The sequence below is a fragment of the Clinocottus analis genome, unplaced genomic scaffold (genome assembly GCF_023055335.1).
Source record: "Clinocottus analis isolate CAN_PGR_092001 unplaced genomic scaffold, fCliAna1.0.p SCAF_19, whole genome shotgun sequence".
Lineage (NCBI taxonomy): Eukaryota > Metazoa > Chordata > Actinopteri > Perciformes > Cottidae > Clinocottus > Clinocottus analis.
Window position 1 is genome coordinate 10,441,641 of NW_027175920.1, and position 144,179 is coordinate 10,585,819.

Below are 144,179 nucleotides of genomic sequence, written 5' to 3' on the forward strand. Positions count from 1 at the left end.
ACCATCGAAAACGATGGTCTTATTTCCACAAGTTTCACTGTGTATCGTTCCGCTGGTACTAGAATAATATATTTTGGCAAATAATTGGTTATAATTATAATTTTAAAATACTGAAAATAAATTGTATCACTTCGTTGCATATATATTTGTCAATAAAACATTATTACACTGTATTCTTAGATTCATAAATAAAAATATGATGCCCAATACGCGGAGGGATATCACACATCTTAGCTGGTCTCAAGCCCTGAGCAGCAGCGCGAGAGCGCCGGATACGGAGCGTATCGGCAGTTTCCTCTCTGTGGCACAAGGTGGGTACGAATGGTTAGCTTTTTCTAATAAACTTTGGCAAAATAGTAGGTGTTTTTCACATAATCCTATACACGAATTCCTTTACAACTGTTTGTTATTCTGGGAAAGAGTGCTTTCTCCCTGTGGCGTGTGTTTATTTTCTCTTCAAGTTTGTTCGGGGATTCGCGAGCGCTTTCTTTCTTTTTTGAAAGCTAGCTTATTAGCTAACGGTTGCTAATGTGTTCTGCAAATTACTGTTTAACGTGCCTTTTGTGGCGGCGTGAAGCGGATGCATGACCGTGCAACGCCTCTTCACTATATAATGGTTCCCACTTTGACGCCTGAAAACCCGCTTTTAATTCACAAATATTATTGCACGATACAAAAATTGGGCTAGCTGATTCTTGTTATGACGTCATCAATGTACGCCCAGCAAGAGGCATGTTCGTCGATCTGTTACCGGTCTGCATGTCAAAACTCTAATTTTCCGTAACAATGCTGATTATTGCCTCAATTTTAAGCAAATGATACCTTCATTTCTTCATTTGGATTAATGACAACGGCTCTTTTTCGTCCCGCATGTTTGCAGTGTACATGAAAGCACAGTGAGATCTGTGCAGACTGCTGTCTGCACCGATCTCGAGATCTGCTGCACCCCACAGCAGTCATGTCGGTCCCATCTGCCACTATGGCCTTCGTGCCTGCGCCCAGCCCCACGGTGGTCGACCAGACTACACTTATGAAGAAGTACCTGCAGTTTGTGGCAGCGCTCACAGACGCCAACACGCGTAAGTTCATAGACCTCGCAGTGTTTTGCTCGACATGAGTTAATCCAGAGGTATGACAATGGCAGAAGAAAGCCTCAAGAATGAGTTTCAGAAAACACATTTTTCATTTTAATCACATTTTAGCGCATATTTGCTTCAATCATTGGTTATTTTCCATGTCAGTAAATGGATGCACTTTATTGTGCGTTTGGTGTGACTCCAAAATGTTTTAAACTAACTTTACAAGTGATTTAGAGCTATTTCATAATGTTGTATTTAGCTTCCTTTATGCTACCTTTTGTGCTGGTATCATTCACTAGACTAGATCACAATCATGCGATCAGATTAAATATTGGTTAGTGTGAATGCAACATAACCTATTACTATAAATTAACTTTTAAAATGTTTGGATATTAAATGCATAAATAAATATTATGAAGAAGTTTTTGGAGGAGTTCATGTAATAAATAATGTAGATATTCCCATATAGAGAGAGGGGGTCTTATTACATTTATTGTTTGGAATTTTTATAATTAAAGTTGCAAATTCAAAGCACACCTTTATCATACACATTAATTACATTCATGAAATATACAATTTTTCTGCTTAGTGTTAGCTCAAGAAATGATGGTTTAACTTTTCGATGGCACTTGTGCAAAGCATGGGCAATGTGATGAGAGCGAAATGCTTTAGTCCAGTCAAAGGTACGTGTGCCTGACGGAGTGCCTGACCGTGTGAGTGTTTTGACTTGTGAGTGTGACTTGTGATGTACCTTTGATCAAGCTGGATGATGAAAGTAAAACTGATAAGATCTGAAAGTCCCTGCTGAGCACATGGAGGCAGCCATGAAAAGTGGAACTGTATCTTAAAGTTTGATTAATGGCATTCTGTCCTTCAACTTCTAGCTGATGAAACTAAGCTAAAGATGATGCAGGAGGTCAGCGAGAACTTTGAGGTAAGTGTGATGAATGCTGATGAATTGGTAGTTAGAGTAGATTATCATTTTCTCTTTTCATGTATTATGATAGATTTGAAGAAGTTTAATAGATTCTGCGAAGGTCTAATTTTCGACAGATTTTGTTGTTGTTGTAACACAACCAGGGAACATCGCTTGTTTTGGATGGAGGATAATAATCATGCATCTAGGAATAAAATATATTTTATGAAAATTGGCTCTGCGCTGAAACATGGCTGCAGGGTCCACTGAGTTACTTCCTACATGACATAACATGTCTTGGAATTTCAATTTCAGAATGTGACATCTTCGCCTCAGTACTCCACCTTCTTGGAACACATCATCCCTCGCTTCCTCACGTTTCTTCAGGATGGAGAAGTACAATTCCTGCAAGAAAAACCTACACAGGTATGTAGTTAAAGACTAAAGTCTGTGCTTTTTCCTCAGCTCACCAATTTCAATCTACCCATCAATGTTATAAAACTGTACAGACAGAAATCCAGTGAAGCATGAATACTGATTTGGTCACAGACACCAGTCTATAAGTAATCCATCGAAATGTTATGGTACATTAAGTAGCATGGCTGCTGTTGAAGACATGGTCCAACATCCTCAAACTGTTGTAATCTCATACACATACTTTTGATTGAATAACAAATGGTTTGATACCTTGCATTAACATATTATAATTTTTTTAGCAATTGAGAAAGCTGGTGCTGGAAATCATCCACCGCATTCCAACAAACGAACACCTTCGTCAACACACCAAGAACGTCCTGTCTGTGATGTTCAGATTCCTGGAGGTACGAGTCCTGTTCTCTCACAACAGAACGTTTTACGTTTTATTATTTTATTGTATCATTCAGTTGCTATATAACTTTTTTCACTTGTAGTTTATTGTCTTTACTTTCTAACAGCTCATTGGTTATCATAACCCAGTAAATGCTCATAAAGTACTGGAAAGTTAATTTTATCCACCTCTGCAACTTATGGCAAGAGTGTTTGTTTTTAAGTAGTTTAAGGGAATACATGTACAATATGCACTTTTAACTAGATATGAGAGTTATTGTGTGTCCGTTTCACATTTTGAGTTTTTTTTTCTTCTCGCAGATTGAAAATGAGGAAAATGTGCTGATATGTCTTCGCATCATTATTGAGCTGCACAAACAGTTTCGGCCTCCAATTTCTCAGGAGGTGAGTATCTCGCCTTTATTGAGAAATCATTTTGTAAAGTGATATAGATAGTTGGCTGTCATCCACTGAGTGCATTCCTTGTATTGTAAAAGTGTATGTGTCAATATTCCTGTGATGCCAGAAAGACATTCTTTATGAAAAAGAAAAGATATATTGGACCAATTTCTTGATCTCTGACAAATTTTCCATAATCTTCTCTTCTCAGATTCATCACTTTCTGGACTTTGTGAAACAGATTTACAAAGACCTTCCAAAAGTTGTTGTAAGTACAACCTTTATAGCAGGTAGCTTTGCTCCCATTTTCTCAAGTAACATGCCTTTCTTTTTGGTTTGCCTTTCTTCCTTTTCGCCTGTATTTGTGTTTCCTGTATTTCTTCTAACCACTGTCTCCTTCCGCTCCCACCAGGCCAGGTACTTTGAGAACCCGCAGGTGATAGCGGAGAACACGGTTCCCTCCCCGGAAATGGTCGGGATGATCACGTCAGTGTTGGTCAAGACGGCGCCTGAGAGGGAAGACAGCGAAACACGAACAGTAAGCTAACCAACCGTTTAAAGTAGTTCATAGCTGCCGTGTTTTAAATCCAGACTGCATACTTTCACAGTACTATCTGTCACCACAGGATGGTAGCAGTGCACCATGTTGGTACACTAACATAAACAACCACAAAACTGCCCTGAAATAGAAAATACATAAAGTGTATTTTAAGCTGTCTCTCGGCATTCATTTTCAACCGCACTCACTTATGTCACTTATGTTTTTTTTATGAAAGTTTCAATTTTTCAAAGAGTGTATTGAAACATAACTATTTAAGTAAACGTGTGACATTTACAAATGTACAAGTACTGACAATGATATAAATCAACAACCTTGTGGTCAGAAGTCCACTTCTCTAAACATGACGTTGTTTACCTCTTGCTTAATGGGCCTCAATATCTGTCTGAATCACTTCATCTGATAGGGCTTCAGCTGTAGGAAGGTGGAACTAATGTATAGCATTTTTGACGTCCAGTTATTTCAATCATCCTAATAGTGTTTCTCACTTTGTTTCTGCCTCTAGCACACCATCATCCCTCGGGGCTCCTTGTCTCTCAAGGTGCTTGCAGAGCTGCCCATCATAGTGGTGTTGATGTATCAGGTTAGTGACATCATCCATTGTCCTGAATAAGTGAAAGTAATTATTGCAAAATGTGTCTAATTAAATTTCAGCCCTAAAGCTTTGCAATTGTACATGTAAAGGAAACAAACATGTCAATATATTTAGAAATTATGGGGTGAAATAACTCTTTCCTCTTTGGGGTTAGCAATTAAGTGGCTATTTATAAAAAAATATGTTGACATTACTAATTGAATTAGTGCATCTATATTTTTAGATAATCAGTCATGGGAGTATATTAAAATTAATCTGATTTTTTTGTTTTTTTTGTTTGCTCCGTCCCCTCAGCTGTACAAACTGAATATTCACAATGTGGTGTCAGAGTTTGTGCCCCTCATCATGAACACCATCATGCTTCAGGTGTCTCCGCAGGCCAGGTGAGATCTGTGTCTGTGTGTCTTCATGGAAGTTGGCTGTTCAAGTGTGTGTCAGATAGGATTAGAATCTGTCCTTTAACAAAGTTAACTTGAGTTTTACACTCCTCAAAGTTTCTTGGGGTGAGTTTTAAGAGAATGGATTTTTCCCCCCCTCCCCATCTCTCTGTCTTGGGAAAGGATTGTTGATGCTGTTGCCCAACACTTTGCATGCCAAATTTGAAGCTAATATCCATTTTGGGAAAGTCAAACTGGTAGAAATTGGCTTAGCAGGAGGCAAACCCTCCCGGGGTTGGAAGAGGCGTGTGTTAAGCATTCGGAACAAGAAGGAAATGGAGCAGAGTTAATTTGGAGAAAATACCTCTGCAGTATCTGGCAGGTTTAAAGAGTGTCTTTCTTACGTGCAGTAACATCTGTGACACAAACAAACAAGCCACCCATGTTGAATTGAGTCCCACATGTAAACCCACAATTTATCTCAACCTCTATAATTGCCACTGATTGCAGGTATACGGCATCATTAATGTCCTTGATGGGACTAAATGGCTTTTATATGTAAATCATGCCGTTTCCTTTGCAGGCAACACAAGCTGTATAACAAGGAGCTGTATGCAGACTTCATTGCTGCACAGATCAAGACTCTGTCATTTCTAGCCTACATCATCCGAATCTACCAGGTACCCTTGTTTTGACTGTATTGCATCATTTTCTACTGTCAACGAATACAAGTCATTAAAGAAGGTTGTCATTGGTAGTTGAAGCCCTTTCACTTGCATCATTGTTTCTCTTACCACTATTTTGCGACATGTTGCGACTTGATTAATTTTAATATTGAATTGATTTGTTTTTTTAAATCCATCCTTTTGTTGAAGTTGCTTAATATTAACTACAAGCAAAGTTCCCCAGAATAGATGTAGATGTAGACGTAGTATATGAAGCAGACATGTTATGAAGGATGTGGCAGAAAGCAGAGTGTAACTTAATGTGCTCACTGATATGAAGACGCGAAAGTTGGAAAGAATAAAGATGAAGCCGATACTTTGAAAACTTAAATTAAGACTTTAATATTTACTTTACATTTATTTTGTCACACTGAATGAGAATGAATGGCACAAATAACTTCCTCTGTAGCTATCTGACTGTGCAGACATTAAAAGGAAGAAAACCTAGACAATTGGCACAAACACTGATAATGCCATAAAAAGGACTTCTAACCCACCTAGAATAATTCTATTAGGGGATTTATTAAACTGCTTTGTGTGCTGCTACACACTGGCCAAATTAAATGCAGAGATATCAAACTTAAATAGTGAATGCTTGCTCAAACATTAGGCTTGTATTGGTATTGACTTGGTAAATTCATTGTTTTGCGGAACATATCTTGCCTCAGTATACAGTAATTTAAAAAATGAATTGTGCTTTTAATCTAATGGTATGTGTGTGCGTCTACCTATCAGGACCTGGTGGGGAAGTATTCTCAGCAGATGGTGAAGGGCATGCTGCAGCTGCTGACCAACTGCCCCTCTGAGACGGCTCACCTCCGCAAGGAACTGCTCATTGCAGCCAAGCACATCCTCACAACTGAACTTCGGAGCCGTACGTGTACACACACACACACGCGCGCGCGCGCTACATATCAACTTGTCTGAAACTGGAAAATTCAATTTTTCTTTTATATTTATATATATATATATATATATATATATATATATATATATATATATATATATATATATATATATATTCTTTTTAATAGCTGTTCTGATCTTTGGGGAACCATAAAATACATTTTAGTTTAATGTCTCTCTTCCTGGTTATAGCCCACATTATTGCCAAGTCACACATACGTTTTCATATTTCACACTGACAGCCAATATATATATTATTATTTCAAACTGGCTGTCGAACCTCATTTTGATTTGGTGTCTGAGCAGTGAAAAGTGAGACTGAATGAAATGGACTAAAAGCTCAACAACCTATCTGTGAAATCTTGAGGCAAAGGTACACATTTTTGAGGATTTTCTGCTCTATACTTTGATGTGCTTCCATGGCTCAAACCATTTTTAGTGATTCAGCTCAATTTCTGTAAGAGATTTGACATTGTGAGGTTGAAGAAAACTGAGGGAACTATTGAGCCATAATTAAGTGTTTTAGTGACCGTTTCTCTTGCTGCTAGCGGGGGAAAGAACGTTGATACACTTATTAACTTATTATTACATTTAAAAAAACATTTGAATTATTCTATACATGTTTACGTATTTTTCTTGTTAAAACGTATTATGCAACACAATGTATTGCAATATGTGTTCCAGTTTTCCCCCTATTTAAACTTTTTAAAATGAACTTATTTTCTGGTATAAAATCATGCCATGCAAACATATTTTGTGTTTCAGAGTTCATACCGTGTATGGATAAACTTTTCGATGAATCCATCCTGATCGGTTCTGGTTACACCGCTCGGGAGACTCTCAGGTGAGTTTTCTGTGTGTTCATGTTCATTTGATCGCCCCGGTGTCAGAGCCCGCTCTCTCTCCTGTGGTTGATTGCTCAGCCAGGTGCACGTTCAGTGTCCTCGCATATTAATCAGGCAGCTCTAAGTGCTGCCGAAACTCTCCAACAGCTAAACTCACTTCAACACTGCAGCCTGGACCAGACTGTCAGATTGTCATGTACACCCGCATCTCCACAGGGCAGGTAGCCAGAACCCCCCCCCCCCCCCCCCCACCCCGTTCCTTTAGGTAGATTTCAAAACCTTGTTGACCCTCTTCAGATGCCAAACTGGCTCCCCTCATCAACAAAATAGCTGTCATTTCACATTAGTACTACATAGCAAACAAGGCAGTTGGCTGAGACCTGACAGGACTATCAGTGTTGCTCATTAGCGCGCTCACTCTCCCTTTCTCCTCCACATCTCCCTTGTACTGTCAGTTGCCTCCCTAAGCTACTTTCCATATCTGTCAAACTTTTGCTGAGTGCTCCTGATTACATGCTTTTTCCTGCCTTTTTTAAACTGTCAGTTTAAAGGACCACAACCTTTTCGATTTTCACTACTATTAAGTCATAAAATATGAGTATGATTCTACTTCAAATGTCTCAACTCCTTGTTTCCATTTCTTACCAGACCCTTGGCCTACAGCACACTAGCAGACCTGGTGCACCACGTTCGTCAGAACTTGCCCCTGACAGATCTATCCCTAGCTGTGCAGCTCTTCGCCAAAAACATTGATGACGAGTCACTTCCCAGTAACATCCAGACCATGTCCTGCAAGCTGCTGCTCAACCTGGTAGACTGCATTCGCTCAAAGTCAGAACAGGAGAACGGCAATGGACGAGACATCCTGATGAGGATGCTGGAGGTACAGCGCACATGTTGGATCTGTGGAAAAGACCCTGATGTATATTACCTACACATTGATACTGTGCTGACGACATGTTGAGTAATGTTTCCCTCTTTTTTTCCTATAAATCAGGTGTTTGTGCTGAAGTTTCACACCATTGCACGTTACCAGCTTGTCTCCATCTTCAAAAAGTGCAAGCCTCAGTCAGAGATGGGTGTAGTTGAACCAGGGGTGTTACCCGGGGTACCAGCCACACCCACTCCATCCACCACCCCTGCCATTCTACCGCCCGCTCCTCCCACACCCGTCACCGCGCCGGCTCCACCCTCGACAACAGCGTCCTTTGACCGAGCTAATGAGAAGGAAGACAAGCAGACTTTTCAGGTGTCGGACTGCCGCAGCTTAGTGAAGACTCTGGTGTGCGGCGTGAAGACGATTACTTGGGGCATCACCTCTTGCAAGGCCCCAGGAGGTGAGATGACAGATGCGCAACATTCATGCTCAACCCATCTTGCAATGATTTTTTTGAGGAATTTACAAACTTATTTGCATTACTTTTTCCAGAAGCTCAATTCATACCGAACAAGCAACTTCAGCCAAAAGAGACACAAATCTACATTAAGCTGGTAAAATATGCCATGCAGGCCTTGGACATCTACCAGGTACAGACAAAGTTCTTGATGTTAATATCACTATGTTATATTTGTGCACTGAAAAGAATAAGATGAAGCTGGCCCCTACGAAATTCTTTAACAATCAATGTCAACCAGGTTAAAATTAGGATGTAAATGCACCAACGGCCCAACGTAACGGCTCATGTCTCTTCTGACCAGGTTCAGGTTGCCAATAACCAGCAGACGTACATCAGGGTGGCCAACTGTCAGACTGTACGTATGAAAGAGGAGAAAGAAGTTCTGGAGCACTTTGCTGGGGTCTTCACCATGATGAACCCCCTCACGTTCAAGGAGATTTTTCAGACAACTGTGCCATACATGGTGGAAAGGATCTCCAAGAACTACGCACTGCAGGTACAGTGCATACTTTCTCATATATAAAAAGTCACATGTGAGAAGTAGTTTTGTATCATGGGTCACATGTTTCTTTTAAGTTAATACACAACAATTCAGATAATAATGTCTTTCAGTTCATTCATTACGAGATAGAATACAATTTCTTGTTTTCTGCCGTTTCCCAGATTGTGGCAAATTCTTTCTTGGCCAACTTGTCGACGTCGGCACTATTTGCCACCATCCTAGTGGAGTATCTTCTGGAGAGACTACCGGAGATGGGCTCCAATGTTGAGCTCTCAAACCTTTACCTCAAGCTCTTCAAACTGGTATTTGGCTCAGTGTCGCTATTTGCTGCTGAAAACGAACAGATGCTCAAGGTGACAGATGCTCTTGTGTCTTTTTCATCAGGCTAGTTTTTCTTTGTTTGACTTAAGCCCTTATTAACTAATATAACTGTTTCTTCAGCCGCACCTGCACAAGATTGTGAACAGCTCCATGGAGCTGGCCCAATCGGCTAAGGAACCCTACAACTACTTCCTGCTTCTCCGAGCACTCTTCCGTTCCATTGGTGGAGGCAGTCATGACCTGCTCTACCAGGAGTTCCTGCCCCTTCTACCAAACCTGCTTCAAGGTATAGCCTCACACACATTTCTTCCGAATGGGTAAATTTGTATATGACAAGTGGGGGGGAAAAGTATACCGTAACTCCTCCCCTAATACTTTCTTCTTCCCTTCTGATGCTACAAGGTCTCAACATGCTGCAGAGTGGCCTTCACAAGCAGCACATGAAGGATCTATTTGTGGAGTTGTGTTTGACGGTGCCGGTGCGTTTGAGCTCCTTGCTACCCTACTTACCCATGCTCATGGATCCACTGGTGTCTGCCCTCAATGGCTCTCAAACTCTGGTCAGCCAAGGTCTTCGCACTCTGGAGCTGTGCGTGGACAACCTACAGCCCGACTTCCTCTATGACCACATTCAGCCTGTTAGGGCCGAGCTCATGCAGGTGGGTTTTTTCCTTATTATCACGCCCAATGCAATATTTACTGAGCTGCCTAGCAAGACACTGTGAGATCTAAAAGTAACTGAATTTCTATTCACTAATTGGATAATTCTCTCAATATTACTTAGCATATCTGCCCTCTAGTGGTCAACAGTAGGATACCTTCAACACTTCTTCACCACAATACTGCTGCACCGTGTAGGGTCATTCATGTCCAACGCCATGTCCTTGTTTTTTATTGCACTAGCTCATTAGTGAAATTAAAAAAAATTGAATAGATGGATTTGATTATTTGGACTTGTATGACATTATTCGGTCGCCTTTTGTAAAGATTTATCAGTAAAGATTGTAATCTGTCATCACATTTTTGACAGTGATCAACTCTTTTAAAGGGAAACTTTAAAGATTTTCAACCAGCTTTTTATGACCATAATTTAGGTAATAAATGCAAATAAACAACGTTTAACCTCTGTCCACAATGCACCCAGAGCCAGTTGAAAATCTGCAAAGTTTCCCTCCAACTGTTTAATGCCCTCCTTCTCTTATATCTCATAAACACTGGAGCTTATAATAGTTCTTCCTGTGTCGCAGGCCTTGTGGCGTACCCTCCGTAACCCAGCTGAGAGCATCTCTCACGTAGCGTACCGGGTGTTGGGAAAGTTTGGTGGCAGCAACAGGAAGATGCTGAAGGAGTCTCAGAGGCTGCATTATGTGGTGACTGAGGTCCAGGGGCCGAGCATCAAAGCCGAATTCACTGACTGCAAGGCGTCGATACAGCTACCCATGGAGAAGGTAAGACCACACTGCTCCACTTTGTTAAATTGTTTGCAGACGTCAGAGGAGGAACGATTTTACTTTGTTTCATTCCCTGACATCCATCTGGAGACCCTTTCTCTCCCTTCTTACCTTTTTCTATTTTGTTTTAGAGGGAGAGAATTAATCGTAAAAGAGCTTGATATTCCTCATTATTGTGCTTCATTGAGAGCAATATATCATTGTCAGGGGGTTGTGTGTGAGTGAGAGTGAGTGAGAGTGAGTGAGGAGATGTGTGTGTCCTCCAGGTAATTAAATTCATCTCCTGTTTCTCCTCCTCATCCCCAGTCAGTAATCATCAATCTCGTGTGGGCCACCATGACGGCATTATTTACTCTCGCTAATGGCTGCTCCTTCTTTCTGGCTATCCATCTGTGTGTTTGCCATCATCATGGGCACACAGACTCCCACACGCTACGTGCTGCACACCCACATGCTCGGGCTGAAGGCATGAATCTCTAGCAGGCTCACGACGCAGCCTTATGTATAGTTGGCAGATTGAGGGAGGGAGCGTTTATAGGGCTGTTATGTAAACGGAGAGATCAAATAACAGCGATTTGGAAAAACTTGAATCTGGGATGGGATTTGAGTAACATATTTCTGAATTTCTTTTTTTTGTGCCTTTTTCCAATTCTATTTTACTTCTAGAAGTCTGTTCTCTTAAAAGACTCGAGTAGGAAGCTTTGTTTTCTTAGACGTTTACTTTTTAAATGTATTTATTTTTTTAAATTTTATATCTGACTAGTACTCAAGAACCTTACAAGAGTCTCAGTCCTGGTAGACACATCCTGATATCCTAATTCACTGACTTTGCTTTAATCTCTCCTCTCACCTTCCCTTCATTCTTGCATCATCCTCCTCTTCTCCTCCCCTCTGTTCTGAGTGGCATTAATTAGTTCATTTTCAACATTTTTAAGTGAGCGGCTGCTGTGGCTTGTCAGCCCATAATGTAGAAATCATAATGACCTTTGCTTGGCCAGATGGTGCCCTGTGTTACTTCCTCCAAATGTATCACATTTATAATTGTATATTGCAATTTAATCCCCATGTTTATAATATGGTATGTTGGCATTTTGCAATATTAACTTATCTATTCAGAATTTAATATGGTGAAAGATTTAAAAGTGAAAGATTCATCTGGTGTATGTTCCTTTCAAGGCGATAGAGACGGCTCTTGACTGTCTGAAGAGTGCCAACACAGAGCCCTACTACAGACGACAGGCCTGGGAGGTCATTAAGTGTTTCCTGGTGGCCATGACCAGTCTGGATGACAACAAGCACGCTCTCTACCAGCTCCTGTCTCATCCCAAGTAAGTGAACACGCCGGTATTATGGGATTTATTTACGATTAATAAACATTCTTGTTATAGTTGTAATTCAGTATAATAAAACATTTATACTTGAAGGAATGTTATTGAGCGTTTATATATATCTACAAACCTTCAGTGGACAGTCTGCTTAAGTCGACATGAATGACAGGAGGTGATAAAATCTCTTTAACCTTTACTTGACCTTGACCGCTACCTCTGCCCGCTGCTTAACCCAACCCTTCATCTTCCCTCCCTCAAGCCCACCCACCACACCAGCTTTGTGTGTATCGTCTAACCTCCACCACTATCCCGCCACCTGCTGACATGCCTTGCTTTCAGTCTCCCCCGTCACGTCTTCACCTCTCTCCCCTCCACAAACTGCCTCATCAATTCCTTCTCAAGAGCGGCGTGTTGCTAATAACACTCTCACAGCCCCTTCCCCCACGCCCTACCCCCTGTGGCGGGCTTCACACTGCGATGCAGAGACACATACATGAACAGACAAATAGGAAGGGGGGTCGGATGTAGGCTGGGTTAGTCACATTACCATCATTGATCCCCGGGCAGGAGCTAATTGACTTTCCCCTGTCTGTTTATGCTAGACCATGCCCCTTACACTCTCCTGTCATTATGCACTAACACAGGCATCCACATGAATACATCTGTCAGCACATTTCTGTGGGGATAATGAAGTGTGTCGGTTATGATCAGTGGGCGTGCATCTGCCCCTCCTCATGTAAGATGTCTCGATTTGTCGTGTCCTCTCTCAAAAGATTGTCTCCCTTTTTTTCTTTGTGCTCCCCCCCTACATATTCTTTCACATATTTCTCTGCCTGAGCATTCGGTCACTGTAAAAGTAAATAAATAAAAGAGGGAGCAAGTTAGGAAATACCATCTAGGGAACACAGTAGTGTTGGAGTGGCAGGCCCCTGCATGAGTGAATTACAATCTATCTGACAGTCTGTCAGCCACGCCACCCCCTACTTTCTCCACCAGCCATGTTCCTCACAAGCGCTATTCTTTCTTCTCCACCCCTCTCCCCCCTCCACTTCTCTCTTTTAAAAGGCAATAATGAAATGAAGCGATCCATCAGGTCTGCCCCCGGCGTGTGGCATTATAAAACACAAGCTCAAGCATGGAGAAAACAGCTGCTCAATCACACCAAGGCCCAGTTGCCTTCAGCTGCAGTAAATAACAAAAATACCAAAAGGGGACAAATAGGGAGGCAGAGAAATAGAAAGGCAGAAGGAGCTGAGAGGAGAGAGAAAATTTGGGCATGGATCTTTATTTTGAAACGGACCGTTAAATGATTTTTGGGCTTTTAGCTAAAGTTCCATTGTCCTCGTTAATATGTAATCATCTGATTTATTGTGTGGTTTTCTCCCCCCTTAGCTTCGCTGAGAAGTGGATCCCCAATGTCATCATCTCTCACCGCTACAAAGCACAAGACACACCTGCCCGCAGAACTTTTGAGCAGGCCCTGACTGGGGCTTTCATGTCTGCAGTGATAAAGGACCTGAGGCCCAGCGCGCTGCCCTTCGTTGCCAGCCTGATTCGCCATTACACCATGGTCGCTGTGGCTCAGCAGTGTGGTGAGGGACTGGTGCTCTTACAACTAATATTAGCTTTCTGTTTTGCCCCAGAATTGGCATCGATTCCCAGCTGCACAACAAAATCCGTCACTTTCCAATTTTGTCCATTCTCAGATTTTTTTATTAAGAATCTGTTTCTCTATTAAAATGTTCGATTTGACACAAACAAAGATTAATAGACATCAAAAGTGTTTCCCAAACTTTATCTGTGGACCAACTTTTTAATAATTAACAATCATCACGAGCCCATTCACAACAGGCCCCTACAATCTACAAATCCTTAGTAGAGCGACTTTGTGCTCATACAAAAGTTCTTGAGCATTTTTACTGCCATTTCCGCATCACTTTATTTTGTCTTGAAGACGTAAACTAGACATTTAAAAGAGATACTTGTTTTATAAATCACAGCTTTGTTTTATGCATGTGTTCTAAAAACATACAAATGTTAAATACTCCCCCAAATCAATATATTTAAACAATTAACATTATACTGAGTCGAAAGGCTCGTTTATTTTCTCTTTACGGGTAAAGCAAACCGAATGTCAGCAGTTCTATTATCAGAACAAAGCAAGCCTTCAGGATCCCTCATGTGGCTCAACGTGTACAGCAGACACAAACCTTTAGTAGACGACTAGGGAAGAAATTCTGCAAGTTTTTCCAGCAACTAATCTTTGAAAATGATTGCCGTGACACATCGGTAGACTTGAAACATCGTTCAATCTTCCTTAAGATCCATATATTTCACGTTAAACATAAATCCTTTCCACTTGTTCTTCCCCGTCATCCCAGGTCCGTTCCTGCTGCCGAGCTACCAGCTGGGCAGCCAGCCGAGCACAGCCATGTTCCACAGTGAGGAGAACGGCTCAAAGGGAATGGACCCGCTGGTTCTGATCGATGCCATCGCTATCTGCATGGCGTACGAGGAGAAGGAGCTGTGTAAGATTGGGGAAGTGGCCCTGGCGGTCATCTTCGACGTCGCCAGCATCATCCTTGGCTCCAAGGAGAGGGTAAGTCTCTGGGAGGAGGATAATGGAGCTTTCAGTTATTTTATGATGTCATAAAGACATTATACTAATTGTGCCAATTGTTTTATTTCTCTGGTAAACCGTGTTATGCTATCTATCTAGCTATCTAGCTATCTATCTATCTCAACCCTCTGAAAAGAATTATATTGACAAATTATTTACCTACATTTACATAATTATGTTTAAAATCATCTCATACACATTTGATCAAATTCAAAGGATTTTGACATTTAATAATCATTTTTCCTCATGTTTGATTCATGTTTTGATATGTGATAGTGATGCCGTAGGGATAAGTTAATCGTCCTCTTTCTCTTCATCTTCAGGCATGTCAGCTGCCCTTGTTCTCCTACATTGTCGAGCGTCTGTGCGCCTGCTGCTATGAGCAGGCCTGGTATGCCAAGCTTGGTGGTGTGGTGTCCATCAAGTTCCTCATGGAGAGGCTGCCTCTGATCTGGGTGCTACAGAACCAGCTCACCTTTCTCAAGGCCCTTCTCTTTGTGATGATGGACCTCACAGGAGAGGTGAGAGAACATTACCTATAATCTCTCATTCAGTACTTCATTTCAAAGGGAGTAGAAGTGACGTTACAAAGATTTACCTGCATCTAGTAGTCGTCAACTTGCGTTCACATGATGTTTTGCAAAGGCTTGCAGGAGGTCCAACGTCGCAACTTGTGACTGTCCTCTTTTGTTGCACCTCTCGCTGCAGTAGCAGTCTACTTACTAGCTTATTGATTTTCACCATAAGGTGTCAAATGGAGCGGTCGCCATGGCTAAGACCACCCTGGAGCAGTTACTTGTGCGCTGTGCTACTCCACTGAAAGATGAAGAAAAGACTGATGAGCTGCTGGCTGCGCAGGACAAGTCTTTCCATATGGTCACGCACGACCTGGTGCGAGAGGTCACCTCCCCCAACTCAACCGTCAGGAAGCAGGCCATGCACTCCCTGCAGGTGCTCGCCCAGGTCACCGGCAAGAGTGTTACTGTCATCATGGAACCACACAAAGAGGTGAATCCAAGGACTGAAGTTTTCTCCAACTGCATATAAATATTGTATAAATATAATTTCAGCTTAAACTCAAGATGGGCTACAATGACAAATGCAGTCTGTCTGATCGCTGTGGACTGATCTTTCTATTTTCAAACCAGACAAAGAGAACTTTTCAAATTGTTTTGATCTTTCGTTTTTAGGTTTTGCAAGATATGGTTCCTCCCAAGAAACACCTTCTCCGCCACCAGCCGGCCAACGCCCAGATCGGCCTGATGGAGGGCAACACCTTCTGCACCACCCTGCAGCCCCGTCTCTTCACAATGGACCTTAATGTCATGGAGCACAAGGTCTTCTACACAGAGGTATGCAAGATGCAGAGGGCACTGAGGTTAAACATTTCTTAATTTGTTTGAATCGTATATCTGCAATATTTAGCAGTGTTGACCTGTGACCTTTGTGCCCCCCCTCCTTCTAGCTGTTGAACCTGTGCGAGACCGAGGACGCTGCTCTGATGAAGCTGCCTTGTTACAAGAGCCTTCCCTCCCTGGTTCCCCTCCGCATCGCTGCTCTCAGTGAGTTGCTGAACTTAATATTAGTATTGTTGTCTTTTGTGTTAATTGCTAATTATCCTGAATGAAGTCCAATTCCTGAATTTGCAAACTATTCATAAATCATGGAAATGTTTTGAATGAATATCTATCTCACAAAACATATTTAAGTATGTAAATAGTCCTGATTTGCTATGTTTGGATCATTTAAAAGATTTAATCATCGTTGTGTCTCTTTTTTTATCTGACATAAGTTGTCTAATGTTTCTTTCTTGTTGTTTAGATGCCCTCGCAGCTTGTAACTACTTGCCACAGTCCAGAGAAAAGATCATTGCTGCCCTGTTTAAAGCCCTCAACTCCACCAACAATGAACTGCAAGAAGCAGGCGAGGCATGCATGAGGAAGGTCAGTGCAACATCTCTTAGCCTTTTTTTGTTTTGTTGTTATTACTTTATGATTTGCAGGAAATGTTTAAGCAGGCTGCATTTATACATGTTTGTAGTCCACAATCTCTACTACCGACATCTTACATCACCCCTATTTAAAAAAAAGAGTGATTTTAAATTTATTTCAAGAAGTTATTGATTACTTGGAAAGCTTAGACTTGTGTTACATCGCTCACTTCAACAGCAATTCCCTTTGAGCAAGCCGGAGACCCACAGACATGACCTTTCTAAATCTGGATTAAAGACTGTGCCTTAAGCTATGAAGCGATCTACCCAAGATCCAACTAGTGAATTTGGTGGCACCCTTTAAATCTTTTCTACGATCACATTTTCTACACCTTTGTCACCTTTTGCTTTCCTCTCAATGTATCTATTTGTTGCATTTATGCTGTTTTTAAGTGCTTCTTGTTTTGTTATTGTTTTGTTTTCTAAGTATAGGTTTTTATTATCTTGTTTTCACGCTCCGCTTCTTTCCTGCTGTCTTTTATCTGTACCACTCATGTCATTTTCCATCTTAGAGGTCCTTTGTTAATCCTCCCCTCGTACCATTTACCCACCAAATTATATTCATAGGGACCTCCCTCTGCTTTATCACACTCTCCATGAACCATTCCTGCCTCTATTCATCAAAGCATCCATACCATCTTCACCTCTATCCATCTACCTCAAGCGCTTTGTCTTCTTTTCCTTCCATTTCTGTGTCCTTCATTTTCTTTCTTTACCACCATCACTCCTTTTCACTATCCTTTTGATTTTTTTATTTATTTTTCTGCCGCGCCATTCTCTGCTGTCTCCATTCTTTCATCTCTGCCCTGCTAGCACTAATGAGCGTTGCCATGGCCCGATCGATACAGGATGGAGTGTTTTGTTCTCTGCACTGAGAGGCAAATGAATGTGGCTGCCATGCATCATTCCCCCCCGTCTGTGTGAGGATGAGTGTGTGTGTGTGTGTGAAGCTTGTGTGTGCGTGCGCGCGCGTCATCAGGGTTTGGTGTTGGCATGTGTGCTTGTTTATGGCTGGTCATGGCCTCATTTGAGTGGCCTTAGTTCCATAATAGAGACACAAAGGGTAGCATATAGTTCACGGGGCTGAAAAAGCTGCCGCGGCCAGTTCTAATGTAGATATAAAAAATAGTGGAAGGGAAGTTAAATTGATTTGGTACAACGCATTGGGGGCAAAATAAATCTGGTCACATATCCTAATAATACTTAATAATAAGAATAAAAATATATTTTTGACAACATTGGGGCAAAACAAACCTCAAACTTAATACAAATTTGTTTTGTATATTTACAAATTCTCCCTTTTTTTTCTTTTTTAGATTTTTCAACATTACTGTCTTGTTTCCATTACAATATTTATTTTAAGAATTCTATTTAAACATTTTCAGATTTGAGAAATGATGTTTCCCTGTACTTCGTTGCAGTTCCTGGAAGGCGCGACCATTGAGGTGGACCAGATCCACACTCACATGCGGCCCCTGCTGATGATGCTGGGCGACTACCGCAGCCTGACCCTCAACGTGGTGAACCGCCTGACCTCGGTCACTCGTCTTTTCCCCAACTCCTTCAACGACAAGTTCTGTGACCAGATGATGGTGAGAAGCTGCCTCTTCATTTGAAAACAAATTTCAACACAGTTTCTGATGGCATCAACATGACGGCAAAACCTTTTAACTGTGGCAGTGTTGGTGCTCAACTTAAAACTAAATCAAGCTATTTTAGAGTCTCAAAATATTCAAACTTAAAACATTATCAGATATTTAGAGTATTCTTTAGTTTTGATCAAATAGATTTCTAAGTATTTTGTATTGTATACGTATGAAATTACATATGCCATTTCTCTTTAAAATCACTAATTAATAGTACTATTTTTTTTAAAATTACAACCACTTTTGTTAGTCTTAAACATTATAACATCATCAAGAAAACATAACCTACAAGAATGCAGTTCGAGACTCATATTGCCACCAACATCATTTGAGTATTGTTTGTGTGATTCATGCGAGTGAGTATTTTCTAATAATGTAATTATTGTCCTCAGGTTAATAGTTTTTGGATAGCAATGTCAACAGTGCTCTCATGTTAATACAAAGTGTCATGTCATGCTCCAACAATGATTATTGTCTGTCCACTTTGCTGTGTAGTAGCTTCACTATAAAGAAATTCATTATTTTTATTAGGTGAAATATTTAAATTCATCTTATCTTCCTGTCTGTCTCTCTCAGCAACACCTTAGGAAGTGGATGGAGGTGGTTGTAATAACACACAAAGGAGGCCAGCGAAGTGACGGCAGTGTAAGTATACACACAAGAGACCTTACAGCACGGAGACATTTATTACAAATGAGAATACATCACTCATGACATGTAGATGTTTTAATTCTTTGTGCTTTGACCACTTACTTGCCGTAGTTATAGGGTCAATACAGCCGTCTACGGGCAGGTTTCTGTATTCAATGATCCGCCTTGCCTTAACCAAACGGCACACGGGGAAAAAAGTGCAGGGAATGTAGTCAACACCTCCTCAATGTGGCTTTCTCCCAGATGAGTTGTGAGTGGCCATATTACAATCAATGATTAATTAGGCGCCAGGCAGGCGGTGATGGCCCAGCGCTGCGTCTCCTCATTATCTCCCCGACAGATAACCTTGTAAAGGCAGAGAAAAGGTGAGAGAGAAAGAGGGAGAAAAAAAACCAGCTGCCTCTCCCCCACAGAAATAAAACCCTTCTTCTTCTGGCTTCCCTTTATGCGGGTTCATCCTGCCCCATCTCAAAATGGTGTGTTTAATTAGATGCAAATTGGCCCTCTGTCTTTCCCTCCCTCCAACCAGCGGTCTTTGTGCGTGTTGACAGCACAGCTAGCAGTGACAATAAAGACAGGGTCAGGGGTCAATTAGACGAGCCTCGTTAAGTCAAAAACTGTTTAAAAAAAAGGAGGATGAGGAGGAGGCAGGACTGAGGTTGATGGTCTGAAGACATGTAGGCATGAAAGCTGAGTTTGACAGAGTATTGAGCGGAGTAACGGAGTGTGAGGAGTAGTGAAGATCTCATATGAAAGAAAAAGCAGAAAGGGCTTAACAAATGTCAGTCTCTGAATTGATGACCTGATATGTCAGAGGAGTGTTTCTCCTCAAAATGTCACAGGTTCTGTGTTGCTCGACTGACGATCCATTATGGCCCCGGCCCCGTTATTCACGAAAATCTGCGAAAAGTTGTTCCTGAGGTCAATTATAAAGGTTGCTGCTGTCTGCCCATTTATTTCATTATCAGCCTGTCTTATCTGCTCACCTTCCACACTGAACAAAGACAGACAACACACAAAATTGCACACGTACTGCTTTGCTGACTCTGATCATTGTCTCCCGTTCCGGTACAGCCTGCGTTGGAGGGCGTTGAGGTGAGATGTGACCTGGTGCTGCGCCCTCTGTTGGTGACTCTCTGTGATTGCAGCTTAGTAGAACTAATGTTGTGCTGGTGACTTGGACCAATGTCGTTGTAGTGGTGGAGTTTCCCCGTATTTTTCTGTGTCCGTCTTTATGATCGTTTTCCGAAGCGTGACTGTGGTCTCAACCTTGCTCTAACATCACATTTTGACTGTTTTAGAACTGTCCAATCCTTCCCCATCCCCTTTGACCTTTTCACCTCTTAAGATATTGATAATACAAGGTCCATGAAATTGATCATGCATACTGTCCTTCTGTTGTTGTTTGTACCCTGCGCAAATGTCATCCAAGAACTAATGCAAGTGCACGCTCTGCACCTTAACTCCGCACAGATTGCATTTTTCAGTCGTTTGACTAAGATTTGTCTTCGTCTTTCTGCAGTGGCTGTAAGAAATGTTTGCCTAGTTCCATCTTTCTCCAAAAAAAAAAAAATCAACTCCCTTCTTCCCTCCGCTCTTTTTCTCTGACTCTTTCTCCAGGAGATGAAGATCTGTTCTGCCATCATCAATCTTTTCCACCTGATCCCAGCTGCCCCTCAGACTCTGGTCAAACCTCTGCTGGAGGTGGTCATGAAGACGGAGAGGGCCATGCTCATAGAGGTAGGACACCAACTCCACTCCAACCTTTCTGGTTATTCACTGTAGTGTTCATTGGAATTACGAGGACAAAGTTTTCAAGATACAAATTAAGTATAGTTATGCTTCAGGATGTTACAGCTTGAAAAAGATTCATTGGCTTTACTTAATGCAAGTAGGCGATGCATCTTCATTTGAATTTTTAAAATCCTGCAATGCGTATTTCTACATTTAGCCTTCTGATCCTTTTTGATCAACTACTGATGTGTAATATGAAAGGTACATTTGACTTGGAGAGAGCTTGGCTTATTAGCACAGATTTTCACAAGAACTGGCATTTGCATTCATACAATCCTGACCATCTTTCTCATTTCCGATTTCTCCTTTGCTGCTTTACTCTTCCCTCCTGTGCCAGGCCGGCAGTCCTTTCAGGGAGCCTTTGATCAAGTTCCTGACGCGTCACCCGTCTCAGACAGTGGAGCTGTTCATGATGGAGGCGACGCTGAACGACCCCCAGTGGAGTCGCATGTTCATGGTCAGACACTGGCAGCTCTAAGTAGCAGTCCCTTCAGGCTTTTTATTGACACATTTGCCATTAAAACGAGATTTTGCTGCTGCAGTAATCTGCTTTAATGGGTGTTTCGAGGCTCAGTGGTCCTGTTACGACCAAATTGAGACAGATCACTCCCAGTAAAAAATCATGCATTTCCTGTGTCACGTTTCTTTAAATGTGTTATAGTTACAGTATGCATGTGTATTTGTATACAGAGTTTTCTGAAACACAAAGATGCCAAGCCACTAAGAGACGTGCTGGCTTCTAACCCCAACCGCTTCGTCCCTCTGCTGGTTCCTGCTGGCACTGCAGCAACTGTTCGACCGGGATCTCCCTCCACCACCACAGCCAGATTAGACCTGCAGTTTCAGGCTATCAAGGTATACATACATCATTTCCTTTTCAGATCATATATATATATATATATATATATATATATATATATATATATATATATACTGTACAATGTTATTATCAGGTCAGATGAATATATGTGTATAAATGATGCTGAATCCTAATCTGGATTAGGGCTTTCTATTGGCAATGACTTTACAAATTGTATCTCGACACACGTGTCACGATGTGATATATTACGATACGATTCTATACATATATAGCATTTTTTTCTTTTTGAAGCTGTAAAGACATCTTGCTGTAAACCACCTGTATATAGTCTACGTTACTCTAACAGTTTACAAAAAAGTTTGCAAAAGTATGATAGTATTTTTGCAAAGCCGTTATCTGAATACTATATAACTCTTGGTAATTGCACCATATGACCTGTGGCCCGTTCCTCCTATGACCTCTCTGCTCAGATTATCAGCATCATAGTGAAAAATGATGAGGGTTGGCTGGCAGGGCAGCACTCCCTGGTCAGTCAGCTTCGGCGAGTCTGGGTCAGTGAAGCCTTCCAGGAGAGACATCGCAAAGACAACATGGCTGCCACCAACTGGAAGGAGCCCAAGCTGCTGGCTTACTGCCTGCTTAGCTACTGCAAGTAAGTACACTTATTCTAACTCTAATGGGGATGGACATTCCCTAAACACTGGACAAAGTTGTCATACAATCTGAAAATTGACATTTCATATGAAAATCTGAGTTAAAAAGTGAAAAGTAACACAACCTCTCAACAACTACTGTTGACTACTGTTAATCTGAAATGAACAACGCTACCAGTAGAGCCTCATACTTGATGGCTTAAGTGACCCTTTAAGTGGCGTATTAGCTAGACTTGTTTAAGGACTACAAGCCAATGATCCAGATTTTTAAACATAGTGCAGTTTTTTTTACTTTAATTAACTTAATGGTATACCAATTAGGAATGACACTCTTCCCCCTTGTTTCTGTCAGAGCACAAAGAAAGTGTTAAATCACCTGCCACATTTATTTCAGTCCCTGCCATTAACCTCATTGAATAAAAAAAGAAACAGAGGTTTTGTATCCAAGTCACATTGGTATCAAAGATTCTTTCAAACTTCTGTCATTAGTTAATCTCTGTCATATCTTCTGTACACTAAACGTATTGACACCGCTGTCTCCTCAATAGGCGTAACTACTCCGAGATCGAGCTGTTGTTCCAACTGCTGCGCGCCTTCACAGGCCGCTTCTTATGCAACATGACCTTCCTGAAGGAGTACATGGAGGAGGAGATTCCCAAGAACTACTCCATTGCCCAAAAACGAGCCCTGTTCTTCCGCTTCGTTGAGTTCAATGACCCACACTTCAACGATGAGCTTAAAGCTAAGGTATGTCGATATGTTTAAAATTATGAGGCACTTGTCGGCTTTAATTGCAAAAAATGGTACGTTTTGGACTTTTTTGCGTGCGAAAAATTAATACAAATCTTGGATCGGTCATTTTCTTGCAAAATAATCCTAGACTTACTAATGAGTTATAAATGATGCTTTGAGCGTCGCCTCAGCTTACTTACTTTGCTTCCTCGGTGTGGGACCTGATCTGTGTGACTTTTATGGTTGGTGTGTTTTGCACCAGAAGTTCTTTGATAGAATCAGGAAGGTCATTGTCTGGTTGTAGACCCTCAGAGGCTCACAGATGAATGCTTCTGTCCTCTCTACCTGACCTGCTGCGACAACCAGTACAATCATTCGGGCTGCTTTTTAATTAAGATCAGTCTCCCGTATGCATGCTCACAAGCATACACACACAGACCGAGGCACACATACACATTTTGCACAGCTGTAATAGGCCCACAACCTGGCACAGAAGAGCAACAGCACTGCTGTTAAGTACAAACGGGTCAGTGGGGAAGGCCTGCCCTGGCTGGCACACTACAGCACATAGCCAAATGACTGTGTGGCAAGAAACGCAGACTCCCAAATTCAAGGACATACCCTTGTGTTTATGATGCTGCTCACACCACCATGCTCTTTTTTTAAAATTGCAGTGTGTATTGCCTCAGCGTCATATGGATGGGGGAAGTGCCAAAATATAGGCAGGGGAAAGAGTTCAGCCAACTCACTGTCTTTCCAGGCTCAAATGCGGCATATTAATATTTAGCGGAACGGATTTTGGCCTTTCAGAAAACGAAGCACCCCCCCATCTCCCATTCATCATTTTGCTCATATTGTTGTTTTTCCATAATTGTCGTCCTCTGGTGCACAGCAGCTGCTAGCTGTGCATGTGAGCCGGAGAGACACATACAGAAAAGAAAGCATGCGTTTGTGTGTCAATGTTTATGTTTATGGGGGTACAAGTCATGAACAAGGGAATGAGTGTGGCAGTTTGACATTTAAATAATCCCCGTTAGCATTTTGTGTGCACGTGAGTGTGTGTGTGTGTTCATTCTCAGTATATTTTGAAGTTAGACAGAGAGGCGCAGGTTCATGCATCACAGGGGTCTCAGAGAATATTTCACTCTGAGCGAGACACAAAGGATGTGTAAAAGAGAAAGGAGGAGTGAGAGACTGTGTGGGACAGCAGCAATGAATCATCTATGATGGCACAGACTGATCTCATGCCGCTCCGGTATTGTTTCTTTTGTTAAATCCAAGCGGTTCTGACAGAAAACTGCTTTTGTGCGGTTTCTTTTCTGTTCAAAAGTGTTTGATTATTCATGCAATAGATTTCAAGCAGACAAGCAAACAAACAATGTGAAATTTATGAAGCACAGCTTGTCTGTTTCACATTCCTTTAATGTGTCCGACATGACATACGGAAAAGCAGAATTTTATCCATGTCAGCGTGTGTCTACAAGCTGCGTCGGTATTGTTTCCCCAGTGGAGATTGAAATGAAACTGTAGTGTTAAATTAAAATAATAACTAGATATTTGTGTTAGTTTTGTTTCACACCTCTTCTGGCATGGGTGTGTGAGAACAACAAGGTAGATAAAGATAACTCGAGGAATACAAATTTACAAGCGAAAAACGTTTCTAGTCTAACAGCTGGTGTGTTGTGTGGGGAAAAGAGGCAGACATGCACCACATTTTAAAGAGGTTTCCACTTTCATATCCACAAATGAAATGATTACAAACTTTTTAAAGCATGTTTTAATACAGCAGCAGTTTCAAAAGAGAAATGCCTGAGTGCAGTTATAAACAAATACAGATTAAATATCTTTTAGTTGTCTTGTCAAACGATTTAGACGACTAACAAAACCAGTTGGAGTTGAATCATATTATTGATGCTGGGCTCTTAAAATCAGCTATGCACCTTGATTGTTTGAGGTTTACCCAGAGTTAACTTAGATCCTTTAGCTTCTTCACCTAACTGTGTAAAACTAACCAAAACGTAACAATAAAGGCTGAAGATGTCTAAATGACTAACTTATAACAAATGGTGGTGGTTATTATGCAAGTCATCCTGTGGCTACTTCACAATAGATTCTACATATAATTCCTAATTCTTGATGCGTATGGGGCATTTTCTAGCTCCCATTTTTCACCAGCTTCCTTTTTGTTTCTGGAGAGGAACACATGTGCATACATTAAAACTATTTGTTTAATGGTATTGAAATGGGATTCAAGTTAATTAAGACTCCTGCAAAAGGAGGTCTCGGCTACTCTTCACCACAAACACACGCAGACTTTTAATGGCAATGTAGAAATAAGTACAGTGATTGACGTCCCAGGAGGTTAGGAACAGATGAGACTGGAGAACAGACTTGTGCTGCGTGCCTTTTCCTTGCGTCTTCATTGAAGGGTGTGTGCATGTTTCTGCATGCACATTGTGTCGAGCGTGTGTGAATAATGCTCTACTGGAGGAGTTTGAACATATGCTGCCACAGCTCGTTCTCCACTGAGCGATGCCCTGTCCTCCCCAATGATGGATTGAATTGGGAGGGTTCATTAACAGATAGCAGCTTCTTTAATAAATGCAGTCGTTAGCTGTATTGTGTTTGGGATATTCTGCACCTTGCCAGCTAATCAAGCCTTTGTCTTCATTCACAGATCCCTGCTAACACTCCCTGCCGGTTTCAGGGTGTTTTGTAATTAACTTTTGCTTCCAATGTTTATGAATTAATTTAGAGAACATGTTAAGAGTGTTTTCTTCTTCAATTTTTGAAATGTCACATAGTTTATTACCCTAGTTTTATGTCACATTTAGTGTTGCTGCGCCTCGAGCCTGCCTCCAAGCTCTGAAATCATTTCTGCCGTTTCGAAATAATCCACATTTTATTTCCGGATTTTAATCAACCTGTAAAGGACTTGTGGCCCCCTGACTTAGAATACATTTTAGAGTAGATGACTATTGCATGACCTCAGCATGTGTCAGAGTGTGCAATTGTTTCGTTTATGCAGATTTCAAAAGATCACACAAGATACTTTTCGCCCTTTTGATGACTGTGCAGTCTTGGTTGATGCATGTTCTCCTCAGTGAATGGAATAATAAAAAAAGTAAAACCAGATTGTGTTTTTTTCTTCTTCTGTTTCTTAGGTGTTGCAGCACATCCTCAATCTAGCCTTCCTGCACAGCTTTGAGAAAGGGGAAGGTGAGCAGCTGCTTGGACCGCCCAACCCTGAAGGAGACAATCCTGAAAGCATTACCAGTGTCTTCATCACGAAGGTACACATGCACACACACACGCTTGCAGCTATTCTTTCCTCTCAACATCTTTCTTCACAGCCAATCTGCTCACTTGTCTCCCACTTCTTTTTTTGTTCATTACTCACCAGCTTTGTCTCGCCATCAGTCTCCCTGATTTCATTACCTGCTGCATTTCCTCTAATAATGTCTTATCAGTGCAGCACATTTCAATACTCTGTCATCATCCATTGCATCCTACTTAGTCTGATTCCTCTTCTCCCATGGTCTCCACACATTTTCTCTCTCTTCCGTCTGATTTTGTTTTTCTCCCTCCATCCCTTTTTCCATTACGTTTTATTCATCAGGCCAGACTATAATTTCTGCTGTAAATGCCACGATGTGACCATGCTAAAGGTCAGCATGTTTGTGCTGTGGCAGATCTCATCACTGACTAACACCAGTCCTAATGGCCACTAATGGCTCCTTTTTACGGTTAAAACTAATCTCCTCACTTACCCCTCTCTCCCTGAATGTTCTCTGCTCCGTTCCCCTCTCCGGGGAAGTCAGATGGTGATGATCGTTCTGAATGGGGAACTGTCTTTTTGCAAGAGCGTTTCGATATGTAAAAAAAAAGTATATCGTCGATGTGGTTTGACTTCATTTAAATGTAATTTTTGCAAAGGGAACATTTGTCTGAACTGCAGCATACTCAGAAAAACAATATATCAAATAGAATTATTTGCTTTACTTAGTTTTGCACATGAAGTTATTTTAGTAATCTAAGACTTCTATTGACCTCTGTTGGCACTTGATGAGAATTACAGCCACACCAAAAGCTCTCAGGCATTTTGGTTCTTTACTCAGAAATTTTCTGAGATGTTTTCTGTATATTACAACGCCAAAACATTTGTAATTGTTTTTGTCTTTGTGGATATATGTGCTAACTTTGTGATATGACCAGTAAACGTAGGTCCTTGCCCAACAACCTTTAACCCCACATCTCTCCCAATCCTCTCAGGTACTGGACCCAGAGAAGCAGGCTGACCTGCTGGACTCGCTGCGAATCTGCCTGCTCCAGTTTTCCACCCTGCTGGTGGAGCATGCACCCCACCACATTCATGACAACAACAAGTCACGCAACAGCAAACTGCGGCGCCTCATGACCTTTGCCTGGCCCTGCCTCCTGCCCAAAGCCTGCGTGGACCCTGCCTGCAAATACAGTGGTCACTTACTTCTGGCCCACATCATTGCAAAGTTTGCCATCCACAAGAAGATTGTGCTGCAGGTGAGGAAGAATGAGAAGAGAAACTCAGTGGAGCGGGGATTTAACTTGACACAGAGCTTAAGACTGATAATAGAGATAAAACATGGTTAAACTTGTGTAGCAGGTGTAAAGAAATCCCTCAATGACCTTGTAAAACGCAAAAAAATGACAAAACATCAGGATTCAATTAAAATGATGTATACAAAAAAAGAAAACAAGGCACTTAGAAGAACAATAAATGTGTGAGAGTGGAGTCTGTGCTTGTTAAAGAGCGTACACGTCTTCGTCCCATGTTCCTCATACTCTATAATATGAATGTATTGGAAAAGAAAAACAGTGGTGATACAAATAAAAAATAAATGAAGTTCAGCATCAGTGGTCCAGGAAATGGTACAATTTCTAATGTGCATTACCTTCTTTTTGCACAGGTCTTCCACAGCCTGCTGAAGGCCCACACGATGGAGGCCCGGGCCATCGTAAGGCAGGCCATGGCCATCCTGACCCCGGCTGTGCCGGCCCGCATGGAGGACGGGCACCAGATGTTGACTCACTGGACTCGCAAAATCATCGTGGAGGAGGGACACACTGTACCGCAGCTGGTCCACATACTGCATCTCATTGTGCAGCACTTCAGGGTGAGCAGATATATTAAAGGGCGCAAACACACAGAAGTTACAGTTTGTCAATAGAGCACCACCTTCTTCCATTCGGCCCATTACTAATGTATTGATTTTCAGTTTATTCATTCGGGCACGGTGGGGCAGACAGAACAGATAAAACTAAACTGCTTTTCTGTCCCAGTAAAACTCATAAGGCACTTTGGGGTAATGTACATGCCGTGGTGCTCATCCCAATTTAGACCACCTGTTTAAGGATGACTATTATCAAATATCACTATCTTGTACTTGACATTTTATGGTGAGACAGGGTAAGCTGCCACCACATGGAGTGAGATGGCAACTGCCACGTTACATCCTCGGGCATTTGTTGCTGCAGCTCAGCACTCCTCAGTGTGGCGTCGGCAATTGCAGTGAACCACATGGGGGAAGCGCAGTCGAGAAGCTATTTTTGTTGATTTTCTAAGTGCCCTGAATTAAATGATGCCTCTTAACCAGTCCTGATGGGTATGGAGCACCATCATTAAAAGTTGGATTATCTCGTATGGCCCATTTAATAGTTTTTATGATACTGGTTCACAAAATTTGAGTTTTCATAGCGACGGTAAACGTGACAGCGGTGTTGCGGTCTGTTGCCTCCTTGTCAAAAGCGTCATCATTCATCACTAGGCAGTGGAGCTAATGGTTACCGCCTGCTGCCTTTAATCGCCTTAATGCAGATGCAATGTCCCAAGCACACTCTTGGTGACCAGAAGAGTCCGAGAGCGTCTATTCTGTTCACAAGTCAACACCAGCAACGGATCATTGGGCTTTATGTTTGCCTTCCTCCTTAAATTTCAAAAGACACTTTCTGCCCTCTTGCTCCTTCAGCTGATGTTCTCCGCCTCGGCGGTCAGAGAGCCACAGTCTTTTAGCAGAAGACTGACATTTTCCTCAGCGCCGCTCTCTATTTCACTGACAGGCTGCTCTCACTGGGCCAGATGACTAATCTAATGTAATCACATCAGCATAATTACGCCAGGGAGGAGATAATGACAGACAGATGAGAGTGTGTGTGTGTGTGCGTTAAAGATATGGAGAGATTGTGTGCGTGTTTGTCTGTGTGCACACGTGATGGACAGGGCTTAGCCACTCTGTCATTAAGGGTCTGTGAAGCCCTGCTCTATCGACTATAATTACCCGCAAAGTGAGAAGCTTTAATATTCTTTGACACTGGCAACAGCCCTCAGATAGACATCTAATCTCTTGCTCTTTTGTCTGCGTGTGTCTGCGAGTCCCAGTTCAGTTTGCGATGAAACTAAGTGACTCTTGAGTGTGACGCTTGAGGGTGTGAATTCTCGTGGCTAAGTGTGTGTCATCACGTCCTTGAGACTAAGTGAGAATACCACTTCAGAGTTTGACTCTTCTGACTCTGTCTCAAAGTGATTGAACACCCTCTTAAACTTTGCATGCATTATTGTTCCAAAATCTGGAGCGAAGTATTGGCAGCCTTTTTGTTTTTTTTCTGTTACCATTCACGATAATGAGGCTCTGCAGGGAGGCTGACTGGATCTCTCGCTTTAAGACAAAGCGGACACAACCCGGAATCGTAGGCACTTCAAAGGACTCTCAATTGCCCGGAGAGCGGAGACCTCTGATTTTTTGGCATTGAGACAAACTTTTAAGTTTGGTTTTAGGGAAAGAATCGGACAATAACTTGCTCTCATAATTGCGTTTGGATGGCTACAAAGGCAGTTGAAGCCAGCCTCATTTATATGGAAAGATACTGACAAGGAAGTCTATTTTTAAAATGAAGCGGTTCTCCTCATTTGTCGTGGATGCTTTGAAAACAAGTTTGCCAAACCAGTAATAGACTAGATATCAAAAGCAATGTAAATTAATATTGCAACACTTTCATGTTTAATAGTGTAATTGTATAATCCATGTCATACATTTGAATCTTACTGAAACGTATGCAGCATCTTTCAGTCTGTGTTTGATTGGTAGGCATGCAGGTGGGAAGGAGGAGCATTTTTGTGTGAGGAATCATTTTGATGGGCTCACAAATTGGGGTTTTTCCACTCATGCAAAAGAGGATCGTTTGTAAGCTTCTAATCTTGCAAAATGTATCATTCGTTTCCCACTTCCATACTTGGTGTATGTGAGCGTAGTTAAAAAAAAAAGAGGAAAAAACAGGCCTCAAGCTACAGTGGCATTTTATTTTAAAGTTTGGTTTCTTTAAGCATTGCTCTGTCATCTGTTCAGCCTGGCTGTCATTTGCTCATGTTTACTAACTCTGCCATTGGCATCAGTGACCATCTGCAGTTGGTGCTTTAGGAAAGAGAAATTTAGCCAATTTCTACCTAACGCTTTGTGTTTTGAATAGCAAATATGGAAGCTTTCGCAAAGATAGATAATCATTCTATATTACAATATTTGATTTGTTTTACATGTTATTTGATGCCGTCTCTCTCCAGGTGTACTACCCTGTGCGCCACCACCTGGTGCAGCACATGATAAGTGCAATGCAGCGTCTAGGCTTCACCCCCAGTGTGACCATAGAGCAAAGGAAGCTAGCTGTGGACCTAGCCGAGGTGGTCATCAAATGGGAGTTGCAGAGGATCAAAGACCAGCAGGTGTGTTCATGCATTTCCATAAATGTGCAATCGCAACAGAAATCCAGGCAAAGGCATGTCTGAATATCACAGGAGCGTTGTCCTCATGTAAGGCGCCTTGTAAACGGGACTCTGCCACCTCATACACTGTTTTTTTTTTTCAATCTGCTAATGCATCATAGCAGACTGTTTATTTGTATTTATTCACAAGAAAAGTTAATTTATCATAGTAATTAACACACTTTCTTAGTGATACTCGTGATGTTGTCCGAAACCTTGACGTACATGTCCGTTTCATTCTGTAAATACGTTAACTGATGGACTCATCTTGACGCCGATCCTCTCCCGGTCTCTGTTCGGGGTGGCAGCCGGAGTCCGAGGCTGAAGTAGTTGCTGGCGGTGAAGGGACGAGCGGCGGTGCTGTGAAAAGAGGGCTGTCCCTGGAGTCTGCTGCTACTGCTGCTGCTGCAACCACTGCTGCCGGGCAAGACGTCAAGAGGTTCCGCACGGCAACTGGAGCCGCCTCCACGGTGAGCTCAGTGGTGTGTGGCCAGTCACTTCAGCCAGGAAATGGCTCTGTTTCCCAGATAATTATTCTCCTGTATTATTTCTGCTTCTAAAATTTCACAAGATCTTTAATGTTCTCTTTTTCTATCGTGTTTCAACGAGTGCAAGGCTTAGTCTCTCCACACACAAAGCGCAGGAGAGACCGGTGAAGGCAAGATAGCGTTGTTCGTACCGGTTACAAACACGCTCAGTACTGAAAGAAATGCTAACACGCTAACTGATTTGATGTTTTTGTGTTTCTAGCTAAGCAGAGAATATTTGGTTAAAACAGATCGGTGATGCTGTTTTACCCTAATCGTTCCCTTGCTGGAAATGATGAGCCCTGGTGTGTTTTATGTTGAGGGAACACTTCCTTTTAAATGCTACATTGCTTGTCAGTGACCATATGCCATTTCTTAAAGCAACTTAGCATTGTGTGCTAAAAACCCCCCAACATATTTCTTTATTAAAGGCAATATGGCCAAAATAGTAGCATGCTGATTGCCACTGTATGTATATAACATCCTGCAAAGCGACTCAAATCGCAGCTGCATTTTTGAGTTTTAACATGATGTGGGAAAAATCTTTTTAAAGCTGTTGTACTTTCGGTAAACACCAGCACAAGTCAGCAGTTGTAGTCATAAGTTTCAGTGTAATTCCTTACTTCTTTGACCCACTGTCAGGAGAAAAATGCAATATCAGCATTTGTTACTGCTTGAGATGAGGAAATGTAAACTCTCAGAAGGTGGAAAGGAAAATGTTTAGTTGCACCCTACTTTTTGCTTTTTCACAGAAAAACCTGACTTTGTGCGGGCTTTGATTTCCGTCTCTAACTAAAAGCTCTGTGCATTTGCAATGCTGTCAGAGTTTTATAATGAAATTGGTTTAGTTTCTTAGCTTCTAAAAGTTCATCCGGTGCCTCGGTTAGAGGCTCTGCATTCAAACAAAACAGATCTGAAATATGAATATTTACGATGTTTGTATGCGTGTCTTTTATAGGCGTTTGCCCGCAGCCAGTCCGTGCCAGGTACAGAGACCATGCTCACCAAGCCTGTCGAGAAACAACATACCGACACCGTGGTCAACTTCCTCATCAGGATTGCGTGCCAGGTAACACAAACCACACACTCGGTACAGTTCTGCCAAACATAGCTAGCGCTTGCCAGGTAGGATACTGCTGCCCCGACCCAACCGTGGTGAAGGCAAGCCACACCTGGTGGCTGTCCTGAACACATCTCTACACACACATCCTCACAGCTGTCCCTCAGTCTTGTGTCAGTGATGACCTTGGTCACAAGCTTGAAATAGTGTTTTGGGATTTAACTTCTAAATAAACATAAACATAGTTTTTTTTTTGTATTCTACTCGATAACGGTGCATTGTGATACTAAATTGATCCCTGTAGAAACATGTTCTCAGTTCACTGGCCACTAGGGATAACCATCAATCAAAGAATGTCACACATGAAGCAGATGACGGTTCACCGTCTTGCTAAAGGATGCTTTCGCAGGCCGAATGCTTGTCAGCATGAGGGCTTCTGCAGAGCTCTCTGATTGAAGGATTGTCACCTTCCTGACTGTGCCACAATTGAACTCTAGCTGCATGAATGAAATTACAATATATGGTGACAGTCCTTGTCTCTTCTTGCCCTGTGTGATTTCTCACCTCGTCGGGGAATTATTGTGAAATTGAAGATGAGACCCGTTGTTATTGATAATGATACCAACCTTCTCCCTCCCCCCTCTCCTGTCTAGGTGAACGACAGCACCAACGTGGCTGGATCTCCTGGGGAGCTGCTGTCCCGTCGCTGTGTTAGCCTCATGAAGTCTGCCCTCAGGCCTGACATGTGGCCTCGCGCCGAGCTCAAGCTGCAGTGGTTTGACAAGCTGCTCATGACAGTGGTAAGATGGCATATGTCTTCAGAGTGAGGCTGCCTTTATGTTTCTCAAAGCCACCTTCATGCTCGTGTTGGTGACATAATTGGTTCTAAACTGTCGTTACGGCTGTCTCCACTGCATTTTCCCAGACATCACTTGTCAATCATTACATACAGACGTGTAATGGGTTTTCCCTTTGATTTTTCCATTGATGAAAATGTTCTTTCTAAAAGTGTCTGGCTCATCTTTTCTACTTTGTCATGGGGGCCCATTGCTGTTCTTCGGATAAATCCAAAAAACTGTATTTGTTTACATGAGCATATCACAGATTTTTGGAAGTTGCAAGTGCATGTCATCAACAGTGTTTTATTCAAGTCTGAATAAAATGTAAAATATTGTTGTTACAGCTCAAAGCAATAATCAACAAACGGGAAAGTATAACTAATGCGTCTTAGTTATCCTTTCTGCTGTTCACTTTCCCAGAGACTGCAGAAGTTACCCTGTCCCTGCTTAAGCTCTGTCTTAGTGTTTGCTCCAACGCCTCTGAGTCCTTTGTCTGTTATCAGTAATACATGAAGTGAGGCGCCAACCACCATAATGACAAAATAATGACAGTGGTGAGATAACAGGAGTCTATCCGGTTTGCCCTGTGCCTTCTCGTTCAACCCCCACCCTACATCCTCGACTCCTCATCCTTCTGTATCGCCCCAGTGTGCCTTCTGTGCCGCTCCTCTCCTTTCCCGCTGTCTCTTGCCCTCGCTTCCTCCTCTCATCTCTTCTTTTCTTTTCAGCCTCTTATCTCAGCCTCTCTTCTTGCTCTCTATTTTTATCCATTGCTCCTCTCCTTCTCCCCTCATCTCTCTGGTCTGATTCAGCGACACTGCTCAGACAAGGTTATCGCCATGCGCCGGCAATTGTCACGTACTTCCCTTGTTCCCTTTTGGGGATCACTGCATCGGTCGCGCCTTTCTTTCCGACACACACACAGTCACACGCACACACACGCACAAACCCAATCAGCCCCTCCAGATCCCATGGGGATGGTCTGACAAACAAGGCTTTCTGTAGGTCTTATGCAGATGCGAAGACACGGGCCCTTTCCCCTTGGGAGCATGCTCTACCTGCCTAGCCGTCTTACTCAGACTAATGAACAATGCTCTAAATCGGATTACCTTTTATCATCTCATTGTACTGGCATGGCAGTGATTAAGAGTTGAGAGGAGTGGCGTGAGAGGGCAAATGAGGCGGGGCAGGAGACACACACCAAAACATGCATATTCCCTATTCTGCATGGCTCCAGAGACATGGTCCCATTCTGTTAATACAGTGCCAAATCAATACTCCCCTAATATCTACCAGGAGCCTTATCACAAGAGTCACCTTGTTCATTAGCCAAGATTAGTGCTATGGATCTGTCCCAGATTATCCTCTTGGCCTTGCAATTGCTCTAAACCTTGATTGCAATTTAGACTAAATTAGGACCCAATGTTGGCCATTGATCTTTGGTTTAGCAGCAATCACACTGCCGTGGTTCTTTTGTGCGCACAATACCTCTGTGTGTAGGATATTGATTTCTGAGTTGTCTGTCTGTATAATAAAAAACTTGGATGATTAATGCATCTAGCGATGAATTTGCGCAATAGTTTGAGACTTAGGTCCAAAAAAGATAAGCCTTAATATTTTTCTTAATATTGAGGTCGGTTTTATTAAGATGCATCACAAGTAGGGTTAGGCATTATTAAAATTCCCCTACTGACGATATTGCTTTAAGAAAAACATCAACATATGAAATTATTCTTTGAAAAATGTGAAGAGAGGGACACACACACACACACACACACACACACACACACACACACACATATATATATATATATATGTATGTATGTATGTATGTATGTATGTATGTATGTATGTATGTATGTATGTATGTATGTATGTATGTGTATATATATATATACATATATATATATATACATATATATATATATATATCTCACAGTTAATTATCTATGGACTAGAGACTCATTTCTTACAATGCCCATAAGTGGCCACGATGTATAGATAGTCTGTGCTATTTTACACAAGAGCATGCTGAGATCAATTATTCAGATCAATTAACTGGTAGTAACTGACTTTGTATAGTCTGGCCATCGCTGATTGCCGTTGCTTATCTCCACACTTCTTTTACTCCACTGACTTGCTGTCACTGTTCTCTATGTCCTCTCAGGAGCAGCCAGCCCAGGCTAACATCTCCAACATCTGCACCGGACTGGAGATCCTCTGCTTCCTGCTGACGGTGCTGCAGTCCCCTGCCATCTTGGCCCATTTTAAGCCTCTCCAGCGGGGCATCGCTGCATGCATGACTTGCGGGAACACCAAAGTCCTGCGGGCTGTCCACTCCCTCCTCTCTCGCCTCATGAGCATCTTCCCCACTGAGCCGAGTAAGTTGCCGCTGCTTAATGCCTAAATTGCAACAGGCCTGCTGTCCTCAGGAATATACTGCGGGTCTAAGAAATTGTAAACTTTCATTGGAAATCTGACTAATACTCTGTTGGCCAATTTTTAAGTTTGCTATTATCATGCCAGGTGGTAAAAGCCAGGCATTTATTTAGATTCTCGGCTTCTCTTTGTTTGAAGTAAACACTGCTCTCTCCCTCTAGGCACATCAACTGTGGCATCTAAGTATGAGGAATTGGAGTGTCTGTATGCTGCTGTGGGCAAGGTCATCTACGAGGGACTTACCAACTATGAAAAAGCCACAAGCAACACTAACCCCACACAGCTCTTCGGTAAGACCTCCCCACTGCTCCCTTTTTTCTCCTCCTCCATTCCTTTCTACCTCCTTGTGCTCCGTTACTCTCACTTGGTTGCTGATAAACCCGTTGGGTGTGTTGTTGGTGTTGTTGTTTAGTTTTAGTTTTTAACCATTTTTCACACTCCCTCTCCATCCCTACAAAACCAAGGCACTTTAGTCACTTTTAGCAATTAAGCCAGTGAGTAGGTCGTTAAAATGCAAGCCGATGAGCCCTGCTGCTTGGGCTAACATCTGGTCTGTTTAAACAGAGGCCACAGTCCAGCGGTTTGGGAAAGGTTGTTTCTGGAAGAATTGCTGCTTTCGGCCACCCTCCCTGTACGAACATTACTGTTCTTCCAGATGTCAGAGCGTAGTTATCGAAAAAACGTACATTAAAGCTTGTTCAAAGGAGATGGTTATTAGATTTTCTTCCCTTTCTTTTTCTTCTTTGTACTATGCAGTAGCAAAAACGGGGCCCTTAAGGTGACAAATGACTATTGGGGAACAGACTAAAAGTAATAGTATTTTGTACGGGTTCCCAAAATGGCATTTGTGGACAATAAAAAGCATTTGGTATCCTGCTGTCAAAGAGAGGAACTGCTGATGTGATGGAGGGTTACATTTGAACATTTGTCTCCCCTCCAGGGAGAAGCCACAGAGGGGGGCATTTCTCATACCAATCCCTGCCTTTTTGACAAACTTAAGTTGTAAAATGTGTATATTCTGACTGGAGGTGTGTGTCTGTTACTTTGCCCCACAGACGTTGAGGTTCTTGTCATTATGTTGTATTTCTCACTCGCTCTTCCCCATCTTTTGTCTTCCAGGAACACTGATGATCCTGAAGTCAGCCTGCAGTTACAATGCCAGCTACATCGACCGCCTCATCTCGGTGTTCATGCGCTCGCTGCAGAAGATGGTGCGCGAACACCTGAGCCCCCAGCAGGCCAACCCCGGGGTCACTGAAACTAGCACAGGTACGTGGATGTGAATTCAGTGGAAAAATACAAGGAAGCCAAGCGCAGACTTCACAGACAGATGCATTACACCTTATTGACAACATCAATAATCATCATCGTCATACACATATACATGGCTTTACAAAGGGGTTTTATTAAATACAAGTTGCTAAGAGGTCCGAAATAGATTCTGGCCATCCTTCCAGTTCTTGAGTTCACAGCACATGAGTCACCATCAAAGCTCAGAGATCCACACAATTGTGCACCAGACTTAAATTACCATTTCAATTGAACACATTTTTCAGTACTGCAGTTACAGCTGGCTGACATGATCATGAATGCTACTGTGCCTACTTATCCCCAACTCTGGTCCAACGAGGGGTGTGTGAGGTCACTCGTAAACTTCACACACTTGTTGACCTTCGGTTAAAGTGCAGATATCTCAGCAGTGCCTGGCTCCTGACAAATGCTGGATCAAAAGTCCTATATCAATGACCCCAGCTGTGTTCTCAATAGCTTTTGTAGTCCGGTGAGATCCACGCTACAGATCTGGTCTCCAGGCCTGGTTTCATAGAGAATCTCTGGTTGCCGCCCTGTATTGTCTGATAGCCTCTCTGCGGATGAAACAAACGGATGGTAACCTTGTGATGTTTCTCTATGGCTTTGAAAGGGTAGATACTAGTTGACATTGACAACTTGCCTCATTCGTCAGGCAGCAAGGCTAAAGAGAAGAGTTTTGTGTGTTGTTCAAGCGCTTTAGGTTGTTTAGATTTCTCATGACTACTACAAAATTAATTGACGTTCCCTTTCTTCTCTGAGCTTGGCTTCACCAGATTTATAGAAGACAGGCACTACATAATTCCTGTTGCTACTTCTCAGAAGGAAGGTAATGGCTGTAAGATGCTATCCGGGCTTTAAATTGCCCCCTAATGACTATATCGGGAAACACAGACATTTACCCTCTACTAGGCACCGTGAGAGTCACTAAGACCAAAAGGCTATCTGACCAACAAGGCCTTTGTCTCTTAGGATTGTTCATGCCTCACTACTCTAATGAACTTCATTTAAAGTAGTTCCAACCCGATTGTATTGATACTGTTTAGTTGTATTTTGGCTGCTAAAACTGTTAAAAATGTTAAAGTGCACGACTCCCATAGCCAGCTTGATTCTTGACAAAATAAGACACACATTTTGACTTTTCTTTTGCAGCTTTTAACTTCAGAACAGCAATAAAAGAAGAAAAAAAAAAACATTTTGGTTGCGTACGTGATATTGAAGACGCACTTAACTCAGCTGGTGTTTTTTATATATACTGTGGATAATACTTTATCCACAACTGGCAACAGGTACTTTCTATCAGCATTTATAACGCATTAAATAGCTTTTTTTTGTCTTTGTTACCCGTTCTTTTAGTGACCAGTGAGCTGGTGATGCTGAGTCTCGACCTGGTGAAGACTCGACTCTCAGTCATGAGCATGGAAATGAGGAAGAACTTCATCCAGGTCATCCTCACTTCGCTGATTGAGAAGTCACCTGACCCCAAAATCCTCCGTGCTGTCGTCAAAATAGTTGAAGAATGGGTGAAAAACAATTCTCCAATGGCTGCAAATCAGGTAAGAAGCTCAGAGTGTCAGACTGAAACATAATTGAGTCACACAAATATAATGTGTGGAAACAAAAAGCGTGATTTAGCAAATCATCGCATTATTTCTTTGATAATAGCAGGTGTGAATCAGCACTGAATCAGCAATGTACATTTTAAAAAGGTGTGAAACCTTTTGGACAAACTACAAGCTAAGCACATTTCTAAACCCGGTGAGGTTAACATTAGCATTATACCCACAGAGGTGTCTTTCGTCTTTATTTCCTTTTAAGCTGTAGAAGGGCCGCAGCAGAAAAAGGCTGAGCTGGACAGAGAAACGCAGCTACAAGAACAAAACTGAATAGATTATCTGTGTTTTTAAATTTTCTCCTCCCTTCCTGCCATCCTTTTCCTCTCTCGTTGATTTTCAAAGCCACTATCTCTCCTTTTTAACCAACATCCTTCTTTTCCACCTATCTCCAGATGCCCAACCTACGGGAGAAGTCCATCTTGCTGGTGAAGATGATGACCTACATAGAGAAGCGTTTCCCCGATGAACTTGAGTTAAACGCCCAGTTCCTGGACCTCGTTAATTACGTCTACAGGTAATTACCGCCATTCATCACATGGCCAAATGGCCGTGCCGCTGGTGCTACGCCGCCCTTGCATCCATCTTAAAAGGAGGGATGAAGGTCGGGGGGTGCGGGTCCGGGAAAGACACGGGAGGTTGGGTCAAGGAGCGAAGGAAAATGGAGATGAGGAGGATGGGGTTGGAAGCATGTGTGGTGTACCATTCATCTTTCTTTTTCTTTGGATCATGCTAAATAGAAGCAAGTGATTAGTCAGTTGGTGGTACATGAAATCAGAGGAATTAATTCATAATTATTGAAGCAGAAGAAAATCAAAAAGGTGGAAAACAGCAGTGCAGAAAGGATCAACGAGACAGCAGGTACCAACGCAGATAGATAAGGTGCCAGAGTCTTTACAAGGCTACAGTGGTGTCAGGAACAAGCAAACTCTGTCAGGACACCCAGCAGGTGGGGGCCAGAGGGAAGAGGATGCCTTACTGCCCGCTATTCATCAAACCTGGCTCTTTGTCTTTCCGTCTTCCACACATACACATTTAATCACCAAATGTACCCTGTATTCCTCCAGCCCATCTGCTCTTCATGTCAAAAGACTTACAATGAGCAGTAAAGCCATGATGGACAGCAAGTAATGATAATGGAATGATAAAGCAGCTGTGCCAGAACAATGTGTGATTAAGAGAATGGCGCAAATAGGGGCAATATGCATCTGTGGCAGCCTTGCCTTTGTTGTTTTTATACCAACCTCCCTCTCTCCTTCTGTTCTGTGAATCATACCCATGAGGCCCATTTAGTGCAGCAGGATGATGTAGAAATGATGACATTTGTTATTTAAGTGTTAAATGCATGACGGTTGGTGCTTTACTAACTGTGGCGTAGCCACATCAGAGATACTTAATTTCACAGAATATTCAGTGTTAACTGCCATCTCCTCGCAATTCTGTGATCGTCAGTGTTGCTGTACGGCTGTTTAAACATGCTGGCGCCTCACGTTTGAATGTCGCTCCGAGATTACACTCTGTGCTGTTAATATGTTTGGAGTCTTGGCTGCCATATTTACATAAAAATAAGACATTGTATTCTTCTAATTAGTAGTATGCACACTTATGTCAAAAGTTGCACAGAAATGAAACAAATATCTGTAATATAACTCGCATGATATTCTTTGTATTATTTAAACAATTAATTGTAGTGTTTCTTTGCTTGCGTGACTCTTAATTGCCCGTGGGTGTCAACGTGAGCGTGATTGGTTGTCAACTCTGTGATAATATGGCGACTTGTCCAGGGTTGTAATGTTCGGATGATATTCAGTAATATAATTAATTTACAAATGCACGTAACAAAAAACGAAGACTAAATCTCAAGCCTCATTAAATTGCCTCAACATGTCTGAGTGTTGTTTCAGTGGCATATGTCATACATCACTGCTGTTCTGAAGCCCTCAGTGTCACATTGATTATTGTCAGTGCAGTTGCATAAAAGTTGCATAACACAATTAAGCTCAGGGGCAAATCTTTTTATTTATTACTTTAATTACTCAATGAAGACGAGTAATTAACAGAATATCAATCCATCATCAGCTCTGACGATGTCTTTGAAACTGATATTAGAGTTCAATCAGCACATCTCTAATGTGCTCAACAAAAACTTTATTGATGCAGGCTACGAGCGCTCCCATTTTCTGTTATTTCTGTTTGTAGTTGGTGAATTGTTTTGTCCCAATTGTCTTACTGTAGTTCTGGCTCTTTCATCAACGCTGTGACTACTCTCAGTTAAAGCAGACGCTCTACATGGATTCAATATTTTAATATCAAACGGTGTTCTGCCTTTACAAATCATGCAAGTTAAAAGGGTAAAAGCTGACATGCAAGCTCCGTCAAATAAATGTTTTGTCCATTACATTATTCAGGGATGAGAGCCTTTCAGGAAGTGACATCACATCCAAGTTGGAGCCAGCCTTCCTCTCGGGGCTTCGGTGCACTCAGCCGCTGATCAGAGCCAAGTTCTTTGAGGTGTTCGACACCTCCATGAAGCGCCGCGTGTATGAGAGGCTGCTCTACATCGGCTGCTCTCAGAACTGGGAGGCCATGGGCAGCCACTTCTGGATCAAACAGTGCATAGAGGTAAGCCGAGGGCTGTCTCTGGTCTTTCACGAGGCCTTTCAAGCCTTTTATCCAACATTAAAAATAGTGCATTTTTGATTCAGAAGTAGTTTGATTTGAGCTACCCTCGTCACGCTGAGCCACTGTCTTGTAATTCGCTGTCACTGACCTTTTTTTGTGTGCGTGTGTGCGCATATTAGCTGCTGCTGGCAGTGTGTGAACGAAACACCATCATCGGCACCAGCTGCCAGGGATCCATGCTGCCGTCTATCACCAACGTCATCAACCTGGCTGACAGCCATGACCGCGCTGCCTTCGCCATGGCAACTCATGTCAAGCAGGAGCCACGTGAGAGTCAGACCAGCGAGACCAAAGAGGAGGTGGGACACTCACACACACACACACACACACACACACACACACATACACACACATACTCACACAATGCTTCAAGCAAACATTGTCCTATTAGGTGTGTGTTGCCTGCTGTGGTCCTGAGAACAGATTATGGCTCCTTGGCTGGCAAAGCTCTCCCAAAAGATGTTTGTTTTCCTCTCTTCTCTGGCAGGATGTGGAGATAGACATAGAGTTAGCGCCAGGTGACCAGACTGCCATCCCCAAGACGAAGGAGCAGGCTGAGAGAGATGCAGGCAACCAACTGCACATGCTGACAAACCGCCACGACAAGTTTCTTGACTCCTTACGGGAGGTCAAGGTAAGACTGGCCGCACTCTGTCCAACAGAACGGAGGGGCTGAGGAAACGGCAATTTTGTTAGAACCGGTCGTTTGGTGGGAAGGGATGATATAGTTAACGTCTATGAAGGGGATTTTTTTTTGTATTATCCTAATTACCCAGGGCCACTTCTAGCAGACAATCCAGTATTTGAGATATGTAATTTAATCATATTTTTAAATATTTTCCCTAATCTTTATATTACAGAAGTTTTTGTGATCCAGCCCCCTGCTGATTTTCATTCGAGCTATAAAACGCCGACGTGTTTTTTTACGTCGAACATCAGTTGAATACAATTACCGGCTCACTAGGATAGTAAATCAGCAGTACTCTTGAGTCCCGAAGACAGGGACCCACTGCCTTGCCGAGTCAGCAGCTGTCATCTTTTCTCTGCTCCGGGTTAGACGGGGGCCCTTCTGAACGCTCTGGTCCAGCTCTGTCACATCTCCACGCCGCTGGCTGAGAGGACCTGGGTTCAGCTCTTCCCTCGCCTCTGGAAGATCCTCTCTGACCGGCAGCAGCATGTGAGTAGAAATCGCGGACTTCTATCTAGTTACAACCAGATCACAGAAGCAAGTAGTTTGGTAACTTCTGTTTTTTTGCACATAGGACATATTAGTATGTGTAAATATGCTGATGGTTAAGGTAATGTGTGTGACCAAGTCATCACATTTTCAAATAGTGTAAAGATTCAATAAAAAACAAAAGAAATGCATGCTTCTTTGTCATGCACCTAATGTTTTTAGTGTCAACAACCAGCTCTGTGGGGAAATATTTGATGTGATTTTGCTTATTCAGTGTTGCGATAATACTTTGACAGCTTTCATACTATGAGCCACACAGAATGCAATTACTGAAACTACTTTTTAAAATCCACAATGACAATTCAGTCTCTTTCAGAATCTGAATCACAAAGACACCCTCAAGTATTTTTGCGCATTGCCTTTTTGTTCTTAATATAATACACTCATCCTCTCTCCATATCCTTTTATGCATCTTATCGATGACGCAAGCAGACAGCAACTCTGACCTTGGCCATCACGTTCCTGTCTCAAAACATGCAATTCTAATTAATGAGGATTCATTTCTGCTTAATATGGAAACGAGAAAGCAGAGGGAGGAATGCTGTAATGAGTTTAACGAACCAGATGCATGTCGAGTATTTTGAGACTCGTTGAAAGGCCTTGATTTGAAGTGATTGAGCTCTTAAATATCTGAAAGATGCAGTCATTAGAGAGATTGCTTTAAAGTGATGATATTTTCTTGTGACAGGCATGATGTCACAAACATGTCACATGTTTGTTCTGATGCCTGACCCAGCTCTCATACCACTATAGCACCGTATCAATTTATGGTGAAAATAGAATAATTACGGCGACTCAGGCTTCATTTCTTTGGGGGCGTTATTCCATGGGAATTATGGAAGAGCATGTTATTCTTCGGAAGGAATTTGATAAATTTGACGTACTGGCCTTTTCCACCACCAGCCCAATTAAAGTGACCATCAACGCATTAATTATTCTATGCTGTCAACGGGCAGTGGAAATTACATTCATTACCAATACATCATTTATTTCTGAGTGCGTGTGTGTCAGTCATGATTATCGGATCGCTAACTCAGCGGTTTTACTCAAAGTCTGTTTGGGCCGAATGTGGCTGTTCTTGTTGCCTGTATACAAATAGGTTACAAAATAATCATAAACATTAAATATCAGAGAAAATAAACAGCATTAAACTTTTTTTTTTATTAAGTTTATTTATATTTTGTGTTTCTAATCTAAATCTGCAAAGTAACTAGTAACTTGTAGTGTTTCTGTTAGGTGGTTACACACCACATGACCGACAACTTGATGCACATCCCAGGGCCTTTATTCTCCAACGCTTTCACGCATGGAGACATTATAACCCGTCTTCCTGCTCGCCCATGTCGTGCGTACCTGTAATCGCCAGGTGGCGTAGTGCTCACTGTGAACATCACATTACATATAGTAAATAGAGTTACATGGAGCAAAAAAAAAGTACAATATTTTCCTGTGAAATGTAGTGAAGTAGACTAACGTACAATGGAAATCAACTTTAAATTGTATTAAATTTGGTTATCCGGTAAACGTACTGTATGTTACGTTACATCACTGAAGAGCCGGCAGTTGTAATACAGTATGTAATAAATTATGTACAGCATACAGACACACTCCGTCCTTACACTCTTGGCTCGGATAATAAAAAGTAACTTTAATAGTGTTGCCCCCAGCTTGTTGGTTTGACTTTATTTTATTGTATTTGGCTGTTATGTACAATTATTGAAGAAGAAAAAAAGAGCATCTGGCTTGGGGGGGAAATACTATTCATAGAGACTTATGCTATATTCTATGCAGTATGGCAGATAGGACAAATTAAAAAATGTCCCATATATATTACCTGTTGTGAATTGTATTTGGCTGGTGGGAGGAAACCAAAGATTTACGTACTCGGAGAAACCCACACTACACGGGGAGATCAATGCTAACTCGCACATGCGGGGGCGGAGGGGGGGGGGGGGGTGTTCAACTCTCACAACTCAGCTCCAGGAGACAGAGGAGTCAGTGCACCAAGTGATATATCAAATAATATTGGTCTTCACTTGGTGCACAAAGTGCTGGGTGAGGGCCGGGACTTGATGCTCACTCAGTGTCCAGTGGGCGTGGGAGTCGATCTCGAGACAGAGTGTAGACCAGGCCTAGTGTCCAACCACGAAGCCACCGTGCAGCCGGATCGAACAGAACATGAAAAACATATTTCACAAGGGGTTCATCGTTGGAAAAAAGTCCAAAACCACTGGCCCTGAGTGGCCCTTTGTAGTTTAAACAAGCAAATAATACCATTACCTGAAATACAAGTTCTTAATAGTCTGCATTAATTGGGTCATGTTTTTGGAATACACAAACGGGCTGCAGATGTCCCTTCCCAGTAACTGTACTTTTTCTTAAAGCTCTTTTCCTTTTTCTCAACAGCTCTCTGTTACTGGAAGAAAGCATCATGTTGCATGTATAGGAGGCAACACGATGCCTTTATCAATAAGATATATCAGTTCACGGCTGCTTAAGTAAAACTCAGTAGTTAATCTCTCTCTCTCTCTCTCTCTCTCTCTCTCTCTCTCTCTCTCTTTTTCTTTCTTTCTTTCTTTCTTTCTGTCCCTCCATTCTACAGGCTTTGTCAGGAGAAATGAGTCCTTTCCTGTGCAGTGGCAGCCACCAGGCCCAGAGGGACTGTCAGCCCAGTGCCCTAAACTGCTTTGTAGAGGCCATGTCCCAGTGTGTGCCTCCTATTCCCATCCGCCCTTGTGTGCTGAAGTACTTGGGCAAAACACACAACCTCTGGCTGCGCTCCACTTTAATGCTGGAGCAGCAGGCCTTTGAAAAGGGCCTCAGCCTGCACAACAAACCCAAACAGAGCACAGAGTTCTACGAGCAGGAGAGCATCACACCACCTCAACAAGTAATGCATGTTAATATACCTTTTAAGCTGGCAGATCACATTCGTAATGTTTTGGGGCTCATTACCTATATGCATTAACTTAAAATTATTGATACAATGACGTGTTTCTTCCAGGACTTTTATTTTGTCAGAAAAAGAAAGTCTCAAAAAACAAAACGGCTCATACCGTGACACTCTGGCCGAACAGACAGAGACAAATCTTTGCGGGTAACTTCTTAAAAGTGCCTCTCTTCTTTTTCTCATGAACCTTCTCTTCCACGGTGGTGGATCTGAAAATATATCTGTCACGTGCGTCATGTATTTTTGTGTCACAGCCTCATGTTTAAAGGTGGCAATCTGCCTCTTGTTTGGATTAGACTCATCAGCAAAGCTGCTTTTGTTCATTTATAGTGCGATCACTGCAAATGTTTAAGTTTGTTCTTCTAAATCACACAATTGTTCTACTTCTCTCTAGGAGATTTTGGACTCTTTAGCCGAGCTCTACTCTCTACTCCAAGAGGAGGACATGTGGGCCGGCCTGTGGCAGAAGAGGTGCAAGTTTCCCGAGACTGCCACAGCCATCGCCTACGAGCAGCATGGTTTCTTTGAGCAGGTGAGCGAAAGCTTAAAAGGAAGCCATCGGCCACTTTAAAATAAATGTACGATCCTACTTACTATACACTGTTGCCGCTTTATTGGGTTCACCGTCCTGCAAATAAATCCTACCTCCATGATGGTGTTATTTAATTTTATGGGCTGTAATTTGTGGTGCCGTTAAATTATATTGCATTTCACTGAGGGATCTTTCATATCTATTTATATTGATGAGGATTAAAAAAATAATGTCACATCAAGGTGGGCAGGCTTTACCGATAATCATTTTAATAGCCTCAACAAAAGCTTTTAACATTTTTTCATGTGTCTGTTTAGGCCCAAGAAAGCTACGAGAAAGCGATGGAGAAGGCGAGAAAAGACCATGAAAGGAGCAACGTCTCGCCAGCCATCTTCCCAGAGTACCAGCTCTGGGAGGATCACTGGATACGGTAAGATGTCTGGATCCCAGAGGGCAGTCTTGTGTTACACATCAAGAGAGCCAGCACAGCACAAACCCAGTGTGGATTTTTACTTTAATACCTTCATATATATACTGTGCACCATTGATTGTTTAAACCAGATAACGTCTATTTCATTCTTGACACAAACTATCCAGCAAGGCACCCAGAAACCATAATATAAGAAACAAAATAAGGTTCTGCATGGAATGTATATTTTTCTTCTATAATTGTAGCATGTCGTTTTCTTTGCGGGCAAAAAATATAATTGTTGCTCATACGTGGGTGTGTCATAGGTGCTGCTCTTAGGAAAAAATGGATCTGCCAGGAGGGATATTTACATAAAGTCCACTTTGGTTGTGATGTATCTGAATTAAAGGACTTCTTAATCACTGGCCACAGTCTAGGATGACCACCATACCTCCTGGTCGTTTCCCTGCCCGTTAAAAAGCAATTATTGTTATTTTACATAAGGTTCAAATGTATTTGACCCCCAACATTTTGTATATTTCACTATTCCAACCATTTATAGCATTAAAGGAGACACACATATATGGCCTACGCAAATGTAAAAAACCCTGACAGTATTTAAAAAATCCAAATTGATAACCAGTGATTTTCTTACCAGGCAAACCTCCCACAGTGACGGCTGCAAATGACCCACTGTGAATTGGGCAAATAAAAAAATAGATTAAATTCATTGCTAAAATGTTGTTCAGCGCAGCTGTTGCACATTTAAAAGCATAGACTATAAAGTTGCCTCAACTTTCCCTCTCCCTTGTCTCCTTGTCCAGCTGTTCTAAGGAACTGAACCAGTGGGAACCTTTGACCGAATACGGCCAATCTAAAGGCCACTCAAACCCTTACCTCATGCTCGAGTGTGCTTGGAGGGTTTCCAATTGGGCTGCCATGAAGGAGGCTCTGGTACAGGTGAGTGGGGTGCAGTCACAATGTAAACATGTATTACTACATGTATTTATACACATGCAAACACATCTGCCCACAGGAGCGCTCTCAAAGTCTCCCAAAGGTTACAAAAAACAACAGTTAGACAGAAAATAGAAATTACAACCACACGTTCTCACGGACACGATCCCAGACTCAGTGGCACCACAAGGCTTGAACCCAGTGAACCAGAGCCGTGACTCGACTTTTTCTTTTTACTCCTGCTTTCAGGTACAGTGCGGTATATTAAGCGCAGGCCTCTTGTCACTGTGAAGTATAGCTACTTGATATTAAAACAATCCACAACCCCACGCTCCCCGTGGATAATGAGAGAGCTGGCTGTAAAGCTGTGGAAATGCAGTTCAGCTTTTTGCTCTGTTAATTTATTGGCCTTGTGTTTCCTAAAACAAAGTGTAGACGGGTGGCAAGCTCGTGATAGTACTTGACATATAACAAATACTCCTGCTTTGCTCTTTCAAGGAGACTTGGAACCAATCCATTGAGCCGCTCTGTCCTAAGGTGACACCTAATTAAATTGTCTGGATGGCGGCACCAACGCCGCTATATCCCTTCCTCTGCATTTCATTCCTTCATTCCTTCCTCCCCCTTTGTTCCTGTTTCCTTTTATTTTCTCCTACTTCTCCAACTTCTCTTCACTTGGGTTTTCTTTTTGTCATCACTACCCTCTTGACTTCCACCTCCATCTCTTCATCCTGCCCTCTGCAGCTCTGCTTTTAGCGGCTAATATTTACGACATTTGCGTGCGTGAATAATTACCCCAGCATCTGCTGCCGGGTGATTTGTTTTATGGTGGCGGAGAGGAGCAAGGCTTTCAGTCGCCTCTCTGCCGACTGCTCACCAGCTCCGAGGCGAAGTCCAAATGTCCCCGCTTTCGATTAAAGCTGGCTCTTGATAAGGGCGGCCCTGTCTCCAGGATATTCATCAAGCGTCGCCCCTGATAAGTGCGACTAACCGGTCACTATAATTTTCTCCGACATTGCAAGAGCTTACACAAATAAACACCTATGCTTCCTCTTTCTCTTGCTCTTTTCCTTTTTTTGGTCTTCTTACAACGTGTCTTTCTCTCACTCTCTTATAAACACAGCAGCAGACCACGGGTTTGACGAAGCGGGCTCCCCTGGGCTATTGTTTGTTTAGTGTTAATGCACTCAGCGATTTAATCAATAGCAGGGCCTTTTCCTCTCCTCCGCCTCTGTGTCAAACCCGCCAGGTTGATTAGTCATTAGTACAAAAGTCCTGCTGAAACCATTCAGAAAATTAATTTGAAACAGTATTGTGTGTTTGTGTTAAATTGTGCAAGGAAAGTGTCATAGGTCTTTTCCCCTCGGATGTTTTCATTTAATTAAAACTGCCACACTGCCAACGCTGTGAAGAGTGCGCGCTATGCTGCTTGACATCATATGGCCAAACAAGCACAAGAAGATACACCAACTGTGTTTCCTTTTCAAGAGAATATGTCACCAATTTCACGTTCATCCTTGTCTTTATTCTTAAATTAATCTTTCTTTATTTGCAAATAGTAGATATTGTCTGTTAGTGACTCAGTCAGCTGTTGCCAAAAGTATACATTTTCGATGTACACTTGTGTGTCATGACACACAATAGTTACAGAACTTAATATCACACATCTTATTACCTTAAACAACATATTTGTTGAGGAGATTATCTGTGCTGACGGTATGGATTTAACTGAAAAACGGGTGGATTTCTTCCCAACATAAAATAGCAAGATTTAATGCAAACACAAGTAAAGCTGGATTTTCTGGAGATGGCAGAATAAGTAAAAGAGTGATTAATGAAATGAATAACAAAACATGTATGCCCTTCAGATGAATGCAAACTATCAAAACTCAGTGTTCTTCTCAGTCATCTCGATATGGGACAGTACTTTTCAGAACGTCAGATATAAAAGCCTATGCTGTACTTAAAATAAAGTTCTGGATAATTCAGTTTCGTACCCGCAGTCTTTTGCTCCTATACAGTTGTGTTGAGACATGGAAATTGACCGTCTGTGCGACATTTCCAGGTGGAGCTGAGCTGTCCGAAGGAGATGGCGTGGAAGGTGAACATGCACCGTGGCTATCTGGCCATCTGCCACCCAGAGGAGCAACAGCTCAACTTCATAGAGCGGCTGGTGGAGATGGCCTCCAGCCTGGCCATCCGGGAGTGGAGGAGGTTACCTCACATCGTCTCCCATGTTCACACACCGCTGCTGCAGGTCAGTGTACAAAATGCATGAGAGATGCATGTCAAGAGAGCATCGGTGGCCTTGAAGCGGTGTTGAGTAACTCTGATTACAGCCTCCATCTCTTCTCCAACTCCATTTTGGAAAATTGAGATGGATGATTAAAACAAAAAAGAAAAAAACTAAAAACGTTCAAGCCTTTTTGATTCCACCATTAGAGATTGCAATAGACAGGGGCAAAGATGAAAAAGGAGAAAATTGAAAAAGGTAGAGTGAACAGAATGAGGGGACAGAGAAGAAGAGAGGGACAGAAGGAAGAGAGTTAGTTTAGAATAGCTGTAATTACTTCCCTGCCATCAGATACCATTTGATTAAATACCTGCAGTAGAATTACATTCACATGATGAATGGGACAGTCTGAATGAAGGTTAGAAATGGGCCATCAGCTGATATTAGCAGATAATTGTGAAAAATATTGCGTTGCCTAATTTATTTTGTTTTGGGAGATGCAAGAGGGGAGGGGTGGTGGTGAGGGGGGGGGGGGGGTTTAAGTCTTCAGTAAAGCTCTGATTCACTACATTTATCTTTTCAAAATGGGTATTTGAATTGGGTGAATAAGTTCTTTGTTATTGTGCTTGTGTGTTTTCGTGTGCGTGTGCTCGCATATGTGCAGTCCAATTATTTACCCTAGCCGAGGGAAAACAAGCTATTTATTCCTCTACCCAGCGAAGCGGCCGGTTGTAAATCTCCATTCCAAACTCTATATCTCACATTCACGACTCCATGAGCTCAGAGAGTAAGAAGCCCAGACTGTGCAAATACAGAAGGGTTCAAATACAATTCAAATCAAGTTATCATCAAATCCCAGCTCTTAGCAGTGACTGACGATCAATGGATTATCACCCACACTATCGATTATGAGGGTTGGCATTAATATTGATTGATGAGTAGTTATAATGGAATGATTGATGATATGTTCACAAAGCGGCTTTGGGCCAATCAATGGGGCTTTTTTCACAGAGTGAGATAGAAACCCTCTATTATCATTTTCCCTTCTCCTAGTTCTTTTCTTCTTTGCCATATTGGAGCAGGTTAGCCATTGAAGTAATGGAGGCAGACCGTATGATTTTCTCCACAAGATCATTTTAATGGCATAAAAGAAAAACTGCTGGACGGTATTGCTAATGCCAAAATGCTGTTAGAAAATATTGCTTTAGAAGTTTCTTCTTCTTAAATATTGGCCTCTGACGAGAACGTTGTGGCAAAAAACAACAACAATAACGTGTTACAAGAGGCAATGAGAAGGCATTGCTTTTTCTGAGGGTTATGTGACAGATCTTCAGGTATGGCAGTCTGTAGAGGTTAATGTGTGCGGTCACTTGGATCCATCTGGTTTGTGCAGGCTTTCGGCCCTGTGATTGTTGAGTACAAGTCTTAAGCCAGTGGCCTCCAGGAGGTCAGACCCAGCATTGTCGTTTGTCTTACTCTCTGTCAATACCCTTCCCGATAATTTCATTCTCTACCTTTCACCTCATCTTTTATGTTTTTCCCTCTCTAAAATGTTACCTTTGTATAGTACTGTTTCCATTAATGCAGCAGCCTCACATGTTGTTCTTGCCATCGCCTTTCTTCTTGTTCAATCCAAAAGCTGATCACTAAAAACCTTCTAACTATATTACTATCCAAACTTTACTTCTACCTCCTCCTCTTTTATCTATTTTTCTTTCATTAAATGCATTTACATTATTTTAGGGAAGATCTTTATTGTTTGTTACACCACACACTAAAGAAACCAAGAAAAAAGGGAATAGAGATAAGGCGGCACAATCTTTAATGACTCACTCTGCACTGATTTAGCATGCATGTCAAAACACCCTGAAGCAAGCGCAACATGAAGAGAACACACACAGAAAACAAACAATTGACTTTTCAATATAATGAGATGACCAGCCACTGGTTGACAGCGATTGGACACATTCTGTGTGTAATTTAGTGCAAACTAAACAGGGCATTTGGCCTGTAGCATTCATTTCTGGAGCTGTGTAGACACAATATCAACAAGATTAAGGGCAGCTGGTGGAGCTGTGTGCAGACCAAATCTTTGAAGCAGGCGAGGAAACACGGAACGTTAACTGTAAATAAATCAGTTATGCATTGCTAGCATGAGAAGCAGTTGCCATTTGGCTGCTTCTTCAGGTCATCCACCGTGCATGCATCATACAAGTTTAAAGTTAGAGTCTAAGAGTCAAGCGAGTGTGGTCAAGATACTGTATTAAATATACAGAAAGGTCGAGAGCAGATTCTCACTCCTAATTTCCCTCCAGGCGGCACAGCAGATCATTGAGCTGCAAGAAGCGGCCCAGATTAATTCAGGGCTTCAGCCAGCGAACCTGGGCCGCAACACCAGCCTCCACGACATGAAGACTGTGGTGAAAACCTGGAGGAACCGCCTGCCCATTGTTTCTGACGACCTGTCCCACTGGAGCAGCATCTTCATGTGGCGCCAGCACCACTATCAAGGTGTGACACACACTAACGGATCCAGTGCTGCTCCTAAGCTTGAGACCAGGGATACTGTAACACACATTCATGTCCACATGCATGACTTTTTGCACATTGTATGGTACTAAAGGTTGCCCTTCCTATGCAGACACACACTCCGTGTGCTGCTCGGGTATTTGTTAGTTCTAGGAAGGGGTCTTCTTTAAACGGACGCGAGTTGCAGAATACCCCCCCCCCCCCTCGGGGTCTCTGCACATTTCCAAATGTCAGCTAGCTAATACTCTCTCGCTGCAGGACATCTCTCACACACACACACACACACACACACACACACACACTTAATACTCACACACCACACACATATATTTAACTTGCTCTCACCTGCAGTGACTTTAAAACCATTCTGAGAGGCAGCCACTGCAAAATGTGATGTCTCAAGCAACTTGAGCTCCAACTCACAGTGTGAGGCCCTGAAATAATGATAGATATGATTCTGCAGCACCATGCCAATAAAATCCACTTCATTTATACCTGACAGCCTTCAAACCTATGTTAAAGTGAAATGGAATTTTCGTGATGAAATTCATCGCCATGGCCCATTTACTGTTCAATACGTTTAGTGTCCCCAGTGCCCTCCTCTGCATTATGACAGCAGAGCTTTCAGAGTGCTAGACGACCCCCGATGTTCATATCGCTTTCAGCTTCACTCTTTTTCCTTACGTCTTCAAGTATCATTATAAAGACAAGAGTACTGTATCAGGACAAAATATTATATTGTTTTGTCTTTGTCCACAGCCATAGTGACGGCATATGAGGCGAACACGCAGCATGATCCAAACAACAACAATGCCATGTTGGGAGTTCATGCCTCGGCTTCTGCTATCATTCAGTACGGCAAGATAGGACGCAAACAGGTACTGGTTTAGTCTCATGAGACATTTTTAGTCACGTAAAGTCAAAATAAGTGTGACTCAATAAGCAATTGTCAATATTTTTTCTCTCTCTTGTGTTTACAAAACCATGTCCCGCCTGTCTCCCCAGGGTTTGGTGAATGTGGCTCTGGACATTCTGAGTCGTATCCATACCATCCCCACAGTGCCCATTGTTGACTGCTTCCAGAAGATCAGACAGCAGGTCAAATGCTATTTGCAGCTGGCTGGCGTCATGGGCAAGAATGAGTGCATGCAGGTAAGATGCCCATAATTCTGTAAATGTAACTGATGGAAACACTTTCAGTGATCGAGCATCACCACAAACAATAGTTGCAAGTAACAAGTGTCATTTCAAAACATTTCATCCCCAAGACCATAATTAGTAATATATTACAATTGTGAGTGTTAGTCACGTTCAAAATCCCTCTTGGTTATATTAGCTTGTAAGTAACTCATGCAATATTTTATTAGCAAAATCAGTCTCCAGAAAGGGCACACATCATTTATTCTGTACAGGCTAATTATGTGTGATCAAAACATGATAAATATATCGCACCATGTGACACCTGCACCATAATGCAGCACAGCTGCAAGGCATTTGGACCGTGGTGATGCATGCTCCAATTTGAAATAGAGCAGCTCCTACTGAAGAATAAAACGTTTGATGCATTTCGTGTGATTTAAGTACATGGGTTGATTTCCGTTTGCAGTAGCTGAAGATATAGTTAGTGGTTGAGTGGGGGAAAATGTTAAGAGCAAGTGTTTGGGGTGACTCTAGGTGACGCGTTATATCAGGAAGACTTATAACAGAACGTAACTCAGGAGCTTGCTCTTAAGCCCATGGAGTACTCTGATTAATAGAAGCAGTTCACAGCACCACAAGTCATTAAAAGTGCCAGTAGACTCTTCTCTCTCTCTCTCTCTTCTATCTCACCTCCTCTGTCTCTCTCTCCCGCCACACATCGTTTGTCACAGCAGTACGTAGGGGACACCTAATCAGAGGCTCACCATAATGGAAGTTTAGTTCCCTTAACACCTTCTTTCTTACTTCTTAATGAACACCGAGCAGTTTGTTTGTTTTTCACCTGTGATTATGGCCCTGTCTAAAACAGAATGTCGTGGTATCTTTTTCGCGATTCTTCTCCCAATGCGACGGCGAAAGTTTCTTAACTGCAGTTCGGTATGAAATTTAAAACTCTGTTTCCCACTTCCTTGTCTGTTAGGGTTTGGAGGTGATCGAGTCGACCAACCTGAAGTACTTCACCAAGGAGATGACGGCTGAGTTCTACGCTCTGAAGGGCATGTTCCTGGCTCAAATCAACAAGTAAGTCCATCAGCGCTCCGCTTGTCATCAACTAGCTTTCAGCTTTGCACAAGCATTGTCACAGTTTAGGCAAATTTAGATTCAGGTTTCTTTTCCCTTTTTGTTTATTACAATCTGAATCTACCATTCAGACAATGTCTTTCCTTTGTTCTTTACCACATTGTCTCTTAACCCTGTGTGGGTTTTTTTTTATTCTGTCTGGACGTGGAAGTTATATTTAATCTGCTCTTCTGACATACTTATGAGATTTTGTCACTAGTATCCCTGTGACGTGGCATAGACGTTAATGCATTTTAATCTATGTCATCAGTTTGTGACGGTGTCAGTAATGTGTTTTTGGCTGCAGGGGTTGCCTGCGTTGCAATCGACTGCTCTCTCCGTGCTTTGCTGGGTCGTGCAGTCTTTAACACCCTCTCTCCCCTTCAGCAACCCCCTTTTCGCCCGTCATCTTTGACGTGACATGGCGTCCTCAGGGGTGAAAGACAAATTGAGGAAGGCTTATTAAATGTATATGCAGCTCAATAATTAACTAGAGGCAATTTGCAGGAATCTCTGGGATCAGCAGAACTTGCCTCCACCTCAGCAGGGTTTATTGCAATCATTATGTTTCCCCTACACCGGGGGGTAGGGTGGATGGGGGAGGGGGAGAATTAACAGCAGAGTTGTGTGTGTGTGTGTGCGTGCTAAGGATTTTGGGATCATTCAATTAAACGGGTGTCAGAGATTTGACAGTCTGTTGGGTGCCAGTGCTCCTGTTGAGCCGGGTAGTAGAAACTGTTAATGTACTTTTACACTGGCAAAGTGACTGAGGCAACCCCATTAAGTATTACTGGTGGGTCTTCGACTCCGACTCCCACAGCAATCAAGCTCCCATTTCTTAATCACATGCCAAAATGCCTTTTATAATAACACATTTAATTGATTGGCTTGGGAGACATGTCAATGAAAGTAAGCGGGAGAGTAGTTTTTGGAAGCACTCCTAAAATGGAGGCCCATTTACCAACTTTGGCTCCGTAAGGTTTTTTCATTGAGAGGCCTGTCTGTCTCCTTCGGGTAGTGCGTCTCAGGGTGCCGCTTGCATCTTATTTGTTAATCAATGGTGTCTAACAATTATTCAGAGTGTGCCAACGTGAGGTTTGAAACCACTCGCCGTGGTGAAAACGGCTGATTCAGAATATATTTTCTTGTCAGCATAAATAGTGCAGTCTAAACTTGGGTCTCCTGCCAGATTTCCCCTGTCTATTTCTTTGCCCGCTATTTAACAGTTTCTGAATTGAATACTCAAGTGAGTTGTACCAGGATAAAAAGTGTATCAGCCTGCAGATTTCTCTAAGACGTAGCAATGCTCTTCAGTCAGTGGTTTGTATATAGATGAATAAAGCCATTACACAGATGTTTTTTTTCCTACCTTGCCGCTCTGTCATTTTTGATGAAATAGGAAGATGTTAAGCTCATATGTCACCCAGTATTACATTGATTGATCTGCACAGTATGAGGAGGTTGGGTTCAACTCATATTACAATATAACAAAGTGCCTAAACCCTTGGTGACATTAATTCATACTGGGTTAAATACTTGCTCTGTAATGCTGATGGGGAAGGCCTTGGAATATTACAGCAAATGAATAATGGTGCTTATTGATGTGTAGTACATAATTCAGAATGTGATCATCATAATCTATTTCTCGCCCACTCCATCCTTCTATTTTTCTTTCGCTCCTTCAACTCTGCTCTTCATCCATCTCTTCAACCCTCCCGCCTCTCTTCTGTGTCTCTCCCTACTTTTGCATCTATTTTTTTCTCTCCTACTTCCCTTTAACACAATCCTAATTCCTCCTTTCACCACGGCCGGCCACCCTTTGCTCACTTGCCCTTCACTTGTCTGTCCACCACGCCAACGCTTTTCACCTTCCCTCTGTTTTTTTGTTACAGGTCAGAGGAGGCAAATAAGGCCTTTTCAGCTGCCGTGCAGATGCACGATGTCCTGGTGAAGGCCTGGGCCATGTGGGGTGACTACCTGGAGAACATCTTCGTCAAGGACCGCCAGCTCCACTTGGGAGTCTCCGCCATTACCTGCTACCTCCACGCCTGCCGCCACCAAAACGAGAGCAAGTCCCGCAAATACCTTGCAAAGGTGAGAAGGGGTCTGAGAAAAGGGCTTTTTGTGTGATTCCCCCCGTTCAATATGGGAGGCAAAAATGTATTGAGAAATGCTAATACTGACATCATAGTAACTGTTGTGTGTTTATCTATTGCCCTCAGTTGTTATGAGGACGATAGAGGATGGTACTGTTTTTTTGTTTGTTGTTGCTTTGAAACTAGTATGTCAACAACCACTACTGCCCGCTTCCTTAAGACCAGTAGCTTCAGTGCTTTTGTCAGATAGTCACTTTGATGTCCATAGTTTCTTGACTCAGTCCAGTCTCAACACTATTGTTGCTGATAAGGAGAAAGGCTTTACCCCTCTGCCAAGTGTACAAGCAGCGAAAGCAATTTGATTGATTACAGTCCAGCGATGGACGGTGTGGATGAGTTCCCACACTCGTGGAGTGAAGGCCATCCTCCAGCACGGGGGTGTTAACGGACTAATGGCCTCCCCTGATACTCCAACCTCATGACCCTCGACACGGACGGACCGTTCAGATCGATGTTACCATACTTAACAGTTCAGTAAGCCCTGTGGAGGTATTAAAGAGGTGGACTCCTCGCTAACAAGCATCCCACCTCCTTACGCAGACCAACTTGTTTACTTCAGCCGTTTGCTCTGAGTTGAGGTAAAGCACTGAGACCGCTGTGCTCTGCATTCTGTTCTCAGGTGAGGTCGTTCTCAACGTTAAATAAAGTGATCACAGCATGAGATGAAAGAAAATTGCAAATTGTTAAAAAGGTTTGTTAGAAGACGAACAAATGGGATCTTTCATTATTTATTAATCAGCTGGAGGGGGGCCGAGAAGTAGAAATAAAAGGTACAAAACTGCCAGCTGGGTCTCTGCTCTTAAAGAGCCACGTGAGAGTCACATTCGTGAAATTCATCCTGAGAGGAAAAGACCAGCTATGTGTCAGGCTGAATACATAATAAACATGGTCTTGCCACGTCCAGCGTTGGCATTCGGCATCGCTGTCATTATCTGTTCTTATGTCGGCGGCTACCGGCTTCACCCTCCAATTAGATGTGTTTCTTGTGACCCCCACCCAGCCTCTGGTATTGTGCTGCCAAGCCCGGTTGGCAGTGCTTCGTCCTGATGGGTGAAGTGAGATGACCAGTCATTATCAGTAATTATACACAATCTGTGTTCCCCGGGGTGGCTCGCCGAAGAGAGCCCGGGGGTGTTGAGTGGGGTTAATGTCTTCATCATAATGTAGATGCACACACAGGCACACCGGGGGAGGAGAGATCACCTCCATCCACTTTGGCTCAGCTTTGATCAAAGTAACGGTTGCCAAGATGTACTCGTTCTTTGCTCTGCAGCCCTCCTCCCGCTGTGAGCAGAGCCAGGGAAGCAGCACGGGTCTGATTGATGATAGAGACCTTACCTCTTGCTACTTGGTGTCTAAATATAGTTTATGGGACATTTTATTTTGGCTGTCTTTAAGTGTTGCATTTGTTTGTTTGCTCCTCCTTTTCTTACCAGTCTCTCCATCTGCCTCCTGATGTGTTTAATGTAGCTGCTTCCTATCAGCTAGGTCCTTCAGCGCCACGCTTTCTCCCACCGGTGTTATGCGGACCATATATTTTCCTTTCCAGTACAGTAACACCAGCAGCTTAGCTAACCTTTTGTTAACCGGTTGTATGAAAGTGTATGAGGAAATGGCCGTGCTTCTCACTTGGTTAATTACCACAGTAAATATTGTAAACTCAAGTTGATGATGTCAATCATTAATTTAAAGTTTTCTTCAATACAGCCATTTAGTAAATTATGGTCAAGTTTAGAGTAAATTAGACCGTACAGCAGGCTATGGGCTAGGGCGGGGCTACCTTGTGATTGACAGGTCGTTTCTACAACATTGTCCGGTCTTGTTTTTTGTCTTACAACTTTAACTTTTATAAATATTGAATATGTTGCCGGGTTTTTATCATCCCTCATTCGCCATTTAATTTTAACTTTATTTCATCCTTGGCTATTCTGTTTTTATGATGCATCTGTTTGTATTTTATTCTTTTGTTGTATTGTTGTTTCTGTTTTTTATCTGCTGTTTTTTCTGGAAAGCACAACGTAACCTTGATGATAATAAGATTTATTTATAAAACACTTTCCATCGCATGAATCACCTTCCTCACATGTTTCTGTTCTTGTTTCATCTGCAGGTGCTGTGGCTGCTCAGCTTCGATGACAAGAACACTTTGGCGGACGCGGTCGACAAATACTGCATCGGAGTCCCGCCCATCCAGTGGTTGGCATGGATACCGCAGCTCCTGACCTGCCTGGTTGGCTCAGAAGGAAAACCTCTGCTCAACCTGATCAGCCAGGTGAGGCCTTTACCAAACTCCCTGTTCCCCATTGGGCTCCAGCCCAAAAGCTCTTGGTCTCCGTTCCCAACTCTGTAAATGAAGCCATGTGTCAAACGGCTGCGTCTAATCATACTAACGTTTAGTAAATGCATGTCTCTCCCCTTGTTGCTTTTCCATGTTGTCGTCTTCAGTTTCATGTCTGGATGTCTGCGCCACCCGTCAGTCAGTTTTTTTTTTTTGGGCTTTTGGCTTCTTTCAACCATTTGGGGCAGCACATCTGGCTTGTGTGCGCGCATTAGTGCTCATGCACGTCTTTCTAATCGAGATAAATTAACTGCATTCACGCCAAAGTGGCCTCTCTCCTGCTTCCTATTTACCAAATTAAGCATTCAAATTCTTTTACTGTCCCTTTTACAGCAATTTATTGGCTTTCACCAGTCCCTGGTGAATTGGTTTTTAAATTATTTGTTCAAGAAATGATTATAAAGCTAATATCGTACGCATCCGCACTGCGGGAACAGAGCTCGTAATTAAACCGAAGACTAATTTGCTTTGCTTAATGGAGTATTATTTCCGCACAATTTGAAGAGGGTGATCTTCAAAGAGTAGTCTGCTATAACAAACAGCCCTCCTCTCAGCAGAGCAGCCATGGTGTATATATAGAGAATATATAGAAAAGGATAAAGAGAAGTGAGGGGAAAGATATGGTTTCAGAATACAAGTGGGCGGCGTAAGACATTGATGTAGTGTCAAGAAAAGACGAAGTGTTTGATGAGGTGTTGATTACTTTGGGAATCCTCTCCTTTTTTAACATACAGATAGAGAGGAAGCATCGCTCTGATAGTCGGTTGTTGAGCTCATTAACAAGCTGGCTCAATGCAAGTTAGCCATTCAATAAATAAAAAAAGTATGTTTTCTATTACACCGCAATATAAACATACTGGATTATTTGCAATTATGTTATGTGGGAATTGTATTCATTAATCTTGTGAGTTGCTTCATCTAAATAAAGGAGTGCTTCTCAAATGATGGTACTAGTACCGCTGTGGGCTTTCCCCGGTGTGCATATCTACTATAAAATATGCACATTTGACTTGAAACGGTTCAGGTGGTTGTTACAAGGCTCAAAGTTGTGACCTCTTAGTTACAGTTGAGTCACATAAAGCAGCACCTGCCGTTTGCATGTATATGATTAGCTGTCAATGAGGGACTGATAGAGATTTTCCAACGATGAAGATCCAGTCCTCCCTTTGGTCCGCCTCACCACCCCGTAATGACTGAAGGGCAAAAGGTTAACACCTTTCCTTCACCCCCCTTTGTATGGAGAGAGAAAACCGCATTTTAATGCATGGCAGTCTTTGTCTCTGCCGAACACCTGAATTATTTAGTTTCTTCGCAGCGGCGGGATGTTTAAAAAACGTATGTTGAAATATTGATGAAGGTGAGGAGAAGAGTGCCTGGGGGCAGGCGGGAAGATGAATCAGAAGTTAACAGAGCAGCTCGACACCCCACCCCGGACCGGCTCCCACCCTCTCCCGCTGCCTCCTCCTCGTCTCCCACTCACACTCTTCCCCTCGGCCCACCTCGGCCTCGCCAAATGTGACATTTCTTATCTTCCCATTAGCAAGCTGATCTCTGGTCCCTCCTCTTCCTCCTCTGCTTCCCTTCCTCTCATCTTCAATGCTGCGGTTAGCTGCCACTTAGATCTTCCAGTAAGAGTCTCTTCTTCGTTTCTCATCTCAGTATTTTTCACTTCTAAATCTCTCTCTCTTTCCTCTGTTTTTAAGCACTGTGAAAAGGAGGATCAGAAAAAAATACGCATTTGCTGTAAATTCAATATAGAAAATATCAGCGATAAAGAGAAGGCAGTGTGCAGAATACTGCGTATATATAGGGTGATGCAAATGTGCCTATATTTAACTTAAAATATCTGCAGTGCACAGTTTCCATATTTGTATTTACGTAACAACTGGGTAGTTTAAACATTTCTACATATTCGCAAAAGAGGAGTTTTTCTTCACTGTGTCCGTTGGCATTGAAAGCATCGTATAGATGCCCTTCAGCCACAAAAGCGCAGCTAAAACCTTTTGGTGGTGGCTGAAGATGCTCCACAGCTGCATCAGCTCACCACTGAGGAAGTGGTGAGTGTTTTCCAGGATGTTCAATTTGATAATAGTAGTCGCTCTTCCCTTTTGAAACTTCTCCAGGCTTAAACCTGCGACAGCCTCTTTCTCCAGTTGGTTAATTAGATCGGTCTCACTTGCCTTTGCAGCTGAGTCTCTTGAAGACTTTTAGACATGTCCAGCTCAGAGTCAGCTTGTTTTATTTTCTCTTGTAGTATTTCACTGCAGCATGTTCTAGATATTTGCAGGCCGACCCATTCTGTCTCTCGGCGGCTTTTAACCTGGGCTAGCTCTTGCCTAAACTTGATTTGTGCTCTTTGAAAATCCTTCTGAAGACCTGAGCAAGATGTCAAAGGAGCGTGGATAGATAGAGTCCGAGAAAGATTACCGGTTCTCAAATCCATTTAGCCTGAGGCTGAAGTATGGAAAAAAATCTTTTTGCTTTCTCTATCTCTCTTGTATCCCTCTCCACCACCACGATCCATCTTAGTCCCAGTATTAGTCATACTGAAGGTATGTTGTTGAGATGTGGAGGTATCCCTTTCTGCCCTCTAGGCATGTAGAGGGTCTGGAGGGATCAAGTAGCTTTGTAATTGCAGCCTATGAAATTCTGCACCGAGACCTGAGAGAACTTTGTCGTTTGGTCTTTCACCAATATCCTAAAGTCGCAGATAAAAAATAAATAAAAATACAATCTGCTTATTGTTCTTGTACTAATAATAAGTAATAGTTTTTTTAAATCACTTTTGAGAACAGGGTGTGGCAAAGCAGAGAGGAACATGAGTTATCAGTTCTCACATTATACACAAACCTGGCCATATTTTCTAAAACATGCATTTAAAGATGAGACTTAGCTGCAGATCACTATTCTCAGCTTTCTCAAATTTTAGGGAGCTTTGTCACAGCTCATTTTGTACCTTTTAGGCACTCGCTTTGCAGTCACGCTGACTGAGGGAGCTAGACTATTTGTATGTCATTTGACTCTTAAAGTGTCATTCCTTTTCAGTATCTGTGCGTGATGCGCTCTTACGTATTAAAATGTCCTTTTGGTGACCAGTGCTGAATTGATATTGTGGCCACATAAAGGGGCGTCTGAGAATCTGTTCAGAGCCTCGACTGCCTGTTCAAGACGATTAACATATTGGCATCTGAGCTTGCAGCACTGCATGGAGGGATGGGGAATGAAAGAAACCTCCAGCTGGGTGACTTGGCCTTGCTTTCGATGTGTGCATTATGTTTAAAAGGAAGATTGACCCGTCGTGTCCCGTCACATTACAAAGTGAACTGCGGAAACCACGTTTTGTGTCCCGTGTAACATTAACCACCTGTTCAGATCAAACCATGATAAACTGAAGAAGGGAACATGTGCTGGCAGAGTGGCTATTTTCTTTTCGAAACATTGATTCTCAGTTTATTATTCAAAGAGATTTAGCTTTGATGCTGTACAACAGACTACACAGCGAACTAACCCCATCTCTTCAAATGAACCGTGTGACCTGAAGCAGACGCATGAATTATACACCACACTGAATACACCCGCTACATCCTTATCAAAGCAACTTTACTCCACCAAGTTTGAGGTGATTTTGCAACTTCAAATCTCTTCTGTCCTTACTTCAACCATTTAAGCTTTCCAATGTTGTCAGTGACTTTTCTTGAAAGTCTTGAGGGCAATTTCATCATCAATCACATGCAGTTTTGTAATTCAGCCATGACGCGTTTTTAACTTCTCTAACTCCCCTGACTCGAAGCTTCAAACACTCCCTCTGTTACAGCAGAGGTCTCCGGCTGTATCAGTATGATCTCACTCTCTCTTACACACATGCTCAAACAGTATCTCTCCCCTCCCTCCATCTCTTCCTTCTCCTCCTCTGTCTACGTATGCTCACTTTCTCTCTCTCTCTCTCTTTCTCTCTCTCCCCCCCTTTCTCCCTTTGCGGTCCTGAGGGGGAGTCTTTGAAATGTAATCTGTGACCCTCTTTTATCTGCTAGGTGGGACGAGTGTACCCCCAGGCTGTCTACTTCCCTATCCGCACCCTTTACCTGACACTCAAGATCGAGCAGAGGGAGCGCTACAAAAGTGGTAAGTAAATATGGCCGTCTTTAGTGTGTTGCGTCTTTATCATACTCTGACCATTCACAGCTTGTTTCTACTTCTACAATGTGTGGACATATAGGGGAAGACAATGTGTTATAGTATATGGAGGCTGCTCTTGAACATGAAGCTTCTCTTCATTTTTACTCTGGACTGTGTATCTGTTCATCTTTTCTTAAAGACACCTTTTTTCCTCCTCTTTCTTTCTTCTTTTCTCCGTATTCCCTCTTTTACATCGCCTCCACCACTCCTTTCCTCATCTTACCCACTCTTTTTGCCCAGATGCATCTGGACAACAGCAGCCCAGTTCAGTGGGGGCCCAGCCTCACTCAGGGGCCTCCGACCCGGGACCCATCAGGGCGACAGCCCCAATGTGGCGCTGCAGCCGGATCATGCACATGCAGCGTGAACTACACCCCACCCTGCTCTCCTCCCTGGAGGGCATCGTGGACCAGATGGTGTGGTTCAGGGAGAACTGGCATGAAGAGGTGAGACGAACAAAGACGCTGGTTTACTGTGTGTCTGACTTTGTCGACATGTTTTCTGTGGATCAGATGGTGAGAAAATAATCCAGCTGGTGGTGAGGATTTTTCATGCATCTGTACAAATGTGTGAAAGCGAGTTGGAGTGCACATCTTGTGTATACGTGTGTCACGCCACCTGGTCACCCAGATGACCCCAGTCCCTCTGAAGTTCTGACACATCTGTTTAGTCTGAAGTGTTATTGTCTGTCTTTGACTCGGTCCTCCTTGTTTCCCATCCCCTGACTGAACTAGTGTTTAGCCATGAACATATGCAGGATATGTTGGAGCCTGTGTACATTTCAGATAAAAGATTCTGATTTTTTTTGCCTGGTATTTCGAATGATTTAGCTCATTCAGCCGGCAGCTTTTCCCCCTAATTTCACAAATTGTGCTGATGTCAGTGCGGGAGGTGGGCCTGACACGGTCGTCTACACTGAGCTTGGTGCTGCTGCAAATTGTTTTCGCAATGCTCGGCAGAATCCACGCAGGGTAGCTGTTCTCTGGATGGAGGGGAAGACTGGGAGAAAGAGGCAGCGGGAGAGAAGACTGAGACAGTTGATGGATGGGTGCGCTGAGCGTGTAGGATGGGGAAAGGGATTAGGGGCCGGAAGTTTGTTGGTGTGTGTATGTATCTGTGTGATTATCTTTGAGGGTTTGGGGCACTCGGCAGCAGCTGCAGGCTCTCTGCTTCGTTCCACTGGGCACACAAGGGGCACGCTATGCCATCATCACCATCCCTCTCTCCCTTTCTTCGGTTACTGTATGGCATCACATCGCCGCACCTTTGTTCCTCAAGGAATGTGTACTGGGCTGTACATTCACTTTCTTTTCTTTCTTTTTTTTGCGCGTAGCACTGGTGCGACAGAGGTGGAAAGTTTTGTAGCACAGGTCACAAATTATAGCACGACGATCGTGTCAGATCCAGCCACGCTACGTGTCGGGAAGAGAACTGCACGTTGAAAACAAGCTGTGGAGGAACAAACTTTCAAACATTCGGAACAACTAACCTGATCAGACTGCTATATTGTAATTCAGTCCCATACATGCCGCTTGGAGAAATCTCAGTGACAGGCTCATCTGCTCACACCACGTAGCTAAACTGCTAATGTTAAGCTCCTGTGTTCATCAGGGACTTTTCCTCACTATTTCTTTCCCTTCCTCCTCTCCCTCTGCAGGTCTTGAGGCAGCTCCAGCAGGGCCTGGCTAAGTGCTACTCCGTGGCCTTTGAGAAAAGTGGTGCCGTGTCCGACGCCAAGATCACACCGCACACACTAAACTTTGTCAAGAAGCTTGTTAGCACCTTTGGTGTTGGCTTGGAGAACGTCTCCAATGTTTCCACCATGTTCTCCAGTGCTGCCTCTGAGTCGCTGGCCCGCCGGGCCCAGGCCACAGCCCAGGACCCTGTTTTCCAGAAGATGAAGGGACAGTTCACAACAGGTTGGTTGGCTTTTAAAATAAGCTCACACCTGGCTTTATAGACATGGAGCCACACAGAAGAGACAGAATGAAAAACAAGTGCCTGAGGGCACTTTTATTTTGAGGTCATTCTTTGCAAACACCTGCCCTCCGTTTCCTGTGTTTACTTTTTGAACTTTGTTGTTTGTTTGCTTTATTTCCACGACTTTCAGCCATGTTAACTTTTTTAACACTGCTGCTTTACCTCTTTGCAACTGTGTCATAACACTTGGCAACTTGAAAAGACATAAAGAAATGAAGCATTTCAGACAACCACAAAAAAACAAAAAAACACTTCTATTTTTGACAAGGTGTGACAATTGCCCAGGTAGCAAGACATGCAGCACCATTTGACATCAGAGATCCACTACCTGTCAGCTAACAAGAGGAGCATTTGTGTTACTGTGTGTATACACTGGTTAAAATTATGAGACGGGGGCCCAACTGGCCTCTGTTGTGATATATTGAACCGTTAACACTATATCTGCGTGGACACTTGTGATACTCGTATCAGCGCAGTCGGGACACACAGCACTGTCACTTGGAGCAGCGAGAGCATTGGTGCTCTGCAATGTAATTAAGGTTTCCAACCATATGATTTGATTTAGGGAGGGGTTGGAGGTGGTAAATGGTTAGGTGTGTGTGTGCGTGTGTCAGTTTGTGTGTGTGTCAGTTTGTGTGTTTGTGTGTGTCAGTTTGTGTCTTTATTATACTGTGTGCACACACGCCCACAATGGTTTTGATTATACACCAGTCAGCTGCATTTCTAATCTCGGCTGGTGCAGCACTGCGGTGATGATCTCAACGGGCACAAAGCCTGTCACCGGTTTGATGAAATGGAGGAGAAGACTCTCAGGTCTCTTGCCTCAGCTGAAACCATGAAACAATGCACTCTGTTGTAAAAATTCAGTATTTAGGCAAGGCAAGTTTATTTGTAGAGCACATTTCAACAAGGCGATTCAAAGGGCTTCACATAAAACCATCAAAAGCATCAAAACTAAATGCAGAAGAAAACAAGATTTCAAAACAATTAAGAACATTTCTAAACAGTCAAAAAGCAAATAAAGAATAAAAGTTTCAGTTTAAGAAATAAAATTCAGTAGAGAGATGCAGAAATAAGTAGGGTTTAAATGTCTGTAAAGCTTTATTTGTTGCAGTACATCTCGACACTACCCTAACTATTAACCCTAACCCTGCCAAGCATGGTTCATGGGTTGCTTGCTGGAGGAAAAGTGAATATGGTTAAAATATAACATTGGAACATTGGGGGAGAGTATACTGCTACTAAAGCTAGCGTGGCAATGAGATGAAACCTTAAACCCTCATTCCCTGTTATGTTTGTTCAAAACCTTTGCAGGCTAGCTATTATGTTCTCATTGTGAGAACATCACTCGTAGAAGAGTAGAATTAGCAATGAAATGCCAAAATTAACATCCGTTGCTGGTGTTCATCAAAATAGGATGACCTACAATAGTATCAAGAAAATGGTCCATTGGGGTTTTTTAATGTTGGACAAACATCTACTGGACTTTCCCTTGATGTTGGACTACACCTTCCGACTTCAGACTAGCCTCCAGTGTTGGCCGGCATGTTTAGATTCATATGCAAGCTGAGGTATCCAACGGGACAGGTGCAGTTCTAGTGTAGCCAGCCCTCTGAGACATTTTTCTCTAAACAATCATTCCCCTGTTTTTGGAAGCTGCATGTCTGTTTCCCTGCGATTACATAAGGGAGTTGAACCACAGTTCACTGGACCCGGTTTAAACAAGAATCGCTGCAGCTTCCCCAGCTTTCTGTGTTCAAATAAACCTCTTTGCTGACTTCTTTTCACTCCTACAGACTGACTGCACACATACATGTTCGCTGAATTACCCTCACAGTAAACGGCCCACTCTCCCTTTTGCCGTGCATTTCCACATGCCACTCCTCCCTCCCTCCGCTCTTCAGTCTCTCCTGTGCTTTTCCCCTCCGCTGGTCTTGAGAGTGGCCAATAGAGCTAATGTGTTTGGCCCTGGGATAGTGGAGGACAAGGACTGTGAGTGAATGAAAAGCAGCTAGGGAGAAAAAAATTATCACCTGACGCGGAGGGGAAAAAAGCCATAATAAAGTTGAGCCAGTGCTGACGAGCCTATAAAGCCACAGAGATGAGCATAAAAGATAGAAGAGGGCAGATTAGCAACAAGGAAATAATGGGGATGAGAAAACATGAAGACAGGTGTGATGGCGTTAGCGAGCAAAATCATGGGACTGACTGAATGAACAACACAAACAAGAGAGAGAGCGAGCGCTGTGCTGATGAATCTTGAAACCAGATGTTGCAGTGCCAGCTGTGCTCACGCAGCCGGGCATCACCGGGGCTTCTGCGTCGCAGAGTGCCTGCCGACCCTCACTACCCAGCTGTCCCCACAGCGACGTGGGAGCACGGCCGACAGAGACTGAAACCACACAAGCCTTGCAGAGCGGAACAAACAGGGTTTACAGAGCTGCTGAGCAGCCAAGCTCCCATTCCCCGAACCACGTTAGTGGCTCACTCGCTTTCACAGGGTTTGTGGGCCGGAAAATATGGGTTTATGTGTGCACATATAACATTTGGCAGCAGGGAGGCATTCAAATCCAATTACGGCGAATGCTATTTGCATGAGTTACTGTTTTAGCAGTGGATCTGTTCCAGAGACTTTTGTCAGAAGAGCTTTTTTGAAAAAGAAATGCACAAGTTTCCTTGCTTTTTAATTCTGTGCCTATTAAAGAGTCATTTATCATTCTGAAATGAAATTAACCATAGTTAAATGGAACTCTGTGTAGCAATTTGGCTTTGGCTTAGCACCTACCTACCGTCAATTGGTTGTCAGTCATAGCTTTAAATGTGAACTTCTATTGCCAGAAACCCCTTTAATACCCTCCATACACACTGCTGTGATGACCTCTGATGCGTTCAAGACTTCAGCTCACCAATCTGACACAATACAGTTGAGTTTACTTCATCCCACCACACACATACACACAATCCCACCCTGAGAGAGGAGCAGGGCAGTGAGACTTGAGGGAATGGTGCTTCTATATATACAGAGGTGGCTCACCTCCTCAGTCTGGATCCATATTTTGGTGCAGAAGTGCAGATCCTCTGCTGTGGTCTGTCAGGTAGAGCAGACTACCAGCGCTGGTTTCTACACACAGGTCAGAGGGCAGCCTGGCTACTTTCCACACCACACTCCGTCTCTCAGCATACTATTCCCCTAGCGAGCTGACGGAGCAAGGGTCAAAGATGAGTTCATTGGGGTTGAACACAACTCTCCTCTGCTCTCTCTGGCGGCATTGCACTTGCCACACAGGACCCCTGTATTTCCTCCCAGAAACTGGCTGCAGGTTTATTATTGTCCTGCTATATTAACTCAAAACCAGGTGAATCGCTGGTTACGAATACTTCAAATATTCAGACATTTTTATGGTTTGTAAAAACACATTGCCTGCCTCTTACGTGCAGCCGTCTCCAGATTTAAACAGGTGAAATGTTTTATATCTGATAAAGATGGAATGACATTACTAGAGTGCGTTATGGTCTCGGAAGGAGTGGAGCATGTCCCGCCTTTTCTATTTGTAAGCATTATACACTTATAGGGTGCTGCATTGTTGTTGGGTTGCAAATCTTCAGGACTGTTTCAATTTTACCTCTGCTATCGAGGCAGGTGAATTGCAGGCAGACGGATGGAAAAATGGGGCCACTACGAAAAGAACATTGGCTGTTTTAAAGGGCTTATTTAAAGTATTAGGAGGTCTCACTCTGGGAGAGATTGAACAGGTTTGAAATGGCAATGCCTTGCAGTTGTGTGTGTGTGCGTGTGTGTGTGTGTGTGTGTGTGTGTGTGTGTGTGTGTGTGTGTGTGTGTGTGTGTGTGTGTGTGTGTGTGTGTGTGTGTGTGTGTGTGTGTGTGTGTGTGTGTGTGTGTGTGTGTGTGTGTGTGTGTGTGTGTGTGACAGATGTCCTGCGGGCTTTTTTTGTAAAATGGAAAACCTGCCTGGCTCACTTCCCCTCCTTCCGTTGTTATGTCTGCAGCTCATCACAATATGTTATGTGCAATATGAGTTGTGACTTGAAACAGGAATTTAATACTTTAAGACTCATTTTTATAGCTCTAATTTAATCAGCTCCCAGCCTCCACTTGGGAGTTTTAAGTCGATAGAGCAGTTCTCCTTGTGCTGCCAGCCTGCAATGAATAACTTACCCTGGAAGTTCCCTTAAGCAAGGCACTTCACCACACTGCTGGAGTGAGGTGGCCAACAGTGCAACACAATATTTAGAATGGACATTTCCCAGATGTGCGTTTCTGTAACCACTTTCTGCCTCTAGGCCATCACTGTGAAAAACAAGGTGTTCTTAGTCCATGTTGCTGTGTAAATAATGTTAAAGCAAATACCCACATCTCGCTTCAATTAATCTTAACCGTTTCTGGTCTCAAACCGGCCTTGTAGTGTTTGGATTTGAAATGTCATCTGACCGATACGCCTTAAACGTCTCTTTGATTATATTTATTTCTGGTCTATTTTCTTTCATTATATTTGACTCTACTCACCGTCCCCTGTGCGTTTGCTGCTTGTATGTGTTTTAACCCCTGCTAGTATTTCATTTAGCAATGTAAACACATTGGTATTCATAGCGCGGCTCTCTGAGCTTATTGCTGCGGGCGAGGTGAAAGGTCAAACGCACACAAAAGCACACCTGGGAGCTGCGCACTGCTGTTACAGTCTTGTAATGTTGGCGGCTGAGAGCAGCTCCACTGGAACAGTTATGGGGGTCAGTGTCTTGCTGAAGGGCATTTTGAGGGTAGTTGATTAAGTACCACACTTTCTCAGCTAGCTGTAGGATTTCATCACGCCACATCCAAATCACTGGCGGCCTGCATCTGCTTTTAAGCTGTTGTTTTTCTTTTTTTAGATATTAATATCACATTCCGCTTTCTGCCATTGATACTAAACTATTAATTCCACCAGGCCACTGTTAGTTAATAAGCATTTGATGCACAGCTCACATGTTGTATTGCTTGCTGTCTTCTTAGAATTATGGGAAACAATTGGAGATTTAAAGTGATGCAGAGATGAAAATGCCGTTGCTGTAAAGAGATTCTTGACTGTTTCCTTTGCCCCTACCAGACTTTGACTTCAGCGTGCCGGGCTCCATGAAGCTTCACAATTTGATCTCCAAGCTGAAGAAGTGGATCAAGATCCTGGAGGCCAAGACCAAGCAGCTGCCCAAGTTCTTCCTCATTGAGGAGAAGTGTCGCTTCCTCAGCAACTTCTCTGCACAGACGGCCGAGGTGGAGATCCCCGGGGAATTCCTCATGCCCAAACCAACACACTATTACATTAAGATAGCGAGGTAAAGGACCCTGACACACAAGAGCCCTCTATTATAAAAAAAAAACACTTGTTGATTATGTTGGACATGGCTGATGGATGCAAGATGCATCTACTTCTGCTGCCTGTGGATAAAATAGAAAACTGGCAACAAACGCATGTGGAACATGGCATCCCTCCCATATCGTTAATCATTTCACTCTGTCTCTCTGCTCCTCTCTCCAGGTTCATGCCCAGAGTGGAGATTGTTCAGAAACACAACACAGCCGCACGTCGTCTCTACATCCGCGGCCACAATGGCAAAATCTACCCTTACCTGGTGATGAACGACGCTTGCCTGACCGAGTCGCGCCGGGAGGAGAGGGTTCTGCAGCTTCTCCGGCTCCTCAACCCGTGTCTGGAGAAGAGGAAGGAGACCACCAAGAGACACCTCTTCTTCACCGGTAGGACGAGAGATGAGAGAGAGAAGCACACAGGCACTAGGGAGGATCTTTCTCTTGGGTTATGTTGCTTTTGCCTCATTTGCTTCTTTTAAGTTGTCGCTTGATCCAAGAAAATAGGATTGTCTCCTTTTTTTAATTTGTTTGCACATTTGTTCATCACGGATCTGATCAGAGCTTTTCGTCTTTGGTGATCAGAAACACACGGTCACCTCTGGCAATGGCCTTCTCCTTTTTAATTTGTCTACTCTTTCTGTGGCCGTCTCACTCACAAACACAATTTAAATTTGCTTTCAAGTGCTATTTCCTGTCCGGTCATCCCCCTTGTGGTTTGCCTCCCAGATGTTTGCCCACTCTCCATTTATGCACTAGATTGGTCTGCTTAAGGGGGAAATGTGTGTCGGGAATTCAACAGTCCCTTCCAACCCATTTCCTCGCAACTGGAATGGCTGGTATTGATTTGATTTGGTGTGCTATAGTATGTAAATGTTTTGACTGGCTTCTCTGGACAACCCATGCACAGCCTTTCACCTCCTTTCACCCTGCTTGGTGTTGAGCGACGGCACGCCTTCAGGGTGGCCGTTTCCCAACTCTGGAGTATTTTAGACGTAGATTTAGATCTGGGGTTTACACTGTGGTGAAACAGGGGCCGTTTCTTAGGAAGTGCAGCCGGATGTTTACAGTTTGCCTGTCATTGACTTGGTATTTTTTCCCTCTTCTTACCTCTCTCCCATCTCTCCAGTGCCCAGAGTGGTGGCAGTGTCGCCTCAGATGCGGCTGGTAGAGGACAACCCTTCATCTCTGTCATTGGTGGAAATCTACAAACAACGCTGCGCCAAGAAGGGCATCGAACATGACAACCCCATTTCCAGATATTACGATCGTCTGGCCACTGTGCAGGCCAGAGGCACGCAAGCCAGCCACCAGGTATGGATACAGACTGGAGTCTCACACACAGTGACTTGAGACTCATCCTCAAAAGACTTTGAGGATGAGTCTGGAACTCATGAACGATCATTCATCATTAAGGCCTTTTTATTACACACGCCCTCACACACCGCTGCATCGCCTGCATAGCCCCGCCTCCTCTCACTCACTCACAGTCTTCTCCCCACTCGTCTCAATCGCACATCTGTGTAAACTGCTGCAATTGTGACCTCCTCTAATGGTATGCCTTTACTCCCACCTCAGGTCTTGAGGGACATCCTGAAGGAGGTGCAGGGGAACATGGTGCCTCGCAGCATGCTGAAGGAGTGGGCCCTCCACACCTTCCCGAATGCTACTGATTACTGGACCTTCAGGAAGATGTTCACCATCCAGCTGGCCCTCATAGGACTGGCGGAGTTCATGCTCCACCTCAACAGGCTCAACCCTGAGATGCTGCAGATAGCACAGGTAGGAGGAGAATTCAAACATACACAAGCAGAAACATGTCCAACTCTCTGTCAAGGGCGAGTGGCATTCGTGTGACGGGAGCTAATTCAATAGATATACACTCTCACAGATGCATTAAGAGATCACCATTACCGTCTCCCTATCTGGCCGTATGAATTACCATTCTCCCCCGTGACATTCACGCTAGGCCTATCAGTCAGCCAGCCGCTGTCAAAGCGAACCATGTTTTGACAGAACGTTAGATTCAGTCCCTCTGCTCTACAGCTATCAAAGACGTTTCAATTTGAAGAGGCCGTGTTTGTGTGTGTGTGCATCTGCCTCTCAGTCCGCACGCATCCGTCTGCCGCTCGTGTCCGCGGACGGCTTTCTAAAAGTCATTATTAAAGATGATTGTGTCAGTCGGCCACCCCACCCTTCTGATCCTAATCGGCCTTTGCTGACAGGCGTTCCTCCGGGCAGCTAAGCGCTAGTATTAAGCCCCCTCTCTGCCTGTTCCACTCCGCAGATCCCATTAGACACAGCAGGATTACGGTACGGAGAGCATACACACACACACACACAAACATTACACACAAACAGAGAGCAAGTGCAAGGACAGGACATCGCAGCCAGAGCATTGTGCCCCACCCTGCCTCAATGGAGACCTCATGTTCCTCCAAGTTGGCACTTATAGAGCTCAATGATGCTTCGAGGCATCAGTCATGAAGGCACTTCTTTGTGGCATTCACCAGGCTGTAATTCAGTCATACATTTAATTTTCTCACGACCTGTCATTACATGGCATCGTCTCCTCAGAATACGCTACATTTCCTTTCTCCATCTCCTTTGATACCGTTGCCACTTGCTCTGAAAATGACTCTGTATCTATTTCCCACAGTCAAGTTCACAGCTCCAAGACACTGCATCTTACACATTAATGTTGCGTCACCCCATTCACACAACCTACAAAATGAAGCCGTCGCTGGCCGCTCGTGTGGTGATTTAGCATTCTGCGCGCTGCTTCTAGAGCCAACTGTCTGCAGGCTTATCTGAGCCTCTTGGGGGTTGCTGGTGTCTCAGCCCACTGCCTTGAGGTCCTCCGCTGAGGCCTGGAGAAGCAAATGACAGTAGGATAGAGAGAGAGGCGGGGGGGGGGGAATTAAGAAGAAGGGGGAAGCCAGGGAAAGAGGCGAAACAGGAGGAGAGGGAGCAGGAGCGGGAATGAAATGCTCTGCTATAAAGCTGTCAGATGCACTCACCTTTTCATATAAGGGAGCTTATCTTCCCCGGAATGGCTGCTTGTGTAGCGGTCCTCCCGCACATAAATGCAGGCTTAAAGATGAAAACTTGCCTGTATATATTTAAGTCAGCAGGGAGCGACAGGGGCGAGAGGAGTGGGAGTGAATTGAGGATTATAGATGTTCTGCTGCCGATAGTTTGACGTGTGACGGCGTCCGGGGCATGCAGATCAATAACAGTAGCCGTTTTGTTGGCGTGCGCTTGTTTTGTAAGTCCCCTAGCCTTTCTGAAGAAGGGTTATTTTCTTGCAGGGCTCATGTGGTTTAAGGACTGCGGAGAATACATCAGAAAGGAATACATTAGATCATTTTTCTTAAATTGTTTGTGGTTATGAGTGCGTAACCCTGAAGAATGCTTTACTTACAATGTCTTTTCTTACGCAAACTTCTCACTCATACTTTTCTGAATTGTCTGTTTTTAGGACACAGGAAAGCTGAACGTCTCCTACTTCCGCTTCGACATCAACGACGCCTCAGGCGACCTGGACGCCAACCGACCCGTTCCCTTCCGTCTGACGCCGAACATCTCAGAGTTCCTGACCACCATCGGCGTCTCAGGCCCGCTCACTGCCTCCATGATTGCTGTGGCACGATGCTTTGCACAGCCAAACTTTAAGGTAACTTGTCTGCTCTAAAAAAATTGTTACACAATTGTTACATTCTTATGTTTCCAAATAAACTACAAATCAGAATAATAATAAAGAAATGAATTTAGATTAATAGAATACATCACATATAAATACATCATAATAACATTTTATTTACCTTTGCCCAATGCTAATTTTCCTTGAGCAGAGCCTGAACGCATCATAATGTAACCGCGCTGCCACGTTTAGCAGCTCTCCTATCAGTTTGAACGCAGACTGTGTTTTACTACCAGGGATCTGCAGCTAGAGAAGCATAATGTTGATGTCCTGATCGCATATTTTACTGATTATTGTTGGATAACGATCAACAGTAAAACTTTATTTGCTTAAACTGTGTAATGAATCAGCGCGATGAAATGCGAGGGGGGGGATGCGAACAGATTACGGATTGAGAGCGGTCCGTTACACCACCAGTGCTGTTATTATTACACTTAAATGTTAAAATAAGTACATTTGCACAATTACACTTGCTCAACGTGACCCAGATGGCACGAGTCTTAGCAGGGTTTAAGGAGGAGTGTATTTTAAAATGAGAGGTTCAAGTCAGCTGGCAGTATCGGCGAGGATATACTTCATTCTGTCACGAGGACGCAGAGGTCTGTTGTGGAGTTTAAGCTCCCGCTGAGTTCTCCAGATTCTGTATAGCACTTAAACTTAGATAAACCCAGAGAGGAAGTTCAACTCAAAACAAAACAATGCAATGAAAGCCCGCGCAGGCCCAGGGTTGCATAACGAACCTGCAGCAGGGCAGTAATGACAGGCGTGTGGTGTCTACGTCTAGGTCTAGCTCGTACTTAAAGCCTGACTCATGTGGACGGAGCCGGAGCGCTTAAGCTGTAAATGAACACAACACTTGACGATGTGAACTCGTTAAGCTCCAGACGTACGGTCAAAGTAAACAGACTTTTCTCGGGAACGCCACAGAAACGTAACAATCATCCACTCAAATATATTAAAGTCTGGAGCCATTTAAACACTTTACGTACGTTTGGGGAACACTGTGCTCCGCGCTGGGTGATCATTGCTGGTGTTGTGGTCATGTATTTTAGTTCTGTGGCCCCATAATGAGCTGCTCACAACACGGAGAGATTTCCTTCAGGATGATTGACACGACCTCAATTTAACTTTACAGCTTTGTTTTATATGTCTGAGATTGGCACTGGCTTTATTTAACCTGAGGTTTTATCAGGTTTCATTGCTCTTGTTCCCACGACGGACACTTTCAACACACGGCTTAGAAAAGTCTGTCCAGAAGATGGAAAAATGCTTCCTTTGACACTTAATTGAGACTTTACTTGGATGCATTGGACAGTACTGAGAACCGATCCACTTAATACAATTAATGAATAAAGCAAATTAAGTTAGTTAAGTATTGTTTTTTTCTAGAATGTTATTACAAGTAAAAAAACATTTAACATTTTTGCGATCACAAATAATGATTAATTTCACCTTTTGCATTAACTTTTTTGCTCTGAATCAAAGCTAATATGATACTTTTAGTTTATTCCTGCAAAGCTACTTTGGTAAATTCGGGCTCACAAGAAACTTCTCCACGAAGTTATCTAAAATATAAAAGTCTCTCTGAACATTAGTTGCGTGAGGTTTCAGTGATTATTGTACACATTGCAACTGATTCTTTATGATTTACGTCTCATGTTCGTCTGACAGGTGGACGGCATCCTTAAGGCGGTCCTCCGCGATGAGATCATTGCGTGGCACAAGAAGACGCAGGAGGACACGTCCATGCCTCTGTCCCCGGCCGGCCAACCAGAGAACATGGACTCCCAGCAGTTGGTCTCATTGGTCCAGAAGGCCGTCACGGCCATCATGTCCCGCCTCCACAACCTGGCTCTGTTCGAGGGAGGAGAGAGCAAGGTCAACACACTGGTGGCTGCAGCAAACAGCCTGGACAATCTGTGTCGCATGGACCCCGCCTGGCACCCCTGGCTCTGAGAAAACCAGAGAGGAAAAAGGGGGATGGAGCAGAACAAGAAGGACGAGATGCAGGGAAAGAAAATGTCTTTTTGTTTATTTTTAATACGGATCTGACGACTGTGAAGTGTAAGTTGGTCTTCACTGTAACAAAAGCCAGATGGACATGTTGGACTCTTTCTATCTATCAAAGGGCACTGAAATAGTTGAAGCAGGAATCAAGTGGAACAAAAGGCCCTGTCTGTCACATTGATAGTCTTAACAGGACCTGCCAGTATACATAATAGTTATATCTGGGCTGATTCTGGATCTTTTTTTATCCAAACACAATTTCTCCGTCAACTTGTATTTATTTTTATAACTAAATGACAGGGAGTGCGTGTGATGACGGTACAAATGCTTGTGCAGGTAAAATGAGCCACTCACTCGAGCTCACGGGGGATTGTTTTTTTAATTTAAAAGATGGGGGAATATTCTGTTAGCGTTAGCTGTGTCTGTGCTGTATCCTCCTGCATCAAGAGCTTACCATTTTTACACTTTGATCATATGTCCTCTCAAATTTCTATTTGTATTTAAACTGAAGAGCGTGCAGTTTATTTTCTTTCTATTCCTCCAGAATGAGGAAAGTTGTGTCCTGTGAGGACAACAAACGGATAAAGCTCTTTCTTTTTTTTAACCCACTGCCTGAAATTAATTTAGTCTCTCCATCAGCCGTGTTGTAATGTAACAAAGTCAAACTTCAGGGCGGGCTGACACTGTAATAAGCTACAATGCAAAAATGTCATTCCCATGCTGGTTGTGTATGTGAATGCTCCCCTTTTTTGTAAAGGCGCGTTGCTTTTTTTCCAGCAAAAGGATTCTCGCTTGACTTGTAAATGAGCATCTTGTTTTAATAAAAGGCCATTTTTTTAATACGGATGCTGATGTTGGCTTTTTTCTTTTTTAAAGTGACCTGCACTGTCTTTCTTCAAGCTGTGTATTAGGATAATTTCAACCAATGAATCTAAAAAAGAAGTTTCAACTCTGCTCACAATTACCATAAAGCAAAACTCACAATTAGTTATCTTCATGAGTTGCTTATTCTTCTTCTCCCCTAGTTGTAAAACAACAATAATGACCAGTAATCCCCATCTGTGCCTCACTTCCCTGCATCGCTGTCACCGCCATAATCATAAAGGCTGCACTCTTGGGTATTATGGCGATAATAACTCATGCTGTGAAATGACTCCAGACGAATCATTCTCCGACGTTAAAACGTCTAATGCCGCCATCCTCGCCGTTTTCGCTCGGCAGACGTGTCTGGAGAGGCATTTCAGCGCAGCGGCGTTGAATCCAGGTGCCGCTCTGTACAATAACCTTGTGGTCATTCCCTCCCTGTGGTTAGGAAGTCCTGTGGAGGTGTGCTGGGGCGTTTCTCTCCTCCCCCCGGTGTTTGATTAATGCGTGCCAGTAGATCTCAGAGTGGGCTGGCCTCGCTTGACTTATACACGCTGTCGGCCGGCCCGCCTGCACTCGTAAACAAAGGTTATATCTCTGTTCGCCTCTGTACCAGCCACACACACGACTATGCCTCTCGGTATGTTTACACCGTCTAACAGTGCTCTTCCTCTCCCGATACACACAAGAAAAAGCAACAATGTTTTTGTCTTTTCAGTAGTTTCCAACATTGAACTCCTAATTTCATGAATTTCCTACACTACAGTTGTATTTATACATTATGTGTTTGTGATTGCCTAAAAAGGCTGCAGTGTTTTTAGTAGGTGCTCAAATGAAATACTCATGACACTGCACTGCTTGACTTGTTGTTTTGCTTTCCATCTCACATTTCTCTGTCGTTTTTGAGCATTATCTAGTACCGCACATATACAAGTTTGAACTGATGATAGTATCAAATGAAAAGTTGATAAAATCCCCCAAATTCATAGCAATCGTATCCTCCTGCATCTGATATCGATATCAGACTGGTTATGCACAACTACCTTTCTAAATCTACAAAAGACAACCGTTAGGGCTCCTCTCTGAGACAATATTTACTTAAATGAAGAACTTTGTGTCCGAATAAAACGCTTTATTTCCTCATTTCTAACATCTTCTAACACTTATAACACAATGAAGTTGATAAGAGTCGACCACGGAGTCGACTCTTATCGTTTCACTGACTCTGGCTGACCAGCTTAGTCCTGGATGCAATCACTTCCCCACCAGAATCCCTCTGGTATCAACAGAAGCCCGGCCGACCCCAAGAGCTGGGCCCAATACCTCTTCAGAAACAAGCAATGATGGGCATGTCATGTCTCGGACCCGAAGCATGATTGAGGGATTTAGTTTCTCTGTGAATGGAGACTCATCCGGTGCGTTTTGTTCCGACTCCTTTTTGAATGACTGTGTTTGAAGTTCTGGGTGCCCTCTGTTGGGACAGGCATCCATTTCACGCCTCAGGTGTCCGTTCCAATCCGATAGAGATTAGGTGAAATATGAAATCCACAACACACACACGTATGCCCTCACCGTATGATATGTCATAGTTTGCCTTCGGGGGCCTTTTCTTGGCATCCTGTGACTGCCGATATAACAGAAGCAGAGGCTGCAGCGACCCCCACGCCTCCTTTTCTTTCCTTTTCTCTCTGCTTGAGATGAGCGAAGTGGAAGCGAAGGCTTAACCGCCCCTCACATACCTCCACCTCTCTCCAGTAGCGTGAGGGGAGTGGAGGTGATTGATGTGCTCCGGTGGGAGTGGAGGTGTGGAGCCTGGATCATCATCAGCCGTGGCACAGAGCAGAGATCTCTGAGGACACACCAAAGCAAGAATAGATCCTGGCAGGACCAGATGATGAAATCTTCCCCCTCCAATGATCCTCATCCCTGCGGAGGATAGCTGAGGAGGAGGAAAGGGCTTAAGGGAGGAGCAGAGGATGGACGCTTTTTCAGGAAATGTCTGTTTGGTTTATTTGGCGACTAAGCCGTCATATTTCTCAAGAGTCGAACTCGGATAGAGTGTAATGAAATAGACGAGCGAGTACACAGACGAGTGGTTGTGGCATTAAGTCTGTTGAATCACAGAGACATCGATGGCGCTGTTGTAAAAAGAACAAAGGTGGAAAAAAAATCTCTTTACCAAAACCTTAATCCACTTCTCTTCACAAGACATCATTCAATACCCGAAACTCTTGTTTTGTTTTCACCAGCGAGCGTCCAATTATACATCACATTGTATCCGTCCTATAGCGCAGTAGGGGAGACGCTTCTTTGTATCCTCATGGAAACAAACAATATTAATCAAATAACGATTGTGTGTGGATCTCCTGGAAGCAGCACATCTCATATCTAGCAGCTGAAGATTTGTTTTGTTACCCAGCAAAGGAGTCCCATTAGGACTTCTAATGGCGTTTCCACTCAGAGGAGTTGAGCTCATTAGTTTGGTGTCTAAAATCTGCCATTATGATTTTAATTGCACAAGCTGTACACAGCAGTACGGGAAGCAATCAAAGTCACTCTTTTTTCTTTCTTGGTTGACAGTGATGCAGAGGCACATCAACAAATCACATGCTGGTATAAATGTGTACTGATACACTTCGTATCGACACACATGCAGCACAGCGGTTTAGAGTGAAAAGGCCTAAAGTGACAATTTAACATTTTAATAATTTGATATTCAGTTGAAGTTGTGACAGAATCCTTCTCCCTTTTTCTGTATGTTCATGAGGTTCTGTAAAACTATTGGTATGTAATCAATAGAGCTTGTGATTAAACATACAAACATATTTCCAGAATATTAACTATCAACCAAGCCATGACATAACGATATTTCCTCCTGGACTGTGGTGCTCAGGTATACTGGAGAAAACTTTGCGTTCAAAGCTTTGACTTATATAACTGGATAATTCAACGTTTTGGGAATTACACCTATTTGCCTTTTAGCATAGCGTCGGATAAGAAAATAAAAAGCCACAGCTAGCAGCTGGTTAGCTTAGCATACAGACTGGAAACAGGGGAAGCAGCTAGCCTAGCTGTGTTTAAAAAACATCACGGAGACCCCAGTGGTTCCTTGATAACTTACCTACTAACTATTGAGTGTATTGGAATCATTTAAACACTTCTCACACTTTATGCTTTTCAATTGATGATGTCATCACATGATTAAACTGAACAGACAAAGATATCATTGTTCCTCGTTGTTTCTTTATTGCCAGTTGGCAACATCAGCCGTACTGAAGTGTGGAGCAGTGGGGCGTGATTAATTATGAAGTACTCTTGGCACTGAATACCATGCTGAAGTGGTATTAGTGTGAAAGTGTTGGTTGAGGGTATTTCAGATTGGCATTTTTTAAATTAGGGACACACACTCGCTGTAAATACATTGTTTTCAGCCCTTCTTGTCCGAAAATTGACAAACATGTGTACTTGTATTTATTCACATTACTGTAAGCCGAGTCTTAAACATATTGTCAATGCAATATACTGAATGTAAGCAGGGGGAAGAGTCCAGCTTTAGAAAAGAACATTAAAGTGAGCTTACTTGTACAGAAATACATGAATTATGAATGGCTGGAATTCAGTTTCAGTCCTGTGTAGCAGTACTTTTCTCTTTGTTAGTACTTGCTGCACTGTAACATCATCCTCTTGTTCTTTTTGTATTCTTCAGTTTGTTTTTTTCCTACTCAAATCAAACTTTGTTCTAATCACACGAGCAGCTGGCTGAGTGGTGTTCACATGATTCCTGATGTCGAACAGTATTTAGCACATCACAGCTCTTCAGAAATCAATGCTTGTGCGGTAGGGCTCGTGAGAACCTTTCAGCTCCTGCTGCACACATTGATTAAGTGCTACGTACCTGGAAATGTGCTGGCTGTTGTCAATGGTACTGCAGGAGGAGATCAAGGAGGGTCTGCAGCCAGAACGTCAATTCCCGATGATGGATTTTGGATTTGAATGAACAAGCAGGTCTGTCAGGTTATCTAATGGTGTTTCAGCCTGAAATGACCTCTGGGACCATTGAGGAGGTGTGGCTTCAAAGTGAAAATAAACACAAGTATGATATTCATACACAGTTCTGCTGCAAAAGAACAGAGCAGAACATTTTCTTCCTGCGGTTCCTCCTTTCTGAACCATTGCTGCAGTTGTAGATGGAAACGTTAGCAAGCTCACATGGTCACGATGAGAATGCTAACATGGCAATCTTTAGCAGATGTATGTCCACCATGTTCACCATCTTGGTTAAAGCTGTTAGCACGCTGATGTTTGCTAATCAGCACAAAGCTGAGGCAGATGGGAATGTCATTGATTTTGCAGGTGTTTGGTCATAAATCAAAGTGTTTTTGACCCGCTGATGGCTCCGGATGAGAAACCATCAGAGGGATTCATCCTGAGGGCATCATGAATGATGTCACCAAATGGCATGACTATCTATCCATTCATTGTCAAGCTGTTTCAATTAAAACCTCAAATGTAGAAACAAGAGTAAAGATCCTGTGCACAATGAAGTCATGAGGATTTAACCTCTGGAGACCAAACATCCGTATTTCATTTGGTGGGAAAGTATAAAATAGTCTTCATAGAGTCAAATCCAGATCCGTGTCTTTCTCCAGGATATATCTGACTCATCTATCTGACCACGTTCATATTATATTTTTCCCCATTAGCAATGAGCAGTGTTCTAATAAGATTTAAACTTCACTCGCAGTGGGTTAAAGTCAGATATATTTCCCAAGTGATGAGATAAATTCTGTCATTTTTTAAGTTAAGTGGAGAAGTTATACAAAGACTATAACGTACGGCAGCAGGAATAAGTCAGCTAACCAGTTTTATTTGAAGAAAAAAATACCCTCGATACCCTTGCTGTTATGATCAATCCATTCCAGGAGGTATGTGATGAAGTGCTGTAATACACTTTACGGTGTGCCAATTTCCCCACAGCCTTATCTGCTTCTACTGAAGTTAGAGATTTCACCACCTCTCCCAGAATCACTTTCAACAGAATACCTGAACTTGTTGCATTGAGACGGCAAAAGCAGCGGCGCTGTGTGATAAGAGCAAAGGAGCATATTGTTTCGTCCAAAAAAATTTGGTTGCACCATTCAAAATGCAGCAATGCTGTGGCTAGCACTGTGACATGTTGCTTCCCAACTTTAGTCTTTTAACAAGTTGCTGTATTCACTCGGTGTCCAAATCATTCCTTATTATAAGAGACAAATGAAAAAGTCAGGAGACTCTGCTCCGGTCAATTGAAGACACTGTGGTCTCTGTTTCTTGGGTCGTAGATTTCTCCCCATATGATTAAGTGTCTGCAAGAAAAGAACGTCATCATACGGGTATGAGATACGGGTGTGAGGCCTTGATGCCGAAAGCTACGTCGTATCATTGAGACATTTAATTCGAAACTGATCACTCACGTTTAGCTCGTACTCTGGTTTACGATACCGGCAAACCTTCAGCTGCATTTTGTGTTTAGTGCTAATTAGCGAACATTAGCACGCTAACAAGGTAAACTCAGATGACCAGTATGGTAAACATAACACCTGCATTGTCACCGTGAGCATGTCAGCATACTACCTACTGTATCTGCACGTCTTGTCACCTGTGTTCGGCCTAATCCAAGGGAATAGGAAGAACCGTACAACAAATCCTGGCCAGAAATGCTAAACTACAGCACTTAAACCTGGTGGATGTTTTTCTTTTCAGCGTGACTGGTGGGGTTCTTGCTTTGTCTGCAGCTCCTGTAGCCGCTTCTTCTTCTCTAATAAGGCCTTTTATTGCCCCCCCTCCATCATGGACACGGCCAGCAGCAACAGAGCCGTCCCCCACCAGCGCTCCCCTCCACCTCGAGCTAATTAATGATTCTCCTTCCAGGATGTCCTGATCAGACCAGGCAAAGCGCTGCTCAGCCTGGGCTGACAACTCTTCCCCCTCCTCCCTCCCTTCCCTTCAGCCATCCATCCCAGCATCCTCAGCACTCTCCGTCTCCTCTGCGCCCAACCGCGTGATTTAATTTGTTTGGTAATATCAGGATTGGCATGTTCAGCCCAGCTTCACTCCAAAGTGAAATTGGACAAGGGCATTGGAGCCTCACCATGTAAAACCGCCTCACCTTGACAGCTGCTTGAGTGGGCAGCGGATTGCAGGAGAGAGTGGAGGAGGAGGAGGAGGAGGAGGGGGAGGACAAGGTGGCGGGGGGGATGAAGGATGTACCTGAGAGGAAGGCAGACACCAATTCACTTCTCGCTTTTCCACAGGGGAGTTTTGTGTCAGAGAATGGAGCCAGCTTCGAAGACGGAAGCTGTTTAAAGCGGAGACAAAGCACCAGGTGCTGCTGGGGAGCGAACGGCTCCACAACAACATGCTGGAGCTCGTCCAATCTGTCCGATCCAAGCGAGTTGTGTGTGATGAATCTAGTTGTAATTTGTCAAATTCGTTTAGTCAACTCAGATCTTCAAAATCTGCTTTTGATAGTCAAGATCACAAACATGTGAACAGGAGAGCTGTCCAGATTTTCACAGTCCCCCCAAAACCCATCTCGCTATTTATTGGCAAACATTGTGCTTTGTGGTACTCTGTTTGTAGCCTCATTTATTGTGAATAAGTAAAGTCTCTAATGAGCATTTTAAGGACAAATTAAAAATATATATAGCAGTGAGATCGTTAGTAGTTATTCCAAAATACATATGTAGAATATCTGTATTGTTTCTCTTCCCGAGGTATTTTAGAAGATCAATATCACTCTCATGTCGGTTTGTCAAGTAGCATATTGAGCTGGAGCCAGGAGGCAAAGAGCTTAAAGACGAAGCAGTGGGAAACAGTCATTGTCAGTTCTCATCAGGTCGGCTCACTCTGAGTGTCAGAAATATGCCTTTCCACACCTATAAAGCCTAACATGACACAACACATAGACATATAAAAAGGAAAGTGGTGAAATCTATGTTTGGATAGCCACTGTTTCAGATGCAACCCACTATAAACGGTAAACAAGTTAGTTCAGCGCTGCGGCTAGCTGCGGCTAGCTAGCTAGTAGTTTGAATTTAGCATGTTTTAAATTCACTTCTCATGTTTCTCAGCGGCATTTGAGGTGTAACACTTGCACATTCATGCAGAAAACGTTGATATCAGGAGAGCTGAACTTGAAAACTCAACTTGGGCATATTTCACATGACCCGCTGACAGCATTTGTCAAATGAGAGCCTGAGCTACTAAACCTACACAACCCAAATCATGGCAAGGAGGAATTGTACCGCAAAAAAAACACATCATTTAATGTTGACTGATGTTCTTTTTAATCTAAATGTGGGCGTTTGTTTTCCTTTTTATAGGTCTTCACAACAGATCAATGCAAAACAGAGCATGTGCTACCGATCATCGCTGACCAGGCTGCAATTATAACCAAATCAATACAGTTATGGCTCTGATTATAACGGGTTGGACTCAGTGATATGGCCTGTCAGAGTTACAAGTCGACCGCAAGCTTCAATGCCTGCAATTTGCGTCATTGATTTACATAATTCTAGTCATCCAGCCTAGATTATGAGCTTGCTTGCATTTAAGTCATGACAGCAATTAAAATAGACACTCGTCTTCACTGGGATCTTATTCACATTAACGGTTTCATCTTCAAATGAATGCAGACGTTTCAACAGAGATATCGATGCCTAACATTAGGAATACTAACTTAGTTCCCTGACAAACAAAGCAACAGGCAAATGTATAAAGGTCCAGATTTATAGAGCCATAACATTTGGAAATTTGGCAACTGGCGCTACCTCCTGACAATAATATTGAAAGCTGGCTAACATTAGGCTTCTTGAGTATTCGTAAATATCATTAAAAATGTAACGGCTGGTTAGTTATTGATAACAAACATGCTCTATTACAATAAAATGTATTTAGAGTACTACTCGCTTGGCACCAATGTGAGTTTAATGATGAAATGACACTTTGTCATTTTATAAGTTCCTTGGGATATCTGAGCAATTAACATTGCATCTGTAAAGCTGTCCACGTTGCTAATTGTTACATAATTCCCTTTTTATATAGTATTTAATATGATTGTTGATATTTGCATATTTATTGCTAATCATCTGTTAATGTTAATTGTTGGTAAATTAATGTCCACAGTTTCGGTTGATGAGACAAAAGACCACCCGTTTGACTTCCTGTAGTCAACAGAAGGTAAATACGAGTGTGTATATTTTATTCTTTACCAATGTCACATAGTTTGTTTTTTTAAAGAAAATTCAAAATGTTAATTGTATCTAGTAAAATCTTTTTCTTTTTGTTATGTCTATTACTCATTCTTAGGAAACTGACATGTTAGAAGAAAAAGTAGTCACATAAAAAGGCTCAACACGCCATCTATTGTTTGAAATCAACCCTGAACTTTGCGGGACATTTCACCCCTCAAGGAGGTCCTGGTCATTAAGGAGGTCCTGGTCATCAAGGAGGTCCTGGTCATCAAGGAGGTCCTGGTCTTCAAGGAGGCCCTGGTCTTCAAGAAGGCTCCGGTCTTCAAGGAGGCCCTGGTCTTCAAGGAGGCCCTGGTCATCAAGGAGGTCCTGGTCTTCAAGAAGGCTCTGGTCTTCAAGGAGGCCCTGGTCTTCAAGAAGGCTCTGGTCTTCAAGGAGGCCCTGGTCTTCAAGGATGTCCTGGTCTTCAAGGAGGTCATGGTCTTCAAGGAGGCCCTGGTCTTCAAGGAGGTCCTGGTCATCAAGGAGGTCCTGGTCTTCAAGAAGGTCCTGGTCTTCAAGAAGGTCCTGGTTCTACTTTCTGAAAGTACAGAAACTTTCGGAGTGAGGTTTGTAAAGATGACCATTTGGTCAAACACATGTATGCTTCAACTCTTGTACCCCTTCCTTCATAAAAAGAGGAAGTAATCGAGTTTCAATTCAAGGTATTTTTAGGACAGGAGAACATTTCTCCTGGCTTGATAACATTAATCGGCTTCCTCACTCACGCGGGTGAGATGAGAGGGTGAGCGTAGGGGAGAGAGAACATGCGGCAGTGCTGTGAATGAGAGGAGAAAAAAGTGATTGAGAAACATTTTTGCGGAGAGGATCATACATTAAAAACACAAAATACTTTTGTAAATACTTCTGTTTGTGTTCATTTATATTGAGGCTGATTTAATATCTCAGAATCTGAGATAGTAACTGGTACGAATAGGAGCTACCAGCTGGTGTACACAGGTAACTGGTCTATTAGCTGTCAAAAACATAAGCTTAAACTGGTCAAGCTGGGCCGGCACAGCGGTGCAGTGGCTAGCACTGTGGCTAGCACCGTGGCTAGCGCACTGTGGCTAGCGCACTGTGGCTAGCGCACTGTGGCTAGCGCACTGTGGCTAGCGCACTGTGGCTAGCACCAAGAGCGGTCCATGTTTGATACAGACTAGCAACTCATTAAACGTATATTGTTTCAGGTCATATCAAAACTTTTGCAGCATTGATCATTGGATTTCCGTGGCACTGAAGTTATTTTGCTTCCTCTCTCAGAATTGACAGCCAGTGTCTATTGAAAGCAACCAAATGAAAAAGTAGATTATGGAGTTTGAGGAGAAGTGGTGAAAAAACAAAGTAATTATGTTAACCTCACAGTTTATTAATAAATGAATTCATGTTTGATCTATTTTGTAGTTTGAATGGCAGTTACATTTCTTTGTTCCCTGCTGCCACACAACTGAGTTATTATGAGCGATACCCACCAAAGTTGACTCAACATTATTATCCTTGTACAGCAACTCCCCTGAAAAAAGATTCAATGAAAGAGTGCAGAGGCTGAGAGCAGAAGCCGTGTATGTGTCTGGATTGACAGCTTAACAACCCGGCAGACAGACAAGACAACCAGTGAACCTTATTACATGTATATATGGAAAGTCCGGGGTCCGTGCCTCCGCCTCTTCACTGTAACTCAAACAGTAAAAGTACGAGGACCAGAAAAATGCTGAGGCAGCGAGGTGAGATGGTGATTCGATTAGTTTTCTCCAAACTTTCATGCAAGGCAGAAGATGGCTGTCATTCGTGACTGTGTCAGTCTGTCAAGGCCTGAGTTGATCCTGATAAGTCGTGGCGGCTTGATGGACAGTGATGAAGAGCAGGAAAAATGTCCCTGAGTGTTTAGCTGACTCCGCTGCTTCAGCGCTTCGGATCAGCCGGAGAAAGAATCAAAGCTAATAGGATTCAATAAAGTCTTGCTGCAATTGATCATTCTGTAGTTTAAGAAAGTTGAGGCTCACAGATGTACACACACACACACACACACACACACACACAGATATCCGCTGCTCACACCCGTCACGTCAAACGAAGTGAGATGGCCTAGATAGGTAGATGGGGAGACAGGCAGGGTGTTAGAGGGAGCAGAAAGGAGAAGGGATCTGAGGCCAGATTCATTTCCACCTCCAGTGGAGGGAGACCACCTATTTAGCCTGTCTGCGAGAGGCCAGGCCACAGGGACGATAACAGATCACAGCCCATCAGCCGCCCGAGCTCAAATCTAACTGATGGCGTTGAGAAGTGAGTTCACGACTGCATTTCACGAACTTACGACTTCAATTTCCATATCATTAAGCTTGTCTGCGTTAGTTCATTTCAGCGCTAGTTTCCATTCATCCACGGGAATGCAAAAAAACAGCTGTAATGAATTTAACAGTGTCGGCTGTGGGTCTCCAAATATGCTTTTCTCGCCTTTTAGGCTGATTTCGTCACACTGCCAGCTTATAACTTTGTTACACGTTGCCCGTACGGACAGACGGATCTTCCTCTCCTGTTTAGTGAGTGAAAGAAAGGAGGAGGAGACCCACTCTCCTGTCTTCCCACCTCATTACCCACACCTGCATAGGACTGCGGGGATCCTAATTTAAGTCACTCGTTAGCACCGTACTAATGCGTTTTGACAGCAACAAGAGAGGGGGACGGAGGGAAGGTGAAAGAGAAAGATCGAAGGAGAAGGAAGCCGAGGGAGGGAAAAGGTGGAGAGAACAAAGCTCAGAGACAACCGCCAGACAGAAAACCAGGAGGAGGGGAAGCGTCTGTGCGATACGAGACCTATTCTTACTTCTTGCTTTGATTTCCATAAAATGAGCATCATCCTAAATCATCCGGGCCCTCCGCTGTTGGCCTCGTATGCATAAACCATTAGATTCCCTCGCTAATGCACATAAACTAATGAACACAATATCCTTCTCCACTACTGTACGCCGCAGCACAACAGGAAATCAAATAAACGCCTGTTTACCAAATAAATTCTTCTGTGTCTGTTAGGCCCGCCGCCGGTTGATTGTGTGTTTTGCAGCAGATGCAGCTGCTCGGTAGCTACAAACAGCACAACACATCAGCATGCTGGGTAATGGATCGGAAGAAATTATCAAGGGAGTTGGGGTATTTGACTTCTGAAAGGGAAGCGGAGTGAATTTACACCTCCAAATGGGTTTGGAACAAGGTCGGAAAGATTTTGAGTGAAAGCAAATCCCTTTGTCTGCCTGTGATGTGGAAGGATATATCCTCCATTACCGCACGACTTCAAGAAACAATGTTCACTCTGAGCACAAATCCCATTTTGCTACCCCAGTGAAACGTTTTACAAGATTTCCATATTAGGCCAGTTATAGCCCATATTCAGTAATTGAAAGTCAATGGTTGTTTCTTCCACGAGCCTGCTGCTGAAAGACAATCAATATATTCATATCAGGGGGAAATGGGGTTTGTAGGTCTTTACCAAATGGGGCAGAGATGCATTAAGCAAACATTTTTATATATATATTTTTTTTGGTAACATAAAAGAAGAGGCAATATAGAAAATTCCCCATTTATGATTTTATATAACATGGCACAATGTATAGTAAGCTCTATTTCACACTAGTGCAGGCTGAGCTCAATAAATCAGTTATAGCATCTGTTAGCAGTCCTGATGTCGTGTTTATTTCTGTTGCCTCGCTGAAGCCTGCTGGTTGTGGTCCGGCTGCTCTTTGTGGAGGCAGTCGGTGGCAGACTTGCATATTTTCGTTGGCTGGTGACTTTAAAGACATCTTTCATCTTTAGTCCCAACTTGTTATCGCAGAGCTTACACATACATTTGCATTATTTTCTGCTAACGAGAGCGGACGTCTTCCTGCTGGAGTTCGGGCTGCATTGTTAATTACTAGGGCTGTACCGAAAAGTTTGAAGCTTCATTCATAACATTGACGCTCTCAAATTATTACAATTAATTACAGAAATATAATGTTTAATATTCCTCTCGCTTCCTCTCTCTCTCTCTCTCTCTCTCTCTGACCTGTAACAATGTTTTTCATCCACAATTTAACAGCACCATTAACTTATTAAGTATCGGTCCGGTTCCTTGTCGATACTCTCGTTGGTTCTTTTGGATTATTTTGTGAAAAGAAAGACAATGAATAAAATATTCACATACAATCAAATAGTATTTCTTGAAAGGCAACAGCAGACATGTTTAAATAACTCACTACTTTTTATGATGCCATCAATAAGTGTAGATTTGAGAACATGCCCACAAGGTAAGGTACATTTGGAGTTGAGAGTGTTGGTCATCTGCCTAAAGTAAAGAAACAATTGTTTAGCAGTGTTGTCTGGAGCCGGACTAGCAGCTTCAAAATGTAATATTAACTCCCCTTAGCTGCTCCCCTTATTAATAACGATGTGTCAAACAACTGAAAATGCACCGTCAGACATATTACTTCTTCCCTAAATCCCTTTGAAGGGGTGCAGGCTTTTAACGATACACCGGGTAACAGCCCTCTGACCGATAAACAATTAGCTGAGCGATTAGCTTTCATTAATCAGACGACTCTCGTGCACAAACTCCACATGGGATCGCCCGCAGTGGACGCGGACGGACGGCTGCAAGACAAACAGTAGAAAACTGAGCATTTCTTGATGTGTGTGTGTTTCAGAGTGAAGCACGACTCAGAGACACAGCGAGGAGGTTTGCAACGCTGCTTTGTACCGAGAGCAGAAGCGTTAACGACGGACCTTGTCGATGCTCCGGGTATTTACTGCTATCTTATCGGTTCTAAATGGGAATTCATTAATGTAATTTAGCTTTACATGACTGAATATCTTTGTGTTGGTAAGGACCGTAACGTCATGATGTGGGTTTGTCTTGTTTCCTGTTTTATTTTGAAGTCCTTGTCCTGTGTGTGTCCTCTGTGTTCCCTGCACTTCCTGCCCCTGTGATTGTCTGCTGCTTGTCTGCCCTGGTCCCTGATTATTTCCTCATGTGTCCCATCACGTCCTCTTGTATTGAAACCCTGTTTGTCTTCTGTCCCATTGTCGGCTTGTACTGTGTGTTTGTCTTGTTTAAAGTCCTGTGGGTTTCCTGTTCGATCCCTGTTTTTGATCCCTGTTTTTGTCCTGTGTTGTTTGGACACAATAAATGTCTTTTAACAGTTGTCTTCATTTTGGGTCCTCACTTCAAGCCACAACCCTGAGACGGTATTCTTGATAATAATAGTCGCCCAAGCCTTGTAGAGACCTGATGAATGTCTGCAACTCACTGCCAGGATGTAGCAGGTGTCTTAGGTCAACTGAGTTTCCAGGATGCCCATTATTTCTACACCAAACCTTCCAAAAGTCTAATGTGTGTGTGTGTGTGTGTGTGAAGGCTCGGTGTCACTTTGAGTCGGAGTCAGTTTGAGGGAGAGCAAGTGTAGCTGTGACTCTCTCTAAAACTTGAGACAATAAACAGAATAAGAGAGAAGGTTGGGGAAGCAGAGGATCAGCAGGTTCATCTTGATAAATATGAGAAAATGTTCCAAACCCACTTATTAGTCCTGACCTGGTGTATAATTCTGGCTTGGCATCCGCGCTGCGAGGCAGAGAAAGAGATGTGATAGGAGAAGCGCCCGGAAAAGGGAGAGCTGATGACAATACGCTTCACGCTGGCATTTGCAGATAAAAAGAGACCTTCTGACTTTAAAGGCACCGGAAGATGAGAGTGAGAAAGATTGGAAATAATAAGAAAGTGCCAGTATTAATGGACATATTTCCTGCAGTGGATATGATGCTTGTTATTGGTGATAGTAAAATCTAAAAGCACACAAAAGTTATTTGTTAAAAAATAGTCTCCTTTACAGGAGGATTATTCAGGTGTGAGCACCAGGAACATCGGGAGATGTGTTTGTCTTAGAATTGGCGAATAAACTTTAATAAATCTAATTTTCTACACATGCATTCAATAGGATTCAATACGCAACCAAAAATTAAATGAGCTCGCCGTTTAAAACCAGCCTTATGCCCCCAGGGTCCAATGTCTTTGTTATCAACTATCATTATCGTTATCTTTACAGTTTAAATAACAAACTGCAGGGAGATGGACATTTCAAGAGCATTTTTTAGCTACTTTGGAGATATCTATGTCCAAAGAACAAAACAAGAAAACCCTTTTGCCCGCACATTTGAGGTCATGCGTTTCAAAAAGTGCAGGCTATAAGCTGAGGTGAGTGATTTTAATTATTTAAACATGCATTGCTGAGAACATGAAACCCTTTGAAAGGTCTTGTTAATGTGTCATGTGTATTTTAAGCTATAAGACCATGGGAACATAGATACACTGGCTGATTTTGGTGGCTATGTGTTCATGCTCTTAGTGGGTGAGTTGGCCAATATCTTATGTTAGGTAAGAGAAAAATTGCATCCTAGTCGGGATAACGTCGACAAACATCAGTTCAACATAAAGAACCGTTTTTGACTCCTGCACACTGTCAGCGCAACATGTACTTACAGAGAATTATTACCCGACTCAGCAGTTCACCTCGGCTCTATGAAGCAATTTAACATCTTTCACCTCATTGTTTTGGTTTTACAACCTCAGACACAAATAGAGACGAGCCGGTGAACATCGGTGAGCATTTTGCAGGAAAAGCGCCAGATGTTTCCCTCGGGAGTTGATGGAGACCAAAACAGAAGTACATGTTTAAATACTTAAAAACTATATATACAATTTGAGGGTATTCTGTCTAAAATGAATCTTAGAAGCCTCCATAAAAAATGTGTAATCTTAGAACGTTAACATCTCCTCAAAACCCACATCACCATAAATATTAGCAGACATGACCTCGCCGTCCTCAGCTTCGTCCTTGAATAATTCGGCCTTTCTCAAAACCTGTATGGGAACATTTTAAAGGGTCATTTGAGAAAGGGAACGTTTCAAGAGGACTCGGAGGAACACAGTTACATTTAAATTGGCAACTTGAAATGAGATTGCTGACCCGATGAACCAAGTACAAACCTCCCTGGTGCAGCTAAACACCGAACGCGATCCCACCCCCATCCATCCCTGAATGCATATCAGCAGAGCAACAAGCAGCTGCTGTCAAACCCTCTGTGATGATGACACCGACAGAAGCAGCAGCAGCAGCAGATTTTACCTTTATTATGAGGTTTGAGAGTGTAAAACTTAAATACATGAATGTTTTATGGTTATATTCGGACTGGTATATGTTTAATGTAAAATAATTTTTGTCTTAATAGTCCTAGAAAAGAAAAGAAAATCTGCAGGCAGTTCAGCAGATGAGATAAATATGTATATACGGTATGAATAAATATGTGTAATTCATATTTCCTGTTGTCCTAACTGTATATTTGCATGCTGGTAATGCAGCCGCGGCGTTCAGAAATATAACAACAGAACGCTGAATAATCCTTGATTGAAAATAATATCGGGAAGCCTGGAGCACAAAGATATGAGTTTTAATTTGGTTTGCTGATGCATTTTGAGGGATAAACAAATAGATAGCAGCGTGATCTTAGACAGGCACAGATGGATTTCCTGGTTATTTTGTTCACGGTTGACTGTTTGCGTAGCATGTAGTACCACACTGGTAATGAGATTTTTAAGTTAAAGTAATATTCACATCCTGCACCGGTAGGTAAAGAGAGCCAATGTGGAGAGAATATTCAGAAATACATATATTAGTTACAGTTATGATGGTTCAAGTTAAGCAACCGGCAGAAGATGAATAGGTGTTTTTTAAATGACAGTACTCAATTACTGTACTTATGCACACTGTTGAGGTACTTATACTTGACTATTTCAACATGTTAGTGTACTCTACTTCTATTTTACTGCACTGGTTACTTTACAGATTGATAATATTAAATATTATTACTGTAGTAAGTACCAGGAGTATTACTATAGATTCAACTACTCAGCAGTATTAAAATGAGTTTAATGTTCACCAGCTGCCACATTGCAGTGGTGAACACATCAATGCATCAGTATTAATAATATATATATATATATATTATTCTGCAGAATGAGTACTTTTACTTTTGGTTCTTTACATACAGTTTGATGATAACACTTTTATTTACGTAATATTTTGAATGCAAAACAATTTCACACTGTCGCTGCTTTCCTTTATATTTCCTTACATAACTTATATGAGTACTCCGCCGTGAAAAAAGTCTTTTTTTTAAACTCACTCTCACAATTTTTAGACACTGTTCACCTCTCCACCTTTAATAAAAAAAAGTTCTCTCCCGCTTTATTTCTTCTTGGAGCCCGCCGTATTGTAAATTATGCAACGTGAAGTTTTGAAATGAAACGACACCGACAGTCATGAAGGAAGTGAAATCACATCGTAAATCACACGACATCGACTCGCTTCTTAGCCTGCCTTTTACACACACACACACACACACACACACACACACACACACACACACACACACACACACACACACACACACACACACACAGATGTATTTATGTGACAGTCCGTTATGTCACACCAACACTATTGCACATTCACACATATTATGTTTTTTTATGACAGGTTTACCTTTAGAGATATTCGGCACTACATTTAAAACACTTGGTGCTTAAGTTCAGGGAAAATGAGCTGGTGCTGCCATACACATGGAGTAATCCTTATTTTAGAGGATTTTTCATTTGTGGCTTTGAATTCAAACCTTTTTCACATCAAGGACTCTGAAAGTGACACAAATAAGTTTTTGTTCCAGGTTTTTGTTCTGATCAAATTGTTGCTTTTCGATGTTTTAATACAGTAAGAGTTTTAAAACCTGTGACAAAAACAGTCACACACGCTGTCATTGTGTTACTTATGGATGTGACTATAATGAAATGATGATTCTCCATTTTGCTGCAACCCCCTCAAGGACCTCTGGCGGTCCCTGGACCTCGGTTTGAGAACCACTGGCAGCCAAACAGTCTGCGCTGCCGTTCTGCTCATACTGATGAGACCACATACCTCCAGGTTACAAGACAATAACAACCATGTTTCTTTATGTCCACGTCTTCTACATTAGCTGGTGAGGGTGGTGATATTTTTAGCTCCATCCTTTTCGGCATGATGTCACGTAAATAAGAATCTATAAGGTGCACATTTCAGACACCCTTCACCCTTTGTCCTCGCACAAAAGAAGTCCGCCAGAAATAGTATTTTCCTCATGACTTTGGACTTCAAAATCAATTCTCTGCAGTGGAGTTAATGTCATTGTGACATTACGCTGAGCTTCTGAATCTACATTTGTCCTGTTTTCAGAAACACCTTTCCGGCACATCCACAGTCAACGTTAGGAGCCGCTTTCCGCTTTGTCCTTGTCCAGCGTGTGTTTCCAGCTTGTTGACCTCTGCCGCTGCTTCGAAAGCTCTTTCCAGCTATTAGACTAATTTGTTCGGGGCTCCTGCCGTCCTGCAAGAGGAGCAGTGAGAGGGCTTCAGAGTACAGTGAGCCTTCACAGTGGGGTTTAATTAGCACAGGTTGAAGCGCTGGGCCTCCGCTACCGTCTGTGCACCGTGACAGATGCCGTGAATGATAAAACACTGCGTGCCGCCGTGTCCGGACGCATTTACAGTTACATTTCAAATCCGAAATCAACGTTAGCTGTGAGGTGTGTTGACATTTGATTCGATGGAAGCAGAGTACGGCGTGAGTGGCGTCATTTCACCTTTTCATTTCACCTCTTAATAACGTGTTTTTAAAAAAATATATATATATTCAACGAAGGTGCAATTTCAAAAGGTTCACCTGCTTGACCTTCAGCTCCCGTAATAGCATCAGTATCTCAATAAGAGGACTTTTAACACTTGCTGGAAGATTAAATGGGTTTCATTGTGTGTGTGTGAGATTATGTACTTTCCAGTAAGGAGGGTCAATGTCACCGTATCACTGGGAATAGCCGCGTTATCTACCTGCCGTTTCTGTTCCACTTGACACAAGGGACGCTTGTCAAATGAATCAAAGTTTAAGGGCCTCCGCCACAACAAATAACCCCATTACCTTCGTGTGAGAGGATTGAGAGAGGACTGCCACGGACTCGTCCCTCTTCATAATTAAAAACACTGATGCCGTTGTCACTTTTCATGAATCCAATTTGACAGTGTGGAGGACTCGTGCGCACGCGTCAGTCTGCGTTTGACCTCAGCTGCTTGACGCTGGATGCTTGTTGGCCGCCTGTAACGGAGTTATTTTTGATAAGCTGCTGACAACTGAAGGCAGCAGGTACGACCTCACCTGCTTTCTGCCACCGAGTGGAAAATAACTATCAGCGGCTCAAAGATAATTGTTTTTTTTAATCATGTTTTCATGCTAATGTTGCGTAAAGCCAAAGAAGCGAGAGTGTTTACCTGCAAAATGAATGAATGTGAAAACATGATATTTATAGAAACTCATTTGTTGGCCACTCCACAAGCAATTCAGTAAATGAATGGCTGCTGTGTGTGCGTGTGTGTGTGTGCGTGTGTGTGTGTGTGTGTGTGTGTGTGTGTGTAAGTCACTAGAAGAGCCATACAACACCTTCCTTGGGGCATTAGGCGTTATCATGAAGGACAGAGAGGTGATGTACTGTCACGCTGACACGTGTGTCTTTGAGGCTCCATGCGTGTGCGTGTGCGTGACTTCTATGTCCACACTCGTCCGACACACTCATGCATGTGTGAGTGTGCATGTGTGCAATCGCGGCCCGCCTGTGTGCGGGGGGCCCTCGGGACCCGGGTGATAAATTGTTGACAACCTGCAGTAATTACTGATCTGTGCTCCGATAGCTTCAGCCACCGTGTCCGAGGAGGAGAGATAAAGCAGGAGAATGGTTTTTAAAATCTCCCAGTATGTCATATTGTGTAGAGAGCTTGTGCCGTTTGATCATCGCAGAAATTTGCTCAGACAAATGAACACCGCCCTGCGTTTTGTTCCGGAGAGCGGTTCTTGTTTGAGGAAAGAAATCGAACACTTTCCTTCGCTGTGACTTTTAACTCCGCTTTGCAGCCCTCTCTTCTTCTGTGAGTCACAGTCCTTTGAGGGAGTTATAATGGTGCTGAGATGAAAATAGATGAAATTAATGAATTCACTGTGTACGTTCTCAAACGACGCTCCGCAGCTACAGTGTGCCTGATGACATTTAGATAGTATTTGTGTTTCTCTGTGGGTGACCTGTGTCAAAGAGCAAATCTTCTCCTTTCATCTCGCCGAATCTCTAATTGCAGTGCAGTGAAGCGTGTTATTTCCTGCTATTGATATCACCCCACTGACTCGAGCTCATTCAAGAAGGAGTAGGAGATTGGTAAATTGTGTGACGGATGCTTCGAATGTGATGCCTTTCTCGTGGCATCTGTTTTGTATCATCATCCTGCATGTTCTCGCCTTGTTTATTTGTACATTTATTCTAAAAACGGCGATTTTATCAGGATCATCGTGGTGGCAAGTTAGCATAACGGGAAATGATCCCCTCACAGAAGAAACCCTTTTGGAGAATGAGACACTTCGAATGTCGTCCAGACATGAATGGGTTATTTGCAATCATTTCTAAATGTGCACTCGCGCTTCTCTAATGTGCTGCTACAGTGTTATGCTTGGTAACGGGAGGCCGGGCGGCTTCCAGCCATTTCACACCCTCCCAAACTATATTCATTCTCCCTTTAGCTCTGTTTGGGTCTCCGCCCTTCCAGCTCTGAAGGGAAATATCTATCTCTCTGCCTGATGAAGAGGTCCCTGGGTTTACCAGCTCTGCCATCTTGTTGGCTGAGTTTCCTCGCTCACTGAGCTCTGCAGCAAACGAATGAGCCTCAAGTGACTTGTTGCTCACGTTGCTCACAGTGTGAACATATGGCAACGTCTCAGACAACCGAGAGAAGCATGTTGCGTCAACATGATCCAATTCGCAAAGGTCACTGTGTTTGTACATTTTGTTTTGCAGTTGCACAGAAATCACAGTGATGCCGTGACTGACAGGGATAATGGGAAGTATGTTATTTCCATTGCAATTTGCAGACAATACAAGTCATCTACTCCATGCAAAACATCTTTAATAGTTCAGGCTGTGCCAGTCAGTTCTGCTCCTCTCTTATGTTTCTTGTATTTCTTCCCAGAATCAGTGACTGCCACCAAATCAATGGCTTAATTTCACAATTGACACCCAGTCACGTAATTAATTAACTGTCCGTCACACTAAAAGCATCAACGCAGAGTTATGTTTGCATTGCAAAGTAATCAGTGCATTTAATCAATTTAGAAAAGCAGCGTCAGCGTCGTCTGCGGTGGTCTACATGGCTGTTATTATTACTGGCGCACAGCTGGCAGCGCTTGACAATGGCATTAGTCCCGCCCCCCTGGTACTGACTGGCCAATAAGTGCGTCGTTGTCCCCGCACCCCCCCCCCCCCCCACCGCTGCGCTTATTGGCCGATTACTTTTTGTAATGGAGAAACCACTGGAGCGCGTCCAGATGCCAGAGGAATCTATCAAGTCGAACTCGGCGGAGTGACGGCTGCAGAGGTCTGGACCCAGGAGCAAACAGTGTTGCATAAGCAGCTAGAAATATGAACAACTTAAACCGTTTCTGGATCTCTGGGTCATTCAGAAGGGAGGCGTACGATGAACTCACTGCCCATTAGCCCCGGAGACCCCAAATTAAACATAAATAAAGCAAAGCATGATTGGTTTTACCGAGCGAAACCGTTTTGACGGTGTGCCAACTCCAGTCTGTAGCGTAACCCTCTTCCCCTTGCAGAAACTCCTTTCCTAAGGCAATGAAAGGTTAATGTTGTCTCCGGCCTCCACTTGACATTAGACATTTCCCTGCACTCCATCCCACTTCCTGCCCTGCTACTTCACGGCCAAGCTGTTTACAGCGCCGGCACTGCTGATGCAGGATATCTGTGGACTGAGACTTCTTAAAACGTCCTCTCAGGTGAACGTCAGCTCCGAGAGTGCCGAGTCGATAAATAAGTCCTTGTGGAGAAGGCGCCTCGGATTTTGTGGGGAAAACAAACTTCTCAAGAAAGGGAGAAAGGATTTGCTGTGTGAGATGTGTGTTTTAATGTGACAACATCAGCTTGGACAGCGCCGGTCTTTCCCCTTGCATGTGCACAAACTGTTTGAATGTGGTGAGTCTCAAGGTTTTCTATTACTCAGTCAACATCTGCATTAGCCAAAAAAAACATCCAGGATTTTTTTGTGTGTGTATCATTTGTCCTTCTGTTGTTGTTTGGCTGTTTGTGACGGTGTCACCTCTGGGAAGTTGTGATGGGTATTTCTATTTTTCCCTATTTGTTTGATATTTTAGAGGCGGTGTGACTGATGGATTAATCGTAAAACAATCAGATAAATAGAACATTAAAATGATAATTAGTTGCAGTCCTGCATCGCCTCTTTACCTTCTTATCAGAATAATTAAGTTAAAATACAAGAGTGTTATATTTGCCGCATATATGTGTATATTCAGTGTGAACAGATTAACATACACCCACGGATAGAAAGGCTTTCTAATCCAGTGTTTTATTCAGTTCCTTCAACAAGTTTCTGATTTCCTTCAAATGCTGTAATGAGTGTATTTAGTTCATTTGCTTAATTGCATCAGCTTATTGATTTTTAATCTTTGTCCATTGTTTACCAAACATGAAGTCGAATGAGTATGAGAAACTCAGGGGAAGAGGGGAACTCTAATCTGTAATAAATGAGTGTGCTGGGTGGATTATTGGTGATTATCAGGCACAAGTACACACGTTCTGTTGCACACGTGTACTCTGCTGCCACTGACTTCCTGTACTCGGGTGTGTGCAGACGGAGCGCATGAATTGAAACGCTGACAGTGTATCCTCTCTCTCTCTCTCTCTTCTGACGCTACAGCTGGGAGCTGAGCCGTGATACAGCCGCTAATTAGACGCAATGGTTTAATTAGATCAACAAGCCACAGGCAGTCGGTCACTCCGCCCGACTCCTAATGAACCAAAAAGTATTTGTAGTGAAAATAAACCTCCTGCTGCGCGTGAGCTGTCACTCAGTTGTGTAAATGGGTGGAGAGGGAAGTCTTTTTTGTTCCCGTCTCGCAGCATGTGGCCAAAAGCTGATAATTGAGACAACGCTGCTAACAAAAAAAAAACACACACAAAAGGAGAGTTTCTGATCAGCAATTGTCCTGTAGATTGTACAGACCGGTGGAGGAAGGCAGACACACCTACATGATTCAATATAGTCGCCGCATGTGTCGCAGAGAATGTCCTTCGCTTTGAGGAGGGCTATTTGAATAAATCCCATTATCAATATGCTGAGGCGGTTTTTACATCACAGGGAAAAAGTGAGCGTGAGGGAAAAAAAGAATGAATGACAAAGAGGAGACGGACAGACAAGGAGAGCGAGCGAGATGTAAAATGGTGTCGAACAGAGATGAGAAACAAAGAAGGAGGGGCGGGAGGGCGAGGAGATATGATAATAGATTCACTACAGAGCCAAACCAATTTCCATTCTTAACCTCATCCAGACCAGCTGATGATTAAGAACACAGCCGGGGTCACCTTGCTCCAGCTCTCCTTTCTCCATCCCAAATTAGAGACACTTATGGATTCATGACACGCATACAGTGGATGGAGTCTCTCTGAATTATATGCCGATGTATAATTCTGGAGGCCCTGAGTTAATACGTGGGACTCGCAGAGAAAGCATATGTATGAGAGTATATGAGGGCGCTCCGGCTTGATCTGTTCCTGTGCCGCGTGAGGAAGGAGGTCAGAGGTTGGACACACAGAGTTACACCCGGAAGACTAAAGTTCTGTTCAAAAGGTGTTGAGGTTCACCTGCGCGTGACCTCAGAGCCCGGGGTTATTTTTGCAGGCCTCAAAGCGCCACTGCAGTCTGCAGTATACAATTCAAAAAAGTTGAGGGGCTTGAAAGAGACAGATTTTTTTTTCTCCAAGAATAGTTCGCCAGTGTGGGGAATACACTTGTTCACTCTGGTGCTGGGCGTTTGTGTGGGGCTCAGAGCTGTGTGACTTCCTGGAAGTTACTGTGCCGAGCCGAGGAATAGTCTGGCACATAATCCCTCAACGTCATATTTGCTCTAGTTTGGTTTTTGTATGAGCATTAAACAAACAACATAAAACTTGATAACGTTAGAGGTGCCGATTGTGTTACCTTCAGAGCCAGAATGTTACTGTACATACATGAATTCATCCTGAGTTTTGTTGGCGTTTCTGTCCGATCCTGCAGTTCCTGAGCTGTGACATGAAGTTAGAAACTCTGGAGGTGCTGCTGTTTTCTTTGTCTTTTCCAGTTTTCCAGTTGGCGATCACTGCCAATGCAAACTTTCCAGTTCTCACTCCAAACAAACCCACTTGTGCTGCTTTGATGAACTTCATGTGCACCACACAATGTGAAACTCCTTTAGGACATTCAAAGCTAATCTTAAAGTTAAATATCATACAGCTCTGATCTGAGAAAGGTCTGTGTTGCAACCAACAGATTCCTCCCTTCTTTCATTTGTCGCTCCGCTCACATCCTTTTCTTCTGTGAGCTCATTTATCCCATTGGAGTGTAGCCGGATGTAATTGACTCCAAAGTAGAGCTGAAATTGTTCACAGGAGCATCATCATTTTCCAGCATTATAGCAGGAAAATGGCACAGAAAGTCTTTTTCGTTTTGTCTTCTTTCTCTTTGAGTCATTGCGTTAATTAACATTGCAGTGGTCTTGACATCATAATGTGAGCTCATTCCGACTCTGAGGAATATTTTATACGCAGTTGTATAACCATGTAAACTATAGCCTTCTGTAAGATTCTCCTATAGCAGGAATCTGCTTTTCAGCTTTTATGACAGTAATAATAACTCATTTTTACCACACCATATTATTTTTAGCCATTAGGGAATGCTATGTTATGTGTTATCTCTAATATTTTAATTAGCTAAGAACGTTCAAACGATTCCCCGTATGGTGGGAAACACGTATAGGAAAAAAGTGCATCGAGAAAAACTATTAACAACATAATCAGTGGGGCCTACTAGCAGCTAATTACTGTTCTCACTGACCTTGATCACACACACTCACACAGAGGTAAACTCTCGGGCCGTACACTGAGGCATGTTGGATATATATATATATATATATATATATATATATATATATATATATATATATATATATAGATGGATGAATTCCATGAGACTTGTTTTGCTGCAGTAAGAAGAAACCATGATCTAATGAGTTTGGATCACAAAAAACACTATTTCTTACCAGCAGCTACAAATGAAAGGCGAGGATCTGAGAGAAAAAGAGACTGAAGTGCCAGTAATCTCTTGGATTAGGTTCCTGATTACAGCTTTGATGACTGTATCCATGTATCCCGGAGTCCCACGCACACACACACACCACCTCTAGATCTTATTTTCCTCCACCTAAAGGGTACACATGACATGATTTCCATTAGAAAACAGCACGTTACATCCTTCCTCCAGCATCCAATTTTCTCGCGGCTGGCTGTGCGCGCTAACAGGTTAATAGGTTCAGTGGTAACCCTGTGGTAAATTGGCTGCTCTGCAGTGGTTAAGGGAGTAATCAAAGTGCCTGATTGAGGCCCACTCACCTGTCCTGATCCCCGGGGTTGCACCATCAAAGCGACTGGTCACACCGCTTCTGCTGCTGCCGGCCAGGCCAGCAGATGGCTAATTGAACCGGTCGGGGCTTTCTGAAGAGAGACAGAGGAGCTGAGAAATAAAAGCAGAGTGAGGGAAGGACAAAGGACAGAAGGAAGGAAGCACACACGGTCAGAAGCGGAAGAGTAAATGTTTGAAACGGTAAGGATTTGTGAAATTCGGAATAGTTTTGCATTTTGGTCAGACGTGATTAATCGTGTCTGTGGAATACGTTCACAACTGAATACAAAAATGAGAAGTATTTCCTCGCCATAGCTGGTTAGCGTAGCTTAGTTTAGCTTATCGGCTCGCCTGGCTCTGACAATAACAAGAGATATACGGCTTCTGGTTTGTGTGAAGATCGTGTCCTAAAGTTTAGAGAAGAAAGGAGAGAGTTAAACGGAGGCCACTTTAAAAGTGGTGTGCAGAAGAAGAGAGGCGGGCTGTAGGGCCATTCAGTCAACATGACCTATGGCAACCTTTTGCAACACACCGGCAAAAACCCTGTTTGAATAACCACTGCTTTCCTTTCGCTCAACATGACCCCTGGACCGTGGGCCTGAATATTAATCGAGACAACACGCAGTGGAAGAACCTCTGCTGCACATTATCCCAGTGAGAAATGCGTCTGCTATTCCCTCTTGCTGCAATAAATGCTTTACAAAGCATTTTTTTACCTAATAAAAAAACAATAATAATGCACCACATGCAATTTTTCCTCCCCCCCTGCCGAGAAAACCATTTTACTGCTACCTGTGGCCAGTTTCCCCTCGCTCTGATTATCACAGTGGCACCGAGCTTTTCACCTTGAATGCTCATTCATATCCGAAGTAAACTTTAAGGAGTTATTAACTTTGGTTTGAGGGATAGAAAGTTTTCTATAGAAAGAGACGATTTGCACGGCACATGTGTGTGACGTTCTGCCAGATGCAAACGGTACTTTGCGTTGCATTGTTTTGATTACAACTTTGGATGAGTGAAGGCAGGTTGTGTTACTGATTTAAAAAAAAGATAAAATCAATAGAATCAAGAATCAATACTTCTGATTCTGCTGCTTGATGTGACTGTGCATGAATCACTCACACAGGCAGACAGCCGCTGACACAAGGAGGTGGGAAGAGAGACGGCTAGTCAAACGCTTTGCCACTCAGGGAGTCCGACAGACAGGTCGTCTCACAGTCCTGCTTGCAGCTTGTAATTCAAGCGGCCATGTTTTCAAACAATATGGATGCAGTTCAGGCAGACCGGCAGGTAGACCGCTGCGTCGGGAATCCAATCAACATTCAGTCGGTGCCGTTACTGCCCTACAAACACAGACAGCACGGCAGATTAGCCGCTCTCCACTGACCCGGAGCTCTGGACGAGCCAGCGGAGCCGCTGAGAATGAACGGATCATTTACCGGAGGTCCGTCTTCCTGGAAGGGGAACAACTGTGACCACTGGAGGATTGGTTTGTCTTGGTTAGGGGCGCAGGATCTGCTAATGAAATTGCAGGGATTGTCCAGTGAACGTCACAGTCAAAACCTCGAGCTTTTTTGAGAATCTACATGAAGAGCTACGAGGTGTATTTTGTACTTTACGTGATCGCAATGTGAACCGAGGGGCCAACTGTTTGGTTAAATTGACTGGAATGGCGGCGTTTCAGCCTCATTAACCGATCGCTGCCCATTAATTCTGTTGGAATCAGTGTTGTGATGCAGTTTCTGGTGTGGTCATTATCCGTGACCTTCTCCGAAACAACATTAGCGATCAGGCTTTCTTTAAATAGATCACCTTTGCTTCTTTAGTGCAGGAGGCGTGGAGGGAAATTGTGACATAACAGTGAGAGAAAAACAGCAGTTTGTTGCATATCATTTATTAAAAATCCAACATGAGCCCTGGTTGCACTGCATTGTGGTTGACTGAGACTACTGTGGACGGGTGAATGAGTACTTCTGTCTCTTCTGTAGTTATTTGGCATCCTGCAAGTCTGACTTGTCACTGAGATAGCAGCAATGTATTCATACACGGGAAATATGTATGAATATATTCAAACAGCATGATAATCACATTTTAAATTGCAGTCGTAAACTGAACTAGCACACTGACTAAACCAACGGGCTAATATATTTTGACTAATATACTTTATTTAAGTAAAATAGGTAGGCCTCATCCTACATTGAAGTCACTTAATGACTTTGACTTGATTCAAATTGAGAAGATTTAAATTTACATTTCACAAATCGTCACCTTAAATAAATCCTTTTTTGACAAAAAGGATTTTCTCGCCTAAATCATCTCCTGGTGATATTGGCGTCCTCTGGTGAAACCGCCTCCATCGTCAGTTCAACAGATCATGTGACTCTGCAGTATATCTCCAGGTCAAGAGTAGGACATTGTACAAGCTTTTCAAGATGACATTTTGAAGCTAGCGTTCAAGCTCGCAACGTAGTTAGCATTTTTGTCAATGAAAATCTCACTCGAACATAATATTAGTAATCATAACATAATTTGACCGGTATTACAGTATCCCTGTTGTGCAGAGGCAGCTCGTGCTGCTGCGGTAATAATAACTTTAGAAGGGTTTTTTATTCAAATGTAATGGATTTACAACCATTTTCTTAGTAATTGTTATAGTGAGTCAATGTTTGATTTATTCAATAAAAGAATGTTGGAAATATTTTCCTTTCACAAGCAATTTGTTGAGAGCAGCAGGAAGGCAGACCTGAGTACACATTAATATCTATTTATTTCACAATATTCAACAACGTTATCGTCCTCATATCGGGCGGCCCTGAAGTGATGTGTCTTTGTAAAAAAGGTATATTATCAGACTATAGTTGGGACAATAAGCTCACTGCAGTATGCAACACAAGTTGTGTTGCGTATTCTACTTTGAATCTGCATCGTTAGCACAGAGACTTTTAAATATATTCAAAACTCTGCAAACTCTTGTCCGCTCCTTTTAAATTCTCCTCAGGTACCTTCCTCTGCCAGCTTTTAAAAAAAAGAAAAGAAGCTATTTTGCCTGCTCGCAGCCGCTAAATGATAGAGAGAGATTTATTCCAACTCCTGCTCAGGTCAAAAGCCTTGTTTTGCTTCCGGATGCAGTTTAATAATGCCCATAACGAGGGCTGACAGAGAATTAATATGAATTAAAAATAGACCAAAGAGTGCCCGCAAACTTGTCTTCATTAATAGGTAAGTGACAATATCATTTTTGTTGGGGTACTCCTGCCAAGAGGCTCATACAATACGCTCTGTACGGCCTGCCGTGCTTTGAGTTATTTCATTGTTTTTAAGCACAATTAGCTTTTGATTAAGCTTCATAAAGGGGGTGTAGACGATGGCAGGAAGGAGGAAGGGTGAAATGAAAGTGCTCTAACTGGGTATTAGTCTCTGGGCCCTGTCGTCATATTGCAGGGTCCTGGCTCTCGGTTGTGTATTGGGTTATATTAATTTGTAGAGCGGTATCTCTTGGGGGAGGGAGGCGGGCTCTCTTTGATGTGCTTTTTGATGTGAACCATTTTTCATGTGGGTGCTCCACTCCGTATCGATTAGTTCTCATATAATGTGAAAGAGTATCGGGGTGATGGAGAGGCCTAAAAGCTGCCCTAAATAGGTTAATGCCCGAGCCAGAATGGAGCGGAGCAGCAATAAGAGCCTCGTCTCGGAGTGGCTCATTTGAAAGCACCGCGGAGACCATGAATAATCCCCTTATGAAATTAACTAAACGTGCAAGGAGCTCTTTATCCATGTCTGCCTTTGTCTCATACACATACAGATATGCGCTCACTGCTGCCAAATGTCCTGCGAAGGGTTTTCCCCCCAGATGGATCGCTGATTGGATGTTTTAGCATCGGTGTGAAAGGGTGAGAAATGCACAGAGTTGTAGTTTTTCAATTCCATGTTGGACAATTTGGCCTTCATCCTGAATCGCTCTCTTTTTCACTCCCTGTATTGTGCATAAAAATTCAGATTTTTGACAGTAGTCTTTGTTTTGTTGCAGTGAGGGCACTAAAACGGTAAGTAGGGAGTAATTTCAAGGTATATTTCATATCTCGAACTGAAATTTGGCAGCGTTACCATAGCAATAAGCAGATACCACCAGACTCTGTTTCTCAGAGTTATGAAGACTGGAGATCACTTACTTCCTCCGTCTACGCTGCACAGAGAACAGATGTCGTCATATACAGTAGAGCACACTGGGCTCAAATTACAAGTTGTCAAAAATGTACCCACCAATTTTCATAATATTATCGTCGGGAGTCTGCGCAGAGATGGTTTCTCCATTTTGTGCTGGAGGAGGAAATCATTTCGCCTCCATTTTTGGATCAATAAAAATCACATGAGACTTATTGAACCTATTCTTTCACTGTATTGACTCCCTATCTTTCTCAAAGCTATTGTGGAGCAGAGAGCTGACACATTTTAACGATTGCTTTTATCATTTCGGTGGATGGCATTTACCTGTCGCCAACAGTATAGTGGCACACGGGAAGGGAAGGCGGAAGAAAACTACTTCAACCGCCTGTAATGTCTCCTGCACGCCTCTCTTCTACACCCTTCTAACATTAGACGGAGTAGCTGACGTTGTTGAATAGAGCAGTCATTCAGAGCCGTCGGATATCAGCAGCAGTCTGGAATTGAGCCGTGAATGAAGCCGCGGAGGCATTTATGTATGTTATGTGTGCTAACACACACCGTCAGTCATGTGAACTCGATATCTCTCCTTCTGCGAAGCTGAATATATTCCCACAGTCATGTGTTCTGATCCCACAGATACTGACGCCTCCCGATTAAAACCATCTCCCTGTTTGCATTCATCAGACTAGACTGCTGGCTGACACACTATGTTGGTGAGGAGAGGACGGAGAGATGGATGTCTGTGTCACTGAGTGTACAGTATATAATTTAGGCCACATGTGTTTGTGTTGAATGTCTTACGTGTGTGTGTGTGTGTGTGAGTGTGTGTGCATCCTCCACCTCATCCCGTGCATGGAAATAAGGTGTGAGTTGTAACGGGGGAAGCAGGGAGCCACAGTCATCTGTCTTTGTCCAACGCTGATGTCCTGTTATATATCAGAGGCGAAGATGAATGCAGTTAATAGACTGTGACACAGCCATTAACTACAGCTGTAATAGACGTGTAATGGAATCAAACAGCCATTTCTCCCCTCAGCATCGGCAGGTGCAGGTAAATGTTTGAAGACCAGTCGCTGTTGAGACACCTGTCTCTTCCTTTCTCACTCTCCTTATGCTTATTTTATCCCTCGCTCTGCTCTATTGTGCACATTCTCGTTCTTTTTCCCCCCTTTCCTGTCCCGTGCATCGGCCCCATCGCCATCGGCCCCGCCCCTTTTCAGTCCGCACTCTCTCCTGGCGTCCCTGGACCTCCATCAGCATCCTCACCAACATCACAGCCGGCCCACGAAAGTCCAGTTGTCCATTTTCCGACTGATGCTACTTCGCCGCCGCCAGACAGATCCTGTGATGTCTGCTTTTATCCCCAGCGTCTTGGGGATACAATGTGACATTGATCGCCACACACTCCCACTCCATAACCCCATTTGTAACTCCTTGGATATTCCTGTATGAAATTACCGCATTGATCGGCAGAATTGTCATTTATGGTCGAGCTCTAGAGTTTCAGGGGATAATGGAAGGCTTGTTATCCACCAACGAGGACAGAAAATCGTTGGAAAATGGAGAGAAGTCATATCTGCACAATGATGATATTCATGTATGAAGAGTGTGGGGACGATTCAGCGAAGGCTTATATTTCATTTTTATTTCCTCAAGATCCCATACCTTTAAAAAAAACCTTAAAAAAACCACTTGTAGAACAGAAAAAATGTCACTCATGCTCGCCGTCTTACCTGCGTCACGACCTTTCCTTTTCTCTCCAGACCTCTCCACCTACAGATATGAACCAGAGGAGTATTGTTTGCATCCAGAAGGATTTAAAAGGGTTCAGTTGCTTGTTGTTTTCACAATTGTGATGCTCCTCGTCTCCTTTCTCCTCCTGCACACGACTGACTAGACAACAATCACCAGTATATTGTATAGCAACATACTCTTCACGATGGTTATGTGATACCTCAATAACTCACTCCGTCCGTGTTCCCTTGATTCTTGAAACCTTGTTTTTGTTCACCTCCTCCACGTTCAACGTGAGAATGTTCTGGATGAATTGGAAATTGCATGAACAGTGTTTTAATGTACAGCGTGAGAGAAGACGCATGTGTTAGCGATGCTGAGATAAACGCGGCTTGGATTATACCAAAAGAGTTGTGTGAGCGCTTGTAAACAGATGTTTTAGTTTAGTTTTATACATTTTCATGGTCCCATTTACTTCAATTCATCAAGAATTTTCTTTGATCCGGTGTTCACCGTGAACACACGTGAGAAAAACAACGTTTTCTTCAAGAATGTTTCAAGAGAAGTGTGTAAATGATATAGACATGTTGTGGGTGTTGTATTCCTCTAACATGTTAAAGGTGCCCTGTAGTCTACAGACATACATGCATTGTGTGTATCCTTAGGGTCTAGTCATGTGTTAGAAGCACTTCACTCCTCATAAAACATAATGCAAATCCACATTTTTAAATATGAGAATTTTTATATACTGCACTTTGTTTGCAGGGCAGCTTTAAGACAATACATTGTTCCTCACTTGCCCATGAGGGATTTGTAAGGGAGACAATATGTGCCAACATATCTTTAGGTGGTCCATAAAGTAGATGGAGCATCACATAATGAGTCCATGTGAGCGATTAAATAAATACATTAACTCATTCACTTGTGTGGACATTCTTCAGTGTTTCATTGTGTCATTCGTGTACTGGAAAAGAACATTATGCACATTTTCCTCCTTTTTTCAAAATGAACAGACACACAACACCTCACTGGGAAATGAGATGTGTGACATGTTGCTTCATTTTCTGCTTTTTACTTTCTTATTTGTATGTTTGTATAATAACCAGTATGTCTGATCCATGTGGACTGTCGAAAAAAACTGAGAATTTTGATAATTATTTGACCTATTCCTTATTTTCCCACCTTTCTCCATCACACCAGTCGTTTCAGACCAAACCATTGGCATGTGCCGGCTCATATCCTGGCATGCCGGTGTGCACATCTCTCCAGTGCAGCACAAAATCAATAAGAAACCACGTCTCCTAAACATATCGACGATATCTCCGTAATGAGATATTCCTTTGACCACTGCCTCGCCTCTTGTCAGCTCACGGATGAACTGATAAATATTTAAAAAATGAAACACTGTTGATATGCCATGTCGGCCGTCACCCTCGGAGACGTGCTTTATGTAAAAATAACCTCCGCTTGTTATTCTGTATGTATCTCATTACAGGTTCAGAAGAAATGCGCTGGAAAGATAATACCAGTGTGACTTTTGCTGCGCCTTTGGTCTTGAAGGACAGTGTCGGATGTCAGTGGCTTGTGAAGCAGTTGATGAGATTTTTGTCAGAAACAACTTGCATCGTGGGAGAATATCATCAGAAATGTTCCAAAGTTATGCTTTAAAAGCAGCGCTTCAAAACAAAAGACACTCCGCGGCCACAAAACTCTTGGAAGAGATTTCAGCGCCTGCTAACAGGGACATATGTCATGAATGATTACAGGCGAGTGAGCTACATTCTGTCCAGCTGACAACAATCACGGAGCGATGTGATTTATCTTTTCTGCTCCGTGCTTATCGGAGCCGTGGAGCTTCGTCCTGATTAATCAGAATCACCTGTTTTCTGCCCGTCTGGGACCGGACAAACTGAGCGCTGCATCATTACCGGGTCTGATTGGACCTGGATGGTTGCAGACGGCCACCACGGAGCTCTGCACCTGCTCCTGCTGCCATGTCAGAGCGCATCCTATAACTTTTTCCTTCGTTTAGCCGCTCAGCTGACTGCGCCGTCCATCTTTATTCCCCTCTTGTAAACTTCACCTCTTTCTCGAATGCTAAATACGTAAAGCTTAGACGCAAACCAGACCAAAGCGTGACCCGAAGGCCTCGGCGCTGGAAGCTGACAGGTAAATCAAACTCAACGTGTCCTTCCACCTACTGTCCCCCCATCAGGTGTTACGAGTCATTGCTCTCCGAAGCACAATCCACCACCCCGGCTGCTTGTGCGGCTGCCTGCTCGGGATTTAGTGGACTTGTAAATGATGTCATCCGTGGCGCTCACACATACACACTCAAGGCCTCTGTCGTCTCTTGTGTCGAGAAGTCCTGTTAGTCAGACAGATGGACGATTGCGGCGCCGAAAAGTGCGGTTTGCTCACATTCTGCAAACAGACACACACGAAAACACACTTGCGCAACACACAGGTGGAGTCTGGTTAAGATGTTTTTGTGTAAAATGGAGGCGGTCCAACACAGGGTGAGACATTACAAAGGCACAGAAATGCCCTTCAGTCTCATTTCCATTGCACATGTCCGTATGGAATATGTTAAGCTGTTAGTATTTACATCGTGGAAGTTATTGGAGCCTACTTAAACTTCTTTCTAAACTGCACTGTTTTTGATCAGAAAACAACTGAGTATGCAGTCTGAAGTGGTAGGAAATGTTGGCACCACGGCAGGAGAGGAAAGTGCCAATTTCACAAAAACTACTTTGCTTGCAAAACAATAAGCAACCGATACGGTAAAAAAAAAAAAAAAACTTTGTGAGAAAAACACCTGCGTCCTATTGTACATAATAATAATAATTATATACATATATATTGTATAAGTCCTGTCAGGAGAGGAACCTCTACCACCCAATGCACACATGCATTAAATCATGTTGTAAACAAATGCCTCCTTAAAACCTGTTGGCTTTGGTGCAAGAGAAGCGTCATAGGAAAAAGCAAGTGCACACACACACACACACACACACACACACACACACACACAGAAAGTAGCAGTGAGGCACGCAGGCTCACCTTGCTGTGTACTCTGTGAATGAGATGTAAATGTGTTTCTCACCTCGCACCGCGAGATCCCGCTGTGATCAAAGCGTTTTCCAGAGACACGACTGCTCTGCTCTCAGTGAAAATCTGCTCTGAGAAATATCACTGCAGGTGGAGACGCAGGCATTTTAATTACATTGTTTCTGCGTGTGTGTGTGTGTGTGTGCGTGTCTGTGTGTGTGTGTGTTTTGTATGCTGGCAGACACACGTGTTTGTGCATATGAACGTGTTTGTGCACGCATGTTTTGTGCTCATAAGCTTTGACATTCGAGCATTTCTTGCACACGCGGGTTTGGTTTGGTGAGTGTGTGTGTGTGTGTGTGTGTGTGTGTGTGTGTTAGCGTTAGCGGGCTAAAGTGTGACTCCACACTGCCGAAGGTATCTCAAAAAGCCAGGTGGATCTCTTAGAAGAATATATTTTGCAGCAGCCACAATGCTCAGCGGCTCAGCCACCTGCTGTTTACGCTACATTCCTCCAGACCATAAAGCATATCATGTCGGTCTTTGTGTCAGCACATTTAACGTTTCAGCCTCCTCAATATGCGGCTTTCTGGCCCCCTTCGACACATTTTGTAGTTCACCTTTGCGAAATCATTTGAGTGTGAAAGATTGTGTGAAATATAGTTGGGCGGCGATGGATATTAGCAACTTCATAAATGTTTTATGACACTGACACAACAACAGTAAATGAAGACCATGAGTCAGAGGCAGCCATGAGAGAGAGGGGGAGAGGGAGGGAGGGAGAGAGAGAGAGAGAGAGAGTGAAAAAGAGAGAGAGAGAGGTAGAGACGCCACAAAAGTCTGAGGTGTCTTGAAGATAGTCAAACAATTTTCAAGACCAGCAACTTTCAAGTCTATAAAAATTGATCTGTTTGTCATGAGAGGAGACCCATTTGGGATTTCTCAGGCGTGAAATCTTTGTGAAATGGGTGTATCAATCAGAAAAACAGAGCGACAGAGATTGAAAGATGATAGAGGGAAAGAAAGCGATGAGAGAGGGGTAGAAGAGCCAGAGAGAGAGAAGAAAGGACTATCGCTTTAATTTAGTCATTGTTTCAGCTTTTCTAAATCCTTTCAATAAGAAAGGCAGACCTCCAGCCCTCTCTCTCTCTCTCTCTCTCTCTCTCTCTCTCTCTCTCTCTCTCGCTCTCTCTCTCTCTCTCTCTGTCTCTGAGAGCAGAATATGGCTTCACGAGTATTCTGGGTTGATGTTGAGAAACCCAACGAATTGTCCAGAGGTTTTAAACGATAGGTCTTTGAGTTCACGCAGAATTAAATGACAGCTTCTCTTTATCTGCTGAAATTATAGGAGCTATCACTAAAACTCTGCAAACTGAATGAGTGTTTCCAGATGATTTTGGTTTCTAAAAGTGTCTTCAATGTGCGTAAAAGACACATGGTGACACGCCGCTAGTCTTTGGAAATAATGCTGGTGTGTTACAGGACACAAGTAGCAGATAAACACACAGTCTAATCCATCCTCTTGTGTATTTGGTTTGTGAAAGTTCATAGAAAAAAACCTTCATCCTCCAAACTCATCATGCAGCACATTGCTCTCATGAACACGTGTGTCAGCATGTTGAGAAAACCAAAGCTTTGAATCTGCTGCGCTACACGTTATTGGATTTTCGCTGCCATTCGATATGCCGATATTTTCCATTTCATTTTGTCCGATACAGATATGTGCACATGTTTTTTTTTCTACCTAATTGCAAAGATGACTAAATCGCTTCTGTTGTGGAATTAAAATGTTAATATGCCTATCCTGTTATCATGATGGCCCACTGGCAGATGCAGACATGAAATACAACGCTTGCTTGATGTTTACGACAGCGAAGTCGAAATATAAACTCTATATCTAACTGGGAGCTAATCTAAAATGTCAATATGATTAGTACGAGATAATTCCCGAGTGAAGTTTAGAGCACAGACATCAGTCAGTGTCAGTCAGTCACCCGTCCTCCTCCCTCAGCTGATGTGATTCACTGCCTGGGGGGGAAATCTAAATGTGGAGGGAATTTGAAGATACGTGGCAAACTAAACAGTTAAACTGCTTTTGTTTCAGCTTGTTTGTAACAATTCACAATTAGCCAAGCTAGCGGAGCTTATCAACACTTGTAAGTGTGAAGAAATCAAACTTCTGGTTGTCTGTGTGGAGAATGAATAAAAGGCCAAAGGGGCAAAGGGTTAAAAACACAAAGAGTCATTTCAGCTTTGAATGTCTCTAGAATTTAAACTCTTCTTCATTTGTTCTCTTAAGTTCCAATTATTATCGTGTTTGCCTCTTTTTTTAAAAAAAATTTTAAGCATCCATGACTAACTGCAAAGTCAAGTTAATTTGTTTAACACAAAACTTCAGGTTCATCTCAGAGGGACAACAGTTTGTGTAGATGTTCTGCATCACGGAGATGGATGTCGTCATTTTTAAAAGGTTTTTTGCTCTTAGGAAAGAATGAGGTGACTCCTGTTTGACAGGCGCAAACCAAGATAATCACATCAGTCTGAAGACAAGTAAGAGCTGCGTTGGGAGCAACGTCAACAAACCAGGAGAAGTTGCTGTCAACTTGCTCTGTTATGTCTCAAAAGAACAATCATCAGGAAGAATGACGGCATGTCGCAGCGCCCCTCTGAAAGTCCCTCACGCTCTCTCGGGGTTGTGAACGCGTTTTCAGGATCAGAGGTGTGACGTGCGCGTCCGGCCTCTGTCTGAGAGGAACGTTCAGTCTAACAATACATCTTTCCTCGATGCACTCAATGCGCTGCCATGGAGACGCGAAGACAAGCCATCGCCGCCGTCTCCAGTCGCTCTGGTCCCACGAGGCCTGATGAAGCTTCATGGAAAAAGAGTTGAACAACTATGAGCGACGGGGCAACTTGACCTTATAAGGTATTCAAATCATATTTGTAACTCGGAGCTGTTGCTATAAGACACCATTACCTCGTATAGCAATACTACAATTATTTTATAACTGATTTCTAAAAGTCATCGGTCAATTCATTCAAACTGAACTGACTCATTGTTCATAGTTTTTTCACATAACATCTGAGATCAAAGCCGTCCATGTTGACAGGAATATTTGGTTGAATGGTATTATTCCAGAAACGATGCCCTTATTATTTGGGATAATCAACAGACGTGAGTGTAAACAGTTTTCAATCAAACTCAAACAAACCGCTTTTTGCTTGTATTTTTGGGAATAGCCTCGAAGCTCTGAGCCTCTGGGTGTGTGTTTCTCATGGCAATGGGAGGCACGTTGTCAACTTTTGTGGTGTGCAACTGTCTAAATAGCACCGTACTGTATAGCCCATGAATGTTGTTACAAGGCATTTCCCCCTTTTTCACAAAACCCACATTGTGTTGGTTTTGTCCTGTTAATGTTGTGTTTGATATTACAGATATTGCACCAACGAAATTGTTTATACCGTCGATGGCAAACAACGCACGCCTCCTGGTGAACTAGTAGCCGGAGGCAAATAGTTCTGGTGAGAATTATTGGTAATTACAGTTTGGACCAAATACTGCAAATACTGTACGTGTACAAACGAAAACAAACATGTGTGTGAACCTGTATATTCTGCTTTTGTAGACATTTTTTTAAAATTTCACTTTCACTCTTGATGACACATTTAAACAGACATAGATGACTGATTAGATCCCATTAAAGGTAATTAAGACCATCTTATGATGGGATGAACCCAGTGGCGGTACCCAAAATGGGAGGGCGACCGACACAGACGGACCGACATCCAAACACCTGGCAATGCCCTCAAACCCGCTGCTTTAGTTGTTCCCGTTACACTCGGTGTCTCCAGGACAACACTTTGCCAGGATGACACACACACGCTGTTGCTGATGGCAGAATGATGTGTTTTTTTCTTCATATCTTGTGGGCACAAACCCTTTGACTTGTCTATTTGTGGGTACAGAGATACTTGCTCGCAGGGTCAGTTGCGAGCCAGGAAAGGTGCGCAGCTCAACCAGAAAAAGATCTCAGGAAGCAGAGTCTGACCGGCTGCCGCGTCACTCTGCAATGTAGCCATTAAGTCTGATTTGAGGAGTGAAGAGTGGCAGCTAAAAGCCCTAAAAACTGTCAGTGCTTGTGGTCAGCGGCGCTCCCCCAGCATAACGGGAGCTGAAATGAAGCATGATCTCGCTCCCCCTCAGCCGCCACCATCATCACACACACCATCAGCACCTGCAGCTCCGCTCCTCTTCCTCCATTTGTCATCAGCCCGGGAGAACAGAGAGAGAGAGAGAGGGAGGGAGAGGGAGCACCTGAGAACGAGTGTGGCGGTAGAGATATAATTGCTTTCTTGTCTTCTTCGGTACCCTCCCAAAAGGAGAGAAGGCATAGCTGTGAGTGACTGAGGTTATCTTCACCGCACTATCTGCTGAAGAGGCACATTAATGAATAGTACATTAAAAGTTTGAGTCAATGCTGCACACAAAAAAAACACACACACTATCCTGCAACTACTGTAATTTAAAAAACCACAATAGCCAGTATGCAATCTTGAAAATGAAAAATAAAGGCCTTCAGGCATTGTGCTCAGAATTTCGTTTTTATTCAAACAAAGCATAGAAAAAGTAACATTCACCTATCTGTGGTCACAGCCTAATTGATTAATTTCACGGCTCCTCAGTTATTTCGAGTACTGACTTTCCTTCCGAGAAACACACCTTGTAAGCAAATGTACATCCAGGTAAATGTGGAGATTTCTAGAAGGAAACGAGGCAAATAATTCAAACCGAACGGGGCTGCAGCGATGATCCGGGTGAAATCAGTAAAAAAAAACTGTAAAAGATTTGATACAAAGTAAATATGGCGCGCTGTACAGTGCAATATTTTCTGCACCTTTTAACCAAAAACTGCTTGATGAGCTCTCTGAACAGAAAAAAACCCCAATTACTGTAGCGTGAATGCTTGTTTAATTAGCCTTGTGTGATAGGCTGCCCATCCATTACGTGGCTAATTGCCATCCTATCAGGCCAAATAAAACACGCTATCACACTCAGGAGTCTGCATCACTGCGCCAGATGATATAATTTCCTTGTGAATCATTTGGATAACCAAATAAGGGAGTGACTGACCGAGGGACTGAGTGTGGTTTTGCATGTGTGAGATGGACTAAAGAGGGAGTCCAGAGCGAAAATTCACACTTTTCAGCCGGTTTGACCAAGTAGCCATAGCAACAACTGGCAAGAAAGGAGCGTGAGCTTCCCCACGGAGCGTCAGGGTCTCATCTGAAGATTGATCTGCACTGCACAAACCCTCACACACGCTGCTGCCGGCATCACCGCTCAAACAGAGGAACCGAACATCTCCTTATAATTGACCCTCATGTGGACACAATCCAAAGTCACCTGCCGTCGAATCAGTTTACTTTTCACTGGGATCACTGGCAAGAATCCATCAAAAAACATGAAAAAAAACTGCAATTGATTCAAAACAGCGCTGCCAGGATCCTGATGAGAGTCCGTAGATATGAGCACATCACACCAATCCTCCACCCGCTCCACTGGCTGCCCGTCTCAACCCGGATTGACTACAAAGTCCTCCTCCTCACTCATGAATGCATCAATGGGCGTGCACCTCCCGACCTACAAGAACTCATTACCCCCCCAAACCTCCACCCGCACCCTCAGATCGACAAGTAGCTCTCTCCTTCGGGTTCCCCACACCAAGCTCCGCACCATGGGCGACCGGGCCTTCTGCTCAGCAGCGCCCGGCCTGTGCAACGGTCACCTGACCACCTGAGGGCCGCACAGACCCCGGACTCTTTTAAGACCGGCCTAAAAACCTTTTTATTCAAGAAGGCGTTTTTACTTTGAGTTGAGTTTTCAGGCCTTTGATTTTCACTATGTGGCACTCTGAGATTCTCGGATGAAGGGCGCCTTACAAATGAAACGTGTTAATATTATTATTATTACTTAACCGAGAAAAAGAAGCGTCCCCCCTCCTTAAGCCCGGCGGTCATTGACTCCCATGTTTGCTCCTCTTACAGCGTATTCTCCTGATGAAATTGAAGCAAAGAAGCACTGTGGGTGGATTTTTCACATCGGCCGGCCCATGTGAAGTAGAAGAGACTGTCATTATGCTGTTCAGTGGAGCAGCAATATCTGGAGCTGCTCGGGGACATTGGCTGCCTGAGCGTGTAGCCGCCCTGCCCTCCTGTCTGACCGCCCTCCAACCGTCTGTCTGCGCCTCCGACCTGTCTGTCTGTCGGTCCGTGCGCGCCTCTCTGCTTGTCTGATTATCCGTCTGTCTCTCGGCGGTTGTCTTGTGTGTGGTTGTGGGTTTATACCTGCGTATGCAAGCCGTACCCCCGGGGATCGGGCTCTCGGCTCCGAGGCAGCGCAGCAGATAATAGGAGCTTCTCCGGTAGATTACTAGACCTTGTTCTGTCCCCATCAGCCTCTCAGTGTCTCCTCTCCTCTCAGCTCCTGGTTTAAACCCAGCTGGTAAGGTTGTCACCGCAATTAAACCGACTCCCTCTCTGGCACAGCACCTGCCACCTTCTTTATTTTTATTTTCCTTTTTGCTCACTCTCCATCTCACTCCTCATCTCCTCCTCCTCCTCCTCCCCTTGATGAGAGACATTGGACAGCAGCCACTCATCCTGGTACTTCTTTCCTTTCCTTCCTTATCATCCTTCCCTCTGTCCTCTATCACACTATCCTTCTGCTTCATGTTAGCGCTAGACAGCTGCAGCTCACACCGAGACAAACACTAATTCTCTCTGGAGGCCTGAAACATGATCACTCCCTTCGAGTGTAATTTTTGTTTATATGTTTGTTGTCTCTGCTTTGGAGAAGTAAGAATACACTAGCGCACTAAGAAGTAACTAGCAAAAAAGGCGTGTACAAAAAGTATACGCTTCCTGCTCAGACGGAGAAGTGTATGAGCCAGCTGGTGAACATAGTGGAGTGTTTACCAGCTCATAAACAGATATTTTCCTCCAGAGTGGAGCCCAAAGACAGAGCTAAAAGGAGAGAGCATATAACGCTGACATTCGTTTGGTGGCCAGAAACACAACGCCCGATCCTAACGGCTCTGCGTCTGCTGAATGCGTGAAAAGCAAACTGGTTGATGAAGTCTGACATGAACTTAAAGGTATCATGTCAGTGTGTCAGTGTGGACAGCTGGTTTCTATACCGCCCCCAAGTAGTCCAAGACTCTGTCATGGCCGGTTTACATTTATCTAATGATTTGCTTCCTTGTTAAGAGCTTGACGAGCAGATTAACACCGTCATCATGTCTGTTTATTCACTGGAGCTTTAGAGCTAGGAGGGTGAATTAGCTTAGCTTAGCCTAAAGATTGAAAGCAAGGGGGGTAGCTAGCCTGGCTCTGTCATACATACAACTAATTGCCACATGATAAGTTACAGTTAAATCCTAACCCGAACAGCCAGAACGTGACAGATAAGTACTTTTTCATTGTCATAGAAAATACCCCAATTGGAGACAAATTGACACTTAAACGTCATGCAGTGTGACAGTCAGAGGGGCAAAACATGTCAGATGTAATAGCTGCATGACAGTCAATCATCACATTAATAATGTACTGAATAAACATTTCATTACAAAAGGCTAGCTAATGTACATGCGTATTTATGTGTACACATTCCCAATGAGCAAACAAAAGAACATTGTTACGGCAAATGAATTGATTAAATGGATCAACAAATTAGATGAAATAACATCCAGACCTGTCGATTTCATTTAATGTACATTAGAAACTGAACAAATTCTACTTTAATTATGGAAATGGAGGCCTTCAAAAAGACAATCATTTATTCCCCATGCCTTAGATTACATTTAAAATAAATGAATAAAAAGCGCTTCAAACAGAGCTAATGGAGGAACTTTTAATAAAATAACGGCCTTGTATTAAAACAGACTTTGGTTCAGAGTGAGCTTTTTCTTCTTTCTCTATCCCCAGTGCTAATCCAGGCTCAGTGGTCCTCCTCTTGACAGCCAATGAAATCAAGCTTGGCACCCACAGCCCAACATTATTAGCAAACGCACAAGAAACTCTGCCTTTGCCTGCTGGGTCTGTCTCTCCCTCCATCTTACTCTCACTCGGCTCACTAGGGCCACAATTTCTTCTGACAGGTTTCTAGCCTCCGTGTGTGCGTGTGTGTGTGTGTGTGTGTGTGTGTGGGTGGGGATAGAGCAAGGTCTGGGCGTCATGCGAGCCTTGTTACTCACACTTTAGAGCAGCACTTTTGCTAATTGCAGCTATTAGGCCTCCAGAGACCGTCTCAGAGTGCAGCATGTGAAAGAGGAGAGCACAGTGAGATAAATGAGACATTGTATATCTCGTGTTGGAACAATGATAAGTGACGATGATGAGTGACGTTAAATGGGCAGTCGAGGGGCCACTTGGAGCGGAAATGTTCCTCGTGACCCTCGTCCTTACAGCGTTGAAGAAGTATTACTCAAAGTTTTCTGAATGCCAATAATTAAGGGTATTATTTAGCTGATTTGGTATTTGTCCTCGAGATGGCTCAGAGGCTGCAGTGACTGTTGTCTCCTAAAAATGTTTTGTACATGTACAGCATATATATATATGGCTATTGACACTGGGTATATCCACTTTTCTTTCACACAAGAGCTGTATACATTTCTAGTCCTGCAGGTGGGTGTGGAGTCCTTTAATTAATGTTGAGATATTGTTACTGTTCGGTGAAATGAAAATGTTCCTTTGCAGGCAGTAAAAATAGTAACGCTTCTTTCTTTTTTTTTTAACCTGGAGTTGAAGGCATTTTGAGCTGATTTCGTGGGGTTGAATCCAAGTTTTTATATGTCACGATATTTCTTAGAAGTGCGAACCTGCTGTCCGAAGCAGCAACAACATGTAAGTATACGTAAGTACATTATACGAGTGGACTGATGTTGCTGACCATAAGGAATGGGTGACCTTCTGTATATATACATATCTGAACACGCTTTTCAGGAAATGATTGAAATGTCAGTGACAAGGTGATGATTATGTGTAGCAGCAGTGTGTCATTGTGTAGCTGGAGACCAGTTCAGGTCTGACAAGCAGGGACGGCAGCGGCTCTGTGGTAGCAGAATGTACAGGTGAGCCCTCGGTATACTGTCTTTAGCTTAATTTAATTCTTCACAGTACCGGTTTGATAACCCAGTGACATATTTTTAATCTACCATCCAAACTCAGTTTCTAAATACAGAAGTGGCACAACAATCCCCTGTGAAGGCCTGAGATAACGTCAATGATACAGCGGCTACATTGCAGAAAAATAAATACATTGTTCTAGTTATTTGACAGCTAGAATAAACACACAATTTTGCAGATGTTTTTTTTGTTTCGTTGCCGATACGGAATTATTTTTGCGTATCAATATTGTTGTCCCTCTGTCACAGCACCTCATGCATTCATGTAGCGCAGTGTTTGCCATTGGTGAGGCGGGAGAAAATGAGAGCTATAGTTTTCTGAATGAGGCGGATGCGTCCTTTCATCTGCTTCCTATTGCCATCACAAACCTGTCAAGTGAAGGATGGCACCACGTATGTGCCACATGTATAACACCAAGTGCGCAGGAAATTAAATGCATTCTGCTCGAGGAGATGCGACTGGAATATTTAAATTGACATGTAAGCAGATGCTCTTGCAAATTGTCAGATGTATAGAAGGTATAGATAGAAACGCTGAAACAGGATTTCTACATGTGGAAAATTGTCTGGCAAATTACTCTCGGGGGACCAATTTGAAATCAGCATTCATATTAACAGTGTGCAGCAGATGCTCTCAGTGATGATGATAGCCACATGCTAAAGCCGTCCATTCTTCTCTTTATTGTCAGTCATAATGAAGTTATCCTCTTCATTGTAAGCGTGGCGATGGAGAAGCATCAAAGATCTGTTCTCCGTTCCTTCTCAACTCTGATGAATATATTAATTCCTTCGCTTTCAATCTCCTCCGTTTCTGTCTTGGCAGTCGCTCTCTGTTCTGCTTCTCTTTCAGGCTTAACTCTCTTTGCTCTCTGCTTGCTGATGTTGCCAGTTTCTTTTTTCTTCTCTCCTCTGAAACTCATCTCCATTTGGGATTTCGTGAACAAATCCCTCTTTCCCATCAAAGACCTTCTTCTTTTCAAGGCTGAATCAATACCTGGACACCGCAGGAGGCGAGCAACCATCTACTGGCCGCAACAGACAGAACTATTTGTATCTCTTGATTCAACTAAGAGGTCATCTGACCGGGAGTTTGATTTTTTCCTCCTCTGGACAAACAAACCAATCTGTTTAAAGGCTAGCAGCTTGACAGGCCGGGCCGCTGTTGATCAAAAGGCCTCATTTACATTTTAATCGGCCACTGCCCAGATAAGACAACAACGGACACTTTTAGATGTGCGCCATCCGTCAGATGTGCTGGGTGGCCGAATAATGACGGCGATATTTCATGTATGTTATCACCATCTCCATGCGTCTACCTGTCAAATCACATACGCCAGGTTTAATGTGTCTACCTCCCCTTTGAATGGAAACGTTGGTTACCCATTTTTTTTTTGCAAATTCAGAAGATAAATTGAGCAATCACTGCTGAGGTTAAGGTGGAAATTGACATTTGAATTAATTCAGTGACACACGTCAGCTTTCTTGACTCTTTTCTGTCTGAGGATCAATAATCCACTTACGAAGAGTAAAACCGTAGAATAGATTTTTGCAGAGGATACGGCTTTTTAAAATGATTTTACTGGAATAGTCCCACTGGACAAGATCAGACAAAGAGGCCTTAAAGTTCCATTTCATTCAAAGCCACAAAGCAATCAATAAATATGATTCCCTACTTGTGTATTGAGGTGGTACTGTACGTGTCACACGCGGTCGTTTCATCCTGTGCCCGTTGTACAAAGAGGAACATTCGTGTAGCATCCCTCCAGCAGCTGGAAGCGTGTTGACACTCAGATGACAGGAGCTCTCGAGTCTCTTCACATTTCACCAGCAGATCACACCCTCGTCGTCGTGAGGACGGGAAGGAGGCACGGCGTGAACGGCAACGAGAGACGGAGCAGGACGGGGAGCAGATGAGAGAGGAAGATGTGACGCAGGGACACATGTAAAGAAGAAAGGCAAATATATAACACTGTAGCGTGAGTAATACAGATATCATTTCACCTCCATGTCAACAAATGCAGAGGTCACTGTGACGGCAGCTCAACCGGCCCGACCGCTCGAACAGGAAGCGCTCGAGGAAATGAGCCGAGTGTCATGAAATCTGGCAGATCTGTTATGGTGGAGAATCATTTAACTCCACTTAAAAGGACCAACGAGTGAGATTTTTATTGCCCCATAGAACTGAATGACCTGATGGTGGTCGATAAGGGTTGTTGATCAATACAGTGACTCAATGATTGCTCAACCACAAAGAGGAAAAAGCCTTTTTCTCCGGCCGAAAAGCAAAGCACAGCAGTGATGTCACGTCCGTATTGTGCACAGTGATGCATCACCCGGTGAGAAGGAAAACATTTCCGTTGTGTTACGGCTTTAAGGCGAGACAATGCAAGCATGCATTGTGTCTGCACACGACTTCTTTCAGAGTCAGGGAAAGAAAACACCTTGAAACACACATCGTGGTGTTCCCTTTAATCCACTTCCTCTATTTGCGGCTTTAGGTATCTCGTAAATTCACCAGGAGTTACCATTAGACAAAGCCTCATTCGCATATTTAAACATTTCACTTCACAAAACTTGTAACATCACAACATGTAGTGTATTCATGTAAGTTATCAACTGGGGAAGTTTCATGGTGCTATGAAGATGCTTAATGGTAAGATTTCTTTCCTAAAACAGTATTTTCTGAGTGATGAAGAGAGATTCCATCTGTAAAAACCTTTGACTCTAATGTTTCAACAAATGTGTGCAATCTGCACACGGCTCCTTTCAGGAGAATAATAAAAGAAATAGCTTCCCTTCCCTTCAATTGTTTCATTATATGGTGTATTTTCATGCTGCAGTACTATATTTTGTATCCTGTGCTTGCATGATTTCTCCGATAAAAGACATGTTAATTCCTCTGTAGCTGCATCGATATGATCACAAACATTTGAGAAAAACAATATAATTGGTTTAGTCTAATGGATGCATTCAAAATCTAGTTTCGACCAAAATCCAGTGAACACATTAAACCTGGAATTGGTCTTGATTGGCTCCCCTCACCACACAATCACCTAAATCAGTCCAATCAGGCCGGTCTGCAGCAGTTAAGCAGGGAAGCCGGCATTTAGTGGAGTTTTCTCATTTGAATTATCGGAGCTTCTGCAGCCGCCATTCAGCGTTAAGTAATGTGAAGACTTAACCATCAAATTCATTCAATGTCAGTCATTTCCAACTGTGTGTGTGTTTGGTGGTGAATGTTCACAATCACTCTTTGCCCGCTGTATCTTTCGAAACCATCTGAATTTCATGGTGCTATTTTCGGGAGACAGATTCTGCGAGATTCGAAGAAATCGACTGATATTTCAGCATGTGAGTGTTTTATTGATCTCTGCAGTGTTGCATTTGACGCAAGTGGCAGGACTGTGGATTAACCGCGCAGCTGAGCGGTGATATGTTGTCTCAGCCTCCGGAGGCGCGGCGGTTACTCATTACTCATTTCAGGATATTTGCCACTCAAATCAGCCTTCAAACAACTTTGAGCTTTTGGAAATATATACGAGAACGTTGTGTTTAAAAGACCCGCAATAATTCTACAATGACAATCTTGGTTTCCAGAAAAAGAGACGACACAACTGCTCCAAGCGACTTGTAGCTCTGATACTTACAGCTACATACAGCCAACAGATGGCGACAGACTGGAACAAGTGTGATATCATTGTAATCGCTTGATATCCGTCGTATGGAGCTCTTAGTCGTATGAATAGCGATCAATATTTATTGGGTTTATTGCTATTTAAGTGTTTGTTTTGCAGATGTGTGTTATTGGTAACCTGGCTATAAGCTGCAAAAACATGGAGACTGCCTGAGTATATCTTTATAAATTGTATTAGAAATGTTATATTTTTGTGTAATTTTGTCATCTTCTTAATTACATTGTCGATAATGTCTTTGCAATTTTGATTTCATACTAAGGTAGGATAACGTTTATAAACATAAAATGTAGTATATTCCCTAGCTTCTGACCTTTCACAGGAGACCATGAATATGCATATTTCATACGCTAAATGGAGCTATTCGTGATTCGTTTTGGGCGAGAAGATCAAAGGTTAAGGGAGTAAACTTACTATTTCTAGTACCTAGTCTCACTTAAAATGATGTTTGTATATGTGTGTGTGTGTGTGTGTGTGTGTGTGTGTGTGTGTGTGTGTGTGTGTGTGTGTGTGTGTGTGTGTGAGTGTGTGTGTATTTCAGGGGTGAACATAGTTTGGAGGCCGCTGTTTGTTTGTTGAACTTAGAAGTGATTGGATGCATCAACTCAACCAGCTTCTGTCGCTCCCATGTTCCTAATCAATCCCACTTTGGATACTGCAGCTGCCCTCCAGATATTTCCTCTGGCTGGGGATCAATAGTGTGATTGAATGATTGAAGACTACTAATCCAATCTACTTTTTCCCTCCCACTTGACCGCGATCTATCCAGAGGCCCTGAATTGTTTTTTCCCTGTTTTCTTTAATTTAAAGTAGGCTAAATGTCGGATAGAGACAGACGGTATTAGTGTCTTTGGGCTTGATCGTGATCACTGGCCATCGAGCACATCTACGCTTGGTTTGAATTTGTCATTGTCCTCTGCTTTTCAGTACCCATTGAGGTGAGTGCTGTTACAAATCAGATGGCTTCCTAACATATTCACCTTGGCACAGCTTCCACTGCTCTGAGATACGCTGTCGGCAGTGACTCTGAATTCAAGGATCTTTGAAAGACTGGGACTTAGAAGACAAGAGCCAGAGTCTGAGCCCAACGAGGACCCTGCTGGGAACCAATTCCAACCTTTTTTTGCTTGTCGCGAGAGCTGTCTATATGTCCCTTGATGGAGAGCAAGGAGTGTTACATGCGTTGATATTTAGATGGATGTACGATCCAAAACTGGTATCAGTTGCAGCCTTCTGTATAATAGAGAGAACCTGTCCTTCAGACACAGACTCGAAGACCTTGGCTCACAATAACCCACCTTTGTTTAATATCCTGTTTTCGTCTTTGCCTTTTAGTGTTCCGGTTGCGTCTTGTCTGCGAAGTACCCGTCAGCGTAAGAAAATGAGATGCGGCGGGATGCCTGAGAGAAAGCTTTTAAGATCAGCCACAGGTATTAAGCTGCTCCCAGGGCCAAACAAACCTCCGGCGAAAAGCCCGAGCAGGCAGGTGGGAGCGTGGACAACAGGGAATCAGATAGAGGGAGATCATTGAGATACACTGACGCACGGTAATCCGGGGAAAACAGACAACTGAGGCTTGTTTTGTGTCAGAAATTACCGCTGGAATGTGTTGCTGTTTGATGTCAGAATAAAGGATGAGAAACGCGGATACTGAATTCCTATTTTGTGCCTTTGTCCCGCCTTCATGTTCTCTCAAGACTTAACCAGCGTCACGTCTGTCTCAGGTTTATCTGGCTGCACCTTCTTTCCCTTTCCTCATACCATTCTGTATCTCTCATACTTCAGAGGTTTTTCTCGTTTTCTGGGAAATCACTGGCAGGTGGCAGGAAACGAATCCTCCGCATATTTCGTCTCCTCTGGCATTTCTCGCCATCGGCCTAATGCAATAAAGGCCAACCACCGCAAAGCACCACCTATTACAACGGCGCTTTTGTCTTTACACACAAAGACACAGGGACTCTGTATTTTTTTTTTTTTGCGAGGGGGGGGATTTGGTTTGTGCAGCTTCATGTTGAATTGAATTGGATTAAGTAAAACACACATTTTCAGCACAACTAAAGCACGTTTACATGCTGCTGTTTTCATGTGGAAAGCCTTCTGTTTGAAATGAAATGGAAGGATAACATGGCTCTTTATAGGTTTAGAGAATTCAACACCCTCCAGCATATGAAACCATTTCAAAGTGACAATAAGTGCTATCACGCTGAGAAATTAACATTTTTTATATGTGAGATTCAAACCCAACAGGCAACATGTCCTGTGTCTTATGTGTTGATCTGTTAAAGGACGTATTGATTGAGCTTCACGCAAAACCGTTCCTGCTTTATTTCCCTCAAGACTGCAGGGACGAAAGCCTCTTGTGCTTTTGTATATCGAACCGTTACCCTTAAAAAGTAAAAGAAAACGGACGGCAGAGGTCTTGCATGCGCTGTCCATTTAATAGTGTAAGCGGTAATAGAGTCTGATGTTTATGCTTTATAGGCAATAATACTTCAAGGTTTGTAGTTTTTTACGCTGATCATATCCTTAACTGCCTATATTGCAGCAGCTGTAAGCCGCTGTATAAAATCACAGAAACAATAAAATGATGGCTGCACAAAGCACAGACATAAAGCCATGCATGTTTCATGGCTCATATGGCCCAGCATTAGGGAGTACATTGTGACATGGCCCATACCCTGGATGGCTTCAATTCTTAATACACTTGCCGTCTCTAATGCATTTGCATGCTGGGACTATTTTTGTAAATGATACAAAAAAAATCCTGTTTGCTCCTCAAGGTTGAGAAACGGATGAGGGTCAGACTGTATGACAATTTTGCCCGATATTCGATAAGGAAAGTGGGGGAGAAACAGCCGGCCTCCTTCCGCTCACTCCCTGGTTCAATAAAGCTCCCATTGAGTGGAGGAAAAACAGCAGACGCACCTTTTCTTTTCACCCTGAGGGGAAAGTACCGCACATTGAGGCTATCACTGAAAGGTCAAGCCTCTCCGAGTCTCATGGAAACTTCATTCAGGATACACACTTCCCGTGCCATACTGGGCTTCGTCGAGCTATCATCTCTGTTACAATAACATTTCTGCAACCCGGCAGGGTGATACGGCTCCAGAGGAGTAGAGAATGTCAGAACAACGCTTTGACCTTTTGATCGGCCTGAATATAGATGGGCATCTAACACTCTGTTGATGTCAGAATAGCAACCTGTGTCTTTCACATTAACGCTGCCCTTTTTCTCTGTCACTGCTTTGTGTTAAAACACCCAACTTTAACATTTAAGCATATTTATATTTATAGAGCACCTTTTAAAAAAAAAAAAGGGATTACAAAGTGCAACCAGAAGTGACACGAAAGTGGGAGTTTAGTACAACTGAATGCTGAATGAGATATGTTTAAAATGTTATGAGCTGAAAACACACTCAAAGGGCAGAAGCTCTGAGAGAAAAAACACAAACAACTCCCAGACCGGACAACCTGTCAATCACGAGATAGCCCTAAAGCATACTCTGCTTTATTGCCTGTTTTAATCTAAAAGGACCATAATCTACTTATCATTGTAAATGTATTGAAGAAGACTCTAAACTTTTGAGAGCGATTGAGACCATAAACTCGTGTTTACAATGTTTTCTGAGGTAATAAATTAAGTGATCGGGTCATTTTCTCAGAGACTTCTTTACCATTTGCTTCAAAAGGAGTCGCCCCCTGGTGGCCGTTTGAAAGAATGCACGTTTATAGTTTCCACGCTGGCTTCACTTTTCAGAACCGGAGGTATCTGATTGGGATGCAATTAGAGGATTAACGTTGTCATTTTGAGAGTGTTGGTATACTGATGTATGTTGTGAACTAAAACAAAGCTGCTAGCATGACTGTAGACTCTTCGCTGAGACGTAAGGATAAACAGCAGGTAGAAATGGGACCTCCTTGGTCAAGATGACAACAAAAACAATTCATTCAAGTTCAGAAGTTGGGTTTAGAGTTCGGACTCGCTTGAAAATAAGTAGTTTTTACAACGTGTTTGTCGTCCGTCAGAGGGGTGAGACGAATTTTAGCTTAAAGATGGGGATGTAGCGCACACATTCAGTCTCCTAGAAGACATGCATGATGTTCAAGAAACAGTTGCATCATGAATGAAAAAAAGAGCTAGAAAGAGAAGTTCAAAGGTTGGAAAGGTGTGGGGGATTTCAGAAGCTGTTCTGCGTATACTGGCAGCTTTACACCTGCTCGTTGGACTGAGGTCAGTCTTGTTGCTAACTCACTCACCACTTAGCGTACACACCACTGGTCTGCTGGCCTCGTGAATTACTGGACCAAAGAAGGTAAATCTCCTTTTAGTCACATAGTAGAGTTACCTGTAACAAGGCACTCTAACGCAACACAGTTTTTTTCTGATACAACTGCAATCCAGCAAGTACTGGGATAAAATGTTGGCAGTGTATTAGCGGTGTATTGTTGATCAATTCATCAATGATCATATAGCGTCCGTTTGGCTGCACTGGCGCATAAAACAGATCATAAAAGCAGCTGCAATAAGACGTTTAGCACAAGTGTTTTTTTGTACGGCTTTATGACCCAGAAGCACAATAACTGGCTGAAGAAATATCCTACAAAATACACTTTATCCATCGAAATCCCTCTTGTGGCTTTTTGGAGGATTTGTGGTTTCACGCTCGTCTAAAGCAAGACTCGTACCTCCGGGAGAAAAACAAAGACAAGTGCCTCTTTCACTCTGTCGCCGTGACTGGCAATCCTCCCACACAGTCATACACGTGTGAGTGCACACACACACACACACACACACACAGACACACGGGCATATCACTGAGAAGCCAGGGCAGCATTGCCAAGTAGAACCCGCTACCTCTTACAAACCTCATGTTTATGCACACAGTTTGTGTGTTTCTGGCTGTCGATGATGGGACTTTGTGAGGAGAAGAAGAGGAAAGCAGGACGAGATAGTGTGAGTAAGAAGAAGAAGAAGAAGAAGAAGAAGAAGAAGAAGAAGAAGAAGAAGTGAGAACATAATGAGTCGGAGAGGAGCCCCATGACAGTCGGGAGTGTTTTGAAAAGAGAAGAAGAAAATGATAAAGAGGCCGAGAGACAAACCAAGTACAGGGAGGCAAGAGTTGCAAAGTCAGCAGTCAAGTGTGTGTGTGTGTGTGTGCGTGTGCGTGTGTGTGTGTGCGTGTGTGTGTGTGCGTGTGCGTGTGTGTGTGTTTGATAGAGAAAGATAGTTCCTAGGTGAGTACGGCTGGTATAGGCAACTTAGTTAGTGTGTGTGTGTGTGTGTGTGTGTGTGTGTGCGTGTGTGTGTGTGTGTGTGTGTGTGTGTGTGTGTGTGTGTGTGTGTGTGTGTGTGTGTGTGCGCGTGCATTGTCCACTATGAGTTAAGATCCCAGATGGAATAGGTTCATACATCATTCTCCTAATGGTGTTGGCCCTGAGTCAAATCTTTGAGATATCTCCGTTTCTCTCTCATTATGACTTAACGACTTCAGGATCCGTCTCCATTTAGCTCTATTTTAGCTGGGCTGTCATAACTGTTGAGATTTACTGCAGAGCGACGCCTCCCCTCCCACTGCATTAAGCAACCCAAACATGTCTCGGTCGAGCAGGCGGCTGGATTAATCGTGAGATTTCAGTGTTTTCAAGCCATCAGGATGTTAATATACTTTTCGGGTCCCAACACGAGGCTCTGCTCCCGCAGCACAGCGTCTACTTGTGAAGGCGGTCTGCACTAAACCCGTAAAGTGTTCTAATATAAATGTTGATTTTTGTGCGATGGTATCTGTAAAAGAGGTCATGTAAAAGCGTAGAGGAAGCAAAACTTTGTTTAGCAAAATAAGCATGTCACAAGATAAGAATGTTTTTTCTTTTTTTTTTTTACTCTATTCGTGGGTACGGTGATTCATCCAAATATTTGCATGAAATTGAATATGTGGGCATGTGGAAAAATAGAGTTTAGAATGAAAGCTACAGATATAAGAGTGAGAGTGAAGCCGTCGAGCAGGGATGGAGAGAAGTACCGTATCCTGGAGGTGAAAAGCAGTAACACTGAACATTTGGTGAAATGTAAAATTTAATTAAACTGAGTAATATTGGTGCAAAACTCTGTATGGGTAAAAGTGAAACTTTCCACATTTCAAACTCATGTTAAACAACATTAGAAAAGTGGGATTCAACACACAGAAAATACTTTGATTAAAGTTAAAAGTGTTCAGGTAAGGTCACGTCCTCAGTTATATTAACTACTGAACGTTAGACTGCAACTATTGACTACAGTTATTATTGATTAATCCGTCCTGTTTGTTGTAAATGCTTTGCTTCATATGAGCTTGTCTGCTAGATTTTCTTTGTGTTGGGTCTTCACAGGAAGACTGAAGCTGCCAGTTACAAATGGATGAAGCAAATTCTATCCAAACATAGCGAGACTGTTTCTCTGTCTCTGTTTTCACCCTAAAATCAACTTGAAAATGGGCACTTTTTTAATTAAATGATTGACATAAATTGACATAAATGTTCAGCATCATGCCCTACATGGGATAACTCTTTATTCATTACAAACAATCCCCGGTAGTGTCGCGGTATAAATCAATCGTGACACTGTGAAGGAACCCTTTGACGAGTTTCTGTTTGATTAAAGAGTTTAAAAAAAGAAAATCATATTTATAACTGAGGTCCATCTTCAGGTTTTCTAATACAAAGAACACACAGGCTTCATAGAGAGTTGTGTTGTTGTCTCTTGCCTCATCAGATAACTTATCTTGCTTTTAGCATCGGTGGGAGAGAGACTCGGTGTGTCCCTGACCAAAGGACAGACGGAGTGTGTTTTGAAAAACACCACAGCGTTACACAAAACAACAAACACAAGTTGTGCATGTGGCTTATATCGCACCACAAGTTCAATAAAAATGAATCATTCCCGTTTGCATTCGTGCTGGCATGGCTGTTTGAAGTCAGGAACATGCACCTGCTGTGGCATTGTCCTCCAGTGAGTAGATGTTGGGATAAGGTAATTGTAGGATTATCTTTCTGGATGTGGAAATACTCTTACTTGCTTGCAAAAAAAAGATGAACAAGTAAATTGATATCTCTCGCACATCTGTCCATCAAACATGGCGCTACAGCCAGAAGATGGTTCGCTATATTGAAAATATCTGAGATTAAAGCTTAAAGCCTAAAGATTGAAGTTAATTCGCGCCTGAAGGGAAAGTTTCAGCTGAGCTTGCAAACACAATACATACACAAAATGAATTCACACAGAAAAACAATCTGACGTGCGTCTGCTTTCTGGCAGAGTCGGATGAAGAGAACAATGCCACTGCCGTGTCAATATGGAAAATATGAAGCTGCAGCCAGGAGACGATTAGTCGAACTTACCGCATCTGGAAACTTGTGGAAGCTCTTCTGGTTCTGTCCGAAGGTCATTTTCGTTATTTTTTTTTAAAAGCCTTAACTTGTTTTTCAAGTTGTGGTTTTTCTGGAGTCTTTTTCACTCCAGGAAGCCACGTCATAGTTACCACACCGACATTAAAGAGGCATAAATCTTCTCATCTAACTGCAGCGAGAAAGCAAATAAGCATAACCCCAAATGTTTATGGGGCGACTTACCCCTTTAACATGCACCAGTCGCTTCATGATCCTTAAGATGAAAGGTCAGCCTGCAGGTCAGGGAGCACCTCAGGCAATCAGAGTAGAAGTTAAACAAACCAATTGCGCACAGATGACTGTTATTTGTTGAGGATCAAGGAGGGTGCTGAGGGTCGCTGCTATATCGGGACCTGACCAGCTCGCGACATGCTGGGGAGGCTTGGCGGTCGACGGGGCCGCACTCTAAAATAAACACACTTGTACCGAAATGATCCAAACAGGGACGCTCATCCATCCTCGCCAGCTTTCATTAAAGTGGTCCACCCTTTAGCTCTAATTATAGGATTACTGGGCAGCCAGCAGGACAAACACAGCAAGGGCCTCTAGTTGGATGCAGCTGCCCCAAAACACGCTCATCCATGTACCTAGTGACCCAGGTATCCACCCTACACACACACACACACACACACACTCTCCTGCACACACCCCAAACACTCATTTACACACAGTGCTCGTCTTTTTCTCCCTCTCCGCAGGACGCTGGCCCCGCACACTCAGTTTGAACACGCGCGAGCCGAAGAAGCCATATACCTGGTTAAGTATAGTGCTGATCTTGTACCTCCCTCACAGACTTAAAAATAACCCCAAGGTGGAGCGACAAGGAGAGTCAGCCCCGCGGTCTGATAGCAGAGGGAGGCAGACAAGGTCAGGAGAACTCTTCTCAATAACACCTTATTATAGCCACAGACAGTCTGGGCCTTTAAGATGTTTTAAGCGATGACCCAGGGGAGTCTGTGTCGCCGCTTAAGAGTCCAGGTTCACGTTGAAACATGCAGCCTTCCTCGCTTTCCCTTTTTGTCTTGATATTTGGTCGCCTGTCGGCCACTCAGGACATCCCTCTGTCTTAGTTTTGGTCCTTCATCCATTCCCTCTGTGGTTCGGTTAGGAAATCAGTTTGATGGTTGATGGTATGACCGAAAATTAAGGAATTATTGTATTTGTAGAACTGGATTCAAACTCATGAGAGCTGGTCTCTCTATTTCAGTCTGGCTGGGTTTCATCCAGGATGCGTGGCTCTAGGAATGTTTTTTTGGTCCAACAAGTCGGTCCAGACAGCAATTTGCCATCAACTATCAGATGAATTGCGATTACATTTTGTTCAGACATTTATGTTTTCAGATTATAAATCCTAATGACTTTGGGGATCCTCTGACATTTCCTCCGGCGTCGTTTGGACTCAGCCTACGAAACATGTCAACATCTACTTGATGGATTGGCATGTTTTGTGGACATTCATGATCCCCAGAGGAGGAATTCTTCTGACTTTGAGGATTTCTGTTTTGTTTTTTGGAGGGAAATGTGTCGACAACCACTGAATGGATTTCTATAATCCATATCCCCCCCAGGATGAACTTCTACAACTTTGGTCATCATCAGTGTGACCAGTACTTATTTTTTGCCCCAAATACCAAATACCATTCCCATCCGCCTCAGCTGTCTTGTGCATGCGAAGTAAAGTGGTGAACATGGTAAACATCATATCTGAAAGATGTTCGCACAAAGCTCAGCTAAACACATCCGAACAATGTGTTCGATTTGTTCATGGCTGCTCTGTAATCGTCGTAATTATCTTCCATGATGGTTCACAGGTGTTTTCCACAGTGCAGGAAAAGATATTTGGGCAAGACAATGTTGTTTTTTTTAAAACCATTTTTACATAATACTGGCACATGAAATGGGTTTCATGTAGCTTCAACTCACTGAGTGTGATTACACTAATGAGAACAAAACACTCACTTTAATTGAACTGTTTTGTTATAATGAACAATGAAGGAATACATTGTACACTTTGTAGACACACTGTTAGTGTTGTAGAGCTACAGATCTGTAAAGAGCTGCAGAGATGTGTTTCTTTAAGCCCCCGGGTATCATCCTGAAGAACAATGAATCATATTTCTTTGAAATTAGATGCCAATTATTGTCCACCAACAACTTCAGTCCTTCTGCAAGTAAGGAACAAAGTAAAGATCACAATGAGAACACATCTCTCTCACACATCACTAATATGCAATCAAGCAGAATGTCAACCTCGCTTTGTGCTGACACCCACAAGTGATAATTGTGTAAACAAAAGGCTCATCTTTCATTCAAACATTGCAAGGAAACAGATGAAAAGGGATAACAAAAGAATACAAACAATATCAAGAAGCAGAACCGCTTCGGGGGAGAGCGATTCAGAAAAATAACCCTTTCAATCACGCCGCCGTGGTCGTCTGTGGTGGTGGGTGTTTTTTTTACCAAACATGGTGGTTTAACCGGCTCCTGAACCCCGATGGGGGTGAGGAGGGTCTGAGAGGGGAGGAGGGTCGAGGAGCGAGAGAGCGGCGTGAGGCTTATTGGAGCCAACAGAGGGCATTGTTATCTGTAATATCCATTCAAATGTGCCGCATCAGATGCAGTGAGTGCAACTCTGCTCGGGGATGGAAATGAGTCTTGTTCCCCACTCAGCCCTGGTCACGCCAAGGGCAAATTCAGACAAATTAATTTACTCAGACACTCCATATGGATTGCTTGCAATGCTGAGGGATGTATGAGAGAGTGGAGGGTTGTGGAGCAGAGAGGTAGACGTCTCAGTACGCCGTCCAACCCGCACCCACTCTCTTTTTCTTGTACAATACTAAACAGCTGTCTGCATCGCGCTACCATGCAGCTTTAAGCTGACTTTCACATTGCAATTTAATGTTGTGTCCGTGCATTTTTTAAAGATGATTCTTCGGCCATTTTTTACCTGTGTACTATAGACAGGACGGAGAGTAAAAGGGAGCGAGAGAGAGACCGGAGACGACGTTGAGCAAAGGGCCTCGGCTCTGATTTGGACCCGGGTTGTTTAAAGTGAGACGTAATCCAACAAGGATACACTTCTTTTAAATGCATTTCACTCTTACTTCCTGATTCTTCCAAATGAATGAACTTGCAGTCTTGGGATGCAGCCGTACTGGTTTATAATAGTACAACAGGAAGTCACGACTAAATCAATTAAAAAAATGTCAGAAAATAGCAACAAGAAAAAGAAGAAACACAACTCGTCTGTATCCCATTCATTTATTTACACAAACTACTACTGTATGTATTGATATAGAATATCAGCAGACCAAAGAAAAACTTGTTGTATTTCCCTTGAATCTCCTCTTACCTGGATCTCTTGAGCAGACTTTGTACAGTAGCAAAGCTCACCCTTCACCGTGATCGTGCAGATAGGAACACGCGTAGCGCTATCTTGCTATCCCCCTGTGCTATCTCACTGAGAGACACTGCGAAGTGTCGAGGACATACATCTTGTGTATTTACGACCTGTGCTGTAGTCAGCTATCTGTTAGGAAGCCCTGCCCTCCTCCTCTCCCTGATCTTGTCGGTGCAAGGTCTTGGAGCTTTTAATAGTTTGCCACATGGGATATCAGAGGAAGGTGTTTCTCAATCAGCCTGTTGCCTCACAGGTTGCGATCAAAAGGAGCTCTGTCAAAAGAAAAAAAAGGCTAGGTCATAAAAAAAGCTAATATTGCACATAAAGGGTGGAATTTGACACTGGTAATCTCAGAGTTGGATCTTTTTGTCTGTGGATTTGTTGTTTTCTTACACTGCTCTTTGTCATGATACTTGCATTTCTGCCCAGTAATAGAGTGAGATTATTCATTTGGAGTTGCAAATTGTCATTTCACAAAAGTCCACTTCTATTACCAGATCTGAAGCGCTAATGTCATTTGACAGCATATAAAGTGAGAGTTAAAAAAGAGAAGAAAAAAAACGGAAGAGAAAAAAGTGCAGACGCATCAGCCCGGCGGTCGGGAGCGAGAGAATCCCCTCGATGCTGAGAAACTCGGCTACAATTACACAAGACGGGCCTTGTGAGGATCCATTGACCCATCGACTGCTGTGATCCATGTCTGACTGACATCAATACACATTCATCTCTGCTTGTTTCACCTCAGGCCATAGGCCGCCGGCTACAGTGGCCGGCGTGAGATCTGGACAGGCAACAAGCAACACTTTGTCTTCCGCGCTCGCACAATCTCTGACATCAAACACCAGAGGAGGCGATCCGATGGACCTTTTGCTTTGTTGGGAATTAGTCACTGTTAAAGGGCCCTGAAATGTCAGTGGCTTCGTGAGTCTGAAAGTATGGAAACCTGCCATGAAACAGGCGTTCCTTTACCAGAAATGCAACAATGTTTTATACGTCGACCACAAAAGTCAATACGGTGGCGCTGAATCCATTGTTAGCCACTTGTCACCTGATGCATATTTATTGTTGTAAACCGATCTCTTCCTGCTTAATGTACCACCACACACACACACACACACACACACACACACACACACACACACACACACACACACACACACGCACACTTAGACCTTCAGATTAGCAAAGTCCTCTTTGCTGCTCTTTTACTTTTGCCTTTACGTCAGCTTCATTAACATTCACAAGTAATGTTTTGTCCCACTGGGTAAATCCCCCCACAGAGCCTATCTTAAACCATCTCCACTCTTCTCTCTTATAAATCTATTCTGTGTTAGTACAAGAGCCATCGCCACCACTGCCCTCCCTCCTCTCTCTCTCTCTCTCTCTCTCTCTCTCTCTCTCTCTCTCTCTCTCTCTCTCTCTCTCTCTCTCTCTCTCTGGGCTCTTTTTAATTATAAACTAATCTGGGGAGGTAATCACAGACTGCATGATCACTTACTCATGCATTTATGCCGTACTATGAAATGCAAGCAGTTTATTTATTGTCTCTATACTGCCTATTTACAGCCAGCAGGAAGCATGGATGCAGCCATAATGCTGTGCCAATTAGCCGTAAAAAAGAAACATTACAGCAATGACTGGATATTGGAGAAAGCTGCGTTTGGCTTTCAGGTTGGTGTCTGTGCTTCACGTGCTCTTCAAAGGTTAAAGGTCAGTTTATTTCTCTCCTCCTTTTTGTTTTTGGCCTCATGGCTGAAAGGTGCTCTGTGGTTTTTATTCCGTGCAGCCTTGACACTTCTCTGAAGATGTGCTTGGTGCTGAGTGGCAGCGGCGCTGGATGGAACCGGATCCCCAGACTGATGAGCGGTCTAATAGGCCTGTCTAATGTATCATCGATGGATTGACTGCCATCGCGGAGGAGACATTTCAGAGGGATTCCAGGAGATGAATTTCAGAGGGGGGGATAAATAAATGCTTTGCTGCTGGGTGTAACTCAGGCTGAACACTGGCCAGTAAAAAGACGCCCTCTTCTTGTGCAGCCGGGATGTGCAGGGAGGATTTATTCCAAGAGGAATACAGACTTCACATGGTCGCAGCGTCTCTCTCTCTCTCTCTCTCTCTCTCTCTCTCTCTCTCTCTCTCTCTCTCCCTCCCCTCAGCCAATCTGCGCACGGTGACGCTGCGCAAAGGCTGGATCTAGTCTTCGCTTCATCATCATATTTAACACACCCACCCAGAAGTCACACATGCGACAAGAAGTGCATTCCCCTCCTATCCCGCTTCTACTCTTAGAGGTGGCCTGGCCCTGCGGGACTACCTCTGCCTCCTGTTACCTGAAGCAGATGGTTCTGTTTGGCATCGCCTCGGTGGGATCATTCGGGACTCGGATGTGACAGACATCACGCACCCTGGATCGGCGTGAGGTGGATGAGCGCACACACTCTACTTTTTGTTTTCTCCCGGGGACTTTCCCCGAAAAGCTTTTTTAAAATGTGAAGAGCTCGCACTTCCCGTCCTACACTTCTTTCCGGTCCAGAAGTCCCAGCTGATCCGCTGCTCTTCCCGGTCGGATGGTGAGACCGATGCGCGCACTCGAACCTCCTGGACACGCGCGTTTTAACGGATCATTCAGCAGCTGCTTTGGGATCCTACACCCACTTGTCCGCCACTCTGTGTTTCCCCTTGTGAAAGATGTGCTGGTCGGCAGGAGAGCGGCAGCGTGAAGACGATGTGGCTCGCGCCGATCCTCCGCCGGTCTGAACGTGTCCTACCTGGACGCTTTTGCGGATGATTTTGCGCTTTTGACCTCTCCCGGAGCCCCTCGCGCCTAAAAGCAGGACTCTGATGCTGCAAACACAAAGGCTGAACGCTGAATACTTTACTCAAGACGGCCAGTGAAGATGGGTCCTACGTGTTTAATGTATATCTCATTCGATTGGCGTCTAGTCTAATAAACATCATCAGCGATGTAGTCAGCTTGTTCATCTGCGTGCTGATCATTTGCAGTAAATACTCACATCTGCTCAGACGGGAGACCATGAAGATGATCCTGCTGCGCAAATTCCGGGTTCTGATCCTCATGGTGTTCCTCATCGCGTGCTCCATGCACATCATGATCGACTTGTTACCGAAGCTGGAGAGGCACGGCAGCGGCGGCTGCTCCTGCTCCCACACGCCGAGCGAGGAGCCCCAGAGCTGGGGGAAGCAGGGCTGGCCTAACAAGCACACGCTGCGGATCCTCCAGGACTTCAGCAACGAGCCCAGCTCCAACGTGTCCTCCCAGTCCCTGGAGAGGGTCCCGGCCGCGGCCGACAGGACGCAGGCTCTCCGGAGGCTGGAGCATCTCGGGCAACGCGGGGACCGGAAGAGACAGTTCATGCAGGACGCCACGGGGAGCAAAAACATGCCGCTCAAGGGTTCAAGGTTGTCGGCTCTGTATGACCACCCTTTGTATAAAAGATCCCTGCCAGCTCTGACAGACGAGGACACGCTGTTCAACGTCAACACGGACATCCGATTTGACCCCAAAGCCGCAGAGGATCAGGCATGGTAAAGCGTTTGGCTCGTGAAGTCCAGATTTGAGTGCAAAATCAACTCTAATGCAGCAGAAGCTTTATTAACTACACATTTTGTGATTTGATCACATGCAACGGATTTGAGTTTAGTGCTGTGCAATCACATTATTGTAACCCTGCTGTTGCACAACACCTGTCTCTGTTTACATACAGCACATCTGCCAGTCCTCTTTCTCCTTGACCTTTACCCTCTTCCTCTCCTCACCCAGGAATAACGACGGCAACACGGATGAGTTGAGTCCAACGGGGGAGCTGACGGCCGACTCCTACCCCAACTGGCTCCGCTTTCACATTGGGATTAATCGATACGAGCTGTACTCCAGGCACAACCCGGTCATCGACGCCCTGCTGAAGGACCTGGTCACCCAGAAGATCACCAGCGTCGGTGAGTCACGAGACACCGAGAGGGGTGGCGGGATGGCAGCAGGGCTTCACTGCACAGAGAAGGGTCCAAAATGACTCTTTACTCTGGAGACACCAAGCAGACAAAATGATCTGATTTGTAACGTGCTGATAAGTGACATTATTTGGGGTGTGCCATGATGCTGGAAAGGAATTTGCCCCGTCGGTGAAAAGGCAAACACAAAGCGTTCAGAAGATGCACCTTTGATTAGTTTAATCAGGTGAAGCTAAAAATGCATGGTCGCCGAAATTAAGAATAATCCTCCGCACCATGTGGTTAACATATAGAAAAGATAAAACGTCATCTCTGATATGAGCAGACAAGAGCTCTGACAAGACAACCGTTTGAATGGGAAAAGTTTCCGCCGATAGCTGTAACTGTAATGCCATCTCGGGGCCAGGTGATGGAGGAAAGGAAGGATGTTTTTTTTTTCCTGGGAAACGCCCAACTGGTACAAAAAAAGACGCCAAGTTATCACAAGCCGAATTGGGTGTGAAACAGGAGGAGAGTTCGAACGAGAAGCCAGAATGGAAGGTGTGCCTTTAATGTAACTGGGTCTTCTGGTTCAGCCCAGTAATGAACGACCAAACTCCCCGTTGCCTCCGGCACCGGCAGCATGAACACACACTCATAAGTCTGCAGAAAGGTGGAAGTCAGGCTGCGGTGTGACAGCAGCTGAACAACGGTCGGCCTGCTGCCTCCACCCGCCTTCGGGAAGCTGAGGGAATAATTAAACGCCGCTGTCACATCCCATGCATGCACAGGACACCTGGTCACGATGCAAATCATACATATCTACACATCGCGGTTCCACGCAAATTAATCGCCGGTGGCTTTTTATTTGATTGACAAGGTGGATATATCCTTTTGCAGAAAGCTGCAGAGCCTTCTCTGCAAGTGCAAGTAGATAACCCAACAGAGGCGATCGTTCACACTATACGGGATCTATTTCTCCTTTTTTTTTTCCCTCCCAAGGGATTGTCTTCCTTTTTTTGGCTCAGTTCAGCTCCCACATTCCAAGAGTGCTTGTCGATTCAAGGTCGCCCATCTTGCGCTCGCTGTGAAAAGTGATTGCAGATTTCAGGTTCGGCTGCCAAAAACCCAACCGCTAGTAAACGATTAAATACTTAACTGGGAGAAGGATTAGCTGCTCAGGCTAGCTTCCCCGTCTGGTCACTTCAGGAAGCATTTCTTTCTTTTCTTTCCGGTCGTTCTACTCAAGATGTCCTCTTGATTTTGTTTGTCTTGGTTTCTGACTCTTGGGCTGGGTGGATAGAGGAAGCAGTTTTCAGCGCCTGTGGCCAGCTAAATACATGGTGGCTCAGTAATTACAGAGCCTCAACACAGGCCTGAGGCAGGATACTAACAGAAGCCAATAGCAGTTGCATATCACCCTAAACTCGTGGATAGTGCTCGCATGTGTTGTACTCCATAACCTCTCTTGAGCAACTTTCCTCAATGAGGACAGATGCATCAACACAAGCAGCAGATATGATAGATATTACTAGACAGATGATAGTCAGTAACTTTGATGAGACCAAAAAAAAGACTGAGGTTAACATTTTCGCAATATGAAGCCTCGTTACAAACACGGCGTGTTTACTGTGAGCGGAGGTGGAAATGAAACATTATAATTGGTATGGTCCCAGTATGCGGTTCCTGCCAATTACATTTTTTCCCCCAAACATCCACAGGAACGCTGTTCACACAGAAGCAGGTGAGAAGCAGTTCAGACGGATATTGATTCTTTCACTTGTAACTTCTTTCTCTTTCAACATTTTTCTTGTACTCAAGATTTCCATATGTACAAATAAATGAGAGCATTGACTGAGAAGGTTGTTCTTTGGCAAAAGACCACCAAAACGCTGCTCTCGATCGATCAGCTAAAAAAAGAAGGAGCAGGCACGACGGCTGCTCTGCTCTGCTCTTTTTTGCGTGTGCAAATTTCGCTGTATTTCCGCCATGAATAGTCCTCGCCCCAGCCCAGTCCCACGAGTGCCTTTAGAACGCATTATCATGTACAAAAAGGCAGAAAACATGAAGGAAAGAAGGATGAATAGGAACACAAAGAGACAGAGAGAGAGATAGAGATGGACCCTCCAGAGAATACACAGAGAGAGTAAACAGCGGAGGAACAGAGAGCATCGGCGAGCACTGGCTGTCCTTCACCCCCTCACGCTGCCTTCAAACAAACATTGTGACATCAGCACTCTTTTTAGAGCGCAGCCACACTCTCAAAGACTCAAAGACACAAACACACGGCTCTGCACATGCCGCGATCAAGCTCACGTACGCCCCAGTGTGCTTTGCCAACATGGCAGATGACGTTTCAGGCTTCAGATGTACCGTGACATGTCTCCTTGAGCATGAACAGAATATAGTCCTATTTTGTCGTATGTATGGTTTCTGATTTGTTTCTTTTTCTCTGAAGGTTGGTGTGTGTCCTTCTACTGGTCAACATTATGGTGGTTGCTTTATATGCAGAGTGTCTGTGTTTGTTGCTTCATTTAGATAAAGTTCGGGAGCCTGGTGACCATGTTTAGCAAGCTTAACTTGTTCTTTTCTCATTTTCCTACCATGCCTCATTTGTATTTTTGAGGGACAGTTTTGTTCCTTTATTTTCTGATACTGGATAAAGGGTCTGTGCCGCTGGTCTGGAGCAACCGTACAGTCAAATGCAAAATGGCTAAATGATGTAATTGATAATGGGCGATGGATGAACACTGGTTAAAAAAAAACGTGAAGAATACAGTGACTTTTATTCGGTTATTCATAATGATTTTTGGACAGTCAGCCGCCTTTTTAAAAAGCTTACCTGAAACCTAACGTTTGGCAAGTTTAAATGTTGTAAGCTAACTACGTTAACCAGCTAATGCCACCAGTTAACATCCAGCTTGTCAAATTGTCCATTGACCCTAACCCTTTGTATTTAACTCAATTCCAGTGGGTCAGTGTTTGTCAAACTTCAAACTGTAAACGCGCAACAGCTCATTTCTTTGGTCTATAATACCATTCCTTACGTTACAACAAATATCCATCCCCTTTATGTATTGTTAATGGCTGTGTTGTGTGTTTCACCTCAACAGCAATGAAGTCTGGAGGCACTCAGCTCAAGCTCATCATGACCTTCCAGAACTACGGCCAGGCTCTCTTCAAGCCCATGAAGTAAGTGCTATGTGTGAAGTTCTTGCAGGCTCCATTGGGCCTCTGGTTAAACTGCCCGCTCATCTTTTCTCCTCTCCCTCTGTGTCAGGTCCCCTCTCTTTAAGAAAAAGCAATCTCTTTCGTATCATGCTAAAGCTCGAGTGCATTTCAGCATAAAACACCAACTATGCAGCTTTCTACCTCCAGCGACTTCCTTTTCGCATCCCACCACCTACTCATTCTCCTCGCAGCATCAATCTCATTTCCTCATTCTCGTCTCTGCCTCTATCAAATTGCTTTCATCTCGGCACACTGAAGGCCGACATCGTTCTGCTGTGTCCGAGCCAAATGTTGACTGGGCGTTTCACCTCCCATGGCTTTTAAGGTGACACAGCAGATCCTTTAGTGGCCGCGATGGAGGTCCTCAGCCCTCTGGCAATGTTAAATAACCCAAAATGCAGCTGAAAAATATAGAAAACACCAGTGTGTGTTTCCATGCAGTCCACTGTGCGTCCACAGCTGATTTTAAAAGTGTTTTATTTTTTATTTTTGGCAGCAGCCTCTCACATATCTGTCATTATTTTTTCGTAGCTCTCTGTCATGGTGCCAGAGATAATTGCTGTGAGCGTGGTGATCCGACACCTAGGTTCCTTCCCTCATTTCCTTTCCGAATCCTACTCTTGTGATATGATATGTGATGTGAAAACCTCCAAGCAGTGAACTCCAGCTAATCATTAATGTCTCACACAAAAAGGTGACGAGGAGCGAAAGCTTGGCTTTTTTTCTACTTTTAAACCTAAGCTTACCTCGGCACACCCTGTAATACACCCGGGCTGGGCTTAATTTGCAGAGCCGATTAGGCTACCAAGTGGTAAAAACTGCCCCACTGGTAGATACTTTGAAATATTTGATTAATTCACATCTCCTTTATCCACACTGTCATATTTAGACGATACCACATCCCAAGAGAAGTGGTCTTTGCTCCTAATCCCTCCTCGATGGGCGGATTTAAATGTCACCCATCCTTTGTTATGGTGATTATAATTTAATTGTGGGTTAATGGTTTTCTACACAAGAATGTTGTCTGGCCCCTGAATGTCAGCATGAAGAGCAGGGTTAAGCCTGTGGATGATAGGTAGTGAGGTTTTTCTGTGGGAGGAAAAGCTATTCAGAGACTGTTGTAATTACGGCTTCAATTGTACCGCACTAAGTCAGGACGGACGCAACAGGCCTGAAATCATCTGAACGGGGAGGAAGAGAGGAGAATGAGCTGAGAGGAGGGAAGGGACGTCAGAGGAGGTGAACAAGAGGAGAGGTGAGGGGTCGAGGGCGAGAGAAGATAGGAGGAAAAGGAGGAGAGGCCGGCGAGGAGACGTGGGCAGAGAGTGTTGTCGATACACGCGCTGAGTCAAAATCCACAGATTATCTCTGTGCACTGCCCTGAATTTCAACCCAGACAGAAATGTGAAATGACATTTCCAGAGAAAAGCATGGGGCGATGGGGTTGGATGTAAATCTGCTGCTTGACAGTTGTGGTTGTCAAAGCCGCCATGATGTTTGATAATCCTGAAAAACGGCAAGTGTGTGTTGGTGGATGGGAGGGGGGGGGGTTCATTCCTTTCGGCTCGAATGCACTTGACTTTAACAAAATAGGGCAACTCATACTCGTGTGTGTGTGTGTGTGTGTGTGTGTGTGTGTGTGTGTGTGTGTGTGTGTGTGTGTGCGTGTGCGTGTGTGTGGTCATTTGGACTGTAATCAAGGTTTTGATAGATTTGCAGTGTCATTCCCGCTACATATATAATATCCCTCGCAGAGATTGACACACACGCACACACACACACACACACACACACACACACACACACACATCTACACATCCACTTAACACCCAACCTCATCTCCCAGTTCCCAAATCTGCTGGTGTGTTTCCACATGCTGCATCAAAGAGACAGAGGCTGAGAGATCAAAGACATCTCCGGCTGTGCTCTTCTGCTCGGCTCCTCTCAACTCTAATGGAAATGTGTGCCAGGCAATCAGGCAGCGAAGGCAGGCAGGCAGGCAGGCATTCACACACTTGGTGTCTGGGTAACGATCGACCCTCAAACCATTCATAACTATGGAAACCTGCTCGCTCTCTCTCTATCGGCTCTTTCTCATTCAGAGTATTTCCCCCCCCGTCAATAAAACTCTGTCTGTTTGTTTTTCTCTCTCGCTCATTCTTTAATGAGCGGCACAGAAGAATAAATCCATTAACAGGGTTGCCGAATCCATCATTTTTGCTTTGTTCCTCAAAGAGGGAGCAGATGATCAGACGCTATGGTCAGTGCCTCTGTGTGTTTTTTTTCGGTGGCACAGCTCCTCTGTATGTCCAAGTCAAGTGAAAACACCCCTGATTTGAATCAGCTTCCATTGTATTGAGACACCTCAACATGTCCACAGCACCTGTACACTGTGATGTAACATAGATGAA

The 144,179-nt window shown here is 43.3% G+C and overlaps 2 protein-coding genes across 3 annotated transcripts in view; both read left to right on the top strand.

The window, feature by feature from the left end:
• The first annotated feature begins 268 nt into the window (after positions 1 to 268).
• On the top strand, positions 269 to 76,767 carry trrap (transformation/transcription domain-associated protein). 2 transcript variants are annotated; one of them, XM_068582877.1, is made up of 73 exons: positions 269 to 311; positions 881 to 1,079; positions 1,964 to 2,013; positions 2,311 to 2,421; positions 2,712 to 2,816; positions 3,124 to 3,207; positions 3,413 to 3,469; positions 3,614 to 3,739; positions 4,266 to 4,343; positions 4,650 to 4,738; positions 5,316 to 5,412; positions 6,193 to 6,331; positions 7,129 to 7,207; positions 7,857 to 8,091; positions 8,206 to 8,545; positions 8,638 to 8,735; positions 8,907 to 9,101; positions 9,269 to 9,460; positions 9,549 to 9,714; positions 9,831 to 10,087; positions 10,676 to 10,876; positions 12,056 to 12,207; positions 13,600 to 13,799; positions 14,589 to 14,806; positions 15,151 to 15,348; positions 15,575 to 15,835; positions 16,018 to 16,179; positions 16,293 to 16,389; positions 16,649 to 16,770; positions 18,239 to 18,409; positions 19,040 to 19,108; positions 20,189 to 20,209; positions 20,735 to 20,854; positions 21,246 to 21,365; positions 21,599 to 21,763; positions 22,199 to 22,380; positions 22,930 to 23,128; positions 26,278 to 26,406; positions 27,386 to 27,652; positions 28,060 to 28,266; positions 30,705 to 30,863; positions 31,211 to 31,372; positions 32,388 to 32,498; positions 33,143 to 33,289; positions 35,496 to 35,709; positions 35,929 to 36,057; positions 36,887 to 37,036; positions 38,432 to 38,631; positions 39,084 to 39,205; positions 41,097 to 41,310; positions 41,490 to 41,669; positions 41,858 to 42,004; positions 42,428 to 42,547; positions 45,210 to 45,497; positions 45,952 to 46,089; positions 46,407 to 46,519; positions 47,323 to 47,458; positions 49,521 to 49,712; positions 52,004 to 52,199; positions 52,977 to 53,095; positions 53,223 to 53,369; positions 54,337 to 54,437; positions 56,369 to 56,570; positions 58,743 to 58,904; positions 63,002 to 63,092; positions 63,387 to 63,592; positions 64,804 to 65,065; positions 70,229 to 70,454; positions 70,658 to 70,875; positions 71,615 to 71,799; positions 72,064 to 72,267; positions 73,967 to 74,161; positions 75,860 to 76,767. In XM_068582877.1, exons 2-73 carry the CDS (start codon positions 959 to 961, stop codon positions 76,142 to 76,144), a joined length of 11,601 nt encoding a protein of 3,866 aa, XP_068438978.1. In that variant the 5' UTR covers positions 269 to 311; positions 881 to 958; the 3' UTR covers positions 76,145 to 76,767. The 2 variants fall into 2 exon arrangements, with proteins under 2 accessions (XP_068438978.1, XP_068438979.1); XM_068582878.1 differs by lacking the exon at positions 20,189 to 20,209.
• A 60,064-nt stretch (positions 76,768 to 136,831) lies between these two features.
• The window catches only part of fam20cb (FAM20C golgi associated secretory pathway kinase b), a 47,637-nt gene continuing 40,289 nt past the window's right edge, over positions 136,832 to 144,179 (top strand). The window contains exons 1-3 of the mRNA XM_068583818.1: positions 136,832 to 138,135; positions 138,371 to 138,546; positions 141,651 to 141,729. Coding sequence (XP_068439919.1) covers positions 137,624 to 138,135; positions 138,371 to 138,546; positions 141,651 to 141,729 — 767 coding nt within the window. The 5' untranslated portion in view covers positions 136,832 to 137,623. The remainder of the gene's footprint in view (positions 138,136 to 138,370; positions 138,547 to 141,650; positions 141,730 to 144,179) is intronic.

Excerpts from the sequence above, each read along its gene's own strand:
- trrap (XM_068582877.1), top strand. The coding sequence starts at position 959 with ATGTCGGTCCCATCTGCCACTATGGCCTTCGTGCCTGCGCCCAGCCCC. Across the intron at positions 6,332-7,128 it reads CACAACTGAACTTCGGAGCC|AGTTCATACCGTGTATGGAT; the intron begins GTACGTGTACAC and ends TTTGTGTTTCAG. Across the intron at positions 74,162-75,859 it reads TTGCACAGCCAAACTTTAAG|GTGGACGGCATCCTTAAGGC; the intron begins GTAACTTGTCTG and ends TTCGTCTGACAG.